General features: G+C 26.5%; 1 protein-coding gene across 5 annotated transcripts; it reads right to left on the reverse strand.

Annotated features, from left to right (window-relative positions):
• Nucleotides 1–18,347: 18,347 nt before the first annotated feature.
• On the reverse strand, nt 18,348–100,496 carry LOC122508764 (brain tumor protein-like). 5 transcript variants are annotated; one of them, XM_043622287.1, is made up of 4 exons: nt 99,465–100,496; nt 72,647–72,685; nt 68,484–68,596; nt 18,348–25,553 (listed from the first exon to the last, which is right to left on the reverse strand). In XM_043622287.1, the coding sequence occupies exon 4, from the start codon at nt 25,532–25,534 to the stop codon at nt 23,186–23,188; it is 2,349 nt and encodes a 782-aa protein (XP_043478222.1). In that variant the 5' UTR covers nt 25,535–25,553; nt 68,484–68,596; nt 72,647–72,685; nt 99,465–100,496; the 3' UTR covers nt 18,348–23,185. The 5 variants fall into 5 exon arrangements, with proteins under 5 accessions (XP_043478222.1, XP_043478223.1, XP_043478220.1 ...); XM_043622288.1 differs by lacking the exon at nt 72,647–72,685 and adding an exon at nt 99,062–99,129; XM_043622285.1 differs by lacking the exon at nt 72,647–72,685.
• Nucleotides 100,497–118,813: the final 18,317 nt, after the last annotated feature.

A 118,813-nucleotide genomic window follows, 5' to 3' on the forward strand; every position in this document is an offset into this window, starting at 1 on the left:
TGCTCGGTTTCGTCAAACTTTTCCTAGGCGCTTTGTTGTTGGGTATATTCGTATTTCGAATACGAATAAAGAAGAAAGAATTACGGTAATGATCGGTTCGAAAAAAGTTTTCTCAGGGCACCGAAAACGGTAATCTTTTATTCAGTATTCTATTTTAATTGTACACTATAATTGTAAATAAAATTAAATATTTTCCCCTGTAGAGACGCTCGTATCACTAAGCGCCCAGGCACGTTTGTTTTTGAAAAAGTGTGACCCTATCAAAAAACAGGCAGATCCGACTCCTTATATACTAGTCCACGATTCCTACAAACGCGCCTATAACTGTTGTTCTATAAGAACTGCCCACGCAGCTCTGAAACTTGCAGCAATATTCACATTTCCTCAACGCTTCCAATTTTGAGGTGATGTTGTCAATATTGCTCCATGTTAAGGTACTGTGTAGGTATTCAACTTCACTTGCGATTTAAAAAATTCCTCTAGAGAAAAAGAAATGTTTGTTAGAGATTTTCAAAATACTTCGGAAATAAGAAGGGAAAAAAGTGCAATATCACTGGCTCTTTTGTGAGAAATTAATTTCTAAAATTTTAAAATGGTTTCATATTTTTTATTTATTTAACCCATTTAGTCCCAAAAATCCGTTTTTTTCTCTTCACATTTGCACTTACCATTTTCAAAGAGGGGTGGGCAAAAAAAATTCGCACATCCTGTTTCTTATGTATGTTTTCGTCCTCTTTCAGAATCTGCAAGAAAATTTAACTTTTGACTTAAGGATTAAAAGTTATGATTGTTTAAACAAAACAAAACAGAAAATTTTTTGGTTTTTGTTTCAATTCAAAATGGCGGCTCAAAAATGTCCGACAAAATATCTAAAATTTTGAATACTCAGAAAAATAAATTCTAGACACATTTTCTCATCACAAATGTCTAAAATTAGTATACAAATAACATGTATGATAAAATTTTATCACTATGACTAATTTAACAATATTTTAAACAATTTTTACAAACAAATTATTTTTTTTAAGTTACAAATATTAAAAAAAAATTGTTTGTTTGCATATTGCTCTTATTTTGATAGTTGCAAAGAATATTGAGGATAAAAATTGTTTAACATTATTATTTAACAATGTTATAAACAAAATAAAGAATTGACAATAATTGAAGCAGAAAAAGTGTCTTCTTCTAGTGTCTTCTTCCACCGACTTTTTTACTGTTCTCTTAATGAATCTTTGAGGTAAAAAATATTGACCACAATTATTTAACAACTTTGTCAACAATTGTTATAAACAAATTTCAAATTAACAACAAGTAAACATTTAAAAATTTTATTGTTTCCTTTACTATTTTTTTCTATAGGATTAATGAATCTTAAAACATTAATTTCCCTACTAAGAAAGCAATTTACTTTCAATAAAGTTATAAACAATTGTTGTAAACAAATTACATTTTAACAACAATTGAATATAAAAAAATAGTTTTTTCTTGTAATATATTTTTTTCTATGTCATTTCTATGTGAGAGTAATGCCAGTACCAGCACTTTAAGCACTTGAAATTTGTTTATACCAATTGTTTATAAAGTTGTTAAATAATTAAGGTAAATTATTTCCATCTCAAAGATTCATTAAGAGAGCAGTAAAAAACTCGGTGGAAGAAGACGCTATTTTTCAGCTTCAATTATTGTCAATTCTTAATTTGTTTATAAAATTGTTTATAACAATGTTAAATAATAATGTTAAACAATTTTTCTACTAAACATTCTTTGCAACTATCAAAATAAAAGCGATATGCAAACAAACAATTTTTTTTAATATTTGTAATTTTTAAAAAAAATAATTTGTTTGTAAAAATTGTTTAAAATATTGTTAAATTAGTCATAGTTGTAAAATTTTATCATAGATGTTATTTGTATACTAATTTTAGTCAATTGTGATGAGAAAATGTGTCTAGAATTAATTTTTCTGACTATTCAAAATTTTAGATATTTTGTCGGACATTTTTGAGCCGCCATTTTGAATTGAAACAAAAACCAAAAAATTTTCTGTTTTTTTTGTGTTTAAACAATCATAACGTTTAATCCTAAAGTCAAAAGTTAAATTTTCTTGCAGATTCTGAAAGAGGACGAAAATTAAACTAAATTATAAATGAAAATTTGTTTAATTATTAGTTTACAATTTAAAACGACTCGTGACAATATGAGTTTAATTTCCATCGTGTTTATGTGCTTGTAATATTGATTTGAAAAGGGAACTAAAGTTTAGCGAGGTAATGATAAACAAAATTTCAATTCATTTGCTATAAAGGATTTTTCACGCGTTGTCACAGAGACAGAGAGAGCCAGTTGATTGCACTTCTATGGAATGCGAAAAATTGATTGCTCCTCTATTTGCTCATATCTGTTCACAATTAAAAATCATAGTAAAACTATTTTGCATGTTAAATTTCCGTTTTTTTTACATCCTTAAAATTAAAAAGTTTCGACCGTTTGTCATTTGGAAATTTGCATCATTTAAAGTAAAATAATTTATATCCTTGAATTTTTTCTCATCAATAATTTCACATAACATTGGCGAACTTATTTTTTTTACTGAATATTTATCACAAGTTTCTTTTATTTTATAATGAACATTTATTCACAAACTAAGGAAATTATTTGTAAATTAAAAAAAATTTCATCTGCAATTTATATTTTCAACATAAAATTATTTTTAAAAGCTAAAATGTCTAGTTTGCATTATAATAACAAATAGAGAAATACTAAAAATACTAAAAATGAAATTTTTATAACAGAAAAAATAAATTCGTTAGATATACAAACATTAAGAGGATATCATGAAAGTAGATTAATGTGTCATTCCATTATATCTCATTATACAGTTTTGGTGTTCAGTTACAGTTCTCTTATTTTTAATCAAGGATTCCTAGCTAATACATTCATATATTATGTGCAGTTATCAAATTTTCTTTATTATATTACCAATAATAGTAATATTATTTTACTTTATTCATTATTATCAATGAATAGCGTACTCCGAAAATCTAAGTGGATTAATTGATATAATTCGAAAGAATTGTAATGAAATTGGTCAGTATTTATTAGATGATACGTTATATGTCTCGCACAATAAAAAAAATTTAACTTAAAGAAAAAAAAAAATTTAATACCATAAAGCAGAGCTATTTTGTATGCGTGAGAGTTTTAATGAAGAAAATCTTAATAATGAATTGTTTTAACTTGTAACATGCTTAAATATTGTTTGGTTTTAGAACAAAAAAGGGCTCTAATTATTATTATTTAATTCTTTGTTAGTTAACGGAAAAAAATTCGTAAAACAGGAAAATGAGTAACATGAAAATATGTCAAGGTAAAAATATTACTAAACTTAACATTTTTTACCCCTATAATGTCCCTTTCCTTTGAAGCTTCGAAAATAACATTTTTATTATAATCGTTTTCTTGTTTCTATTAACTTTTTTGTACTTCTGAGTCGAAATTTAAGCCCTACTCTGAATCTGATTCAGCATTGACTGTCTTAAAAAAAGTTGCATCTTAATTTAAGACTGTTCTACTGCCTATAAATAAGATAACTTTACGACTGCTAAAATCTAAATAAGACCTGCAATTCAAATCTAAAATAGGGTTTAAATTTCAACTCATGTTAAATTTGCGGAAATTAATTTAACTTCTCTAATTATTGACAATAAATAATTTTTAATAATCAATCAAAAAAGCAAAGGTGGTATAACTGTAATAAAATCCGATATTGCTGGCGAAAAGAATTTTCTTCCGTTACTAATGATGTGCACTATTATTAAAATATTAATAATATTATAATATCATTATTAGTATTATGTGTAGATTTAAGCATTGTTTACAGTGTCATTTGATTTCAATTTGTACAATTTTTATTTTTTTTAATAAATTGTCCTTCCCCGTGTAGAAATCGACAAGACATTTCTAGATACAACTTGGTCCTAGCGTGGCTTGGACCTTGTTAAAAAACAGGAATGTGTAATCTCAGCGAAACGTTTTCTACACGCATTTTATAGTTATTTAATTATTATTTTTGTTTAAGTAATAAAATTAACTTTGTTTCATAATTAAATAAGATTCATTAATTAGTTGTTAATATTATATATTTTATAAGATTTACCATTCAGAAATAAAAATAAAACTTTTAAAAAGTTTTGTTAAAACATAATTTACAATAGAAAATTATTTACGATCAATCATAATAAAAATGTCAAAAGACTATTGGAGTTAATATGTTTCTATAAATGATTTAAATATTTCATAATTTCCCTCTTTCTCCATTTTTCTGTATTAAGTTCGTGTTAGTCAAAAATAATGTGTGCATTTTTGGCAATTTGGCGTATCTGGTTTTAAAATTAAAAATTTTTTAAAATCATAATTAAATTAATTCTACATCGATTCGATAAAACTGTAATATTTATCATATAAGGGCAAATCCATAATTATTATTATTAATATTATTATTATTATTATTCTTATTATTATTATTCATATTATTATTATTATTAATATTATTATTAATATTATTATTAATATTATTATTAATATTATTATAATTATTCATATTATTCATATTATTATTATTATTATTATTATTATTATTATTATTATTATTATTATTATTATTATTATTATTATTAATATTATTAATATTATTATCATTATCATTATGTGTCTTGAGAAAAAGAAATTCTCGTAGATTTGCGAAGTAAGAAACAGTCACTTAAAAGATTCATCAAAGTTCTATATTTAAAAATATCCACACTTTCTTTTTTAAAGAGAACAGGTACATTTATTATAATAATTTTACTTTTTCTTTTTTTGGTAGCAGATTTGCCCTGCATTTTTTTTAGAGAATTACATTTTGTACTTTCTGTATCACGCAAACTTCATTATTTTATGTGTCAGTTTGTTATATCTGAGGTCTCAAATCGATGTGGGATTATGTTTTTTTTTTATTTTAAGGAAAACTTCTTTTTTAGAAGAACAAACATTTTTTCTAAGAATAAAAAATTTTTTTCTTGTTTAACCCTCAAAGCACACTTTGTATATTTGACACCCATACAGGTGACATTAGTCACATTTTTTGTTCTAATAAAATGATTTTAAAATGTGAATTGCAATACTATAGTTTCCTAAAAGTTTTATATATCGAGAGTGTAAAGGTTAATATAATAAATTTTAAATTACAGTAGTTTTGATTTTTTAAATTAAAGTACATTTTTTCATGATTTTTCGAATAAGAATTGTTTTAATTTTTAAGATTAAATGAATGACAATTTCCCTACAAAAAGGATGTACTGAGTTACCTAAGAAATTTTTGCTGTAAGAGAATGTCCAAATCTAGCTTTGCGTTCTTTAAAACCCGTGGGTGTCAAACACCAATGTGTGCGGTTTAAGGATTAAAGTAAAATAAGAGAAAAATATGCGGAAATAATATATAATGTAAAAAAAACTTTTTAAGAAATAAAAAAAATTTTATTTTGTAAAATAAAATTTTTACAAAAATATATTTTCCAGCAGAAAACTATTAAGAAAAAGTAAAAGCGCAAGTAAAATTTGCACAAAAATAATTTCAAAGAAAAAGAATTTGTTTAAATTAATTAATTTTGCCAAAATACGCCCTAGTTATGTGCTTACAAGTGTGTGAATTAAATATTTATAACGACATAGTGAATAAAGTTTCAATCTTGGAATATTTCATAAAAAATTTGTTGTCTTCCACTTTCTCAGCCTCTGCACATTAAAAATATTTGTAATTTTTAGTAACAAAATGAAATTGAGAAAAAAAAGTCAAGATCTTTTTTTTTTATTTTCTATTAACTCAATTTTTTACTAAAGGAAATTATGAATGCACTTTTGTCTTGAGAATATTAAAAATGATTGTAATGATCACAGTCCGTTTCATAACATTCTGTTGATATCGATTGTTATGTATGTGTTCACGTGCGTTTCACTTTCAAACAGAATCTTTCTGTAATCAACCATTTTCTTTTTTCATTAAAAACACATTTTTTTAATGAACTAATTTTTATTCAGTCAAGTAATTTCGTCATTTTATATTTAAAAAAATTTGCGTAATCTATAATTTCAACTGTGTCTTATATAAAATCTTTGTGTACAATAAGAAAAGGGTCAAATTGACGGGTAAGATTAACGAATTTTTCGGGGTGGGGGAGGGGAGATTTATAGATTGGGAGAGGTGAATCGGGAGAAAACTTTTTTTTGGACAGACGAATTTCCTCTTTTTTTTGGTTACATTTGGAAAAGAAAAAAGACATGTCCGAGATGGAAAATTGAATAATTCAACGCTTTAACAGTATAAAATTTACATAGACTATTTTCACAGGTGGTGAGAATCTTTCTTGGCAAAAAGTAGCACCACTTACATCAAAGAAAATCACCATATATTTCAGGAAGGGAATTTCTCGTAAATGTTTATCTAATCAAAGTGTACCTCAAACTTTTACGTAGGGATAAAAATCTGATCCATGTTTCTTTTCATTCTTTCTTCTTTTGTTGTAATTTATATATTATTGAGAAATAATTATAACAAAATAATTATTTTTACTTTTTTTGACATTCGTCCGTTATTTGATATTGCTTTCTCAACGATTCACCAAACTTTTAATTCTGAATTTCATTAACACCAACCGCCATCAACCGTTCAACATGAGCAAAACGCAGTGAATTAAAAAATACAGATACTTTACACTACATCAACCGGTAAATTTTAATATGTAATATATATATATATTATGTATTTTCTCAATTTAGTGATATTGAACAATAATGTTACTGTGTCAAAATAATTTATTTTTTATCTTTTTGCTCCACTTTTCAACTCTTTTATACGTTAACAATATAAACTTCTTCCCCCGTTTCCATCTGTTTCATTTCCTTTCTTTTCTGTCATTCCGAGCAATATTTTTCATTCGTCTTTCAGATTTTCTTTTTTTTTTTTGAGCAGCTTCAAAAAAGTTTCAACAAATTTGTAGTTTTATCTATATATTCATAGCGTTATAGGCCTTAACAAAGTTGCTTTCCTGCGATTTGAGAGTATCAGTTATTAAAACAATGAACGCAAAAGAAAATTAGGTTTTTTTGCCAAAAAAGAGTTTAACATAATATCATGATAGAGAAATCTTTCTTCCGTTATCAAATTTCGAAATTTTTTTCTCTTTAGGATGTAAAAAAATGAGAAAGGTTCGTAACGTTAAAAAATTGCCAAAAATTGTTTAAACAATTAAAATTTTAAAAGCAATTTAAAAAAAACGATATAATCCATATATTTTTTGTATTTTTTTTCTGTGAACCCTCAATTTTCTACTGTTTTTAAGAAACAGTTTGGTTATCCTATATAATGATTTTGGATATTTTCAAAAATTCAAAAATTTTATATTATAGATCCAATTACTTTTGACATTTTTATTATTCTCCTTTTTATTTCATTTTATTTAATCAGTTATTGCTTTTTCTTATAAAATTCCCGACATTCTTCTCAACATTTATTGATTACTAATTAATGTTCTTAGTTATTTTAGAAATTTTATGTTGTATCTAGGACAAGGGAAAAAGTTCTCGACTTTTTCCAAATCAAATTTTTTCCGTGTAGTATTGATAATAATAATAATAATAATAATAATAATAATAATAATAATAATAATAATAATAATAATAATAATAATAATAATAATAATAATAATAATATTCAATTTTAAAAATAGACCACTAATCTTTTCCCAAGGGTACAAGCGCGTTTATATATTTTAAATAAATAAATTTATATTGTTTGATTAATTTAAATAATTCTTGCAAAAATTGTTCTTTTTCTTAATAAAATTAATATTTTTTCAATTATGTAAAATTTGAATATAAAAAAGATTCAATGTTTTTAAAAAAAATTTTTTTGTCCTTAAAAAAAGTTTATGACATTTAGATGTAGGGTAAAAGTGCTAGTTACGGCATGACTCTGGTTCAGGAGCCTTTGAAATACACTGAAAAAAATTCGGTCGAAATCTTTAACTACTATTACCTAGTTGAGTTGAAAGTTGTCAAATTAATTACTTTTTTAGTTTTACTAACAATTTTTGTGTAGTTGATTTTACTACTTTGAATATAGTTGAAGAATAATAGTTTATATAACTAAAAAAAGTAGTTAAATTGCAAAAACAACTACAAAATCTAATTACATCAACTAAATTCTTAGTTCTTTTTACTACTTTCGGTAGTAAATATAAATTTTTAAATTCAGTTGAGGACCTATTGAATCACTCAGGGTAGTTAAAAAGTAGTCAAATCTACTAGTTTTTTTTTTGAGTGTAGAAAATTCAACACATTATAATGAAAGAAGTAAATTTATGATGGCTTATTAAACTAAATGCTCGTGTCATTTAAATAACAAAAGATTGATATGAACTTTATAAAAATTGATTATTTAAACAAATTACAGCAATTAAAAATAATATCAACAGCGTCAAGTTCGGGGCGTCAATTACGGTGTCGAAAAAAAAGTAATTTTCAAAAAGTCGCTGTAATTAACGCACTTACCCTACACAAATTTTTCTTGAGTCAGTAAAAATAATAATGGTTTAAAAACTACTGAGCAATATTTGAGAACTATTCTGCGGTGTGCTCTTTTTCAGCTCTTTCTAAAAAAAACATTACGAAACTCCTCATCCGAAAAGCACCAAAGAATGTTTAATTTTAATATAATTTCAAATTGTCAATCCAATTTTTGCAAAAAATCATTTCTTCATATTCTCTTTTTTCGCATATTATCTGGGGAGAGGGGAATGATAATTTCTTAATTACAACCAATTTTTAGATTTTATTTTCAATCTCTAACGCGAAAAATCTCTAACATTTTAATTTATTTTAATTTATTGTTGAAACGAAACACTTGTATTCTAAAGTGTTTTTTTCAACAATCCTATTGTCTCGTGACTATTTTTGGATCTATGTAGAAATTAAGAAAAATTGTGTAGTTTATTGTTATTAACTTTCTCTATTCTTATTTTCTTCTTTTTTTACTTAGAAGGACGCGTTTTAAGGAGAGCAACTAGAAGAATAATAAAATGGGTTTTCCTTTAAAAAACCACGTGCTAATCGATGATGTTCCCTATTTTAATTGACATGAAGATACTTTAAATACCATAGTTAATAAGTCGCAACGCGACGCGCCCTTCGAGCTACTTTCGATTCAAGTATAAAAAAACAGCATAAAAAACAGTTCCAATTTCCGGATGCCTTTCGTCAAAGTCGAAGAATTGTTTTTTTTTCTTAATCGACTTATTTTTTTTTTTTTTGAGAATTTTCACATGTTTGTTTCATTTTTAATTCTCATTACTTGTTTTTAGAATTTTCCTCAGTTTTCAACTTTCTCATTTTTTTTTCTTGTCTTGTTCAATATTCTATTTCTTTCATATAATGTTCGATTTCACATTTTTAATCATATTCACGGCATCATGTAGCGCGTGAAAAAGTGGCATCGGCGTTACACGATATATTCTAAACGTACAGCCTACAAATAGTTGTGTTCCCAGGTTTTTATTTATTTCCATTTTTTCTTATTTGTTGAAAATTTTAAAAAATACATTTATCTCAATCCGACCACGCGAGCTTGAAGCTTTAAGCACTCAAACGTTTTTTTTTCGCGAACCTCAATCTTAATAAATATTAAGTACTAGTGTACATTCACTAAATATATATATATATATATATATATATATTTACATATATATACACATAAATATATATATATATATATATATATATATATATATATATATATATATAATTAGTAGATACATATGCACTGAGACGCAAATCCTATGTTCTTTATTGAATTTTCACACTTCTTTTTTAAATTTCAATAGAGTTTTGTTACAATTTTTTTATCATTGTATCCTATTATTTTATTAAAATTATAAAGAAAAGATTCATTAAAATTTATTGAAAGGTATACTTAAAAGTTTGATAAACGATGAAATGCTTTTAAACCCACATTTTGTTGAATATGAAATTCTACAGATTTATAGGTACATTTGCGAAATTCGAAATTTAGTTTAATATTAATGCATAGATTTATTAGTTAATGAAATTAATAAGAGAATTAATATGCCAATGATAAATATTGTATTCACTTATTTATTAATATTTCACAAGAATCTGCGAGATGAATGAAATTTTGGAAAATTTAAAGAGATATGTATGAAAATGTGAAAATCCTTTTGCTTCTCAGTGTGGAATTTATAAGTACATATATAAAAATGTAGGCATGTATCGATTAGCAAATAGATATGAGTTAGTTCAGTGAATTATGTAATAATTTAATAATAAAAAGGACGAGCAATTAATAGATGCCATAATAATAAATTCTTAATTATCTTACAAATGTCCTCGTTGACAATAATTTTTACAATATTTTGACAAAAATAGCGATTAATCATGGCAATTTTAATCGCGATAGTCGTTTACGCTCATAAAGAGACGCGATAAAGAATAATAATCAATGATTATGGCAAAATTGATTAATAACAAAATCTTTCAATTGGTATATATATATAATATCGCGTCAATATAAATTCATACTTTCGATGAGGAACGCTCTCTAATAATTGTAATAATAATTAATCATTTATATTAGAATTATAATAATAAATAGTATAATAATGATAAAAATGCAAACGACTATACCTGAATAGTATTTTTTTCATTTTTTTTAATCGTAATTACTAGCGATATAATTAGTTTCTTCTTTTTTTATATATATATATAGTTAATTAGTGCGTGTATTTTCCGATATACACAAAAATGTTTATCAAGTAGCAAAGGTTCAAGAGGCCATGACTAGACATTCAATTGTATAGTTAATTTATAATACGCCTTAAAATTTAATAACAAGATGGCGGGGGCGGCACCTCGAAAATTTACCCACGAAAAAACACTCGACTTAAATTTCTACAACCTTATTGATATAATTAACCTCTTAAATATTTACGATAAAGAATGCTTACTTTTTTATTTGTTTTTAAATGCTCTGCTTTTGTATACTTCGAAAAAACGTTCACGATTACGATACAGACACAATGGAATACTGAAGACTTTTTATCGTCTCGGTAGTGTACATATTTCAACGATTTTTTTTTCTTTTCCTTTTCTTTGCGCGCACCCACTTTTAACTCTCACTTGTGCTGCAAGTGCCTATCTACTTTTGCCCTCCTCAAAACCTCATCACGGTTTTTATTTACCCTCGGCAAAATCTTCATCAGCAACCTTTTCAAAAAAGTTATATCTACATCTTAACACGAAAAACATCCTAATCTTAAAAAGAGTATCGTATAAGTTAACACGCACTGATTACGCCATCATTTTTCTTTTTTACCTTTTATTTACACTCCATTTTCTTTTCTTTAGCAAAACATCTTCATCAAGGGGGGGTTAATTCTAAAAAATAGATAGAAAAATCGGACTAAAATAATGTAAAAACTAAGTTTGCTCTGAAATGTCCCATTTCTTAATCTTCTTTTCGTTTTATCAAATTTTTAAGCGACTTTTCAAGAAAGATTTTTGAACTGCTTATTTTCTATCACTTTTAATAAAACATTCACACAAAATTATGTTACTTTTAATCAAAACTAAGTTTCAATTATCAAAGAAAATTTTATTTATGTTTCATTTAGAGTAAGAATTTCTTTAAGTAAAAAGAGTTTTTTATAATTTTATAAAGTTTTCTTTGAATTTAAAAAATATTTTATAATTGAAAAGTAGTAAGTTTTAATATTTTTTTAAAATCATAAAAATGGGTTTTTACAAAATCAGGGCTCGAACCAGTGAAAGTATCTAAAATATATCTTCATGTTTTATAATAATTAAAGATGACCCAGTGATAAAATCATTATTTTATATTATAAAAATATCGTACTCCTTCATAATTATTTTCATCATTTCAATTCAATTATTATTTCCAAGAATTTGTAACTAAAATTCTTCTAAATCAATTATTTTTAATAATTTTCGAAAAAGTTCTTTGACAATTCTGAAATTCATTTGTTTACAATATTCAATTTTATGAAATTTCAATTATTCGTAAATTCTCTAATTATTAAATATATATTAGAAAATAAAAACTTCAAATAATGTAGAAAAAAATTCAATTAAACTTTTTCAAAAAAATTAATTTCAAAATTCAATTATTTCTAAAAATTCACGCTATATTGCTTTTAATATTTAATTATTTTATAAAAACCTTAACTGAAATTCATTTTTAAATCAATTTTTATTAGAAAAGTCTACTAGAATTCAATTATTTTAAATACAAAAATATAATTGAATTTCTGCAATATTGTTTAGTTTTTCTAAAATTAAATTTTTTTTAAAGTGTTTTTAACTAATCATCTTCTATAAATCCATTATTTTTAATAATTTTTGAAAAAGTTTTTTGAGAATTTTCAAATTCATTTATTTACAAATTCAATTTCACTTTCAATTATTCGGAAATTCTTCAATTAAATATATTAGAAAATAAAACTTAAAAAAAAAATAATTTCAAGTAAAATTGAAACAAACTTTTTCAAAAAAAAATTAGTTCTTCCACAGAATTGTTAGTTAAAAGTATGAGAAATTAAATTTTTTACAGATTTTAATATGAAACCTATTAAAAATTCAATTTTTTCTAAAAATTCACACTATAATGCTTTTAATATTTAATTTTTTTTCTGAAATTTGAAGTGAAATTCATTTTTAATTCAATTATTATTTAAATAAAAAAAATTTTATTGAATAATTGAATTCTCATAAAGAATTTTATCAAACAAATTTTTAAATAATTGAATTCTTTCGACGAATTTTAATAAAAGTTTTAAGAATAATTACATTTTTCTAGAAATTCCATTAAAATTTTATTAAAATTCAACAATAAGTTTTATTATTTATAAAAATAATTGGATTCCTAAAAAGAATTTTATTTACGAAAATAATTGAATCCCTGTAAAAGTATTATTATTTATGGAAAAAATTGAATGTTTGCGTTGAATCCAGACTCTCTCTCTCTTTTACAAAACCATTTGATTTTAATTTAAAGAAAACAAATTCATTTTATGATTTCGAAATGATTTTCAAATTTGGTGTTCGAAATTTTTAAACCTCTTGAATTTTTAAGAACATTTTTTTTCAATTTCAATGAGAATCACAGAGCAAAAGTTTTTCATTTTAGTCGATTTTCAATTTAAAATCTCTTATTATTAAAGTGCAATATTGTCGACAACAGTTTCTTTATTTTGATTTTATATTCGTCGGTTTGGCATAAAATTTGTTTTTTCGGTCACTACCGGTGTTTCGTTGTCGATGGCGTGCTTCAATTTTCAAAGCTTTTCCGATATTTTTAATAATTGTATCAGAGATGCTTTTTCTGAGATTTTTATTTTCTAATAAATTGAGAATATTATATTTTAAATTTTTAAATAAAATAAAGAAACATTATCTCGAATTCTCATATTTAAATTAATAAGTATATTTTTTTATTTTAAAAAAGGGAAAAAAGTTTTGTATTTACATTTTACTAATATAATAATAATAGAGACGATAATAATAACAAAATAAATAATAATTTCGTCAGTTTATATAATATATGACGCATTCCGAAGAAAGCTACATAAAAAGCAAAGAAATTTAGATTTTGTTTATAATTTTTTTGAATAAAAATACACAAAGGGGATTAACTCTCAATAAAAACAACTGAATTTAGTTTTCCACAATTAAACAGAAACTTTTAATTAAGGTAAAAATAACAAAAAACGTAACCTTAAAATGATTCGCTTCTTAGGTACCTTTTTTCCGAGCACATCACATTTATTTAAATATATATATAAATTTAAAAAGAAGATCGATACTTCTACTTCTAAACGCGATAATTTAATAAAAATTATTCGAAAAAATATGATTTTTTCGTAGTTTAAAATTTTTAATAAACTTATATATGTAACTCACGGATATTTTTCTCCATATGAAAACACATTAGAAAAAAGAAACAAATTTTTCTAAACACTAATTAAATTTATAATTATTGAAGAATTCACAAGTGCGAGTATATATATATATATATATATGTATGAATTAAAAATAAACATTATGGAATGTTTGAAAAATTTGACGTGAAAAAATACTATCTCAACTTTGCTTATAGAATTAGAAAATAAGTTTATTTATGCTTAAAAATAGAAATGTAACTTTACTGTAAACTCTAAAATGTAACTTTTTTCGTTCATTAAAATCTATAGTAATTGGAATTTCATTTTTAAAATAAAATTTTTCAAAGTTTATCCCTGGGGATAAACTTGTTATGCAAAAATAATTTGTTTTTCTTTATTCATTCCTTAGGCGAAACAATAAAAAATACTTTGAATGATAATAAATTTTCTTTTTCTTAATATTTAAAAACATTCATCAGAAAAAGCATTTGTCATTAAAATTATTTGAATTTTAATGATTTATTTTCTCAAGGAGGGACGATTTTTTAGTTTGAAAATTGAGCCTTCCACGAATAAAGGATCAATTTTTTTTTTGTTACCGGAATAGATTGTCGTCTTAAACAAGAACCTTCGACAGCCAGTCCGAGGGATTTATTCACGTCTTTGTTTGTCCTTTTTTTAAAAGTAAATCATAAAAATGTTTGATAACAGTATCCCTTCGAATGTGCCTTAATCTTTATTAATTATCATATTTATAAAGGACAAATAATCTTTAATCAAAAATCCTATTACATCTCGAGGAATTTAAAAAAAAATTTTTAGGCAAAGAGTTTTTGATTTTTACTATTAATATTGATTTTCTGACAAGAAATGTATTTTAAAGAAAAAATGTTTTTTGAAAATTGAAAAAATTTAAAAATATAAAATTTTTATTTGAAATAAATTCTCTTTTTGAAAATGAATAGAAAAATAAGACAGGGAATATTTCTCATCGACACAAATCGCGTGTTACACGTGTATGCAATTGTAACATTTATGTATACAATATGTATGTATACCGCTTAAATCTACGAAACAATCACTCGCATTACAAGCGAAGAAGTTTGTTATTTTTTTTTGTGTTTTTAATAATAGTACTTAATCGTATTTAACCACCGCGTGGTATCACTAAACGTTAGCTAGGCATGCAACAATACGGAGTGTTATTAATAATTAAAAATAGTAATCAACTATTCAAAGTATCCTCTTTTTTCAAGTAACATTATTTGGGCCCGGGAAGAGTATAGTGTATGCATCATTTCGATCATCAGAGTCGCCGCGCGCCGCGTTCGCTGTTCTCTTCAAAAAATTACGATCTCGACTTTTCAGTTCTTATTTCTTGCATCCGTTACTCAAATTCGGTTTTGTTTTTTTTTTTGCCTCTTGAAGAGTCTTGGCGCTTTGGTTAAATACACATGCGAACGTACAAAAATATATATGTTATCTATCCGAACGCTATAAGTTCTAAAAACTCGATTAACCAGTATAATCAATTATGCCGAGCGCCAAAAGTGTGCAATAGTTTAGAGTTTATTAATTATTAATATGTGCCCGTTTATTCACTTCTTTATTCCCCAAGGATCACGTACTAAAGACGACTAGCACTCATTTATTTCAGGAACAATTTATTATTTAAATCTTTGGAAAGCTCCTATTTTCGAGATAAAGATGAAAAATTCTTTTCTTTTAGTATTTTATTTAAATTCGAAAAAATTTCGTAGAAAAATTTAATTCAGATGTAATTCAAATATTAAAATTGAATATTTTTATGTTTAATATTTTTTTTATTTTATTCAAAAAAAATTGGTATTTAAAAAAATGTTCAATATATTATTAAAAAAATGTGTTTCACTTTCTCATGGAGTGTCATCGTTACGCCGTTTGGATTTTTATTTTTTACCCTCCTCTATCATTATACAAGGGGACAATTATTTCAAACTTTTTAAGAAACTTTTCATTCTATAGTCTACAATCACACACACAAAAGCAAAGCAAAACGTCACACAAATGTAGAAACACGTACCAATAAATAAATAAATTAAATAAATAAAGAGAATATTGAAGATTTTAGTGTATCACCTTTGGTTTAGACAAAATATTGAGATCCAATATCACAGTTATCTTAATTAAAAAAACTCGATTATTATAGATAATATTGAAAGGAAGTTTATATTCAATTAAGAATTCAATAGAATAATTGTTCTAAAATTAATACTTTCTTGTTCACAATTTAAAACTATTTAATTAAGTATAATTACTAAATATATTATAGGTAGGTACTATTGAAATGAAAAATTAAATTACACTATACAGGGCTCGAACCAGTGACAATTTTCAAATTCATTTCTTTACAATATTCAATTGTTCGTAAATTCTTCAAATAAATATATATTAGAAAATAAAAACTTCAAATAATATAAAAAAAATCTGCAATTAAAGTTTCTACAAAAAATTAATTCCACAGAATTGTTAGTTAAAAATATGAAAAATTCAAATTTTCAAAGATTGTAATCTGAAACCTTTTCAAAATTCAATTATTTCTAAAAATTTACGCTCTAATGATTTTAAAATTCAAATATAATCTAAAAATTAAACTGAAATTAATAATAATAATAATATTTTATTGAATAATTGCATGTTTCTTAAAATTGAATTCTCATAAAGAATTTTATCTATAAATTTTTAAATATCTGAATTTTTTTGACGAATTTGAATAAAATTTTTAAGATTTTTTTCGAGGAATTCGATTGAAATTGTATTAAAAATAATTGAAATTCTGCAATGAATTTTATTATTTATAAAAATAAATGAATCCCCGTAAAAATTTTATTATTTCTGAAAATAATTGAATGATTGCGAAGAAATTTATTAAAAAAATTTGTAAATAATGAAAATCCTGTGAAATTTTTATTATTTTTTGAAAATAATTAAATGTTTGTGTAGAATTTTATTAAATTTTGTTTTAAATAATTGAATTCTTTTGGAAAATTTTATGAAAATAGTAGACATATTGAAAATCATTGAATTGAGGAAAATTTTTGAAAATAATTGAATTTAGGTGAAGAATTTAATTATTTCTAAAAATAATTGAAATTTTGATGATAATTTTTAAAAGAATTTTGAACATAAATTATATCTTACACTTTACGGAATTTACGGACCTTTTTTAAAAAAAACGGACTTTTACGGACTTCAAGCAAAGTTACGGACCTAGTTCGAGCCCTGACTATATACAAAAGAAGATGAAATAATTATTAAATTAACAATAAAGTTAGATACTACAGAATGATAAGAAAACATTGACAAATTACGCAATACAAATAAAATATATTCTAGAAAAATTAAGAATAGAAATATGTTTTTTAATATACATTCATGCACAAGAATATCTGAATATTGGCGAATTTATGAGTGTCTGTAAATAAAATGGAAAATTCAACATTTCACAATTTGAATCTCAACTTGAAAATTAAATTAAATTAAGGTGTGTTTCAAGTAATAAATGAATCATTGACTTGTAATAAATTGAGAATTCAGAGTTAAATTGAGATCTTTCTTCAATGGACGTCTTTTGTTGACCGACAACGCTACCATTCTCTATTAAATTCTCTAAGAGACATCAGCGTTAGAGAAGAATAGTGCTGAATTTTAATTTACAATTCAATGAAATTAAATCGGTTAGCAAGACCCTGTGTTCTCATGGTCAATATTCCTTCTCTCCAATTTTGAATCAGCGACTGTTCGCTAATTCAAATTTAGAGTTTCCTTTCAGACATCGATTAATTAAACACGGTCCACAGTTTGGTACTTCTGATTCGTCGCTAATTATTTTACCTTTTACCTGTCCATCTCTCGTTAATTTTTTCTGCAAAAAAAGAGCAAAAAGAAAACATTTCATTGCAATTGTTACCCAAACACTACAGAAAAAAGCAAAAAAATAATAACACAGTTCTATTTTTTCAAATTGATAAATTACAAAATAAAAAATCAAGAAATCGCTAATTGATGAAAATGGAAAATAAAAGAAAACTGGACTTGGACTTAGGCGTTTAATTTTTAACTTTATTTCTTAATAATATATTTTCTCATTTAAATAATGAAAAGTACTACTTTATTAACTCCATTCAATTTAATTCTACGACTGTTAATTATTCAATTACAAAATTTCTGTCAAATTAATAAATAAATTAAAAACTATCGCCAAATATTGTCAACGCCCTTAAAAAAAAGGAGATGAAAAATAAAAATAATATTGGATCAGGATAATAGAGGTTTAACAAATAACAAATAAAAAGACAATCATTCCATGTAATGTAAACTGAAAATATTATTAAAAAGCATTTTACAACAAAAAAATAACTAAAACAAACAAAAATATGATTTACATTTAAACTAAGAACAATTGGGTTTATCATTTTAAATAATAACATAACAAACCGTACAAAAAAGAGAGAATGTCGCATGTTTTTTTCAACGATATCGTGCACAAACCTAACAAAAATAGCGTCGTTCAATTTGATCCCCCCCCCCCTCTAGCAGAGAAGAAAATTGAAATGTCGGCAAGTGTTTGTTGATCGATCGATTTTTCAATTTGTTTTTTTCTTTTATTCATTTATTTTGTTACAGATTTATTCATTTTATTCGCAGGGATCACGTAGACGCGTAAGAAAATAAGGTCAATGCGAATGCTCAATGTTTGCATATCGATTTTTTTAAAAGGACTAATTACGAAAAATGATGGTTTTTTCTCTTAAAAAATATGTGTGAAAACAAGGATATAATAAAACGTACCGAAAGTGAAAAAGTTTTGCCTCGCAACGACCTCATATGACAATCTTACAAACTACGTACAAAAAGAAATTAAACAACTTTAATCTGCGCCCAACGTTATATTTCGTCGCAAAAATGTTTTCCACGAATTATGATTATTTAATCGTTGATGACATCTGAGTTGTTAATTTCAAATTTTGACTTTTCCACAAAAAAACTAAATGACATTCGAAGACGTGAAAGTTTTTGTTCATTTTCAATCCTCTCATTTCGTTTGTTTGACAAAGAATAATCGATCGATCATGGTATCGAGAATCTCCGAAGCAGATCGTCGATTGGAAACAGAAAGGTGCCATTCGAATTAAGAATTGAAAAACTAACATCTCATATAACATTTCTGTCAACGTAAAATGAATAAAAAAGTTGATATTTGAATGGCATCTTTCTGTCCCCCATCGACAAGATGATCATTATAAAATAAGTAAGATGGGAAATTGGGAAAGTCCACATTTAGATCTGGCAAATTTCTTTTCTTTTTTATTAATTTGATTTACACTGAATTTTTCGACCTGGGGCTCAATTATGTAGACGATTATAAAATCATCTTCGTCTTTCACCTTAGATTGTTTTTGCCTAGAAATTTGAAAAATGGCAATTTGACAGTTAATACGTTAGTGCATTAAGAATTTACCAAAAAAATTAAACGTAAAAATATGTGATTAATATTTTTTAATTACACATTTTTACCCTAGTTTAACGTAACAACAGTCAAAATGAAATTTTCAAAATTTCTGAGTGAAAAACGAAGGGGAAAACAATTACGGTTTACATAATTAAGCCATTGATTTCGAAATTTTTATTTTATTAGTCCAAACATTTTTTTAAATATTCAAATTTCAATTTAACAAAACTGCATTTAAAGAAAGTTTTTTAAAATTGTCAAAAATATAATTTGATGAATGTTAAATGTTCTTTTTTTTTACAAAAAGTGAAAAAAACAGTCACATAAACAAACAAAGGCGAAACAATGCTTAATTTCACATTTTTATAATGATCAAATTCTAATAATAATATTTAACAATATTCAATTCAAAACTTAAAAAATTTTTACCTTTATAAGGAATTTTTAAAGTTTTGAATCATCATAATTCTTAAATTTAAAGTCTTTCCAATTTCTAATATCTGTTTGTCAGTTTTCTTAAATAAAAATAAATATTGAAAGTTTCGAAAAACAAAAATTACGATTTCTAAATAAAGAAAATCAAAATTAATGAAAGACTTTCAGCTTTTATTCAAAATCGTCAAAAATTACGTATTCTCTCCGGAGATTCTCTCTTTGGAAACATTTTAAAAATTAAAAAAAAAGACAAATTACATGTTAGACGAATTTTTTTAAACACTATTTGAGTTATAATCAAAAGTCGTTTAATTCAAACGCGACGAATCAGTAGTAACACTTATGTCCTGATAACGCATTCGAGTAAATAAAAAGAAGGACAAGTTAATAATAATAATAATAATAATAATAATAATAATAATAATAATGATAATAATAATAATAATAATAATAATAATAATAATAATAATAATAATAATAATAATAATAATAATGATAATAATAATAATAATAATAATAATAATAATAATAATAATAATAATAATAATAATAGTAAACACGCATAAAGTCGTTAACTCGGTTAATCATAATCCGGTTCGCGACCCATCCAACAAAATATATTACTAATATAGGCTCGATTAAGAAAACAGGAGCACTTTCGTTGATATACCTTAAATTGGTCGTTCTTGAAAAATAATCGAGAGCGATATGTACTTAAAAATATATATATATATATAGGAAGTGAAAAAACAAACCAAGAAAAACAATAACAGACAAAAAAAAGATAGAGACAGAAAAACATTTTTATTTCATACTTAAAAAAAATTCAAAAACTTTCTACTATTCTACTTTACATAAGGAAATGTCGAGGGAGGGCGAAGGAATTGGGAAAATCAAAGAAACACTAATAATTATTAAAAAGAAAACGATTTAAACTAAGTCGTGTTGTCTAAAAAGGATTTGTCTACACTGTACTAATAGGAAAGGAAAAATGCGCATAATACTGTCTTTTTTTTTTAAACGAACCTCGCTCTCAGGGTGCTTCCGGTATTTTCGAGAAAATACCACAATTCTCATTGGTCTCTTTGTTTACTTAATAAAACTACAAGAAAAAAATATGTGTTTTATAGGACTACGAGATTGATTTCTCAGAAATCTCTTATTTATGCTCACGATCATCAGTTTGTGAAAATTAACCCTCTGCTGATGCTAACTTATCGCCCATAGTCCCTACCAAGGCGTTCAAAATGCCGATTTTTGACGATAACGCATCAGCAGAAGGTTAAGATTATTTATGTATTTTCATTTAAGTCTTTTCGAATTAAGTCACCCATGTCATCTTTTCGATTTCGATTGTTAATTTTGAAAATCTTTTATTGTTCTTCTTTGAGATTTTAAAAAATCGTCAAAATTAAAAATCATTTGATCGTCATACACCTAAAATATATGTTTGTTTAGAGATATATCAATCTATAGCTCTAATAATCTTTCGATGTGATCTCTTTTAAATTGAAGATTTTCAGATGAAAAAAACTTAATAGAAGAAAGTTATTCTATTTCCTTCTTTTTTGATATTAACCTCAAATATTCAAAATATTTGAATCTCGATATTTAATAAAAGACTTTCATTTTCATCTCCAATTGTTTAAAATTTTAATTGTTAACATAACAACCTAGTCAATTTTCTGTAAACAAAAACTTTGATTTTTAAAGACTCGTTTACACATCTTGAATATTTAGAAACTTTGATTTATAATCTCTAATTTTTATTCTTCCTTTATATTCAACTTTATTTTTTATTTGAGACTTTAAAAAATATTTTCTTACTTACAGTAAACTACGAAACGTGAAAAAATTATATTTTATAAACTTTTTTTTTCTTAGGTTTCAAACTTGGAAGCACCCTGATGGCTTCGTCGCTTAAAGTACCCTGGGGTACCTTAAGGTGTTGTTGTTGGAAACAACAAAAAACGTGTTGTTCGTGAAAAACGTGACGCGAACTATCTTCGAAAACAACATAATGGATTTTATATGTACATTAAAAAAAGTTATAAAAAAAGGCGGACTATTTTTATTACACGTGACAGGCAAATGACTTGCAATCATACCGATCATGTCACGCTTTTCCTTGTAAATATAATCTTGTCTCCCTGGCGCAATTCAGAGACTTAGTCTCACCTTCGTTAGACGTAAGTTTCTATTTTTTTTTCTCTTCTCCTCACTAAACCTAAACGGCGTAACGTTGTGTCGTCAGTTTATAATTAAATAAAGACAAAAATAATAATTCACAACTCGATAAGCAAAGTCGCTAATTCATGATCTGCTTAATTATATGTAAAAAAAGTCACGTTTAATAAATTGTCAAAGAACAATAGTAAAATAATAATAATAATAATAATAATAATAATAATATTAATAATAATCTTAGTGGAAACCGTGTAAAGTTGCAGGATGACGATAACGATGGTCGATTCGATTCGCCTTGGATAGCGAGCAGATAAGCCGATGACAACGGTGATACAAAAAAAGTGGGGTAAGGTAGATTTCAATTTGAGGACAAGGCTTTATTGAAATAACTTCGGGAACCTAGGGTAAAAACGGGCAAAGGGGATGAATGGGGAAGAGGAGGAAAAGTGACTAGCGGCGGCGAGCTCTACAACTAAACAACAACAACAGTATTTTCAGTTATAACAACATTAACAAGTAAGTTTTTCACGCGTATGTACGTACGTCAGTTTTTTTCTCTTTTCTGTTTTTTTTTTTAAATGGCTTATTTTGAAGTACACACAGTTCAATCCTCGCTTGTGCGTGCCTATGAAACAGTCGCGAGAGGTTAGGTCGATGTCGAAAAGAACGCTCTGGGCACTCTTGTTTGTGTCTTCAAATCGAGAATGACTCTTGAGATTAACGAGTTTCGGTTACGAATTGTCAGTCAGTCTGAGGATCGAAGAGTGTCACTGAAAATGAAGCATGATTTCAAAAATCAAGGCGAATTAAATCGATTTTTGAATCAAGAATTACTCTATACTGAGAGTGACTCAAGAAATCAGGCGTGATGAGGCATGATTTCCAAAAATGCATATCGAGAGTCAGCCTAACAATCAAGTGCGCGACTCGTGGATCATCAAGAGTGACTTGTAGCAAGACAGGCGAAACGATATGGAATTAAGTGAGGGAAGGCTAGATGTTTGAGCTAGGTAGATGGGCAAGTAAAAAAAAGTCCACTAGATGCGAACCGTCCTCACTGTTTGGTCTACATGCCTATTGGAGGGACTTGCACGTAGCGGTAGATGTAGAGCCGGTAGTCCTTGCTGGCGAGGACAACGGAACCGTCGTCCATGAGTGCGACATCGAAGCACTGGGCGTGTTTCACCTTGCTCTCGAGTGCCGAGACGAGGTGGCCGTCCTGCGTGAAGATGGTCAAATTAAAGTTGTTGTGATTGTCCGCAATGAGGATCTCGCCGGCTGCGTTGATGCCAACACCAATTGGGTAATTGGTGATGCCTTCGCCGCCAATTTGTCGGAGGTAAGCTCCCTCGTAGTTGAAGACCTTGACGCAGTGGGCACGATTGTCGCTGATAAAGATCTCCTGCTTGTCATTGACAACGACACCGTTTGGAAATTCCAGATGCTTGGAGCAGCCAAACTTTTGCAGTACATTGCCACCTTGATCGAAGATAATAACCCGCATAACTTTGCACTCGACGACGACGATTCTACCCTTGGAATCGACAGTCACCCCACGTGGGTGTTGGAGAATATTGGCTCCAAACTTCCTGACGAATTGTCCGTACTGATTGTAGATTTGAATTTGATGCGTTGGCGAGCGCTCAGTGACGATAATATCTCCGGACGTACGAACAACAGCGACCCTATTTGGGTAGAGTAATTGCCCATCGCGTTTGCCGCATTCACCAAACTGGAACTTGAATCTTCCTTCCTTGTCAAAGATTTGGATTCGGTGATTGTTGGTGTCCGCCACGATAATGTCATTTTGAGCGTTGACTGCGACTCCTGACGGTTCTGTGAATTGACCTTCCATGACTCCAAATTCACCAAACTTGCAGTGATAGATCATTTTCTGTCGTTTGATTTGTGACTTTGGTGGGAATATGGCAGCGGAGGACATGAGCTTCGATGTGAGATCGAGGACGGAGTCACCAGGAGCCGCTGTAGCGGTTGCTACTGCTGGCAGAGGGAAGTGATCGTTGCTCGTCACGGAGACTGGATATGCGTCATTGCCGCCGTTGCTCCATTTCTCGTAAGGATTCATTCCGAGATCACTGATCGTGGTCGAGAATGGTCCGAGACTGTTTGCGGAGCTGAACCTCTTCGAGATGACGCTGTTATTCTCAAAAGGTGATGGTGACGTGGAAACGCAATTTGTACTTGTGACTAGTCCATTGCTGTAGGGCCGATCGAGTAGTAATCCCCCTAATGATCCAGCACTTCCTGGTCCACTGCTGTTGTTACTGCTTCCATTGGAAAGTGATGTTGGTCTCGCGATTGGTGGCTGTTTACTGGGTCCAGCGTTACTCTCACTGTTGCTGCGTACGTAGCCGAATGTATTCCTGACACCGACCTGAATCGCTTGGAAATTACTGACGAATTCAAGATCAGCGTTTTGATTAGCAATGTCGGGAGAGTAACTCAAAAGAATTTGTAATTTCGAATCTAGGAGTTTCTTCACCATAAGGACTTCGGTGACAGTTGTGTGTTTGGTCAGTCTTTCAACAAATTCGCAAGTCTGATGGATCTTGTCAGCCATTTCGTTTGCTTTTTGCGTGACAACGCCGAGAGATATTTGCTTCGCCGAGAAAACGGACTCGAGCTCCTTGAGCAATTCTTGCTTGCGCTCCTCCAGCATGGATCGGTAAAATTGGAATGTATCGTTGATCTCGTTTTGTGCTTTGTGATACTGAACTTGCAATCTTGCTGCGCCATGATCGGCAGCTTTCACGGCAGCACGAACATCGGCTGCTTTTGCTCGACACTCCTGTACGATTCTCGCAACAGCCTCAAGTTGTTGGGGTCCTACTTCCGAGATGTGGGCGCAATCATGAAGTGGCGCCGGATGATCAGAAATGGTGCACTCTTTACAAACTGGCACTGTACAGTGTCTGCAAAAATATTTCAGGAGCTCGCTTTTGTGTCGTGGACAAAAAAGAATCTTCTCGCCATTGCTGCCCCCGTTCACGACAAGATTGTTCTTGCTCTCGCTATTCGCTGTAGCAGAATCCAATTTCGAGTCACCAAGATTCAATACTCGGTGACCTTCGAAGCAATGCATGAATTGATGAGCCATCACACAATTGGGACAGAGGAAATTGGCGCAATCGAAGCACCTTGCTACTGCGTCTGATTCGGTTGATTTGCAGCCGGTGCAACGAACCCCGTTGCCGCCAGCGCCTCCCAATCGACAACGCGGGCACGGTGCGTCTCCGGGTTTCGCACTATCCAAACAGATATCACAGGTATCGACGTCACAGATCGCTGAGTCGCTTGCTGGTGGAGAACTGCCACTCACCGTCAGCGGAGAGAGCGAAGCCAGGGAGCCAAGGGAATTCGCGCGCGATTCCAATGATGGTGTTGGAGAGGCCATCTTCAGTCAACCGGCATCCCTGCAACAAATAAAGAACAAAGGTCAACTCATGCGTCAAAATAGAAAAATAATATCAATAACAGGAACAGAGAAAAATTAGTCGTCATTAAATGTAGGGAAGTTGAGGAAGGTATTCTGAGACGATTTCTGAGTCGAATTTAATTAGTGCGAAATTATAATGAACGGTGAAAAATTAGAGAAAAAGCTTTTGAGGCGAAACCAACTACGTTTCTCACGCGTATAGGACGACGTAATCTGAACTCACTTTTTAACACCGTTTACCCTTCTTCCCATTTTCTTCTTTCTCTTTTCTTCTTCTTTTAGCATCATATTCGCTCTCCCGCATAAAGACAGACTCTTTAATTTAAATCGCTCATACCCGCCTGAACGACCATGTTTCACCTGGGTGCCCACACTCTGATACTCTAAGAGACCAAGGTCACGAATACGGAGGTCTTCGCACTTGTTTTACATGTGGGTGCTTTTTACTATCTTCATTCTTTATTTTCGATCGGACTGTTAAAATGAAATTACATTTCTCCTGCAAAATTACACTGGTGGCGAATAATGAAACTTACCAACACATAATAAATGAATCCAAAATATCAGGGACCGTCACGAAACAGTTTTGTCGCAACAACGAAACTTTTCGAAAAATTCACAAATATTAATGTATCGTATCGCGCCACGATATATTTAAAGCGTCGTGTTGTGACACGACAAAATCGTCAATTTTCATGGCGGTTTTTCCCATACAAAAAGCTAAACGAAACTTATATCAAAGTGAGAAACAAATGTAAAAATAAAATAAATAAAAACAACATCCAATATATAAAATAAATAAGCTAAAGACAAGACGATAGTAAGAATAATGTGAAAACCTGAAAAAATTAACAAGTTAAAATAAGAAATAAAGAAACAAGAATTACATAAATGATTAAAGAAAATAAAACCAAAACAATTAAAAAAAGAAGATAAATGAAGCCGCCTGTGAGGAAAAAAGAGAAAGTAAAAGAGACAGTAAAAAATAAACTGGAACTGAAAGAATCCAATTTACAATGACTGGTCTTAAATTTTCCCTGTGAAAACGGAAGAGATTCGGAGTTTCGAGGGCAAAGAGCAACAGGGCTTCGAGGATGAGTTGAGAGCTGAAGCGATTCCAAGAAACGCTGTATTCGCTGTTTGCTTGGTATATTGCTTAATGCTCGTTGGTAACCTTCGTGCAGGAATTTCGATCGTGTCTGTGATAACGAGGTGAACGTTCCCCTTAAGAGGAAGTCATCGCGAGCTTAACAGCGAATGAAACATTAAAGGCCGGAGATTCAAACAAAGAAGATTTTTGATGACTTAAGCCACGTGAGAAATAAGCCGTAATGCAAAGAAATTAATTAGCTGCTATTTTCCAAATTACCTATCACTTCTAGTTTCCTGTTTGCATAGAATTCATTCTATGCAGAACAATAAAATGCACATTGTTCCCAATTTAAGAAAAAAGAAATCCCTCTTCCGCCTCTAGGGCTCGAACCAGTGAAAGTATTTAAAAATACGGACTTTACGGACCAAAAATGAAAAATTACGGACCAACTGACAAAAATATAACCAGTCCGAGTCAAATAAAAGAACAATTTACTTAAAACTATAAATTAAAATTTCCATAACTATAAAACATGAAGAAATCGATAACTCCGAGTCTTCGACTCAGAGTGATCGATTTCTTCATGTTTTTTGATAATTAATGATGACCGAGTGATAAAATCATTATCAATTCAATTATTATTTTCAAGAATTTTTAACTAAAATTCTTCTATAAATGGATTATTTTTAATAATTTTCGAAAAAGTTCTTTGACAATTTTCAAATTCATTTCTTTACAATATTCAATTTTACTAAATTTCAATTATTCGTAAATTCTTCAATATTAAATATATATTAGAAAATAAAAACTTCAAATAGTATAAAAAAAATCCGCAATTAAACTATCTCAAAAAAAATTAATTCCACAGAATTGTTAGTTAAAAATATGAAAAATTCAAATTTTCAAAGATTTTAATCTGAAACCTTTTCAAAATTCAATTATTTCCAAAAATTTACGCTCTAATGCTTTTAATATTCAAATTATAATCTAAAATTTTAACTGAAATCCATTTTTAAATCAATTCTTATGAGAAAATTCTCCTAGAATTGAATTATTTAAAGACAAAAAAACAATTAATTTAATAATTGCATGTTTCTCAAAATTAAATTCTCATAAAGAATTTTATGAATTAATTTTTAAATAATTGAATTCTTTTGACGGATTTTAATAAATTTTTTTAAAAGAATTACATTTTTTCGAGGAATTCGATTAAAATTGTATTAAAAATAATTGAAATTCTGCAATGAGTTTTATTACACAGGTTTAGAAATTAATAACTTTTTTTTGTCAATCGAATAAAACATTTTTTTTGCGAATAGTAGGTGTTTTTTGAGAAAGAAAATCATAGTTTTAATTTTTTCCCCTCGTGCAGTTTTTCTGTAGCTTCAAATTTTGCATTTTCGAGGTTAAACGTCACTTAAACTTACCTGTAGAAAAATTAGCTTATCAAAATATAATAAATGAGGTATCATTGGAAAGGTTATTAAATTTCCTTTCGATGCATAGGTCACAGAATAAAATTCAATGAAAATTGAGAAAGTTACAGTCGATTAAAGATCAAATTGCATGCAAATTTTGGTGATTTTTTGACACTTAAGTAACTTCTACTATTTTTTTCTACATTAAACAGAAAAAAATGTTTTGATTTCAATTTTTTTATTGATAGACTACATGATTACAAAAATTTTAAGCCCTTGTGGACCTCGATTGGATTAAAAATGACAATTCTACACTAAAATTAAGTGAACGAAACTACTTTCTTCATTTTTAGAATCCCATAAACATTTGCAGCAAAAATTCAAGTTATAAAATTTATTTAAGCCCTAAAGTGACTAACATCACTAATCAATGGTTTCTGATGTCGTAGATTTTAAATCCAATGTTAGTTTTTCAAATTTCAAAATGGCGGATCTAATATGGCGGACAAGTTTTTAAAAATCGATTAAATTCGTCTTAAATTCGTTACTCAGGGGTTTTCGGGGTCGCTGATTACGAATCGGATGTCAGATTTCAAAAATTCAAAATGGTGGATCCAATAGGTGCGAAGTCGATGGATTTTTAAAAAACTAGTTCACCATTATGAATCTACCATTTTGAATTTTCGAAATCCGACATCGGATTCGTAATCAGCGACTCTGAAAACCCCCGAGTAACGAATTTAAGACAAATTTAATCGATTTTTAAAAACTTGTCCGCCATATTGTATCCGCCATTTTGAAATTTAAAAAACCAATATTCGATTTAAAATCTACGACATCAGAAACCCTTGATTAGTGATGTTAGTCACTTTAGGGCTTAAATAAATTTTATTACTTGAATTTTTGCTGCAAATGTTTATGGGATTCTAAAAATAAAGAAAGTAGTTTCGTTCACTAAATTTAGTGTAGAATTGTCATTTTTAATCCAATCGAGGACCACAAGGGCTTAAAATTTTTGTAATCATATAGTCTATCAATACAAAAATTAAAATCAAAACATTTTTTCCTGTTTAATGTAGAAAAAAATAGTAGAAGTTACTTAAGTGTCAACAAATCATCAAAATTGGCATGCAATTTGATCTTTAATCGACTGTAACTTTCTCAATTTTCATTGTATTTTATTCTGTGACCTATGGATCGAAAGGTAATTTAATAACCTTTCCAATGATACCTCATTTATTATATTTTAATAAGCTAATTTTCCTACTGGTAAGTTTAAGTGACGTTTAACCTCGAAAATCCAAAATTTGAAGCTACAGAAAAACTGCACGAGGGGAAAAAATTAAAACTATGATTTTCTTACTCAAAAAACACCTACTATTCGAAAAAAAAATGTTTTGTTCGATTGACAATTTCACTGTAAACCAGTGTTATTTATCAAAATAATTGAATTCCTAATAAGAATTTTATTATTTACCAAAATAATTGAATCCCTGTAAAAATTTTATTATTTAAGAAAATAATTGAAGGATTGCGAAGAAATTTATAAAAAAATTTGTAAATAATGAAATTCCTGTAAAATTTTTATTATTTTTTGAAAATAATTAAATGTTTGTGTGGAATTTTATTAAATTATTTTTTAAACAATTGAATTCTTTTGGAAAATTTTATTAGAATAGTAGATACCTTTTAAAAATCATTGAATTGAGGAAAATTTTTGAAAATAATTGAAATTTTGTTAAGAATTTTATTAAAAGTTTTGAAAATAATTGAATTTTGGAGAAGAATTTAATTATTTCTAAAGATAATTGAAATTTCTCTAAAATTATCCAAATTATTTTGTACAATTTACGGACCCTTTTTCAAAAAATGGACTCTAACGGACTTCAAGCAAAGTTACGGACTTTTACGGGACTTACGGACCTAGTTCGAGCCCTGCGCCTCTCATCGGGAAATGAATTCATTTAAAATTGTAAAAAATTGTGCAAATCTCAAAATGGTATAATAGAAGTGAAAATTAAGAACGGTAGACTGCAGCTGCGAATTAATGTTACAACAATTGCCAAGATCGTAAACTGGAAAGCAAATGTGTAAGTGAGCATTTCCAAATACTATCGAAATGAGCACTCGTTGGATAGAGTCGAGTGGTTTAACTGGGCTTCTCTATTCACCCGCAATTCTGTTTGTTTGAAAAGGAGATTGACGCACAACCATAAATATGGCACAAACGTTTCATATTTTATTTTTCATTTCGGCGTTTTTTTAAAAGAAAACTCCGAGTGAAGCCGTTGTTATTTAAAATTTATTTTGAAAAGTATGTAATTCTCTGGCCATATGCGTATAGAGGTACAGGGTGCGTGCACCCCTCGATCGATGAACCACGTTCAGGGATCGTGAAGTGCTTTTCTCTCTCTCTTTCTCTGTCGACGTTTCTCTTGTTCACACTCTCACAAACTCTATTTCTGCCCTATCCTTCTCTCTGTCTTTCGTTCTTTTGAACCCTTCATGCAACCCCTCACCCCTGTCCACTCTTTCTCCATGCAACTGGCGGCAGACTGGCGGGGTTGAATGTGTACAGTTCGTTCGCACGAGCGTCGACCTTGGACGAGAAAAGTCTGGAAGGTTCTATAGGGGTACGAAGATAAAAATGGCAACGTTTTCAAAACGAAATATGTTTTATATAACTACAATTCCTTCTAAACAATTTTTCAGTAGTATTCTTAATGCAGACTTCGCACTCGATAATTTCAAAAAAGTAGCAAAAAGTAGCTTTCAAACTAAAAAAATTAGTAAAAAAAAGTAGCTATCGAAAAATTACACTTGACGACCAAAAAAACTCTATTTATACACTTTACAAAACTGACAAAAATTACAATCTACATTTTATTTTCTTGACTTTTTCCTAATTTCCATCAAAAATATTTACTTCTTTCTTATCCTGCTAATAAATTGAATTCTTGCAACGAATTCCATAATTCATGAAAGAATTTAAATATTTATAAAAATAATTTAATTCTTGTGAAGAATTTTATACAAATTTTTAAATTTTCTTTCGACTAACTTTATGAAAATTCTAATTTAAATAATTGAATTCCTAAGAAATTTTTATTATTCATGAAAAGAATTGAATTCTTACGAAGATTTTTACAAAAATTTTTTTAAAATAATTTAATTCTGTTTGGAAATTTTATGAACATAGAAGATATTAAAAATCGTTAAATTGCGAAAAATTTTTAAAAATAATTAAATTTTACAAAGAATTTTATTAAAATCTTTGAGAATAATTAAATGTCTGCAGTATTTTATTAAATTTTTTTGAAAATAATTGAATTCCCAAGAAGAAATTTATTACTTTTAAAACTAATTGAATGCTCGTAATAAATATTGCTATTTATGAAAATAATTGAATTTTGCAAAGAATTTGATTAAAATGCCTCAAACTAATTGAATTTTCGGGAATAATTTGGTTATTTATCAACATAATTGAATTCTTTCGAAGAATTATTTATGCAAATAATTGTATTCTTGGAAAGAATTTTAGTAAAATCTAAAAGAGTAATTAAATTATTTCAAAAAAATTTAATTAAAATTTGCATTTAAAATAATCAATTTCTTTTGAACAAATTTTATTAAATTATTTTAAAATAATTGAATTACTGTAAAAAATTCTAATATTTTTCTAAATAATTAAATTCTTGCAAAGAATTTTATTAGAAGTATTCAAAATAATTGAATTTCCAAGAAGAAATTTATTATTATTTATTAATAATTGAATTCTTGTGACGAATATTGTTTATTTATGAAAATAATTGAATTATTTCAAAAAAAATGTAATTAAAGTTATATTTAAAATAATTCTTTTTTTTTTAAACAAATTTTATTAAATTATTTGAAAATAATTGAACTTTTGTGAAAAATTCTAATATTTTTGGAAATAATTAATTTTTTCGAAAAATTGAAATAAAATTTTTAAGAATAATTACACTTTTTGAGTAATTCCTGTAAAATTGTATTAAAAATAATTGAAATCATGTGATGAATTTTATTATTTTTGCAAAAATAATTTAATAGTTGCTAAGAATTTTATTAAAATTCTCAAAAATAATTGAATTCCTGAGAAGAATTTTATTATTTATGAAAATGATTGAATTATTGCGAAAAATTTTATTAAAATGTTTCAAATGAATTGAATTTCTGTGAAAATATGGGGGAAATTTTATTTGTGAAAATAGTTAAATTTTTCAATTAATTAATTTAAAATAGCATTAAAAATAATTGAAATTCTTCGATGAGTTTTATTATTCATGAGAATAATTGAATTCTTGCTTAGAATTTTGTCTAAAAATTGTTTTTAAAAATTGAATTTTTATGAAAAATGTTTTTATTAGCGAAAGCATTTGAATTATTGTGAAGAATTGTATAGAAATTTTGTTAAGTAATTGATTTTTTCAAAATTTTTTTTGAAAATGTTTTTCTAAAGTAATTGAATTCTTGTTAAAATTTTATAATTTATGAAAATTATTGAATTTTGGATGGATTTAATCAATTTTTTTTCTAAATAATTGAATTGTTTTGTGAAAATTTTATAAAAATACTATATATTGAAAATAATTGAATTTGGCACATTTTTTGGAAAATAATTGAATCATTTTAAAGAATTTGATTATAATTTTAGAGAATAGTTTTTTGATTAATATATTAGTGAATTTAAACTTAAAGTAGTAAAAACTTTCAAAATAACAGAAATAGTAGCTTTTAGTGGCTGAAATTTAAAAAAAGTAACCAAATAGTAGCATAACGTCAAAAAAGTAGTAAATAGTAGGTTTTAGTAGATGAGTGCGAAGTCTGTATAATGGAAAATTACGTAGTTAAGGCAATTTTCTTAATATTGGAAAATGAAGTTTTTTCATTCATTTTTGTCAGCTATTTCTTTAAGGTCAATAGAAAAAATGTCTCTAATGAATGTAACATTTCTTACGAGAGAGGAGAAGGTAAAATTTTCAAAAAAATGTCCTACGATGGAAATGTCAATTAATAATACTATAGCACTTGCTTAAACTTTAAATTACGGTACTTGAACTAACTAGTAATTAGAAATTGTGATTTAGTTACAATGATAATTATATAACTTCTACCTTGAATTAACAACTTCATATTCAAAGACTTTCCTAATACAAGTATCTTTATCAGGAATAGAAAATTTTTACAAAACTCAAACTTATCTAAATAGTAATTCGAACAAATGTTTTGAAAATAAGAATTATTAAACCATTTTGATAAAATTGAAATTAATTGTCCTTTAAAGAATGTAGCATTTTATTAAGAAAAAAAGCGTTAAACGTTGAATTCTCCAGGGACGACTATTCAGGACACAATAAGAAAAGTACTTGTACAATATTCTTTGTTCATGAAATAAAACAGGGAGACGCACTTGTGGGGGAGTATAGTTACAGATGGGAATCTTTTTTATCCGCCGAGTTATACAGAGAGAGAGAGAGAGGGAGTGAAGTTGTGGAAAGTATTGACCTATCCGGTTGCTAAGCACAACCAAGGTCAGGTCAGACTGTCTAGGTGCAACATGCGACTCGAGGACGCCGATGACGCTTGTTTTCCTTCTCTCCTGCTGATATAATAATTTGGTTATTAAACAGGGTAAACTACGTTTTGATATTTGGTGCTGAATTTGCATTTCATATCTGCTTCTCAGTCAAGGGATTTTCTCATATAATAGTTCTTTATAATAAATGTATTTAAAAATTATTATTATCTAAAAGAAATGTTAAAACTATACAAAGAAAACAAAAACAGACATTCGGGCAAGCAAGGATTCTTTAATAGTAGTTATTATTATTTCAATGAGCTTGGTGTAGAAGCTTAGTCGTGGTGGAAAGACATGGAAAACCTAAGTTCGTTCTTGTCTAGAAATATTTTGCCAAAGTTAGCAGACGTATGTTTTTCGATTTTTAGCCAGATTTTATTGGTGGAAGAAGATTGCATCCTAGTTGAATGCACTGTAGCTTCGAGGGGTAGCGGACGACGTGTCTGGTTGCCATGGTGATGCTGCATCGACCGCCCCAACCCCAACGTCTGGGGGTTCCTACTGGGTCTGGGAGGATTTCTGGTGGGGAGAGGCATCCCCAGGAGAATAGCGCCAACGGTGCATCGCCCTTTGATATATAAAAGCAGTTATGTGTATCTAACTATATATTATATAAAAATTGCCAATTAAATATTTTTTTTGTTTTAAGTGATGCAATATTGTTCAATACACGCCCACCCTTCTATAAAATCTTTGTCACATTCTTTTACTCTACATCGATTTTACGAGTGGAAAGCAATTGTTATCTACAGGTTGTGGTGTAAGGTTAATGCTATGTTGAAGGTCATGACGACGGTGTATAGGTTTGACATAATATATCAAAGTCTTTAATAGTTGCGGATGTATTAAACGTTAGGCTAGTCACAAAAAGTGGTTAAAAAACATTTTTACTTTGCCTTTCATTCGTCGCGAAGAACACAATACTCATTTACAAAAAAGAACCGCATTTCACAAACCTTTTTTTGATCGAAGTAAAAAAGATATGCTCTCATTTGAAACAGTATACTTTTTTTCAATGAATCAAGGTTGATTATGAAATGGTATAAACACCCTCTCTACTGCACGGAAAGAAAATTATATTAAATTTTGTAAAAGTGCTTCTCAATTTAGGGAAAAAATGCGACAAAGCGAAATTTTGGTATCAAAAATACTAAACAGTAAAAGGAATAATATGAAATTTAGTATAATAATATCAAATATCAAGAATTTTAATCTAACTTTACTAAATTTCAAATTATTTCTTTCACTGTTTAGTATTTTTTATACCAAAATTTCGGTTTGGTGCACTTTTTCCCTAAACTGTAAAAACTTTTACAAAATATATATGATATGTGTTAATATATGTAATAAATTTTCTCTCCGTGTAACTGTGGCTGTTTGCTTTTTTGATACATTGTATTTATATTATGGCTTTACGAAGTGTTCGATGGTCTCATAAATTTCTAGATTACACTAGTAGACTTCGCACTCAATAATTAATTTTAAAAAAGTAGCAAAAAGTATCTGTCAAACTAAAAGAAGTGCACTTCTTTTTACCATGGTAAAAAAGTAGCTATCGAAAAATTAAACTTGACGACCAAAAAAAAATCGTTTTAGACACTTCACAAAACTGACAATAATTCCATTCTGTATTTTAATTTCCTGACTTTTTCCAAATTACCATAAAAAATATTTACTTCTTTCTTATCCTGCTAATAAATTAAATTCCTGCAACGAATTTTATTATTCATGAAAGAATTTAAATATTTATAATAATATTATAATTCTTGCGAAGAATTTTATAAAATTTTTTAAATAATTCATTTCTTTCGACTAATTTTATGCAAATTCTAATTTAAATAATTGAATTCCTGAGAAATTTTTATTATTCACGAAAAGAATCGAATTCTTACAAAGATTTTTACAAAAATTTTTTTAAATAATTTAATTCTGTTTGGAAATTTTATGAAAAAAGTAGATATTGAAAATCATTGAATTGCGAAAAGTTGTTAAACATAATTAAATTTTGCAAAGAATTCTATTAAAATTTTTGAGAATAATTAAATGTCTGTGTGGCATTTTATTAAATTGTTTTGAAAGTAATTGAATTCCTAAAAAGCATTTTTTCATTTGTGAAAATAATTGAATTCTTATAAACGATTTTATTAGAATTTTATAAAATAATTGAATTTTCAAGAAAAAAATTATTACTTTTAAAAATAATTGAATGTCTGTGCAGTATTTTATTAAATTTTTTTGAAAATAATTGAATTCCCAAGAAAAAGTTTATTACTATTAAAAATAATTGAATTCTAGTGATGAATATTGTTATTTATAATAACAATTTTTTTATAATGCCTGAAAATAATTGAATTTTCGGGAATAATTTTGTTATTTATTGACATAATTAAATTCTTTCGAAGAATTATTTATGTAAATAATTGAATTCTTGGGAAGAATTTTGATAAAATCTAAAAGAATAATTAAATTATTTCAAAAAAAATCTAATTAAAATTGTATATTAAAAATAATTGATTGCTTTCGAACAATTTTATTAAAATATTTGAAAATAATTGAATTGTTGCGAAAAATTTTATTAAAATGGGGTCATTCCAATGAAAACCGTCTAGAGCTGGTTGCTCGAAGATTTTAAAAAATAATGTGATTAATATATAATATTCTTCAATAAAATTGGATTATATTTTAGTGGTTTATAGCCCCAAATATATTTTACATTATTTTAAATATTTTTTTTAAATGTCTAACTGGTTATGCAGTCTAACATAACCCATTTTGCGAAAACTCAGTATAAATCATTAAAAATAGATTAAAAATACTGATTTTTATTTTGAATAAATATATTTTTGCTAAATTCATTTAAATAAACGAAAATTATTTGAAAATAACTCACCAGAACAGATAAATCAGAATTTTTTTGTACTTGCACAGTATAATAAACATGAATTTCTTTTTCTTATATCTTCTGTGGAGAAAAAGGAATTTTCACGAAACATTTTTAAATTGATTTATTTTAAAATTATAAATTTATTTAAATTGGAATTTTTTTGGGACCTGTACTCATTAATTATTTAATAAATATGAAAAATTTTATAAATTTAACCTGATTTTCATTGAATTTTTATTTTCATGACTGGACTGAAGTTCATCACCTTGTCGTTCGTTTAAAGAAAACAAACTTCAGTCTAGTCATGAAAATAAAAATTTCATCAAAATAAGGTTAAATTTATAAAATTTTTCATATTTATTAAATAATTAATGAGTACAGGTCCCAAAAAAATTCCAATTTAAATAAATTTATAATTTTAAAATAAATCAATTTAAAAATGTTTCGTGAAAATTCCTTTTTCTCCACAGAAGATATAAGAAAAAGAAATTCATGTTTATTATACTGTGCAAGTACAAAAAAATTCTGATTTATCTGTTCTGGTGAGTTATTTTCAAATAATTTTCGTTTATTTAAATGAATTTAGCAAAAATATATTTATTCAAAATAAAAATCAGTATTTTTAATCTATTTTTAATGATTTATACTGAGTTTTCGCAAAATGGGTTATGTTAGACTGCATAACCAGTTAGACATTTAAAAAAAATATTTAAAATAATGTAAAATATATTTGGGGCTATAAACCACTAAAATATAATCCAATTTTATTGAAGAATATTATATATTAATCACATCATTTTTTAAAATCTTCGAGCAACCAGCTCTAGACGGTTTTCATTAGAATGACCCAATGTTTAAAAATAATTGAATTTTTGTGAAAAATTTTGTTATTTTTGAAAATAATTGAATTTCTGTGAAAAATTTTGTTATTTTTGAAAATAATTTAATTCTTTATAAGAATTTTATAAAAATTATTTTAAATAATTAATTTTATTCGAAATATAATCAATATTATGAAAATTTTATTTTGAATAATTGAATTTCTTGGGGAAAACTTTATTTGTGGAAATAATTGAATTTTTCGATTAATTAATTCAAAATAGTATTAAAAATACTGGAAATTCTTCTATGAGTTTTATTATATAAAAAGCAATCGAATTCTAGCTTACAATTTTATCAAGAAATTTGTAAAAAATTGAATGTCCATGAAAAGTGTTATTATTAGTCGAAGTATTTGAATTATTGTGGATTTTTTTGAAAATTTTAGATAATAAAAATAATTGAATTTCGAATATTCCTTGAAAATAATTGAATCGTTTTAAAGAATTTGATTATAATTTTAGAGAATAGTTTTTTGATTTCTAGTATTAGGGAATTTAAAATAGTGGAAATTCTAAAAAAACAAATAGTAGCTTTTAGTGGCTGAAGTTTAAAAAAAGTACCCAAATAGTAGCATATCGTCAAAAAAGTAGTAAATAGTAGGTTTTAGTAGATGAGTGCGAAGCTTGCACTAGGTCATGTGCGATCAGTTTAAATGACATGAAGTTGGTGAACAATCATTTTCGAAAAATTTTTTTCTCTGTCGTCTGCTATCTACTTGGGAATTGTTTTACGTTTCTTAAAAATAATATTCCAAATGAATCTGGCGCCTAGTTATTAAAAATCCACTTTATTTTGTAAATTAAATTTTAAAGTTAAATATTTTGTTTGTTAAAATTTGGAAAAATTAATTGGGTTCTGATAAGTTGGTGTAAGTTATAGCTTCCTCAAAAATATTTAACGGTAAAATTTAATTTCCAAAATTAAGTAGGTGCTAATAACTGCAGATGCCAGTGTCAGATTCATATATTGCAATACATTAAATAAATTTTCTTTGTTGAGCGGCGTTGTGGTCATCAACTTTGTAAATTACTCATATACAATTGTGAGTTGAAGAAAGTACACAAGGAAATTAATATTTAAATTGGAAAATATATCAGTATATTTACCTTTTAAAATAGTGTACTTTTAACTAATATTCTTAAATTTTTGAATGTACATTTTCATAAAAAAAAATTTAATTTCTGTCTATAATAGATAGAAGATGTAATAACTATTGTTGACAAAATTGTCGAACTTTCGATACACGGTTATTATATCGTATAGAATTTTCAAGAGGCTTACGAGTGAAACAGAACACCCAGTACACAAACGAGTTTCCGGTGTTCCGGACGAGTAGCAAAATCAATAATGCCAACGATCATTAAAGTCATTTACGTCCCAGTAATGGTAAGCTAACGAATGAACAAATAAACACCGACTCCGTTGCTTTTTCACACTCGATTGGATAAATGCTACAGGTAATCATTGTCATTGGCTTTTTTATTTAAACAATACTCATCGAAGCCGGAATAAAAATCTCTATTAAATCTCACTAAAAGTAAAACAACAAAACATTTATGTACATCCAAGAGATTGTAACGCATTTTTAATTAACACGCTTAAAATACTGAGCAACATTTTTTTCCTATTTTCAAAAATAAAATTTATACCAACAATAAGAAACTTGGTTGATAACTTTCTGCTCTAATTTTTATAAATATTTGTGGATTCTTTGTTATTTTAATCAATATTTTCATTTTTTCAATAATCCTATAAGTAAAAAAGTCTACAGAGTGTATCCAATCTTTCCGCAGACTTCTATCTCTTCAGAAAGTCCGCAGAAAGTTTGGTGGCTTAAAAGATTCAAAAATTATGGAATAACAGTCTTTTATATTTTCTAAGGCTCATAATTTTGTTTGTAGGAAAAAAGCATTTTATGAATAACGTAAAAGTTTTGAGCTATCCTTATAAGACCTTAAAATACATGGTGTAATTTTAATCAGGCAACAAAATCAACAGAATTCCAATTCTATTAATCGATATTAATATTAATTTCTAAAGTGATACATACAGGAACTATATAAAATTTAAAATCATCTAAATTTATTAAAAATAGCTTTTAGTTCAACTATTTCTTTTTCCTCTTAAGATGAAATAACTAAGATTGATAAATCTCAAGATTGATTAAAATTATCATTGAAATTACTAACTAATACAAGGATTAAATAATAAAAAATTAATTTCCTGACAAAGAATTGAATAAAATTTAATTACGATGATGACTATGGTGTGTGAAAGAATAAGGGGCGAAGAAAAGTGAAAGACGATATATGACTCAACGGTATTGTTTCTCATCAAAGCTATAGGCACTCGTGGTGTTTGCTCGTTCAATCGATATACCAAAGAGCGTTCACAAGGTTGACAATGTAAGGGCTATTGACCGCGAACACCCAACTTTGATAGGAATCCAATAAAAAATATAAACGAAAAGTAGAAACTATAAGGATAGACTATATCATATTTTACTGCCTGCTATATAGAATCATAAAAATATGGTTAATCCGTGTGATTTTACTTATACAAATTGAGATATATTACAATTAACAATTTTAGCTATTACACCCCGGTCTCCTCTATATTTAAAAGTCATTTAAATTTTAGTATCGACTTACAGGCATCACAAAACCTTTTTTCTCAAAAAAGGTGAAAAGGGGAATTTTTTTTCTCATAAAGGGGACAAAAATTTATTTGTTTATACAACTTGCAGATATAATTCAAATTTTTTATCATATAGCTTCCATAACATTTTTTGAAAATGATTCGATTTTAATCTGAGTTGCCTTGTTTTTCCCTGATTTCCAGGCAAAATTTTGACTTTTTCCCTAAATAATATTCTGCAATTCACTCTAAAAATAATTAGATACTCAAAAAATGTTCTATTACATTTATTTACGAATTTCTTTAACTATAAAATTATTCGAAAACAGCAATAACTTGTTTTTAAAAAAAATATTTAATCATTATTATTTTTCCATAGGAAATTAAGATTTTCAAAACATTCAAATTTAAATCTTTTTGAAATTCACCAATTTTTGAGAATATTATTATAAAACATGAAGAAAATGACCACTCCGAGACTTCGACTCGGAGTGATCACTTTCTTCATGTTTTATAATAATTAAAGATGACCGAGTGATAAGATAATTATTTTCTACTATAAAAAATATTTGTACTGTAACTTCTTCAAAATTATTTTCATAATTTCAAAATCAATGATTATTTTCTACAATTTTTAATTAAAATTCTTCTTTAAATCAATTATTTACAATAATTTAAAAAAAAATCCTGAGAATTTTCAAATGTATTTGTTTACAATTCAATTTTACGAAATTTCATCGATTATTTGGAAATTCTTCAATAAAATATATATTTGAAAATAAAAACTTCGAATAATTTCAATTAAAAATTTGGAAAAAAATTAATTCTACAGAATTTTTAGTTAAAAATATGAAAAATTCAGATTTTCCAAGATTCCAATTTAAAACTTTTTCAAAATCCAATTATTTCTAAAAATTAATAATAATTAATGCTATAATGCTTTTAATATTTAAATATTATGTGAAATTTTAACTGAAATTCACTTAAATCAATTTCTATTGGAAAATTCAATTATTCGAGAATTCAATTATTTACATACAAAAGTAAATAATTTATACTGAATAATTAAATGTTTCTTAATATTGAATTCTCATAAAGAATTTTATCAACAATATTTTTAAATAATCCAATTCTTTCGACGAATTTTATCAACAAATTTTTTGAATTTAGGAAAAATTTTGCAAATAATTGAAATTTTGTTAAGAATTTTATTAAAATTTTTGAAAATAATTGAATTTCGAAGAAGAATTTTAATATTTATAAAAAGAATTGAAATTTTTACGAGAATTTCTTAAAATTTTTGAAAATAATTGAATTTCCAAGAAGAATTTTATTATTCATAAAACAAATTGAAATTTTTACAAGAATTTCTTAAAATTTTGGAAAATAATTGAATTTCGAAGAAGAATTTTAATATTCATAAAAAGAATTGAAATTTTTAAGAGAATTTCTTAAAATTTTTGCAAATAACTGAAATTTAGCCAAGAATTTTATTAAAATTTTTGATAATAATTGAATTTCGAAGAAGAATATTATTATTTATAAAAAGAATTGAAACTTTTACAAGAATTTTATTAAAATTTTTAAAAATAATTGAATTTCGAAGAAAAATTTTATTATTTATAAAAAGAATTGAAATTTTTACAAGAAGTTTATTAAAATTTTTGAAAATAATTGAATTTTGAAGAAGAATTTTATTATTTATAAAAAGAATTAAAATTTTTACGAGAATTTTTAAAAATTTTTGAATATAATTGAATTTTTACGAAGAATTTATTATTTTTGATAATAATTAAATTTTTGCAATTACTTGAAAATTCTGCAAAATTCAAATTTTTTTTAGTGTTTTTAACTGAAATTCCTCATTAATTTCTTTAATTTCAAAAATTAATTAAATATATATATATATATATACTATATATATATTACAAAATTTAACTAACTTCAGAATAATCAAAATTTTGAAAATTTTTGCAAAAATTTATGTTTTTTAGAGAATTTTTAATGAAATTCATTAAAAATTGAAATTTTATTAAATTTGAAATTAAAATCTTTTGAAGTTCATCTATTAATGAAAATTGTAAACGAAACTATGTTAAAATTCAATTAATTTTGAAATGTATAAATAAAATAATTATTCATTAAATAATTTCTAAGTTATAATTTAATGATAGTTCTTCAAGAATTAAGTTGTTTAAAAAAAAATTATTGTCAGAAATGGAAAAATTTGAAGGTTTTGTAATAGAATTTTTGTTTTTGTAGAAAAAACTATTAATAATAATATTTTAATTATTTGAATGTTAATTAATTATTTTTCTAAAGGTCTGCATTCTGTTGAATGAACCACCTTATAATTTATAAAATTCTTTACGATATCTATATTATTTAAATCATTAATATAAGAAGACATATTTATATTATGTTGTGGTGTTAATAATCTATATCAGAAATAAAACGCACTGAATTCTATAACATTGAGTCTAAATTTTATGATTACACTTTGAAAAAGATTTAAAAAAAAAGAAAAACTTGTTTATTTTTGATTAGAAAAAGGTGAAAAAGAGTGAAAAATCAGCAAAAAGGAGAAAAAGGTGACAAATCATCAAAATAGGTGATAAAGGTGATAAAATTGAAATAAGGGACAAAAAGGGAAAAGGGAACCAACTGTGATGCCTGGACTTATTGTAAAACCTTTCCATCGCATTAATTTTTCTTAAGGCAAAGAAGCAATATTAATCGGATATTCCCTTTTGTTGGGGAAAAAATGTTGAAATTTGAATTTAAAATTGCTCGGTAGTGTTCTCTTGAAATTTTCTAACGATTTCTATTACGATCATGACTGATTTGAATTTAACTGGATGACCTTCTTGCTCCAAGTTCGACGAGTACAGTGACCCCTGGGGATGTCACGATTGTGTTGCTCGTAAAGTTCCTAGCCAGAACGGCCACAGCATCCGGAAATGCTGCAAAACGTTTCGTCACGCTCGCACGAATCGTACTATACTAGTGAAAAATTCAAGGCCTCTATTTCTCTTATTCCGTGTTTTTTAACTGCATCATTTTTATCGCAACTTGCTATCGGTAAAGTAAAATAGTTGCAATGCTTAAAAAAACAAAAATACACAAAGAAAATGAAAAAAATATTCAACGGGCAATAGAAATACTTGGAAAATCTTTTCGACTTTTCATACAAAGTTTTTCTTTTTCTTTCTTTTGCAAAAAAAGAAAAATTTCTTTTTATTACACTTTCTATACTTTCTTGATTCTCGTTCCTGCTATAAACTACTTTTAAGGTACTAAAATCTTGGAAAGAAACATCATTTAACTTCAATTGAACTTATGCTTGACTATATACTCTCACTGAAAAAACTCAATCTCAAATTGAGTAAGAATCTGACTCATTTTGAAGTGCAGCAAAAATGAGTCTAAATTTTTTCAAAACGAGTCCAAGTTTTTTATGCTTGAAAACTTTTTTTTTGAAAAATTTACCCAGTTTTTCGGATTGCAAATGTTATACGAATAGGAAAAGTTGTCAGGAAGAAAAAAATTTCTCCTACTTATTGTTAATGTGGCTAATAAAAATTTAATTGTTTGCAATGATGATGATGCAATGTGAAACGGTGCAGACGAAAACATCACAGTAAAAGCAAGTTCTGAGAAGGTGGTCCGTTGTCATGACATGACTTTTAATGAGAAGTTTAAGCCCCGTTCGACCGTACGCTGAATCATCACTAATATAAGCGGTAATTACGTAGTCAAAGTTATTCAGTAATTTATCTGTCACTTTAACCAAAGATGTAAGACTGTAATTTCGGTGATCAAAAACATACTTAACTCTGTTAGGTCCATTTTAAAACTAAAGGAAGAAAGAAGATCACTTTTGATGATTTATTTTAAGATTATAAAAAAATAGCAATAAGATTTATGGCGTTTAATTTTACCCTAGGGTAAAAATAACAGCTGTTCCCATGCGTTATTTTAGCCCTAGGGTAAAAATGAACATCATTTTCATACGGTCGAACTAATGAATGACTTTTACGCCTTGTCGTCAGCTATCTAAAAACGCCATTTTTGTGACAAATTTTTTTAAAAAACAAACAAATTCGTTACTCGGTGTTTTCGGGGACGAGTTTTTTTTAACTCGTCTTTCAATTAACTGTTCTTCTGGTAGGATTTATCTTCAAGTCTGTATCTACATTTTTAGAAAAAAATCGAAATCTGCAGAAGGTTGTCAATATTTTGTTTACAAAATTTGTGAGTCTATTGATTATATACATTTTTTGAATTACACGGTTTCTAAATAAAAACAATGAGTTAAAATCTGTTTTGCTGCAAACTTCCTGTTTATTGTCATACGTCAAAATGGTGTTCTGCCTCGAAGAATTTTCTTAACCCATTAACGCCCAAAACAAGAAAAATATTGGAGCAAATTCAATCTATGCTTTTATGAATAAAACGGATCATATTTTATATCAAAAGTATGTTTCTTATAGGTTTTGAGTGTGCTATTTTTGATTCCGGTGTGAAAAAGGAATTTCGTTTAACCCAAAATTAAATATGACGATTTTAATTTCAAAAAACACAAAAAAATTTTCATTTTTTCAAGTTTGATAATTTTTTTTACCCATAAAACGTGTGTGAATAAAATTCAATTTTCAACCATAAGTGAATAAAAATTGTATACTTTTTAGAAACATAAAGTGGAATTGAAAATTTCAAGATGTCGCACCAAATATGAAGTAAAATTTGAAAGTTTTGGTCACTATATTTCAAAATACCAATTTTGTTACTCGGGGGCTTTCGAGGTCGCTGATTACGAATTCGATGTTAGGTTTTCAAAAATTATAAAGGGCCGATCTAATATGGCGCAATTTTTTTTAATTTATTCAATTGACTTTAATTTTCTCTCTCTGGGGTTTTCGGGGTCGCTGATTACGAATTCAGGCTTCGCACTCATTTACTAAAATCTACTATTTACTACTTTTTTGATGTTATGCTACTATTTGGGCACTTTTTTTAGATTTCAGCCACTAAAAGCTACTATTTTTGTTTTTTTTTTTTGAGAATTTTCACTACTTTAAGTTTAAATTCGCTAATACTAGAAATCAAAAAACTATTCTCAAACAAGTTGTTCATTTCATGACCATTTAGCTTCCTCAATGTATAAAAATTGCGGTTTTGCAAACTTTTGAAAAACTATGTACAAAAGGGTTCGTCCAGAAGATTTGTTAAAAATAAAATTATATAAATAATTTATAATTTATAATTTATAAGTTGTTATATAAATATTTGGTGAAATTTACACTTTCATTTGCCAATTGCTTCTTTTTTATGATAAAATAATAATTTCAAAATATTAATATTAATATTAAATAAATTATGAAAAAAATACAAAATTTGAATTTTTTTTAAGAAGAAAAATATTTATTAATTTGACAAATTTTGATAAAATATATACTTTGTATACATCAATCGATTCGTTTTCTTGCCAGGAATGTAATTTTGAGAAAAATTAATGAAAATATTAACAAATAAAAAAATTATTTCAAAAAATACAAAAAAAAAATTTTTCTGAATTTTAAAAAAATTGTATAAAAAAAATTTTTGTAGATATTTTCGAAAATCCTTGTGTCAGATTTTAGGTATATGACTGCAATAAACCTGCAAAATTTCAGGACAATCCATCAAAATTTGTCCGAGATAATTTGTACACAATTTTTGTGACATACACACACACACACACATACACACATACATCTGGACATTTGCTCATAATTGAATATACATATGTTTTAGATGAAAATGAGTCCATATAACCTTCTTTTGAAAAATTGAAAATCGTCACCAATGCAAAGCTTTCTCATGAGGAAGCAAAATTATAATCAAATTCTTTAAAATGATTAATTATTTTCAAAAAACATTCGAAATTCAATTATTTTCAATATATAGTATTTTTATAAAATTTCACAAAAAAATTCAATTATTTAGAAAAAAAATTAATAAAATTCATCCAAAATTCAATTATTTTCATAAATTAAAAAATTTTGACAAGAATTTAATTAATTTAGAAAAATCTTTTCAAAAAAAATTTTGAAAAAATCAATTATTTAACAAAATTTCTATACAATTCTTCGCAATAATTCAAATGCTTTCGCTAGTAAAAACATTTTTATAAAAATTCAATTTTTGATAAAATTCTAAGCAAGAATTCAATTATTATTATTAGCTGATCGAAGAATTTCAATTATTTTTAATACTATTTTAATTTAATTAATTGAAAAATTCAAGTATTTTCACAAACAAAATTTTCCACAAGAATTCAATTATTTAAAATAAAATTTTCATAATATTTATTATATTTCGAAAAAATTAATTATTTAAAACAATGTTTAAAAAAACAAGTTGTTCATTTCATGACCATTAAGCTTCCTCAATATATATTATTATATATAATTTTAAAAGTTAAATAATTATAATAGTTTATTAAATATAATTAATAAATCTTCTTTTTAATAAATCAAAAAAAAAAAATTAATGTTATAGAGTTTATCATACATTTTTTGTCCTATAATATATATATATATATATATATTTTTATTTTCTATATGTCTTTTTTACGAAAATCGAACAAAATTAATTTTTAATCGCATTAGCTATATTTCTCGTGTGATCTACGCGTAAAAATGTGTGCCAATTTTTAACTCTCTAGGTAAAAAAATGTGAACGTTATGGTCATTTTCATAATAGTTTTAATAGAAAGTTTCTACCGGGTAAAGTACCCTGAGAAAAAATTAATTATTCAATTTTTTTATTATAGAATAATTATTTGTTCCTCTCGACGAATTATATATACTACACTTGAAAATTTGTAAAAATAATTGATTCTAAAAAATTCGGAAATCGACATCACTATAAATAATATTTATATAAGGCTTTCTTTATGAGGAAGCAAAATAATAAATATTTCCACAGAAATTCAATTCATTTTAAACATTTTAATAAAATTTTTCGCAATAATTCAATTATTTTCATAAATAAAAAAATTCTTCTCAGGAATTCAATTATTTTTGCGAATTTTAATAAAATTCTTAGCAACTATTAAATTATTTTTGCAAAAATATTAAAATTCATCACTTGATTTCAATTATTTTGAATTTATTTTACAGGAATTACTCAAAAAGTGTAATTATTCTTAAAAATTTAATTTCAATCCCTCGAAAAAATCAATTATTTTCAAAAATATTAGAATTTGTCACAGGAGTTCAATTATTTTCAAATAATTTAATAAAATTTGTTTGAAAGAATTGAATTTATTTTAAATACAATTTTAATTAAATTTTTCTGAAGTAATTCAATTATTTTCATAAATAACAATATTCGTCACAAGAATTCAATTATTAATAAATAATAATAAATTTCTTCTTGGAAATTCAATTATTTTGAATAATTCTAATCAAATTCTTTGCAACGATTCAATTATTTATTTACAAAAATATTAGAATTTTTCATAGGAATTCAATTATTTAAAAAAAAAAAAAAGTTAAACATCTTTAAAAATTATTTTAAAATAATTTAATAAAATTTGTTCAAAAGAAATTGATTATTTTAAATGCAAATTTTAATAAAATTTTTTTGAAATAATTCAATTATTCTTTTAGATTTTACTAAAATTCTTCTCAAGATTTCAATTATTTTCATAAATAATTCTTCGAAAGAATTCAATTATGTTGATAAATGACCAAATTATTCCCGAAAATTCAATTATTTTGAGGCATTTTAATCAAATTCTTTACAAAATTCAATTATTTTCATAAATAACAATATTCATCAAGAGCATTCAATTAGTTTTAAAAGTAATAAATTTCTTCTAGGGAATTCAATTATTTTCAAAAAAATTTAATAAAATACTGCAGACATTTAATTATTCTCAAAAATTTTAATAAAATTCTTTGTAAAATTTAATTATTTTTAAAAACTTTTCGCAATTTAAGGATTTTTAATATCTTCTATTTTCATAAAATTTCTAAACAGAATTCAATTAATTAAAAAAAATTTTGTAACAATCTTCGTAAGAAATCAATTATTTTCGTGAATAATAAAAATGTCTCAGGAATTCAATTATTTAAATTATAATTTGCATAAAATTAGTCGAAAGAAATCAATTATTTAAAAAGCTGTATAAAATTCTTCACAAGAATTAAATTATTTTTATAAATATTTAAATTCTTTCATGAATTATAAAATTCGTTGCAAGAATTCATTTTATTAGCAGGATAAGAAAGAAGTAAATATTTATCATGGAAATTAGGAAAAAGTCAAGAAAATAAAATATAGATTGAAATTTTTATCAGTTTTGTAAAGTGTCTAAAACGAGTTTTTTTTGTCGTCAAGTGTAATTTTTTGATAGCTACATTTTTACTTACTTTTTTAGTTTGAAAGCTACTTTTTGATAGTTTTTTAAAATTAATTATAGAGTGCGAAGTCTGCGAATTTGATGTATGTTTTCAAAAATTCAAAATGGCGGATCGAATATGGCGGACAAAAATTTTAAAATTTATTCAATTGACCTTAATTTTCTCACTCGGGGGTTTTCGGGGTCGCTGATTACGACTTCGATGTTAGGTTTCAAAATGGCAGATCCAATATGGCTGCCATTTGTCACATTTGACTTTTTAGATTCCTTTTTATATAATATAATACTATAAATTAACTTAATGTAGTCATATAAAATCATTTAAAGGCAATTTTACATGTTGGTATGTGATTCCCAACCACACACTCATTGTAAGTTTTGCACCACACTCTCGTCGGGTTTAATTTAATTTTATTAAAAGCTATTAACAAAAATATTAGTCAACTATACGCGTCTTTATGCATACGGTAACAGTGTTGTTTTGGATGAGTATACTCGGCTTTATGAGCAGGAAAATTATTGGTTTTGTGTCCCTATTATACGGCAATTTTAGTTTCTGTTTCGAGGGAGTAAAATGTCAAATCAGTTATCTGTATGATAGGATCACTCATTTAAGAAATCGACATTTGATTATTACGGAGGCGGAGGCGATATAATATTGCCGGATGACTGTCATCTAGTAGAAATTTTTTTCATGAAAGGTTGGATCGGAATTATTGATTTGATTGTTAAGAATAGCTGAAGTCGTAACCGTAAATATATATATATACATATATTGTGCACACCTGTGGCTTTTAACCGTAACTGGCTATGTAAAGAGGTTCACGCTTAAAGGATCGTCTCTACATCAGGGGGTCAACTTTAGCCATAAACAAAACATGACAGGCTTTGAGAAAATTTGAAAAGTTCAAATTATGAGAAAGGCAGAAAGCATTTTCCTGTTTCTCATTTAAATTTACGAGAATATTGCAAAAAAAGTAGAACCAAAAAGAAAATATAATTTTTTCCAACGAGTCCAGCTCATTTTTGATAAGGGGAAAAATTTGTATTTAGAGCAAAAAATTTTTTTAAAAATTTGTTTACACCATTAGAAAGTGCTGAAAACAGCAAAAAAAATCCAAAATAGAAAACATCTTTTCGTTTTGTTTTAAAGAAACTACAAATTTTCCAAATATTCCATGTAAGACAAAAAATTTAAACTTTGACCCCTCTAATTTTTACATTTGTTTAAATAAATTAATAATATTTGGTATTTTTAATTGTATCTAGTAGGACTTAGTTATTGTTTGTGCAAACTTTTAACCTGATCCCAAACATTTCAAATTTGGACCCGGATCACTTGATGTGGAATGCCACATATACATTATTTTGTAGATGTAGTTAATCATTATAGAATGAATTTGAATAAGATTTAAATGATTTTTTGTGGTTTTGTTGCAAATGATCAAAAAAGTGTCAGTCAAGGCTTACAGCTCAAACCTTCCTGAGACTTTTTAAGAAAAACTTTAAAATCAGTTAAGATTTGACTTGTTAGCAGAATTTTGTCCAGAAGTGCGCATTTTATCCCACTGTGCGACACTGGCCAGTATTGGCCTGCTACCGCGCTAGTTGTCGATTTCTGATTGGATCTTAATTTAAGTATGAGAGAAGGGAAAGGTGAAAAAATAAAAAAATAAGTTAAAAGAAGATAAAGGGGTTTAAATATACATATAGAGTATAAAAGTAAAGAGCAATTTATAAGGGAAAAGAAAAAGAAAAAATTCTTCTGAATTTGAAAAGATTTACTCAAGTTGTTGAAACTAAAGAAACTCTCATTTTTGTATAATCGTAAAACAAAAGAGTTATAAAGATGAAGGAGCTTTATGAGGCAACATCAGAAAACGTAATACGAAAAGAAGATGAGGGAACATTATAGGGAACATGAAAACACGATATGTCCACAAGGACATGTAATACGAATGTCGTCAATTCACTTTGACAGTGCTAGTGCACGATGTGCCCCTATAATACCCGAGCCAGTGTTCAATTCAATATTGTAGGATTACTGAATTTACTACCAGAGAAAGATTTAAAGGATTTTCAATCTCAACAGTATAAAGTCAAAAACTTCATTTTCTTTAGATTTGATATTTTAACCCTTAAAGCGCACCCTGGGTATGCGACACCCATATTCAAGCTTTTTTACTCTATAATATCTCGTTTAAATTCGTAAAAATTGAACGTGTGTCATGTGTACTTAACTTTATGTTCCGTGAGTGACATTAGTCTCCCAATAGTCTTTGTGTATTTGATACAAGAAAATATTGAATTCGACCAAGAATTTAATTAACTTAACGTGGAAAATGAAATCGCACTTGTTTGATTTTCTTAAATTAATTCATTGAAACTGACACAATTTGCTCAACAACTTAATTATTCTAAAAAGAAGAATAACATGTTCTTACTTACAGAAGCAATAAAACTCTTAATGTAATTTAATCATTAAAATTAACCCACCTGTAACAAAAAAAATAAGGTGATTAATATTAAACTGTGAACGATTCACTCTCTAAATTTGAATCAGCGATAAGTAATACCACTGATTTCAATTAGCGTATATTCGGTGAGAGATTAGTGAAATTTCACTGATTTATCAGCATATATACGCTGATTGAAATCAGTTGTATACTTATAGTTGGAAATCAATGAGATTTCGTTGATTCAGATTTAGAGAGCACTAATTAAAGGTAGTATTTAATTAAAATAAAGCAAATAAGAGTCATACATAGTTTATTATAATATTCTGTACATTCTTGAGCAAATCGTTTTTTATGTATATTAACGAATATATTAACAAACAAAATAAAACATGAAACTGAAGTCGCAACAAAATATTTAAAGAACAATATGTTTAAATTCTTTTTAGTGTAGCATTCAAGAATGTCTCCTTTCAGAAGAAAACGAAAGATCTTAAATATTCATTTGTTTTCCATGAAGTGAAGTTTGATACTTAAATTGCGTCCAATGCACATACTTTCTTGATTCGTATTTTTTTAATATAATAAATATTCTTTAATAGTAATTTTTCTTGTATAATCAAATGGCGATGTTATTTTTTAAGAATACATAGATTTTTTGTATTTGTTTATAACAATTTGTTTAAACGAATTATTTTTTTAACAATTTTTAAAGTCAAAAGTAATTATTTGAACCGCAGTAGGTACTGTTTTCTTGCAGATTTTTCCATTAGTTTCGGCTTGGGCTCAGATAGGTGCATTATTTTATTATAAATTATTTATAATAAATAGAGTGAACATTTATAAAAATTTATACATGACCCTTTAGTATTTTCTCTTGTATAATTAAAAAACAAGGTTAGCCCTCGTTTTTAAGGTAAATTTTGACACTGAATTCGAATCCACGGTCAATTTTATTACTGCACGTATGGTTTTTGAGATAATTGCAGTTTTATTATTTTATTACTGTAAACAATTGTTATTACCTATAAATCAAAATTTATTACTGAGAAAAAAGTCATAATTTACTTTAAATGTTTTCGGTGCTGCCAATTACGAATCCGACGTTTGTTTTAAAAATTCAAAATTAGTGAGATTTACTTGAAATTTGTTACTCGGGGGTTTTTGGGATCGCTGATTATTACGAATGTAAAGCCAGATTTTAAAAATTCAAAATGGCGGATTTAATATGGTTGACGAAAAAGTTAAAAATCAATCGGATTGGATTATATTAATATAAAGTAAAGTTCTAAATTTGGCGTGCTAGTGAAAATGTAGAAAAAGAATTAGAATTGAACCGCCGGCGACCAAAAGGGCTTACGCAAGGTTTTCATTGGCAAACCTGTGTAATTGTCAAAGACAAACTGATCTACTTTCTATAAATTGATATAATTTATTTTAAATGTTAATATGGAGATATCAAATAATAAAGATTTTTATTCATTGTAACATTTCTATGTTAAATTGAAAAAAGGGAGAATGAAGCAAGTGTGGTGGATATAAATTTTGCACCAACATAAATAACAAACGGATGAGTCTGTAAAGCGGAAGTAGAATCAAAGGTCCCTAACGATGTTGCATCTAACTACCATATATTGCAGCAATATAATTGATTCCCAAGCGACAAAGCATCGATTGCTTGTAAATTATTATCGGTCCTATGTTGATAAATGCAAGCGTTCATTACTCAAGAGCTTTGACAGATATGCGGTTTTATTTAACAAATTGAAACCTGCAATAACTTTTTTCAATATTTATGTAGAGGAAAGTACATCAAAAGAGGTGGGTTTATAATTAATGTGTGTATTTTTAATTGCACATTCAATTAGTTCAGTTTGCTTATATCTTTTAAAAAAAAAACACATAAAAGATTTCGAAAGAGTAATAACATATTTATTGTTATTATACTTTAGAAGCAGAGAGAAACTGAGAGTGTGCACGTAAAGCAAATCGCTCTATTCCTTTAAAAGTCTGACCCCGCGGCCAAAAGGCCTATACTTAGGTAATATCTTTAACTGTAAAATCATTTGGAACTTAAATAGATTTTTTGAAATAAATATTTAATTATTATCCATTATTTTTCGACAGGTATTAAGAATGTCATAACTTCTGTTCAAGTTAATAGTTTTTAATCCGATATGCAGGGCTCGAACCAGTGAAAGTATTTAAAAATACGGACTTTACGGACTAAAAAATAAAAACTCTTCATGTTTTATAATAATTAAAGATGAATTTTATTAAATCTGTTTTTTTAAATAATTGAATTTCTACAATCATTTGTAATTTCTCTAAAATTATCCAAATTATATCGTACAATTTACGGACTTTATGGACCTTTTTTTTAAAAAAAACGGACTTTTACGGAATTTACGGACCTAGTTCGAGCCCTGGATATGGCTGTTTTTAAGATACGTTAATACCTAACAGCCAATATTGTCAGACTGCCTTTAATCGGTTGTACCGTTTTTAAGTGATGCGCGAACAAAATTTTGCATACAGACAGAAGTCGTAATATTATTATAAATTACTAATAATATTAAATATTATAAATTAATAAATTATTTCTTAGACAATAATAAAAACAAGTTCATTTATTCTTTCTGAATTAAATTTTTCCGTAAATATGTAAAAAAATAGCAGATAATGATAATAAATTTCCATAATGATTATCCAGGTATGTGTACCTCGACTGTAAACTGTATCCTATCTTCGTTGTCTGTAAAATCTTGACACTTTCTTAAAGGAAGGTATCAATTCCTTTTTGCAAGTTTTAGCGAGTTTCATTACTAATAGTAAACGCCTTCACCAGGAAGATAGCACTTGTTTAAATATCTGGCCGCCTGCTGCAGCGAAAGATTATTTTTACGATACTTCCTTTTATATTATGGAAACAGGAAGTGGGCAACAAAAAATAATTGATAAACTACGCTGTAAACTTTGCAGATTAAACAAATAGAAAAAACTTTTGTCGGAACAAAGTTAAATATATACATAACTTTGTTATTTACACATGTTTTCTTCAAGTATTAATATTGACTTAAACTAACTAATTAATGAATTTACTAATTATTGTTTTTAAGGTAAACTCAACAATTCTATGAATATGTAATATCTATAGACAGTTACTCTACTAACAACTAACAACTGTTGTTACTGTAACAACTCATGAATTTCGCAATTAATTTGATAAGTTTATGTCTATGCCGATAAGAAATTTCTTAGTGACGTTCACAAGTTTATGTGAAAGGAGATGATGAGTCGTTACGTATAACAAATTAATAATATTGCATTTTCGTGTCAGTAGCAAGTGATTTAATCAACAAAGTTTTTTAATAATTCTCACTCACAACATTGAAATAAACTACTTTAGTAGAGCGAGTCTTAAGTTTTAGGCCAATCTCAAGTCTTAGACGAGTTTTTATAGCTTCAAGTATGTCTTGAGCTTTAAGTGAGCCTTGAGGTATCCTTGAGGTAGCAAACATTTTTAAAGGTAGGTATTTATTTTTTCTAAATTGTTACATATTATTTTAAATGTTTATTATGAAATTAATAATGCTTAGAATTTAAAAATTTTCATTTTTATAAGTGAAAATCGACCAGTTTCGTAGATTTTCCCACAAATATTTTAATCAATTACTTAATAATGGGGTATTTCGTCAATCCTGTTTTCTTTTTCTCGTCGACCTTCTCTAAAACATTATTCGCATCACGTGTAGAGAGAAGTATGTATCGAGCATTCTGAACACAGATGTCACGTGTGCGTGTCAAGGAGTCTTCTCAATCACCAAGAAATAATAATAATGTATAAAAAATTCGACACTTCAATATAGAAGAATTTATCTTACGCCAAAAAAAATTGAAATTGCCTAAGATTTTTATATATACACAGATATAAAAATTAAAAACTTTTTTTACAATTTTTATCGAACTGTTCTAAAAGGATTTATTCGTGCACAGAAAAACTTTGTTCAAAAATCATTCCTGAATAAATATTTAAAAATTAAGGATATGGGAAAAAATTCTTGACACCAGTACTCAATATCTTAGTCACTGCGAGCGGAAGAATTACTGAATTATTATTTTAAATATTAAAGGTTCGGTTGAAAATGAACTATCGATGTGGTTTCTTACAAATCTCTAAATAAGTACATGTGATAGATATGTTCATGCTCAAAGCAGATCGCGTGCAATATGTAATACTTTACGCGTTGCAATCGAATCGCAGAAATTAAGGAAAAATCATCCTACGGCTCTCTCGCGTAAGATCTGATCATTGTCAATCCAATAGGTTCGATTAGTTTTCTGGTTCATTTGTTGTTATAGTCTTAATAAATGCATCGCTTATTGAAATCCTGAAGTCTGTGTCAACAAATATCGAACATCACTTCATTTATTCTGCAATATTTTTTTGCAGAATGTTAAAAAGAACTTCACAAATTTCTTAAAATTTTTAATGAAAAAATTTGGATCCATTTTATTAACTTTTAAAATTTAATTATGTTCCTGACCCCCTAATCAATATATTCATTTTTCTTTTCTCTTTTTCCATACTCTCTTAATTTGAATCAGTTAAAAATCGTGGTTTTAACTAACAATCAGTGACTGACTTTTTGCTTCTGAATCAGTTAAAAATAGCTGATTTTCAGTGAAAAAATAACTAATTTTCAGTAAAAAGTAACTGAAAAAATAGTTTAACTTGACTAATTGAATCAGTCAAAAAAAATTTACTGAAACTTCAGTTATTTTTAACTAATTGTCAGTAGATATATTACTATTTGAATTAGTGACTGACTTTTTGCTTCTGAATCAGTTATTTTTAACTGATTCAAATTTAGACAGTACATTCTACTCGTCTTTTTAACTCACCTATTTTCCATTCAAAATACTGATTCACTTTCCTGACTTTTTCCAAATTTTCATCAAAAATATTTACTTCTTTCTTATCCTGCTAATAAATTGAATTCCTGCAACGAATTTTATTATTCATTAAAGAATTTAAATATTTATAATAATAAATAATAAATTGAATTCTTACGAATATTTTTACAAATTTTTTTTTAAATAATTGAATTCTTTTGGAAATTTTATGAAAATAGTAGATATTGAAAATCATTGAATTGCGAAAAGTTGTTAAAATAATTTTACACAGAATTCTATTAAAATTTTTGAGAATAATTAAATGTCTGTGTGGCATTTTATTAAATTTTTTTGAAAATAATTGAATTCCTAAAAAGCATTTTATTATTTGTGAAAATAATTGAATTCTTGTGAAAGATTTTATTAGAATTTTTAAAAATAGTTGAATTTCCAAGAAAAAAATTAATGCTTTCAAAAATAATTGAATTTTTGTGATGAATATTGTTATTTATAAAAACAATTGAGTTTTTACGAAGATTTTTACAAAAATTTTTTTCTTAATTCAATTCTGTTTGGAAATTTTATAAAAATAGTAGATATTGAAAATATCATAGAATTTCGAAAAGTTTTTAAAAAGAATTTAATTTTACAAAGAATTCAATTAACATTTTTGACAATAATTGAATTCTTGCGAACGATTTTATTATAATTTTTTTAAACAATTGAATTTTCAAGAAGAAACTTATTACTTTTTAAAATATTTGAATTCTTGTTATGAATATTGTTATTATATATTGTTATTTGTTATATATTGTTATTTTGAAAATAATATTATTAAAATGCCTCAAAATAATTGAATTTTCGGGAATAATTTTGTTATTTATCGACATAATTAAATTTTTTCAAAGAATTATTTATATGTAAATAATTGAATTCTTGGGAAGAATTTTGATAAAATTTAAAAGAATAATTAAATTATTTAAAAAAAAATTTAAGTAAAATTGTATTAAAAATAATTGATTGCTTTCGAACAATTTTATTAAAGTATTTGAAAATAATTGAATTCCTGAAAAGAATTTTATTATTTATGAAAATAATTGAATTATTGCGAAAAATTTTATTATTTATGAAAATAATTGAATTCCTAAAAAGCATTTTATTATTTTTGAATATAATTAAATTCTTCATAAGAATTTTATAAAAATTATTTTAAATAATTAATTTTGTTCGAAATATAATAAATATTATGAAAATTTTATTTTAAATAATTGAATTTCTTGTGGAAAACTATATTTGTGTAAATAATTGAATTTTTCGATTAATTACTTTAAAATAGTATTAAAAATAATTGAAATTCGAATATTTTTTGAAAATAATTGAATCATTTTAAAGAATTTGATTATAATTTTTGAGAATAGTTTTTTTATTTCTAGTATTAGGGAATTTAAGGTAGTGGAAATTCTAAAAAAAAACAGAAATATAGCTTTTAGTGGCTGAAATCTAAAAAAGTACCCAAATAGTATTGAAAATTTGGGAATAGTTTCAAAAAGTATAAAGAGTAACTGAAAATTACGAAACTGTAACAAAATTTTCAGTTACCACAGCTGAATTAAGATGCGCACAATTACTTTCGCGCCGCTTGGGTCTGTTGCAGGAAATACATAACTGAAAATGCCCTTCGAAAAAGTGGTTGTGCGTAGAAAATGTTTTATTGTATAAAGTTATTTAAATAAGTAAAAAAGTGTTATAAATTATTTTTAAAGTGTCATAAGTGATCATTCTTGGAATTAAAAGGTTGAAGCATATTTCCACAAATAAAAAGTATGTACAAAATCTATTTTTATTCATGCTCCATTACACGTATTAGATATTTTTGAAGAAAAATCGTCCTGCAAAATGGAATGTCCATGCTAGGAACCAGTACCGTAATTATGATGAGCATGATATTCAGAGCAATCAAAGTTATGATACTTTTGATACTTTATTAATAAATGAATGATTAATATTATTTGATTGAAAAAATAGTTTTGTGTATAAAAAGTAAGAAATAAATATTTTTTATATTATTTACCAGTTGTTTTTTGATCAAATTTATTTATAAACCATAAAAAAATAATTTTTAAACAATAACATTATTATTAAATATTTTTAAGTTTAAATAATTTTTTACTGAAAATCTAGTGGAATAGAAAAAATTGTGAGACAAACTTAGAAATAATGAAGTTATACATATTAAATATTGTACTTTGTATTTTAATGTAAATTATGTTCGCTATCACTGATGAGTGTCATTAAAATTTATTGTTTCAGTTTTGTTCAGTTCTGATTATTAAGCAATATGTAACATTTGAGTTACATATTATTGTTTAATAATCAAAACTGGAAAAAGCGGTAGCAAAATTTTTAGGAAAAATAAAAAAATTCAAGCTATGACATGTTATGAAATATTATGAAACTAAAAAAAATATCGGAAAGGAGCAACAGCAAGTTCAAGCTGTAACGTGATACAAAAATTTAATTATTTTTAAAAATTCATGCTGTAATGCTTTTAATATTCAATTATTATCAAAAATTTTAACTTAAATTCATTTTGAAATAAATTTTTATGAAAAAATTCTACGAGAACTCAATTATTTAAATACAAAAATAAATATAATTTATTGAATTTTCATAAAATTTAATTCTTATAAGGAACTTTATCAAAATTTATTCAAATTGAATTCTTTTGAAGAATTTTAATAAAATTTCCAACAAATAATTGCATTTTTCGAATCTGTAACATATTTTTCAATAAGGTATGTAACGGAAGTATTGTTGTATTGCGTGTTCCAGAAATTTACGAAATTGTAACATAATTTCCAAAATAAGCAACTGAAGTTTTCTGCAGTTACGTGTTTCAGAAATTTACGAAACTGTAACAAAATTTCCAAAATAAGCAACTGAAGTTTTATGCAGTTACGTGTTTCGTAAAATTACGAAACTGTAACAAAATTTTCAGTGACTTATGATTAAAGATTTATGCATTCACATGGTTCTGAAAATTATGAAATGTTTCAAAATTTTACGTAAAACGTAACTGCAGAAAACTTCAGTTGCTTTTTTCTGAAAATTCCAACAAAAATTTCTAACAGTGTAGCATAACGTCAAAAAAGTAGTAAATAGTAGGTTTTAGTAGATGAGTGTTGTGCACTGTTAAAAAGTTCTACTGCATATTATTAATATTAATTGGTTAAGATATTATTTTCATAAAGAATACTTTTTTTATAATACTATTACTGTACATTTTTATCATAATTATATTATTACAATAACGAAACCAAATTATAAATATAATCTGAAAAATCCTACTGTCTTTGAGCGAATAGCTTTATATTTTTAAATAAATTAAAAAAACAAAATATGGATCTATCTTATTTTAATCTTCAAACAATTCCAATATTTCACTGCATATAAATGATCCAAACAACGAAACAGGTTTCGCATAAGAAAGCTAGGAGGGTATGGATGCAAAGAAGGCAAAGAATGAGATGGAAGAATTAACTGCGTGTGTGAAACGTCTCAAAAAAGGTTAAGGACTCTGCTGTACGTTAATTCCTTGGCAAGATATCGACAAGATCCCTCAAACAAATGAGAAAAACGTAAAATTAAATTTGAAGTTTTAAAAATGAATATAAACATTTTGATTCTGAAAATTGTGTTTCTTTTTTAAATTTTTTCAAGCAGAATGTTGCCATAGGTTTAAGGAATGAAATACATAGTATATCATTTTGAATTTTCGAGCCCCAGCAGAGTTAGTCTCACATTTTTTCATAGCATTAAATTTAAAATTTATTTTTCAATTGTAGTATATCAGTTAACACCTTGAATACATATACAAGAGAAGGAATTAAAAATCAATTGAAATATTTCTGTCTCATTCAATTGTCTGTTTCATTATTTGGGGTGGCTCGAAAGTTAAATAAACTTGCAGAAGTGACATTGACAAGAGTGATTGTATGACAAGGAAAATCGATCCGGATCCTCAGTACGATACAGACGCGCCTTTACCCAGAAAAGGATCATGTAGGTGCGCGCTGACTTGGCATTCTCATGGGTTTGAGAATGCAAAAGGTTGAAAAAGGAATCTCCATGAGTTCGCAGGGCAACCACTAAGTAGCTATGAAGGAGAGAAGAAAACGGCGATCAAGAGAAGGCGTAGGGTCTACGATTCTCAAGGACAGAAACGTTATCCAAGATTCTTGTTCCCTGATTTTAGCTGTTATTTTACCTTTCTAAATTATTATTACAAACGTTAAATTGTAATACAATTGATTGTGATTGAGGGCTTAGACTTAAATAAATAAATAAATAAATAAATAAATACAAAATTACTAAGAAATAAATTTAAAACATGTTGTTGACTCAATGGCATATTTTCTCAGTTCAATAATATTACATTAGTAGGTATTTGAAAAAGCATCAATAACATATGAATTAGCAGTTTTCTACTACACGAAGCAATCGATATCTTCACGTTTTATAATAATTAAAAATGACCGACTGATAAAATCATTGTTTTATATTATAAGAATAATGTTACTGTAACTTATTCAAAATTACTCTCATCACTTCAATTCAATTTTACGAAATTTCATCGATTATTCGGAAATCCTTCCATCAAATATATATCAGAAAATAAAAACTTGAAATAATTTCAAGAAAGTTTCATTAACCTTTTTAAAAAAATTAAATCTACACAATTTTTAGTTAAAAATATAAAAAATTCATACATTTAAAGATTTTAATTTGAAACCTTTTCAAAATTCAATTATTTCAAAAAATTCACGTTATAATACTTTCTCTCTAAATCTGAATTAGTAAAAATGTTTACTAATTGGAATTAGTGACTGACTTTTTGCATTTGAATTAGTTAATTTTACTATTAAATTAGTAGAAACGACTATTTATTAGTAAAATCTGCTAATTCAAAAGCAAAAAGTCAGTCATTAATTCAAATTAGAAAATATTTTTACTAATTCAGATTTAGAGAGTTTAATTTTCAATTATTATCTAGAATTTTAACTGAAATTCTTATTTAAATCAATTTTTATTAGAAAATTTTACGAGAATTCAATTATTTAAATACAAAAATAAATAATTTATTGAAAAACTGAATGTTTTTTAATATTGAACACTTATTTAAAGAATTTTATCAACAAATTTTTAAACAGGTAATTAAAATAATTTTGACGAATTTTAATAAGATTTTAAAGAATAATTTCATTTTTCGAGAAATAATGAGATTAAAATTGTACTAAAAATAATTGAATCTCTGTAAAAAATTTGATTGAATTGAAAACATTTTTTGAAAATAATTGAAATTTTGTCAAGATTTTTATTAAAATTTTTGAAAATATAATTGAATTTTGGAGAAAATTTTTATTATTTATAAAGATAATTCAAATTTTGACGATAATTTTTTTTGAAACTTTTGACCATAATTAAATTTTTACGAAGAATTTTATTATTTTTGAAAATAATTTAATTCTTGAGACGAATTTTTTAATACCTAATATTTCTTTTAAAATACCTAATTAAATTCTTGTGGAAAATTTTATTGAATTAGTAGATATTGAAAATAATTTAATTGTGATAAATTATTGAAATTAATTAAATTTCTACGTAGAATTTCATGAAAATTATTTTGAAAAAAATTGAATTGTTTAAAAATAATTTCATTAAATTTTTAGAAAATAATTTAATTCTTTTAAGAAATTTAATTAAAAAGTATTGACAATAATACCTAAATTCTAATAAATAAATTATAGAAAGGCTTTTTAAAGTAATTGAATTTCTTTGATGAATTTTAATAAAATTTTTAAGAATAATTTCATTTTTCAAGTAATTCCATTCAAAGTTGTATTAAAAATAATTGAAATTCTGCGATGAGTTTCATTATATATGAAAATATAATTGAAAACCTATAAAGTTTTTTATCATCTATGAAAATAATTGAATTATTGCGAAGATTTTTATAAAAATTTTTTTCTTAATTCAATTTTGTTTGGAAATTTTATGAAAATAGTAGATATTGAAAATATCATATAGAATTGCAAAAAGTTTTTAAAAATAATTCAATTTTACAAAGAATTCAATTAACATTTTTGACAATAATTGAATTCTTGCGACCGATTTTATTGTAATTTTTTTTAAATAATTGAATTTTCAAGAAGAATCTTATTACTTTTTAAAATAATTGAATTCTTGTGATGAATATTGTTATTTATGAAAATAATTTTACTAAAATAGCTAAAAATAATCGAATTCTCGATTATTCGAAAATTTTAATTTTAATTTCGAAAATAATTCGAATAATTTTGTTATTTATCGACATAATTAAATTTTTTCGAAGAATTATTTATGTAAATAATGGAATTCTTGGAAAGAATTTTGATAAAATCTAAAAGAATAATTAAATTATTTAAAAAAAAATCTAATTAAAATTGTATTAAAAATAATTGATTGCTTTCGAACAATTTTATTAAAATATTTTAAAATAATTGTGAATCTGTGAATAATTGTCACAGATATTGACCGTTAATATCTAGATAATAAAGCTTAATATCCATGTTTGTCAGCGTAAATGTAATGTTTCCCACTCAAGATTTCTCATGATGCGAGCTAAAACAATGTTAAAGGTTTGAATTTCTTGAAAAAAGGTCATTGTATTCAAGATTTTAAAACAAAGTTCCCAATTTTTCTCCGAAGAAACTTTTCCTTGGATTTGAATTGGCTATTTCCCCCGGAGTTATCTCATTAAAAGAAAATACATTTCGTTTAAGGAGTGTCGACCGTAAAACTCATGTAAAAAAATATATTATAATTTTGAAACAATATATTTATGACTATCTCATGTCTAAATCTCGTTGGCGAATCTATTCTGTGTTTCCCTTAATTCTCATAAAACAATTCTATGCTCGAGTACCTAATTGAAAATAGATTTCCATTTTTACGAATGTTTTTAAATGAACAAATTGAATGTGGTTGAATATTATGATAGTGACGCATTGACGCACGTGTTCGCCGAAGCGGCTACTAAAGACAGAAGTCGAGATGAATCTGCGTACTTGGAACAATAGTACATCTACAATGGCATTGACAGATCTTTCTGGAACGGTAAGGGTGAGTTAGTCGGTTTTGCCGCTATTTTACAAGTTCATTGCACAGCTCGAGACAATAGTGAGTTAATTAGGCCTCGTTGCTTAACAGCGACAGTGAAACAAGAAATTTCGAGTTGCGGTGTGTATTTCAGAGAAGCCGAGCTGCGCAAGTATGACGCTTGCTTTTGCTTCGAAAATGCCATGTAATAACACTTATAGGACAAAATGGCGGTTTCAGTTGAAATTTATTACGACCCTCCTACATTCAACCTTTTCCGAACTCACAACCTCACCATCACCTTCTCAAGCCTACTAACGCCACGACATTATTCATTCTTTTCTTTTACTCTCGATATTTCGATGTATGTATAGAACGGACGTCAAACAGTTTGATACTGATCTCTGGAAAATTGCAACATCGCTTGCAACATTCTAATACCCGAGAGAGAAAGGTTTTCGGAAGGCGAGGCCTCATTTTCATTTCAATTTTCAACTAATCTAAAATTATAAGATTCAACTGCAGTTTCAGTTTATAAATATATATGAAGCTGAAGTTAGCAACGTTTACGTCAACACAAAAGAAAAAAAAAACATTCTCCAAGACCATGTATATGGTCATGAATTTTTTTAATGATCTAAATAATTTTTTTAATTTGAAAATAAATTAAATTTCTAATCATAAAATTTTTTATCATTTACTACAAAATATTTTGTTTAAAAATATAAAAAAAAATTGAAAACATTGCATGTCCAGTGACACTTGTTTGAAAATTCCCATGAACAGTCCACTTATATAAATCGACAACGTCTAACCATTAATCGAAATTTCATCTTTTTTAATGTAAAACAACATGACTTTATAAATTAAATAACTTTCAAACCATAAATGATAATATTCTGTCCTTTATCACACTTAAATTATTTGTTAAGCTATTTAAAAATTTTTTTAAATGGTTAAAGGTTTTCAAAAATAAACTACAAACTTTTTTTTTTTACTTATTTTAATAAAAATTAATTCAATTTTAAAATTAAAATTCCTTCTATTCAATATAATTAAATTTACTATATCAGGCATCACAGTACCTTTTTCCTCAAAAAAGGTGAAAAGCGGAATTTTTTTTCTCAAAAAGAGGACAAAAACTTATTTGTTTATACAACTTGCAGATATAATTCAAATTTTTTATCATATAGCTTCCATAACATTTTTTAAAAAGAATTCGATTTTAATCAGAGTTGCCTTGTTTTCCCAAACTTTTCCCTGATTTCCAGACAAAATGTTGACTTTTTCCCTAAAGAATATTCTGCGATTCACTCTAAAAATGATTAGATACACAAAAAAACTGCAAATACAGTAGGATCTTTCAATAGTGCAGTTCTGAACAGTGCAGTTATTAGTGAGTTGAGTAGACGAGGGGTTCCGGGAGGCAAAGGGAAAGGGAATCTGTGATGTCAAATGCAGTGCCGTCGGTCATTTAATTGTTTAGTGTCATTTAGTGGTGCCAAGTATTTAGGAGTGGGGGACCCTTTATTTTCTTGACACGGTCCTAAATTATTACGTTTATGCACTCTTCGAATAGTGCACAATATTCCCGACGACTGCACTATTGGAAGATCCCACTGTACTTGTTTTTAAAAAAAATATTTAATCATTATTATTTTTCCATAGGAATTAAGATTTTCAAAACATTCAAATTCAAATCCTTTTGAAATTCAACAATTTTTGAGAATATTATTATAAAACATGAAGAAAATGACCACTTTCTTCATGTTTTATAAAAATTAAAGATGACCGAGTGATAAGATCATTATTTTCTACTATAAAAAATATTTGTACTCTAACTTCTTCACAATTATTTTCATCATTTCAATTCAATGATTAACTGGAATTTTTAATTAAAATTTTTCTTTTAATCAATTATTTACAATAATTTAAAAAAAAAATTCTTCAATAAAATATATATTTGAAAATAAAAACTTCGAATAATTTTAATTAAACTTTTTGAAAAAACTTAATTCTACATAATTTTTAATTAAAAATATGAAAAATTCAGATTTTCAAATATTTCAATTTGAAACTTTTTCAAAATTCAATTATTTCTAAAAATTCACGTTATAATGCTTTTAATATTTAATTATTATGTGAAATTTTAACTGAAATTCACTTAAATCAATTTCTATTAGAAAATTCTACGAGAATTCAATTATTTACATACAAAAATAAATAATTTATATTGAATAATTGAATATTTCTTAATATTGAATTCTCATAAACAATTTTATCAACAAATTTTTAAATAATTAAATTCTTTCGACGAATTTTAATAAAAAATTTTGAAAATAATTACATTTTTCGAGGTATTTGATTAAAATAGTACGAAAAATAATTGAAATTCTGCGATGAGATTGATTATTTATGAAAATAATGGAATTACTGCCAAGAAATTTATAAAAAAATTTGTAAATAATAGAATTCCTGTAAAATTATTTTATTATTTATGAAAATAATTAAATGTTTACGTAGAATTTTGATAAAAAATTTTTTAAATAATTGAATTGCGAAAAAGAATTTCATTATTCAATAAAAAGAATTGAAATTTTTACGAGAATTTCTTAAAATTTTTAAAAATAATTGAATTTTGAAGAAGAATTTTATTATTTATAAAAGAAATTGAAATTTTTACGAGAATTTCTTTAAAATTTTTAATATATTTGAATTTCTGCGAAGAATTTTATTATACTTTTTAAAAATAATTGAATTTCGAAGAAGAATTTTATTATTCATAAAAAGAATTGAAATTTTTACGAGAATTTCTTAAAATTTTTAAAAATAATTGAATTTTGAAGAAGAATTTTATTATTTATAAAAGGAATTGAAATTTTTTCGAGAATTTCTTAAAATTTTTGAATATAATTGAATTTCTGCGAAGAATTTTATTATTTTTGATAATAATTAAATTTTTGCAATTATATGAAACTTTTGCAAAATTCAAATTTTTTTAAGAGTTTTTAACTAAAATTCCTCGTTAATTTCTTTATTTTTAAAAATTAATTAAAGATATATTTTAAAAAATTTAACTAATTTCAGAATAATTTAAATTTTGAAAATTTTTGCAAAAATTTAAGTTCTTTAGAATTTCTAATGAAATTCATTCAAAATTGAAATTTTATTTAATTTGAAATTAAAATCTTTTGAAGTTCATCTTTTTATGAAAAATAAACGAAATTATTTTAAAAGTCAATTAATTTTAAAAAATTTTTAAAAATTAGAATTTTTTTTTTTTTTTAAATATTAATAATAAAATGTTAATTATTTTTCTAGAGGTCTGCAGTCTGTTGAATGAACCACCTTATAATTTAGCATTTTTTAAATGTAAGTGAACATTTTTTGATCGAATATAAGAAGTTTTTAAGGAAACTAAAATTTTTTGAGTGAATGTAAATATTTTTTTTTCTATGTTTGGAAATTTTGTTATTAATTTATATGAAAAATTATTAAAAAACTTTGTTCATTACTTGTATGTTTTTTATTTTGATAGTGTGATCCTCATACTGAAGAAAATAAGTCAAACTTGATTAAAAAATATTAATATTTATAAAAGTTATAAGGATTTTCTAAGTTTAAACTTTAACTGCTGTTTTCTCGAAAACTTGTTTTCGCACGTAAGGTTCCTTTTCATAGACCAGGTCACATATACTAATATATATGTGACTGTCCACGAGAAAACGCGGCTTTTAGCTCCCAAACGTGAATTTCACAGGGCGAACGATTGAAGTAAGTATTACGATTGAAGTTAACTATACGCTTCACATACCCATCTTTAAAACGATATATTGTCGAAAGTAATTGATATTTTAAACTTTTGACTTTTGCATTTGAAAAAGCAACATAAAATCTGTTGATTATCATAAAAAAACTCAAATTGATTTTTTGGACCAAGGCCGTGTTTTGTCGTGGACAGTCACATATAGCTTCAATTGCTTTATAGAAATTGTGAAGTGTGACATAAGTTGTAGTTGTGATTTCCATAAATCTGGTGTTAGTTATCGAAAAGTAAACAGACTAACATTTTTTTTCTTTTTCAACAAATAATTTTCCAATAGTAGTTCAGTAATTTTTTAGATAAGGATTTATGAGAAAGTCAAGCGGTAACTAATCCAATATGTTAGGAAGCATTTTAACAGAATGTGATGAAATATTTTGAATTATTTTCAAAATAGTTTATTATTTATCCAAAAAGATTAGTTTGAATTTCTGCTAAAATCGTCGTGATATCCTGAGTAACTGAATTAAGTTTCGTAATTTTTAGGGAATATAATTTGTTTCTGTGTATGTATATCCAATGCATCAAAAATACGGCAATTGTTTCTGTAAAAAAAGACAATATTTGCACTCACAAAATTAGCGAATAATAAAATTGTAAAGTACAAAAAAATTCCGTTCTGCCTTCGGTTATATAGTATATATTATTACCTAATATGACTGGAAGAGTTACGCTTTCATCATTGCTTCCACAAGTGAAAGTAAACCTAGTAAAAGGAGAAAATGTATGTATGCCGCGTGGTCACGTGTAAAAGACATTACATTATATAGTATGTGGTTTACACGGAAGAAATAAAATGCTGTCAGTTTTTAATTGTATTGGTGTTTGCTGTCAAATCTCTCAAAATTAGCTATACCATAGCTGAGATGTTTGCAAATGCAGCGAGAACCAGTTCACTGTGACAACCGAGATCAGTGAGAATTTAAGTGAATTCACTGTCATAGCAAGTATTTGTGGTTAGAATAACACCAAAAATTACTATGCCAGAAAATGATTAACATGTAAAAAGAATTCAAATTATCTATTTGTCATGTGTCATTTTTTTCATTACAAAACGTGACTAATTAATATAAATTAATTAAAGGAAATGAATTTATCATTCGGCAGTTAAATATTAAAGGTGAAAGAAGTTATCAATCAATTTAAAATTGATTCGGAGAATTGCTAACTTCTTTCACCTTTAATATAAATTAAATTAATTAGTGGATTATATCATTTTTTTGAAATATAAAATTAAATGAAAACAACTTATTAATTTAAAAGTATTTGAAGACTTTGAGGTTAGGCGAAACCAATGGACATTAAATGCCATTTAAATGCACGTTCGTGTTCTTCGGGAGTTATCAAATTCTTCGACTTCATATTGTGAAGGCAGCACAGTAAAAATTCGCAACCAGCATTGTCTATTTTGTTAACCTACACATTACTAACTCGTGGTCTGATAAATATATTTTGCTTAGGACCAAATTAGAAAGTTCTAGCTCAGCAATTTTTAAGATGCTTTCAAAGAAATATTCCTAGGTGAAAAAGACACCGTAAACGACTAATATTTATTCTTTTAATCAAAATCACCAATATATGAATATATAACACAACTGGATTGTTAAGGAAGTTAAATGTACGTGGTTCGAAACTGCAAAATGAAGATTCAACCGCTAGGATAGTTTACCTTAAAATCAGCCCGAAATATCGCGCGCCCTTTGAAAAGAGGCAGGAAACCAAAATCCAAAAGGATTATTCCAAAGATGTATCACTGTATGCTGGCAATTCTTGAAAACTCACCTGCAATCACACAACAATTTCCCATCAAATATAAACCAAGTATTTAATCATTTTGCATTACATCAAAAATAAATTCGTTTCAACAAAAAATTATACGAATAAATAAGTTTAAAAAGTATTCAATTCACTTTATTAGATCTTACGTAATATTTTCAGCCTAGAGCAGTGTACTGTTCAAAATGTACTTATCTCAAAGATTAAAGAATTTTAAAAAATGTAAATAAAAAGTAAACAAATTTAAATTCGTTTTCAAAAACTACCCGCCATATTAAATCCGACATTTTGAATTTTGAAAATCTGCATCATTTCGCGAAAGTGACAATTTACAAAAGTGTTAACTTGCACAAACGATAATTCACAACAATAACAATTCGTAAAAATTTCAATTCGCTAATGTGGCAATTCGTAAAAAAGACATTTCGCAAAAGTGACAATTTGTAATAATGTCGTTTCGGACAAATGATGATTCATAAAATTGACAATTCGCATAAATGACTATTCGGAAATGTCTTATTTCGAAAAAATAGCAATTCGCAAAAGTGCGTTTTCATAAAAATGTGACTTCGATATAGTGCTTATTCGTACAAAAGATACTTCGAAATAATTCCAATTCAGAAAAGTGACATTTCGTAAAAATTACATTTCGCAAAAGTGACGATTCGTAAAAATGTCACTTCGTACAAATGACAATTGCCTGAATTTAAGGGGAAACATCTCGAAAAGTTATCAATAAAAGTTAAGAAAAATCTATTTTGAGGACCCATGCGCATTTAACACCCCCATGGGTTCACAGATGCACTGAGAAAAATGGATATTAAGCTTTATTATTTAGATATTAATGGTTAATATCTGTGACAGTCAAATATGTAAACATCTTAGATGTTCAAATTTAATATCTACAGATATTGGAAAAAGACTTGTTCAAACATAACCTCACATTTAGAGATTATACTTTTTAACAACTGAGATATTAAACCATAACATCTAGATGATATGCATTAGCATCTTTTCTTGATAGCTAGTATATTAAGATTTTAAATATCCAGTTTTCTCAGTGTGTCGGAATGGACAATGTCCCCTAAATTACATAGTTTTTTTTAGAAAATGTAATTCACATCCTTATTTTTTTTCTTAAGACCATGTTCAAGATGTAAAATGTAAGCAAACCAAAACACTTAAATCGCAATTTTTTAGCACATCCCATTTCACTAAAAATATTAAAATAATAAAATAAAATGAGCACTAAAATAGCACTTTTGACGCATCACAAAAATTAAACTCTTTGACGGAACATCATAGTGCCGTACTCTTATAAGCACCTATACTCTCTAAATCTGAATCAGTGAAAATCCACTGAAGATCATTGAAATTTAACTGAGAATCAGTTACTCTATTCTCGCGATTTGAAACGGTGAAATTTCAGTAAAATTCAATTAAAAATTACTGAAATATCAGTCATTTTTCACTGATTGGACAATTAAATATTGATTATTGAAAATTTTAGTTATTTTTTAAGTGGCCAATCAGTGATAAATGACGGATATTTCAATCATTTTTAACTGATCTTCATTGGAATTTCACTGACAATCAGTGGTTTTTACTGATTCTCAGTTAAATTTCACTGATGAATTAAAGAAAGTTCGTCCTCTGAATTGAAATCAGTGAAATTACTATTGGTCAAACTTATTATTCCTTGACAATTAAACTTTTCACTTCCCGATATTTTGTACGAAACTTTCATTAATTTATTGTATTGTGTGTGTGTCGAAATCTTCTAAGACTTTAATATAAAGTACTTCAAGCGACGCGACGTCAACTTATCTCATCGTGCACCTAAAATTATCAAAACTTTCCAGCAAACTTTTGAGTACCATTACGGCTATAATCATTGTTGATTTCAACCTCCACTTTTTCTAATTTATTGACAGTATCAAAAAAGGATCGCAAATAATCAAGCGTATCACTGCCTTCGTCAATTTTCAAAGACATCAGACTATTTAATATATAGAGACGCATTTCAGGCAAGACACTGCAGTTTCCTGATTAACTGGGCCCATAACCTGTTATAATAAGTTCAGGATATGGCACAAAAATACGAAATAAAACGTGTTTATTTATGTGCAGAAGGATAAAATTTGTTATTTGCGCAAGGGCTGAAATATAAAATCCAACCGACTCATGGCCCCACTTTCTTTAGATTTCCCCCACTACTAAGTTAAACCTCCTGTATCTAGTCTTCTTGGTGCAGTAGTTTCAATTTTAATGTCTTTCACGTAAAGTACTTTAAGCTTGTTTTCAGGCCATACCACTATTTCACCACTGTTCACACATCCCCACCACCTCAGTTACACCTCTTGCTTCTAGTCATTTTGATTTTACCATTAGAGGAGACCATGAAATAGTATAAGGAGACAGATATCCAGTATAGTAGGGTATCAAAATGTGAAAAAAATGAGCTACCCAAAATAACAGCCCATTTGATAAATATGAACCCGTTCCGACGAAGGGTTAAAGTTTAAATGGGATTTAACATGGGTTTGGTCCACTTCTGCAAACTTTGTATTATAACTTTCCCATTTCTTAAAAATTTGACTTGCTACTACGTATTCATATAGTTTTTCGTATGCTGATCACGAATATGATGTCAAAAATAACTTTTGACAGCTACTGATGTCAAAAAAACTGTCAAATTTTAAAAACATGAGAATTTTCACAAATTTTACATTAAATCCTACGAATATTAGTTTCTTGTGATACTTTTAGTTTATGTCTATAGCAATAAAATACACTTTGACAGTTATCACAAAAACGGCTCTGTGGGTAAATTTAGTTCATATATATGAAAATGTAATATACGTTGTCAGCTGTCAAATGAGTTTTCAACTTCTATAAAATAGGTTGTTTTAAGAAGTTCCTAATTAATTTTTATAAATCATTTTTTAAGAAAATTTAGTTTATATCTAGAAATTTAATATACTTTTTCAGTTGACAAAACAGTCAAAACAGCTGTCAAATTTAATTCTTGTAACCATTCTTTCGCTTCGTTTCGTGTGAAACACACAATCGTCGAAAAACACCATTGAAATAGCTTCACTACTTAAATAATATAAATGTTATAAATGTCAACTGCTAAACTATATTACATTTCTAGATATAAACTAAATTTTTTTAAAAAATCATTTATAAAAAATAATTAGAAACTTTTAAAAAAATCCTATTTTATAGAAGTTGGCAACTCATTTGACAGCTGTCAACTGACAAAATAATTAACGACAAAAAGTAATAGTAAGTAATTGTGAAAATTATAATGAAATATTATCCTAAGAAACGGATAAGATTTATAGTTTATGTTGAAATTTTTTAGATTTGTGACCAGAAAATATTTCACAAATAGTAAAAATAAAATTATAAAACAGTTGAAGAATAGAAAATTGATGATATTTAAAGAAATATACTTTATACAATGAAATATGTTTCATTGTATAATAGTTTATTAAACAACAAGGGGAGAAAGGCAGCCATTTTTTTACGGTGATTTTTGTGACACGAGAGGAGTCACAAAAATCGAAACGAGTGTCACAAAAATCATAGTTAACAAATTAAGCTGCCTTTGTTCCCGTGTTACTTACGATACTTTTTATTCCTATAATGCAAAAAAGTGTCGATTTCAGATATCAGAAGTCAATCACTTGAATATGGCGTTCATTTTCTCCCATGGGCAAAAATAACGCATGGGACCAGCTGTTTTTTTTTGCACATGTGAGAAAATGAACGCCATTTTCATATACGGCGGTCGAACAAATGAATGACTTTACTCCCTGCCGTCAGCTATCTAAAAGCGCCATTTTTGTGCATGTGGGATAAAAAAGTTGTTAAATATTGTTAATTTTCAAAGATAATGAAAAGCTCTACCCGCTTGTTTTGTTTTGTTAGAAGTTTCAAATAATTTTGATATGCTATGTTGTTAAGGATTAAATGAAGCAAATGTATATGTATTTTGTAAAAGATTTGATCGGTTTCCATGCAGTTATTCAGACTATTTATACTCACGCAAACCACTGATTAAGAAAGTAGCTGAACAAAACTAACCTACAACAAAAAAAAACATTCATTAGTTCAAGGTACAAGCATTAATAATTTACATATTATCATATATTAATTTTCTATCCTCAAATTATCAAAACAGAAAATATTGATATACCCTTTAATATTGCAAACGTGACATTAACATTAACATTACATTAAAAAAACTATTTGACTCAAATACACCAGAGTGACTTGAATAAGTTGCAAAGTGTCAAATAGTTATGTCGCTGATAGTATCTTTGTCCTATGTTTGTATAAATAAAAGTATTCGGATCCCTTCAATATTTCTAAAGATTACAATATTAGTGATGACATGTTTTTTCTCATAGAGTCGCGTGTAATCGTCCTGATACTTTTATCACATAACATTTATTTAAATAATTTACTTATTATTTGAGTCAAATAAATAGTACATTTTTGATATGTTAATATACAAATATTAGTGATAATCTTTTAAAATAACAAAATTATGCAATTATATGTATAATGTTTGTACAAAGTATTTTGTATATTTTTAGAAGGCAGTACACTGTTGGATAAAAAATAACATTGAAGATATTGAGATTTCATTGTCAACAATCTTTGTAAACCGGAAGTACGCCGTGTGAATGGTAAAAGAAGCATCATTGTGATTTTGTTTGGCTTTGTATAAAGTGACACCGCACGTTTAAGAAGCGCAAATTCAACTTTCAGGTAAAAAATTATTATATATAATTAATCATCCTAAATGAGGTTTTTTAGAATGACAGATGATTCAAAATGCAATACAAATAAATAGATTATTGAAATAAAATTGAATACAAACATTAAATGTAATACATATAGTGTTATAATACGATCCTCGGTCCCAAAATTGCCTTGCAAGTCAGGATCTCGAGAAAAGAGGGGGTAAGAAATCAAAAAGTAATTTTCTACTGTAGCCTCTAGTTTCAACATTTCGAGATCCCTTGATATTATAGGCTTTTGCCCCGACATAGGGGTATATTTTTTTCCTTTCCGCACTCGGTGCACAATGTACTATTATTACACACTAAAATTCACTTTATGCGCTGCTAGCGGTATGTAAAGTAATACTTTAGTACTTTACACACAGTTTTCCGTGTCTCGTGTAGAAATCGCCCTACTTTTCGCCATTTGAAATTGGGCTTTGAACTACAGCAAAGAAAATGCTGACTTATATTCGAAATTTGCGGTACACCAAGTATCTTAATTTCAGTAAAGCACGAAATGATTTCAACTTACATGTATAATAGTCTCCCATATCTTAAATAAAAGTATTTATTTGATTCAATGTAATAATAAAATATTAAAATCTATATAAAATACCAATAACAAGCGTGTTGTATATGTATGCACTTGTTTTAAATCTGTGTACTGTTAATGGTAAAGCTCTTGATATGTCCGACGAGATTGTCAATTAGTTCCACAAAGAGAATAATCAGCATATTCGATGAGAGATACCAAAGAGTCTTTGCCGGAAGTTTACTCAACTTTACGGATATAAAGATTTGACATTACATATACACACTCGATATCATCCGTTTTATGAAAAATAAAGAATATAAATATGTTCTAAAATTAAGTTTTCTTTCTTACATAATATGAGAAAAATTATATACAAAAAAGAATTACACTTCCCTCTGCGTTTTATTTGTCTACTAAGACACACAAGTTACAGGCATCACAGTACCTTTTTTCCACAAAAAAGGTAAAAAGGGGACAAAAATTTATTTGTTTATACAACTTGCATAATTCAAATTTTTTATCATATAGCTTCCATAACATTTTTTAAAAATGATTTGATTTTAATCAAAGTTGCTTTGTTTTTCCTTGACTTTTCCCTGATTTCCAGACAAAATTTTAACTTTTTCCCTAAAGAATATTCTGCGATTCACTCTAAAAATGATTAGATATCTACTCTCTAAATTTGAATCAGCGAAAAGTCGCTGATTCACCAGCCCAGAGTATGCAGCTGATGAAATAGCGTATATACACTGATTTTCCAGCGTATATGCACTGATTTTCCAGCGTATATACGCTGTTTCATCAGCTGCATACTCTGGGCTGGTGAATCAGCGACTTTTCGCTGATTCAAATTTAGAGAGTACTCAAAAAAATGTTCTATAACATTTATTTACGAATTTCTTTAACTGTAAAATTATCCGAAAACAGCAATAACTTCGTTTTTAAAAAAATATTTAATAATTATTATTTTTCCATAAGAATTAAGATTTTCAAAACATAAAAATTCAAATCTTTTTGAAATTCAACAATTATTGTAACTTTTTGAAAATTAATTTCATCATTTCAATTCAACTATTATTTTCTAGAATTATTAACTAAAATTCTTCTTTAAATCAATTATTTACAATAATTTAAAAAAAAATTCTGAGAATTTTCAAATCTATTTGTTTACAATTCAATTTTACGAAATTTCATCGATTATTCGGAAATTCTTCAATAAAATATACATTTCAAAATAAAAACTTTGCACAATTTCAATTAAACTTTTTGAAAAAATTAATTCTACAGAATTTTTAGTTAAAAATATGAAAAATTCAGATTATTATGTGAAATTTTAACTGAAATTGGAAAATTCTACTAGAATTCAATTATTTACATACAAAAATAAATAATTTATATTAAATAATTTAATGTTTCTTAATATTGAATTCTCATAAAGAATGTTATCAACAAATTTTTAAATAATAAATTTCTTTCGACGAGTTATAATAAAATTTTTGGAAAATAATTACATTTTTCGAGGTATTTAATTAAAATTGTACGAAAAATAATTGAAATTCTGCGATGAGATTCACTCTAAATCTGAATCAGTGAAAATTTCACTGATTTCAATTCAGTGGCCCAGTTTTCTTTAATTCATCAGTGGGATTTCACTCAGAATCAGTAAAAAACACTGATTGTCAGCAAAATTCCACTGATTCATCAAAGAAAACTGGGTCACTGAATTGAAATCAGTGAAATTTTCACTGATTCAGATTTAGAGTGTTGATTATTTATGAAAATAATGGAATTATTGTGAAGAAATTTATAAAAAAAATTTGTAAATAATCAAATTCCTGTGAAATTTTTATTATTTTTTGAAAATAATTAAATGTTTGTGTAGAATTTTATTAAATTGTTTTTTAAATAATTGAATTTTTTTGGAAATTTTAGATATTGATTATCATTAAATTTAGGAAAATTTTTGCAAATAATTGAAATTTTGCCAAGATATTTATAAATATTTTCAAAAATAATTGAATTTCGAAGAAGAATTTTATTATTTATAAAAAAATTGACATTTTTACGAGAATTTCTTAAAATTTTTGAATATAATTGAATTTCTGCGAAGAATTTTATTATTTTTGAAAATAATGGAATTTTTGCAATTATTTGAAACTTCTTCAAAATTCAAATTTTTTTTAGTGTTTTTAAATAAAATTCCTCGTTAATTTCTATTTTTTAAAATTGATTTGAAATTAAAAGCTTTTGAAGTTCATCTATTTATGAAAATTGTAAACGAAACTATTTTAAAATTTAATTGATTTTGAAATGTATAAATAAAATTATTTATTAAATAATTTCTAAGTTATAATTTTATGATAGTTCTTCAAGAATTAAGTTATTTAAAAAGAAATTATTGTCAGAAATGGAAAAAATTGAAGGTTTTGTATTAGAATTTTTGTTTTTGTAGAAAAAACTATTAATAATAATATTTTAATTATTTGAATGTTAATTAATTATTTTTCTATAGAGGTCTGTATTCTGTTAAATGAACCACCTTATAATTTATCAAATTCTTTACGATATCTATATTATTTAAATCATTAGCATAAAAAAACATATTTATATTATGTTGTGGTGTTAATAATGTATATCAGAAATAAAACCCACTGAATTCTATATCACTGAGTCTAAATTTTATGATTACACTTTGAAAAAGATTTCAAAAAAAGAAAAACTTGTTTATTTTTGATTAGAAAAAGGTGAAAAAGGGGACAAATCAGCAAAAAGGGGAAAAAGGTGACAAATCGTTAAAAAAAGGTGAAAAAAGGTATAAAATTGAAATAAGGGGACAAAAGGAGAAAAGGGGACCAACTGTGATGCCTGAAGTTACCAAAAGTTTCATGTGCACATATAAATAAATTGAAGTTTTCCGTCAATTTTCTTAAGAATAAAGAGTTTGATCAACACAATCCAAGCCAGTAGCAAAAATGAATTCGATAATGCTGTTATACATATGTAGCATTACTGCAGTAAAACTAGTGCAACATCACAGTACTGTTATCATGTAATGTCACTGTAATATTACTTGTAATATGTGTAATAAAGTGACATTACAGTAATGTTACGTGCTACTTAGGTAACTTATTAACTCAATTAATTTTTATGAATTTGGAGATGACGCCACATTGACGAGTGCATTCACTTACTTAATCAAAATTCTTAATAAAAGTGAAAGAGTGATTGATTCATAAATTTCTTGACTTGAAGAATGGGTTTCAAATGGGCTAGAATAGTGGGTGATAAGGTTCTTTAAATGACGCGGAACGAGTTGATCGTGTTTGAAACCGGTCTTTTTTAAATGAAAATGTCCTGGATGGTTATAATGCATTTACGTTAACAGTATGCAAAGCCTCACATTACTCGATATTTCCAGAATTTGTGCGCATGCACATGTTGCGAGGCACATGTGTTTTCAAGCTGATGATCACTTTTATTTCTCTCCTCACTCAAGAACCTCATCAATTCATGCCTAAGGTTTAGAACTTTCGGATGAACATAAGGCTGAAGTCCGCAATGCTTTAAGGGGGCGATAAAGGTTAATTCTGTGAAAAAAATACATATTTTTAAGAATTTTTTTGGCGATGCAGAGAGAGAGAGAGTTAATTTGTTTTATAAATTTTCATGTAATACTGCAACATTTGAAAATATTTTTCCAAATTTTCATGGCAAAATATTGAGAATTGAGCGAATGAATGTGAACCTTCTCAGGTTCCTCCAAAAAAGTTATTTTGTGGTGTAGGTACGCTGTAACTCACAACAGAATCACTTAAAACAAAAAAATCAAAATACATCTGTTAAAGGAGATGTTTCTTGATATAACTCAGAGAGGATTTTTATTTTTTTATATTTATTTATAGAAAAAGTACTCTTACACTAAACACGCACTTGGTATTTTTATTTTTTAGTAGATACTTGATTTTCCAGTCAAAATACAATACTCAATCAGATGATGTTTTAAATAATTAAAGTGCACAATTTTATCTGCTGTCAAAAACTATTAATTTTTTATTATTTGTGCCATTCAAATATGAAAACAAATTTAAATACAAATTATTGCAACGGTAAACATTCTAATACACTGATTAAAATAGTAAAAATGTTGTCACCACGTGCGTAAAAATTTCGAAGGATTATATTAAAACCTAAGCAAAAAAGTCTGAAAGAATTGACTACACTGAGAAAACTGGAGTATTGGACTAAACATCTGGAGGGACAAATCGTTGATATTTGAGAGTTAGCTATTGGATAACAATCTAAATGTTCAAATTCACCATTGACAGATATTCGTGCCATTTCTCTTGGAGGGAAAATGAGTTTATAACAGAGGGACAAATTAACCATCTTGAGAAATTCCTTCCTTATCCGGCGCGAAATGAATAAATATGGCAACCTAACCCCTAAATTAAATACATAAAATGTCAGAAAAATAATTTCGCGCGCATCAGATCGTACACATTTTCTGCGCAACTTTTAACCCTCAGATATAATGGGAGAGAATATACAAGTAGATTTCCATTATCAATTCAAAATTTATTTTAGAAGGACTATTCAACTCTCTTCATAAGCAAAGGAAACATACACTTTTTTTAATATAATTGAATAACTTAATTTTAAATCCTGGAATAATATTTGTTTCGAAAGGTTCGAAGGAAACAGCAAATTTGAAATACACAGAAAACTCACTTTATGTACAAAAAATAGACACGAGTGACGATAAACAATCGATAAACATTGGAAAACATTTTTAGAAATAATTTTTTAAGCAGGAAAATACATTTGTTTTATTTTTGGGTTGGCTTTATAATTTCATGAGAAATACATATTGGTTTTTTGTCATAGGTATAGGTAAGTTGTTATGTAATATGTGAGCAACACGCACAGAAAGACAGATGTTGTCCTTTCACTTTGGCATTTCACTTTCGCAAGATGTATGCCACCAAAGTTGGTAAGTCTTCGCGAATCAGGGTCAAATCGTCCCACCTACTTTCAGTCTATTTTCCTTTTTTCTTTTTGAAACGATATTACCGATGAAGTACAAGTTTTTTAACGAGTAAAGTTATACGATAATTACGACAAGGACGAGTAAATCTTTCCTGGGAAAATAAAATGCTATCAAAGTTATATAATCAGCTTACGAGCAGCATCATCATCATCATCTTGCTATACCTGGCGTTTCTTTTCAAAAGAGAAAGTTCCGATCTATCACATATTTTAGAATATCTTTACACGTATTATCCCCAATTACGAAAACTTAAATATTAGTCACTAAATTCAAAACATCCTTAAAATAAGTTTCATACATTCACCGAAAAAATTCCTATAGGATCCGTATACAATGAATTGACTAGGTTTCCTGCACTATTAAAGAAAAATATGTCAGGTACAGAAATAGTTTCGGTTATATTACCCATATAGAGGCTATTTATACCGTAGAGGGTAAAGTAGGAAAGGGTAAATTTCTCCTTAAGAAACAGAAGAATAATTAAATTTTCACCTGTGCAGCACAGTATTTCACTTGCGGGGTTATATCAAACAGGGCTCGAACTAGTGAAAATATTTAAAAATACGGACTTTACGGACCAAAAATGAAAAATTACGGACCAATTGCTAACAAAAATATAACTAGCCAGATTCAAATAAAAGAACATTTTACTTGAAACTATAAATTAAAATTTCCATAACTATATAAATATATAACTCCCGAGAAGAAGACTCAGAGTGATCGATTTTTTCATGTTTTATAACAATTAAAAATGACCGAATGATAAAATCATTATCAAATCAATTATTATTTTCAAGAATTTTTAACTAAAATTCTTCTTAAAATCGATTATTTTTAATAATTTTCGAAAAAGTTCTTTGACAATTTTCAAATTCATTTGTTTACAATATTCAATTAATCGTAAATTCTTCAATTAAATATATCTTAGAAAATAAAAACTTCAAACAATGTAAAAAAAATCCGCAATTAAAGTTTCTCAAAAAAAAAAAATTAATTCTACAGAATTGTTGGTTGAAAAATATGAAAAATTCAAATTTTCAAAGATTTTAATCTGAAACCTTTTCAAAATTCAATTAAGTATTTCTAAAAATTTACGCTCTAATGCTTTTAATATTCAATTATAATTTAAAATTTTAACTGAAATCCATTTTTGAAACAATTTTTATGAGAAAATTCTACTAGAATTCAATTATTTAGATACAAAAAAAAACAATTTATTGAATAATTGCTTGTTTCTTAAAATTGAATTCTCATAAAAAAATTTATTAATAAATTTTTAAATAATTGAATTCTTTTAACAAATTTTAATAAAATTTTTAAGAATAATTACATTTTTTCGAGGAATTCGATTAAACTTTGTATTAAAAGTAATTAAAATTCTGCAATGAGTTTTATTATTTATAAAAATAATTGAATTCCTAATAAGAATTTTAATAATTACGAAAATAATTCAATCCCTGTAAAAATTTTGTTATTTATGAAAATTATTGAATGATTGTGAAGAAATTTATAAAAAAAAATTGTAAATAATGAAATTCCTGTGAAATTTTTATTATTTTTTGAAAATAATTAAATGTTTGTGTAGAATTTTATTAAATTGTTTTTTAAATAATTGAATTCTTTTGGAAAATTTTATTAGAATAGTAGATACCTATTAAAAATCATTGAATTGAGGAAAATTTTTGAAAATAATTGAAATTTTGGCAAGAATTTTATTAAAATTTTTTAAAATAATTGAATTTTGGAGAAGAATTTAATTATTTATAAAGATAATTGAAATTTTGACAAAAATTTTATTAAAATTTTTAAAAACAATTGAATTTTTGCGAAGAATTTTATTATTTGAAAAGATAATAATTGAAATTTTGACGAGAACTTTTTAAAAAAAATTAATTCTACAGAATTGTTGGTTCAAAAATATGAGAAATTCAGATTTTCCAAGATTTTAATTTAAAACCTTTTCAAAATTCAATTTTTTCTAAAAATTCATGCTCCAATGCTTTTAATATTCAAATATTATCTAAAATTTCAAAAAATAATTAATTTTCAAATCAGTTTTGATTAGAAAATTCTATGAGAATTCTATTATTTAAATACAAAAATAAATAATTTATTGAATAATTGATTACTTCTTAAAAATAAATTCTCATAAAGAATTTTATCAACAAATTTTTAATTAATTGAATTCTTTTGATGAATATTAATAAAATTTTTATGAATAATTACATTTTTCGAAGAATTCGAATAAAATTGTATTAAAAATAATCAAAATTCTGCCATAAATTTTATTATTTATGAAAATAATTGAAGTCCTAAAAAGAATTTTATTATTTATGAAAATAATTGAATTATGGCTAAGAAATTTATATAAAATTTGTAAATAATTGAATTATGGCTAAGAAATTTATATAAAATTTGTAAATAATTGAATTTCTGTGAAATTTTTATTATTTTGTGAAAATAATTAAAGGTTTGTGTAGAATTTTATTAAATTTTTTTTTAAATAATTGAATTCTTTTGGAAAATTTTATTAGAATAGTAGATACCTATTAAAAATCATTGAATTGAGGAAAATTTTTGAAAATAATTGAATTTCGAAGAAGAATTTAATTATTACTAAAGATAATTGAAATTTTAACGAGAATTTAAAAAAATTTTTGATTAACTTCACCGAAAAAAATGCCTAGGACCCGTATACCAGGAATTGACTAGGTTTCCTAGTTACGAGAGGAGCCAACTATAGAATCCTGGTCAAAGTAATAAGATTCAAGCATAGTTAAAGTGACCAAGAAAATTAGTCAATGTAATCAGGAAAAAATAGTCAGATTGACTAAGAGAATAATATTAGATTTACACTGTGTAACATAATTATTTGAAATTGCTAATCAAATTCTTATTATCAAATAAAAGAGAAAAACTAATTAAAAGAAAAAAGCAAAAAATTAATTATTGTATTTGAACATATTTATATTTGACTTTATTTATATACCTCAGAATTAATTTAAACTAATGAAATAAATATTTGACGCAGGGGGGACGCGAACACCTGAACCTAACGAATACGCACTTTGAAACCCGGAACGATAACCACTACACTAAACACGACTTGGTATTTTAATTTTTTAATAGACACTAGATTTTCGAGTCAAAATACAATACTTAATCAGATGATGTTTTATACATTTCGAGTACACAATTTTATACACTTGTCAAAAACTATTTATTTTTAATTATTTATGACATTCAAATGAAAATAAATTTAAATACACAAATTATTGCAAAGGTAAATTTTCAAACACACTGCGCGATTAATAGTAAAACTGTTGTCACCACGTGCGTAAAAATTTCGACGATTTATATTGAAACCGAACCAAAAAAGTCTGAAAGAATTGACTAATAAAATTAAATAGTTTACTTTCTAAAACATGGACTATCTATATTTCCAGAGGTTCCGAGAAACCAGCAATTTTGATGTATGTAAGAACTCCATTTTATGTACAAAAAATAGACGCGAGTAATGATAAAAAATCGTTTTAGGAAATCACGATAAATGACGCGAAAGATATAGAGGTAAACACTGTCAGAACAGAAGCAGACGCGTGTGCATTATGGAAATAGGCAAAATTACTAAAATCCTAGTCAATTTGACTAGGATTTGCAGGGTTGTTTTTGCCAGGCTTGAATTTGTTGAATCAACCTAGCGATCCTAACCATAATGATTAGGAATCCTTATTACTTTTACTAGATTAAGATTAACTATAGAGTCATAGTTAATAATACCATCGAGATTTTTTTCGGTGTTGTTAACTTATGATTAAGGAATATTGTTAATTTCGACTGTACATATCAAAATATTATTGTTTTTGAGGTTATGTGATGTTGCGATGTTGCCACATTTTCATGTGTTTTTGTGTTTGATACTTATACAATTATTACTGTTCTGAAAACTACCCGTGTGGAAATCTGCCCAAGTTAGCCCAGTTAAAAACTGGGAGCCAGCTGGGCCCCACCTGGGCTTCCCATTTTCATAAAAATATTAACATTATAATAGAAAAAGTCTGAAAATTAAATATAACTATTCACAATAAATCATTCTACAATTAATTCATAATAATAATAATCATTATTATTTTAAACAATTTATTATTGTCAATAATTATAAACTTTTATTGTACTACACTAACAGACATTTAGTTTTATTGAAATTTTAAAGTTGTTCCAGCTGAATTTATTTATTTAATAATTAACTCATCAAGGTATAACGGTTTTTAATACATTTTAATAATTGTTTAAACAAATAATTGTTGTTATTTAATAACTTTTGATACACATAACTTAGAAACTTGCAATTTTTTTTCCTAATTTTGCAATTAACTAATAGGAACGACATAAAATAAAGAAAATTTATGGTTTTAACAATTCAGAAATTGTTTAAACAAATGATTGTTGTTATTTATTAACTTTTGATACACATAACTTAGAAACTTGCAATTTTTTTCCTAATTTTGCAATTAAGTAATACGAACAACATAAAATAAAGATAATTTATGGTTTTAACAATTAAGAAATTGTTTAAACAAATTATTGTTGTTATTTATTAACTTTTGATACACATAACTTAGAAACTTGCAGTTTTTTCCTAATTTTGCAATTAACTAATGTAAATAGTAAATCATTCGGATGTTTTATGATTTTAATTTTAACAATTTATCAAATGTTTAAACAAATAATTGTTGTTATTTACTAACTCTTGACACATAGCATCTAGAAGAATGAAGTTTTTTCTTATTTTGCAATTAGTTAATCAGAGTAGTAGTAATTGTAAAATTAGAAAGAAACTGCAAGTTTCTGGATTGTTTGTATTAAAAGTTAATAAACAATAACAATTATTTGTTTAAACAATTTCTGAACTGTTTAAATCATAAAATACTGTTATTTCATACTTTTCAGATTAGTTAAATATAAAATTAAAAAGAAACTGCATTTTTTTAGGTGCTTTGTGTCAAAAATTAGTAAATAACAACAATCATTTGTTTAAACAATTTTTGAATTGTTAAAACCTTAAATTATTTTTATTTCATGTGGTTCGAATTAGTTAATTGCAAAATTAGAAAAAAACTGCATCTTTCTGGAAGCTAGTGTCAGGAGTTACTAATTAACAACAATTATTTATTTAAACAATAACGACTGCAATATAACATTAGTAAAATTTATTATATATAATAACAAAAATCGTTTACAGTGAAAATTATTAAATAGTTTAGTTTTTCTTTAACATTTAATAATAAAACTTTGATGTAATTATGGTCATCTTCGTACATGAATTGACAATTGACAAACATGTTAACATTTTACGGAAGCATTTTAGAGTTTGTCTATTGACCCACTCACGGTGGGTTCCGGTCAGGCGAAATAATATTATAAGTGGGCGTGAGCTGGGCCCTACCTGGGCTTCCCAGTTTTTGAGGACCCACATCAATAATTATATAAGTAAAAATTTCTAAGTCCAAACCTAAAAATTTTTTTTTCAACAAAAAATTAATGTTTATAATGACTTAGATTAAGAAAAAACGTGTTTTTAACAAAAATGTATTCACAATATTTTTTTTATGTAATGTCCACATAATTAATTAGTAAAAATTTCTAAGTCCAAACTAAAAAAAATTTTTTTTTTTAGACCAACAAATTAATGTTTATAATGATTGTAAACAATAAAAAACACATTTTTAATAAAAATGTATTGATATATTTTTTTCATAATAATATAAATATTATTTTAAGAATATTTATCGTTCTTATTACATTAATAATATTGTTATAATTATTATTAAATTATTTATTTGTTACGGTGTATTCGTGTCAGTAAGTGCTTTATTGAATCATTACAGCAGATCAACAAGTCACTGACAATAAAACGTCGGTGTTCAGTAGTTAGTCTCCGTAGTATAGTGGTTAGGGCGTTAGTCTAGTAGTCCGTAGGTCGTAGGTTCAATCCCCGCGTGCGTTAAATTTTATTTGTTTCTTAGGTTTGCGTTTATTCCGATTTTTCTGCATTGTATTCGTATAAGTATGCAATTTAGTGATTATATATACCGTTTAATAATTTAATTAACAAATTTCTAATTTTTTTATAAATTTTTAATTTATGAATGAAAGGATATATATTAATTCCCATATATATGCTAACATTATTTATGAATTTGCTTTTGGTCACAATTTCATTAAAAAAAGTAAAAATCGTTAAATAATAACGTTATTTATTTATAATTCGACTTATTTGTTATTAATAAACAATTTATTCATTAATTTGAATGAAAACTAAATCTATGGGCCCCAGCTGGATTTTTCCTAGGTGGGCTGTGGCTGGATTCACCGTTACAAGCCAAGGAATCGCCCACCTGGGCCATCCCTGCTGGGACCCACCTAGAACCTGGGAAGCCCACCTGGGACCCACCGTGGGCCCACCTCACTTTTCCACACGGGTAAAACTTTAATAATTATTTATTCATTAAATCTGTGGTAAACTTTCTCTAAACTCTTCCATTTTAAACTTTTTGACATTGTCTATATCTATACACAAAGTCACAGATTTTTCTCTCATTTCCTTCACACTTTTTTTCTAAGATTTATCTGAGCTCTCATAAGAGCCTGTGTTAAATTGCAAATTTATTTTATTTTTTTAAGAAAAAACTATGTGGTAAAAAGTTCTGTAAAAATCATATATTTATAAAATAATCTAAAGAACAAACTGTCAAATTTTTATAAGTTTCTCTCATTTCCTTATATTGCCGGTGCACTGAGAGAAAGGATTAGATCAATTAATTTTTTATTAGTAAAAGCGAAATTTATTCTCCCGTCTATTTAGTTAGTAAAATGTAGTAATTTTACCAGTAAATTTTAATATTTTGCATGTCAAACGTAATACTATTTAGAATTAGTAAATGTTTATTAGTAATTAGTTAATACTTTTTTTAAAAAGAGGACGTTTATTTTCCTATTCCATTACTGCACCTGATCTAAATTAATCTAATAAATGTGACCTACAAACAAATAATAAGACATTAAATAACTTACCGTCAACCGGGGCTATTTTCTGCATCGAACTTTGTCTTTCTATAATGTTCCGTAAACATTTTTTTAATCGTTTCTGCTTCATGAAATCTTTTGTGTATATATTTGAGAGTAAATTAAAAAAAGAATGACCTAGTAAAATTTTTTTTTGTAGATATTATACAAAAAAATGTAAAATAAAACACTAAGATTTTGCTAAAATCTGGATTTACTAAAAATTAATAATCTTTCTTTAAATTGTATATTACGCAGATATTAAATAACATTTTTTTCTTTTTTAATATATATATATATATATATATATATATATATATATATTTTATAATAATATATTAATTTAATTATAAATTGATCGTTTAAACACTTATAAATAACTTTAAAACATCATTTCAATAGGAGCTTTTTTAATGGTTTTGAATGATATTTTTAAAAAACTTGAAATAAATATTTTTAAGGTTAAATAGATAACAATTTAATATCTAATATACTTTTCAAGTTATTTTAAGAGAAACGAGAAAATAGTTTTAAAACTAATTTGAAAACCTTATAAATATTAATTAAAGTTCATTTTTTAAGGTTACGTTGCGCACCGGTTGAGGTTTTAATCGTTTTAATGATTTTAATTAACGTACTTACAGTCTTTTGACAGAAAAGTAAGACAAAAATGTATAAAAATGATACACAGAATCTTCTTTACTTACTAAATAAAACATTTATGAAAAATATTTGATTTTTTTAAGTGCACAAAATAGCCCCATGGAATCCTGGTTTTTCAGTTTTTTCCACTTTTCTCTTAAAATAATGAATAAAAAGTTAGCGCATTACATATGTGGCATCACAACACAATTGACAACAAATATCTAACTCAGTTTATGAGATACATTAAAACTCTAGAAAATCTGGTATAATTTTTCCGAACTTTCAAAATTTTTAACACAAATTTTCCGTTTTTAGGAATTTTTTTCTCTTAATTGACAAAGAATTAAATAATAACATTTAGTGCTCTCTATTGTGTCATGTAATTTAACTTTCATTTTACAAAATAGCAGATTAAAATAATTCATTTTAATAATTTTATTCATTAAAAAACTCGCGTGCACAAAATAGCCCCCGGATGCACAAAATAGCCCCAGTTGACGGTATTTAAATTGTTTTAAACTATATTAGTTAACTAATAGTTATAACTTTTGGCTTGTTCATGTGAAAAATTTTTTTTCATGAAGAGGTGCCAAAATTAACTATACGTCCTTTTTATGGAAAAAGTAACTTATTCAAATTGAAGGGCTTCACCAAATAACTCGATCAGCGCTCGGACGCACAGTCTAATACTATAGTTAATACTACTAGTTAACTATTTGTTAACTAATATAGTTTACAACAATTTAAATAAGTTATTTAATGTCTTATTTGTCTGGAGGTCACGTTAAATTAATCTGAACTGTTTTAAATCATGTACAGGAACGGAATAAGAAAATAAACATCCTCTTTAATTTTGTTAACTTTGATTTAAAAAAAAACCTGCAAAATATGTATAAATATAAATCGGCCACGAGAAACGTGTTGAGAATTTATTTCTCTGCAATAAAACGAAGAACACTTAAATCGGTTAAAAACTGTAGGCTGTAGTCATTTTTGAACAGTAAATTGTAAATAAACCTCACTGTGTACCTTGAGAATTAAGTCTCAGGAGCGCGCCTAGCAATAAACAATTACAGTGAAACAATTTTTTTTTGAAAAATTTGATAAAAATGCTACAAAAAACATTGGAATAAATTTTTCATACGATCAATAGTATATTAGATAGAAATTTTGTCATTATTAATAATATTTGGCACATTTCATCTACAACATTACTACAAGGTTTCAATTTTGGTGGAAAAAGGTTCAAAGGGGTGCTCAATTGGCGTGTTTTGGCTTAGCACCTTATTTATTTATAAATAACTAAATAAATAAATACCCTTTAAAAATAAGGTACTACGATTATCATCAACTTTTTCTGTGCCTTACAGCGCTCTTTGAAATTATCGGTGATACCGTAACCAAACATGCATCCAAAAATCCTGTGCCTGCACTGATTTTTACCATGCTTGTCAGTCTTTTTTTAACCTGTTAAATGAAGCTCTGACTTTATTGATGAATCCTTTTTCTGTGTAGGTATACGTGAGTGAACGACACGTACCAGATTACTCATGAATCTAAAGATCCAAGGGCATATGATACATGTTTTATTTTAAACGAAAGAGGTTCTGGAATAGAATTTTCTATCCCGTAAAGTGCTCTCAATAATATATACTTTCAAAACTTTGTTAATATAAAACTATTTTATTTAGTGATAAGAAAGTATCGTTTTTAAAAAATAAAATAAATATCAGCAACAGTATTAACTAACACTAACAACAATAATAAAGAACAGATTAATATTTAAGAAACTTATTAAAAAATACAAGTTGTTCGTGATCAAACAAAAATTAAATAGAGAACCCAAGTGCGAAATGCCAAGACTGCAAAAACGGCCCATCATTGGTGCAGTAATGTCTGCCGAGAATTGGCAGTAGTTACTGGGCCATTATTGGTAACCAAAACGTCCCATTACTGGGCCAATGATGGTGCCGATGGTCAGAATTTCAAATTTTTTAAGACTGGGCCAGCTCTCGGCCCAATAACGGCACATTCATGGCAAAGTTTATCAATGTTTAATGTCAAAAGACAATTGCCAGTGATGTGCCGACCATCGGCCCAGTAATGGCTCATTATTGGCACTTTAATGGCAAAAAATTTGTATCGTTCATGGCAAATTATAATTACCAGTATTGGGGAGTAGCTTGGCTCAGTAACGGCATAATATTGGCAAAGTTGATCAATCTTTAATGGCAAAATTCAATTGCCAGTGATGTCACGAAGATCGGCCCATTAATGGCACATTAGTGGCACTTTAATGGCAAACATTTTGTATCTTTGATGGCAAATTATAATTGCCAGTATTGGGGCGTAGCTTGGCCCAATAACGGCACGTTATTGTCAAAGTTGATCAATCTTTAATAGGAAAATTCAATTGCCAGTGATGTGACGAAGATCGGCCCATTAAAGGCACATTAATGCCATTTTAATTTGGTATAATTTTTTATAAGAATTGAAATTTAAGAAACATTCAGGTATTCAATAAATTATTTATTTTGTATTTAAATAATTGAATAAGCTTGAAAAGGATTCAAATTAAAATATTTGAAACTTTGAATTTTCTATATTTTTAACTGTCAATTTTAAAGAATTAATTTTTTTGAAAAAGTTTAATTAAGTATTAATTTAAAAAAGAAGTTATTAATGTTTTCATATAATTTTACAATTAAAGAAATTCGTAAATAAATGTTACAGAAACCTTTTTTTGAGTAAAATTTTTCCTTTATTATCTAAAAATTAAGAAATTTTCAATTTCACTTTCAATTAATATTTGCAATTGACAAATAGAATTTATAAACATTTTTTTCCTTCATTTTTTAAAAATCTTTGAATTTTTCTTAAAGCAATTGTAATTAAGAAATAGAAATGATGCAAATTATTTCCTTAAGAAAATTTATTGAATAAATGAATGTTTTTTAAAATTTAATTCTCATAATTCAATTTTAAGAAACATTTAGTTATTCAATAAATTATTTATTTTTGCATTTAAATAATTAAATTCTCGTAGAATTTTGTAGTAAAAATTGATTTCAAAATGGATTCTAGTCAAATTTTCAGATAATAATTAAATATTAAAAATATACCATGAATTATGATATTAAAATTTTTTTAAATTCAATCGCCAATGATGTGACAAAGATTGGCCCATTAAAGGCACATTAATGGCACTTTAATGGCAAAAATTTTGTATCTTTAATGGCAAAATATAATTGCCAGAATTGGGGCGTTGCTTGGCCCAATAATGGCACATTCACGACAAAGTTGATCAATCTTTAATGGTAAAAGACAACTGCCAGTGTTGTGACGAAGATCGGCTCATTATTGGCACTTTAATGGCAAAAAATTTGTATCTTTCATGGCAAATTATAATTGCCAGAATTGGGGCGTTGCTTGGCCCAATAATGACACATTCACGACAAAGTTGATCAATCTTTAATGGTAAAAGACAACTGCCAGTGTTGTGACGAAGATCGGCTCATTATTGGCACTTTAATGGCAAAAAATTTGTATCTTTCATGGCAAATTATAATTGACAGTATTGGGGCGTAGCTTGTCCCAATAACGGCACATTCACGGCAAAGTTGATCAATCTTTAATGGCAAAATTCAATTGCCAGTGATGTGACGAAGATCGGTCCATTAATGGCTCATTGTTGGCACTTTAATGGCAAACATTTTGTATCTTTGATGGCAAAATATAATTGCCAGAATTGGGATGTAGCTTGGCCCAAGAATGGCACATTAATGTCTATCATTTTGTATCTATGATGGCAAATTATAATTGCCAATATTGGGACGTAGCTCGGCCGAATAATGGCACAGTATTGGCCAGTGTAGTGTAGCTTATAAGAACCCTTTTGCTTCCTCGACTTCAAGTCAGAGTAGCAGAGTGGTCAGAGTGTTAGGCTGTGGAGCGTCAGGTTCAGGTATCGATCCCCGCGAGAGGTAAGAATTTTTCAAATATTTGTAAGTTTGCGTTTAAATTAGGGAAATAAGCCGTATAAATGTTATAAATTAATTAGTTAATTGAATAAAAAAAAATTATTTTTATTTTTTTCTAATTTTGTCAACACTGGGGGAGTAATGGCAGCCAATATTGGGCCATTAATGTCTGCTGAGATCTGGCTGCCAATAATGGGCCATTAATGTCTGCCGAGATTTGGTGCCAATATTGGGACAGTAATGTCTGCCGAGATCTGGCTGCCGACGTCCAACCGCGGTTAACACCACAAGAGTCGGCGCAAAGTCGGGCCAATATTGTCTGCCAAGTCTCGATGCCAGCTTTGCCAATACTGGGCCAGTGTTGGGCCGCGTTGGTTTTCGCACTTTGGAAGAGTAATTCTAATGCAAAACAAGAAGGAATAAAATTTTTATAATTAAATTATCACCTGAATCTTTTATCCCAAGGATGTTCAGAATTTGTGTAATTTCATTGTTATAAATATTTAAGAACGTGGATAAACAAAATTTTTGCATAACCAATTTCCAACCATCGATAATGAGTTATTTGTTTCTATACGGTTGTCAAGTACCATCAATGAGGTTGACGCACTGGAAGAAACAACAATAGTTAAATGCGCTATTATTGCATAAACCTTTTCTGCTTACATATTTTACAAAATGCGGCAATAATAACGACCCGTTACAATAAATTAGAATTAACGCAAATTCATTTCCATGCACTGAGAAAACTGGAGAGTCAAATTCAGAGGTTCAAAAAGTGTATGTTTCCTTTGCTTATGAAGAGAGTTAAATAGTCCTTCTAAAATAAATTTTGAATTAATAATGGAAATCTACTTGTATATTCTCTCCCATTATGTCTGAGGGTTAAAAGTTGCGCAGAAAATGTGTACGATCTGATGCGCGCGAAATTATTTTTCTGACATTTTATGTATTTAATTTAGGGGTTAGGTTGCCATATTTATTCATTTCGCGCCGGATAAGGAAGGGATTTCTCAAGAAGGTTAATTTGTCCCTCTGTTATAAACTCATTTTCCCTCCAAGAGAAATGGCACGAATATCTGTCAATGGTGTATTTGAACATTTAGATTGTTATCCAATAGCTAACTCTCAAATATCAACGATTTGTCCCTCCAGATGTTTAGTCCAATACTCCAGTTTTCTCAGTGTGAAGTTATCAATGTAGTAATTTGTAATTTATGGCCCTTATAATATAATCGACAAGAACGTCATAAATTCAAAAAATAAGGTAATTAATGTAAACGAAACAATAACAATAACCGAAACCGCTTATTGCACGGAAAAACTTTATTCAAGAATTATTCCTGAATTTATTTAATAATTGAGAATATAGAAAAAAACATTTAATGCTGCAGAACCGTAGGTTGAAATATTATTAAAAGCTTTTGCAGAAGAATTGTATAGTGAATTTCCAGACAACTTAGGTAGGTAGGTAAACTCTACTGAGTGTCACTGTATTTATTAAATATACTCTGAAAAATATATACACTTGAAACGACCAAATTTTTCAGATGAATATTTTAATATTGATGAGATTTCCATCCCAAATTGAACCCCTTGATGCAAGAACCTGACGCTGTTCATTAAAATTCAATGGTCTATATCTAATTCTTGCATTAAGATGTTCAATTAACCACTGCACTAGAAGAAATTTAAGTGAAACGATTGTGATTTCCTTATTAAACTTATCACCGGAAGGAATTAAGCTGACATCGAAAAAAATGCCTAGTACCCATATTACCAGGAATTGATTAAGTTTCCCAGATACGAGAAGAACCCACTTTAGAATCCTAGGCAAAGTAATAAGATTCAAGAAAAGTTAAGGTGACCAGGAAAACTAGTTAATGTAACTAGGAAAAATAGATTGACTAGGTCAATACTAGATTTTCCAGTTAAAATGTAATACTTAATCAGATGATGTTTTATGTAATTTAAAATAAACAATTTTACTTGCTTGTCAAGAATTATTAGTTTTTAATTATTTGTGCAATTTAAATGAAAATAATTTATTATATTGAAATTCACAAATTATTTCAATGGTAAACGTTTATATACTATTAAAATACAGACTTCGCACTTGATAATTAATTATAAAAAAGTAGCAAAAAGTAGCTTTCAAACTAAAAATATTAGTAAAGAAGTAGCTATCGAAAAATTACACTTGACGACTAAAAGAAAATCGTTTTAGACACTTTACAAAACTGACAAAAATTTCAATCTATATTTTATTTTCTTGACTTTTTCCTAATTTCCATCAAAAATATTTACTTCTTTCTTATCCTGCTAATAAATTGAATTCTTGCAACGAATTTTATAATTCATGAAAGAATTTAAATATTTATAAAAATAATTTAATTCTTGTGAAGAATTTTATACAAATTTTTCTTTCGACTAACTTTATGAAAATTCTAATTTAAATAATTGAATTCCTAAGAAATTTTTATTATTCATGAAAAGAATTGAATTCTTACGAAGATTGTTACAAAAATTTCTTTAAATAATTGAATTCTGTTTGGAAATTTTATGAAAATAGAAGATGTTGAAAATCCTCAAAATGGCGAAAAGTTTTTAAAATAATTAAATTTTACAAAGAATTTTATTAAAATTTTTGAGAATAATTGAATGTCTGTGCAGTATTTTATTAAATTTTTTTGAAAATAATTGAATTCCCAAGAAGAAATTTATTACTTTTAAAAATAATTGAATGCTCGTGATGAATATTGTTATATTTATGAAAATAATTAAATTTTGCAAAGAATTTGATTAGAATGTCTCAAAATAATTGAATTTTCGGGAATAATTTGGTTATTTATCAACATAATTGAATTCTTTCGAAGAATTATTTATGTAAATAATTGAATTCTTGGGAAAAATTTTAGTAAAATCTAAAAGAATAATTAAATTATTTAAAAAAAATTTAATTAAATTATTTTTAAAAAAAATAATTGTATTCTTGTGAAAAATTCTAATATTTTTCTAAATAATCGAATTCTTGCAAAGAATTTTATTAGAATTATTCAAAATAATTAAATTTCCAAGAAGAAATTTATTATTATTTATTAATAATTGAATTCTTGTGACGAATATTGTTTATTTATGGAAATAATTGAATTATTTAAAAAAAATTTAATTAAAATTGTATTTAAAATAATTCATTTCTTTCGAACAAATTTTATTAAATTATTTGAAAATAATTTAACTCCTGTGAAAAATAATTCTAATATTTTTGAAAATAATTGATTTTTTCGAGGAATTGAAATTAAATTTTTAAGAATAATTACACTTTTTGAGTAATTCCTGTAAAATTGTATTAAAAATAATTGAAATCCTGTGATGAATTTTATTATTTTTGCAAAAATAATTTAATAGTTGCTAAGAATTTTATTAAAATTCTCAAAAATAATTGAATTCCTGAGAAGAATTTTATTTTTTATGAAAATGATTGAATTATTGCGAAAAATTTTATTAAAATGTTTCAAATGAATTGAATTTCTGTAAAAAATTTTGTTATTTTTGTTAATAATTGAATTCTTCATAAGAATTTTATAAACTTTGTTTTAAATAATTAATTTTTCGAAATATAATAAATATTATAAAAATTTTATTTGTGAAAATAATTGAATTTTTGAATTAATTAATTTAAAATAGCATTAAAAATAATTGAAATTCTTTAATGAGTTTTATTATTCATGAAAATAATTGAATTCTTGCTTAGAATTTTATCAAAAATTGTTTTTAAAAATTGAATTTTTATGAAAAATGTTTTTATTAGCGAAAGCATTTGAATTATTGTCAAGAATTGTATAAAAATTTTGTTAAATAATTGATTTTTTCAAAATTTTTTTGAAAATGTTTTTCTAAATTAATTGAATTCTTGTAACAATTTTATTATTTATGCGAAAATAATTGAATTTGGGATGAATTTTAGCAATTTTTTTTCTAAATAATTAAATTGTTTTGGGAAATTTTAAAAAAATACAAGATATTGAAAATAATTAAATTTCGAATATTTTTTGAAAATAATTGAATCATTTTAAAATTGTTTTCATTGTTTTTTTCGCGAGATTCTCGGTTTTTCGTGTCGAGACTCGCTCGAAGTTCAACACTACTCAATATTTGTTTTTTATCTAAAATTATTTCCACCATCATTTTTTATAATGCTCTTTATAGAACAAGAAAAAATAAATAATTTTTCGACAAAAATTTGAAATATGTGCCAATAATTTTGCGAACAGAAGAATTCTTCTTGGAAAGGCAATTATAAATTGCTTCATAGTTGGGTTCGCCAACGAACAGACGCTTCTTAACTAGCGAAAGTAAAACCAACTGTAGTCATAAGTTACAAATACATAGTGAAGGTAGACGGGAAATTGTACACATGTAATCACTTATACATCCGTTCACTCTTTTATTACACAATCACGTGAATAAAAGAGCATTCACACTGACCACATATCTTAACGCGTTTGATCTTGCAAAAACGCTAAAGGAAATACGTAATCTAATATTATTTCAATTTATACATTTTCTTCCTGTTCAGTTTAATCATCGATGCTTTCAAGTAACACTAATACACAAGTAAATATCCCCTCGATTTTTACTTCTAGGGATAAAAATGTGGTTATCAACATATTTAACAATAATATTATATTTATGAGAGGGGTAGGTATTTAATTTTTTTTGTATTTTCCAAAAAAATTTTTAAGTGAAAGCGTAATCAGGGTGGTCACAAATTTTAGTTTATAAATTTCCTGACATTTCCCTGACAATTTACTGACATTAAAATTATTTTCCCCGACGAAATTCTTTTTACATGATCCACAAGTTTTTAACGTTCAAATGAACGAAACACTTTTTATTAGAAATGTTTTTATAATTTATTGTTTGCAATAAAAATTAAAAACTTAAATTTTACACTTAGAAACTTTATAATTCATTTATTTTATATCGACAAAAATTATAATTTTGAAAATAATTGATTTCCTGAGACGAATTAATAGTTATTTATGAAAATAATTGAATCATTGTAAACCAATTTTATTATTTTATTGAATAATTGAATGTTTCTAACATTTGAATTCTTTCGTTTAGTTTTAATAAAATTTTTAAGAATAACTGCATTTTTCGAAGAATTCATTTAAAATTCTATTAAAAATATTAAAGAATTTATCAAAAATTTTTTTCAATAATTAAATTTTTTGATAAATTTTATGAAAATAGTTAAAATTTTTAAAAATAATTGAATTTCTACGAAGAATTTTATTACTTTTGAAACTAATTCAAAAATTAGTTCGCACTAGTTACGAAATATACTATTGTTTTTGTTTACAATTATTTATTTTTATATATTCTTTATAGGTATTTATTTATTTATTTTTCGCAATATAAAAATCAAAATAAGTTGTTTTGTACTAAAAATGTGGTATTTTGTTGCAATAGTTAGAAAAAAAGTCGAAAAAGTCGCAATTTTTGACAATAAGTCGAGAAAAATGTGAATTTTCTTAATTTTTCTGATAAAAATTTTTTTTCCTGTCATTTCCCTAACTTTACTGATATGTGACCACCCTGTCGATAAATATTCATCTTTTTTTGGTTTAATTTAAAAAAAATTATGTTTGTACCGTTTTCATAATTAACAACATTTTTCCTGAAATATAAATGATATATATCGAGGTTAAGCAAAATATTTTTGTCAGTAGCTAAGGCTGAAAAATGAAAACTACTTGTTTTTAAAGAAACAGAAACAATTACAATTATTGCTTAAAGTTGTCTGAGAGTTTACATGCTGCTTGAGTGTTGTCAACTTCTAAGTCGCTGAAATTTGAAATGGAATTATGGTTTGAGAAAGGAAAATTTCCAAATGAGAAATTAGACTGAAGATTAGCAGAAATGTACATATCATGGTGGCAGAGATGCGCGAAACGAGACAACAGTAAATTCTTTAATATAATTATAAGTCTACAACCCGCGCTCACGTATATAGAGCCTATTCTCGTACATTCGGAGAAATAATGATAGTGTGACTACTTTTAGAAGTTGTATGAATGGTTTGTGACTCCTCTGATATTAGGCAGAGTTCCCACCATTTTATTCCCTCTCTGAAGAAGGCAAAACGTGGCGAAAGGGGAAGGAGGAGGGTAAAACACACTTTTGGAGGGGTCTGTTCAGTCGTTGAACTTGAATTCGTCCTCGCCGAATTTAACGAACTCGCACTAGCACCTGCGCAATATATAGCAACCTATGATCACATATTTCTCTTCAAAGAAACGACCTCGAAATGAAACCTCATATTGAGTCACTCGTCTAAATAATTTAATATTGCTTTCATCTCCACAATTAATTTCACTCAATGCGTTTGTATACTCTTATAAGTAAATCCATCATCTACGTTTTAATTTATATTCTTTAATTCATAGTGAAATAGATTTAATAACAAATTTCAGAAACATGATTAGGTAACATTGTAAATATGTTTAAATTCAATGTTATTTAATAAATCAAATTTGTTGAAAAATAGAGCGAAAATATAAATAATGTAATTAGTAAGATATTTTCTTGATATGTAATTGAATGGAAATCAGATACACACACAACTTTAATCGACCTTTTAAGTGAAATTAGACCTGTAAGCACGAATATCTATTTTGATAATTTTCTACTCAGAGAACTAGAAATAATACCTAAAGATAAGAGGTCAAGCGAAGCAATTCGTTACACTATTCATTATATCATTATACACGAATTTTGTAACAATATAAACACAATACGGAAATATTGATATTTATTAAAAAATTGTTTGTAATATTCAGTCACATAAACAACAAATTTTCGCAAGAATATCGACTAAAAAACTCATTTTATTGCAAAGAAACTTGCATGTGTTTTTATGACACGAAAGTTTAATAAATTAGAATGTCCGTTTTCGAACGTTCAAAAAAAGACGACGCTACACTCAAAAAAATTTCCAGTAATTTGACTATTTTTCAACTACTATACAAATAATTCAATAAGTCCTCAACTTAATTTAAAACGTTGTATTGACTACCAAAAAGTAGTCAAAAGAACTGTTTTTGTAATTTGACTGATTCTTCTGAAAGTGACATTTTTGATGTCTCAATTAATTTTATAAAATCTACTCTCTAATAATATTATTAACCATTTTTATAGTAAAAATTTAGCACTTACTTATCATTAAAAAAAAATTAAACAATTTTATTCAACTGAATTTATGCAATAGCTAAAATAATTTCATCTCCAAAGTCTTTTTAACATTTTTCCAATAGGATTTCTATAAGAAAACTAAATTTTTATAGTTTTTTTCAAAGTCTTAGAAATTTTTTAAAAATAGTGCCATAAAATACAATGTTTTTTCTACCACTATGTGCATTTTAAAAATTTTTGGACTTCTGTTTTTTATGTGATAAAAATGTTTAAATTTTGTATTCCCATTTAAGTTAAAATTACTTCACGATGATTAATGATGTTTTTATACATTAAAAATATTCTAAAAAAAATATTAATGCACATTAAAATAAAGTTAAAGATATGATGTTTAATTTTTCTATATATTATTTATAAAAAGGAGGAATATTATTGCTTTTATAAATATTCAAATTTTACAAATCGGCCTGAGTAAAATTCAAAGAAGAAAGACTTTAATATTTTCAAATTAATTTTGCGCAACTTAAATTCTTACTCTTGAGTATGAAATAAAGTAGTTTCAATAGAAGAAACCATATAATTTAAAAAAAATAAATTGAAAAATCGAATATCAAAAGTAGCAGTTTCAGAAAAATCACCCTTATATAGGTAAGTGTGTATTATTGTCTCACTTTGACATAAAAATGCCTGTGATTTTAACTGTTTAAGGGGACAATTATTTATAACTACATAATAATGAATATTGTTAACACTGTTTTGTAAAATACTTGTTTTTTCATCACAAATAATTCCTAAATTTTAACCTGGAATTAATATTTTTGACCTGGAAAAGCTGGAATTTTGAAATCTAAACTTTGTGGCAACCATGTTCTTGCATTTTTCCTTTAATACATTGCAACTGAAAAATATAAATTCAACTGTTTATCAAATTTATAGTTAGTCTAAGAAATTAAAATAAAGAAAATGTATGAAAAAATAAGTAGAAAAATATGGGTAATTAATAAATATTAATAAAAACAAAATTGAACAGAAAAATTATTTATTCAATTCATTTTTTTTGCATATTCTGCATTTAATGAAGTAAATAAAATAATATAAATTGTAACTCTATTTTCGCTAAATAGTATAATTTATGCAATCAATTAATGAACCCTAAACGAAAAATTTTCAACCGACTTTCTAATAAGGAAACCTCACCTTTACTATAACCAAAATTTAAAACTGATCCTGAAGCCTCGAAATTCTATTTATCCGAATCGGCACAGCTGCAACAAGAACAATTGTTTCTTATGAAGAATAAATAATCCTAACAATTGTTTAAGACAATGAATTATGTTTCGAATCTTCGTACAATTATGAACTGTAGAATAAAGATAATCTTTAAAGAGTAAAACCTTGAAAGATTGAAAAATTTAATTTAAATAAATAAAAGTAATCCCGAAAAAACTGCCTAGAAAGTTCTCTTTCTAAATTAAATGAATGATGTAACTAACAATGACAACTGAAAAATATTGTAATGTTTTATTTATGGCATAAAATGTAACATGTTTGTTGCATTTTTTTTTAATTTTCAGAGAAAAAAAAACTTCAAAACATTTACCGAATAAAAGAGTATAATCCGTGATCCAAGAATAGAGGAGCACTCAATAATGAACAATAATTTTTCCGTGAATTTCCACTCTTCTTACTTCTCGTGGCACATATCAGACCGAAGTTAATTCTCGGTATGAATCTGAAGGAAGCAGCCGAAACACTTGTGTTGAAGTTGAATATAAATTAGAACTTGAAATACTACGCATCCACTGTAAAAGTACACACTTTAAACTTCCTGCTTCATTATCGTCGTTGAACACTATGTCGAGAAGTGTTAAATCCAACCTCAACGCGCGCGTTAAATTAAGGTTATGTCGCCGGCAGCGCCAGTTTAAAGTAGCAAAATTTCCCCAATTTTCATGAAATAACCACTAATAAATGACACACGTACCCTTTATTCGACACCGTTGAAACACATGGGCGTTCTGTATTGAACTCTCCTTCTCTCTCACACACCAAAGAAAATTGACAAATGTCACATTCGAGACGCCAAACACCAGATTAACGCGCGAAACAGTTGGACCTGAACAAAGGAAACCGGCAGAAGCGACGCAACACGTTTATCAAGAATTACAAGTTGATCCCTCTGCCAGGATTTTCTTTACTATTTTCACTTTTTTCAAAATTCCAGTAGCGTCTTGATTGTTAATCGGCTTCGTTTGCAAATAAAATAGATACGTTCACACAAAATGAAATAACTATTGAGACAACGAAGGACGAGGAAAAGACTTGAGGGGTTCGTTGAATGGAAACCACGGCCTTCGCAAAAGAGACTTCCTTTGTTCAGACCAGGCTGCTGTGTAGATCTCTCGACATTGTGTCCGGTTATTATATTTTTTGTTACTTCCGTTATTAGTTAATACTATTCCGGGTCAGTTATCCTTCTTTCTCCTTCTCATACGTCACTTTCTTTCTTGATCTAAAACTTTCTTCCTTTCCACTCCTTCGTGAACACACACACTTACTTTTTCCTCCAAAACACTCGATACAAACAGTTGCTCGGTCTGTTGGTAACTGAAAGAGACTGCAAGTGCGGGTGAAGGCACATTCACACGCATTTGGCGTCCCTTCTCATCGTCGACGCGACATCAGTGGTGGGGGTACCTAACCTATTGCTCCAATGGAACATCCTCTTCCCCACCCAGCCCCTTTTCACAAGCAACCCTGCGGCATAAACTGTCGCGTCGGAAGGTTATTCAGAATATATCCACTGGACCCTCGAAACTTTAATTTTCTTGTTAAACTCTCTATTAACTAGAAATTTCATCAAATTTTTCCATTTCATGTGAAACAAATTTTTCAATATTTTCACCCTCTTTCAAAATTGTAGTTTTGACATTTTTTTAATCGTAACTGCTAATATTAATATTTATATAAAAGAACTACAGTGTTGTCAGGATACTAATTCTGCTTTTTTAAATGGTGCCTCTTTTCCAAACTCTTATACTGTCCCCTTCCTAAAGCATTGCCTCAAAAATAAATATATAATTTATAATAAATATAAAAAAATAAAATCGATCAAGATTTTTTTGATGGAATGGGATTTGGCTATAAATTGGCTGAAATAATACTACTATAGTAACATAAAAAATCCCCAAATATTTTTTCAAAATTTTTAAAAATGGCGGAGATACGGGACTTTTTAGTTTTAAGCAACATTTTTTTTGAAACGCTATAACTTGAGTTCTAATTATTCGATTTTTATTTTCAAAGTCGCTAATGATTTGTTTCTAGATATACTATTAAAAAAAAAATTAAAAAATAAAAAAAAAATTTTTTTGAAAATTTTGGGGGTAAAAATTTTTTTTGATTTTCGTTTTTGAAAATACGTCATTTTTAATTTTCTTAATTTTTTGGTCAAAAGAAGCTATAAGTGTAATTGACAAGTCCTGAAAGTTTCATCGTGGGACCGCCAGTAGTTTCGGAGAAAAAAAATAAAATGTAATTTCGGTTTACATTGACTGTACTTACGCATTGATTGGCTTGTAACGATGGACTTGTCCTTTTTTTCTAGATCATTAAATTTTTTTGTTTTCTTTAATTTTTAAAAGTTTTTTTGTTTTTTTCTTAATTTAAAAAATGTTTTTTTGTTTTTTTTGAATTTAAAAATTTTTTTTTGTTTTTTTTTAATTTTAAAATTTTTTTTTGTTTTTTTTTAATTTTGAAATTTTTTTTTGTTTTTTTTAATTTTATTATACGTATATACAAAAAGTAAATGAATATTGCATCACTGTAAGGGCTTTTATTAAACTTTACGTCGCTTACGTGTCTTATTCTGATTTTTAAAGACAGGAACTACTGTAAACTCATCAGAATTGGAAAAAGGTTTAGTCTTTACTTCCGATAATGAAACAGGAATGACAGCATGTACTTGTTGTGTACCTTCAATTGTCATCGCATTGTTAAACCTCTCTTTCAGAAATATTTCTTCGGATGCATATTCTTCTTTAGAGCAAAATTCAACACAAATATCATTGAAGTGTGTTTTTGCCCAGTCATACATTTCTTTTGCGTTTGTAATTTGGTTATCATATGGTCTTTGAATGTTTGTTCTAGCAGCTGATCTTTTAAGAATACCTCCGATCCCATCGCAAGGTCCTTTGCCATGGGCAGTTGCATGAAAATGCCATTCTGCCTTACAGCCAAAATCTTGCTCGTGCAAAGTTAAATTAGCAAAGTTTTTTCGGTTTTTATACTGAGCAGCACAACCATCTGAAAAGTATAATACTAAATTTATGTTAACCTCTAACTTCGCACGTAGGAAAATCAATAGTTTTTTTTGAAATAGATGTACGGCGATCGTGTTATGCTCTTTTATATCAGATATTATAGCATAACTGATATGTTTTAAATCTCCTTCACTTGTTCGATAATATACCACAAATGGATGAATGGTTACTTGTGTTTTTGACCAATGTTTGCCTTGAGAGGAATCTTGTAAATCAATACTATGATTTTCTGCAAAATCTAGTTGAACAAGGAACTGACCAATTGATAAATTAGATTTTATAGTTTCAATATACATACCTTGTTGTTTCGCTATAAAATCATGACGAAGAAGTCGTCTTGCATGTTCACTTATTTTATTAACAAATTCATCAACAGGTACAATAATTGTTTCGAGGTCTGATCGATCTGTTGTGATCCACTGTTTTATTATGACTTGTGTAATATCTTTTTGTACGTAAGCTTGTTCTAAAAGAATTTTGAGATTCTCGTCACCTGGGCAATTTGGACATTGATTAAAATAGCAATCAATTATGATAAAATGAAATAAGAAATAAGACCGCCGGTATCACAAACATAACATTTTTATCACATTGTTCGTCTGCACAGTTAAGAAAGTTACATTTGTTTTTAATTATGTTAACCTGTACGGAATTTCATCAACAAAGTATCAATAAAATATGATTTAAATTAAATTTCCAATTTCATAAACGATCCTGTACCAACAAACGTTGTACCTGCTAAATGCCGCCTTGCCATCATAGTCGTGGTCTAGGATACTTTCAGTAAATTGCACTTGTAGCTTCTTTTAAAAAAAATATTTTAAAGATTAAAAATAATCTAGTTTCAAATAGAAAAAAAAAATTTCAAAAAAAAATTTCCAAAAAAAAAATTTCAAGAAAATATTAAAAAAATTTTTTTTTAATTATAAATTTTTTTTAAAATTTTTTTTACATCTTATATCTAAAAAAAAATTTTTTGACACTTTATTATTGAAAATTAAATCATCTGAACGAAACTCATAGTGTTACAAACCATTATGTAGGTACAGTCAATGTGAACCGAATTTACATTTTATTTTTTTTCTCCGAAACTACTGGCGGTCCCACGATGAAACTTTCAGGACTTGTCAATTACACTTATAGCTTCTTTTGACCAAAAAATTAAGAAAATTAAAAATGACGTATTTTCAAAAACGAAAATCAAAAAAAATTTTTACCCCCAAAATTTTCAAAAAAATTTTTTTTTTATTTTTTAATTTTTTTTTTAATAGTATATCTAGAAACAAATCATTAGCGACTTTGAAAATAAAAATCGAATAATTAGAACTCAAGTTATAGCGTTTCAAAAAAAATGTTGCTTAAAACTAAAAAGTCCCGTATCTCCGCCATTTTTAAAAATTTTGAAAAAATATTTGGGGATTTTTTATGTTACTATAGTAGTATTATTTCAGCCAATTTATAGCCAAATCCCATTCCATCAAAAAAATCTTGATCGATTTGACGCGGACTTCACCATATAAGAATATAAAATTTATTCTTTCAAATGACAATTCTTTATTAGATTACCACAATCACAGAGCTCGGATTGTGCGACATTTTCGACTTTTTTGTGAAAAATGCGACTAATTGACTTTTTCGAGATTTTTTTAGTAAAATGCGATTTTCGACTTAAATTGTAAATGTCAGAAATCTTTGTTTATAAACAATATTATTCACAAAATCATTCTTCTCTTTGTGGAAAAAAACAACATATTATCCCGTTTCTTAATATTTTTGTAGGAAATTCTCAATTTTCATAAGAAAATAATTTCCATCATTTCTATTTCTTAATTACAATTGCTTTAATAATATTTAAAGTTTTTTAAAAATTAATAAAAAAAAATGTTTATAAATTCTATTTGTCAATTAGAAATTGAAACTTTCAAAATTTTTGGAAAATTTAAGGAAAAAGTTTTAGTCAAAAGAATGTTCTGTTACATTTATTTACAAATTTCTTTCAAATCTTTCGAAAACATCAATAACTTCTTTTTTAAATAAATATTTAATTATTATTTTTCCATAGGAAATAAAATTCTTCAAAAGATTCAAATTCAAACCTTTTTGAAATTAAACAACTTCTAAAAAATTATTATAAAACATGAAGAAATCGATCACTCCGAGTCTTCGACTCGGAGCAATCGATGTCTTCATGTTTTATAATAATTAAAGATGACCGAGTGATAAAATCATTATTTTATATTATAAGATTTTATAAAAAAAAAAAATTTTTAATTATTTTTTATGAAAATAATTGAATTATTGAGAAGAAATTCATAAAACATTAGTAAGTAATGAATTTTGCAGAAGAATTTTGATATTTACAAAAATAATTGAAATTTTGAGGAGAATTTAAAAAAAAATTTTGAAAATAATTGAATTTTCTTACTTTTGAAGATAATTGAATTTTGCAAAGAATTTTATCAGAACTTTTGAAAATAATTAAAATTTCCAGGATGAATTTTATTATTTATGAGGATAAATAAAATTTTGAAGAGAAATTAAAAAAAAATTTTGAAAATAATTGAATTTCTATAGGATGAATTTTTTTATTTATAAAAATAATTGTTTTGACAAGAATTTTATTATTATTTTTAAAAATAATTAAATTTCAGAGAAGAATTTTATTATTCATAAAGATAATGGAAATTTTGAACAGATTTTTTTTATAAATGTTTAAAAGTAATTGAATTTTGCAGAAGAATTTTGATATTTATAAAGATAATTGAAATTTTAAGGAGAATTTTTAAAAAAATTTTTGAAAATAATTGAATTTCTGCCAAGAATTTTCTTACTTTAAAAGATAATTGAATTTTGTAAAGAATTTTATCAGAACTTTTGAAAATAATTAAATTTCCATGATGAATTTTATTATTTATAAAATTTTAACGAGAAATTTAAAAAAAATTTTGAATATAATTGAATTTCTGCGAAGAATTTTATTACTTCTGAAAATAATTGAATTTTAGAGAAGAATTTTATTATTTATAAAGATAATAATTGAAATATTGACAAGATTCTTATTAAAATTTTTTTTAAATAATTGAATTTAGGAGAAGAATTTTATTATTTATAAAAATAATTTACATTTTAAAGAGAATTTTTAAAAGAATGTTCAAAATACCTAATTGAAATTTTATTAAATTTTATTCCGGATTGTTTGATATTAAAGTATGTGTTGTTGAGAAATGTGATTCTTTTTACAATTTTGACAATTTCGTGTTTCCTTGTCGTTTTTTCTATAGAATTTCATGCAACTTTTTTTCGACTTTTTTGGAAATTTTTTGCGACTTTTCGTGACTTTTGTTGTGAATTTATGCGACTAAAGCGACTTTTTTTGAGTCTTAAAGACGATCCGAGCCCTGCAATCACTTAAATTTAAAACAGTTATAATAGTATTAGATACAATTTATGTTCTCATTTATATTTTCATTATTAAATTTTTTTAAATACTTAAAGAAAACATTTGTTAATTAAAGGGACTTTCTGGTCAAGAAAGTTCAAAAAATTCGATTTTTATTTTTTATTTTAAAATGTTCCTTAGTGTCATAAAATTACTGTCCTAAAACATTTTTGAAGAGAAAGAAAAAAGTTATAGCAATGTTTATGATCATGACTTTTAATTCACTGTAATACGTTACGAAAACTAGTTTTCGTTTTTTTCAAAAACACGTTTTTGAAAAAGAAGAGACACTTTTCTCGAAATCTATATACTCTCTAAATTTGAATATTTGAAAATTCACATATATTTATAAGTTATCAACCAGGGTGGCCACATGTCAGTAAAGTCAGGGAAATAGCAGTAAAACAAAATTTTTGTCAGGGAAATTTAGAAAATTGAGATTTTTTTCGCCTTATTTTAAAAAATTGAGACTTTTTCGACATTTTTTCCAAACAAAAAACAAACAATATATCATATTTTTTAGTATTAAATGTACACACAAAAAAAAATATGGTAAATTTGACTACTTTTTTACTATTTCCTGTAGTTCCTATAGGCGCCCGTAACATTATTTAGTAAAATGAACTATGACAGAATAGTTAGTCTAACAGTAAAATGTAGTAATAAATACCATTTTTACAGTAAATTTAACTACTAAAACAGTTATCTTAACTATTTGTTGTTAGTCATACTAACTGCTTCATTTAGTTGCAGTAACTAAATTTTCATAGTTCCTATAGGCGCCCGTAACAAATTGTAGTTGTAACAACTGTAAAAAATAGTTAAATTAACTATTTAAAGTAGTAAAATGAAATTATTTATTTGTTTTTTATTATTATTGAGGTCCATCTTTTTACATTTTCTCTTACCTATTTTTGTTCATATATAATTTATATATTAAATTCTTATACACCTAACAGAGAAAAATCCCCAAACGCCGGGGATTGAACACACGACCCTAACATTCGCAAACCGATAACCTAACCACCTAACCACGCTCGCACGCTACGATGACTGGCATTGTACTTGAGGACATTCTTCTTAGATTCAGTCATAATAACTACTCCGTTTAGTTGCAGTAACTAATTTTTTAAGCTCAAGGACTTAGTTGAAATGTAGCCAGCATATGATTTTAAATGACTCAACGATAGTGCAGTAGTTAAAAGTACTGTTGAAAATAGTTATTTTCAGAATTTCTGTAGTAAAATTATCCACTTTTTACTAGTTATAAAAAAATTAAACTTACTATTTTCATATAGTAAAAATAACATAAAAATTGTTACTTTTATGACTTTTGTAGTTATAAAAATAAATGTTTCTTACCACCATAGAGATAAATTATTAAAAGCTAGTAACAAAAATAACAAATTCCAGCGGTTGTTTTTACTCTTTGGAACAGTAAATTTTAATTTATTTTGCAAATAGCAAGAAATTGATATTTCTACTACAGAAATTCCGAAAATAACTATTTTTAACAGTACTTTTAACTACTGCACTATTGTTGAGTTATTCAAAATCATAATGTGTAGTAGTAATTTTAACTACATAAAACCTACTATTCAATTTTAGTTCCACTAACTATGGAAGTTTAGTTAAAATGCTGCTGAATATGGTAGTTTTAACTATATTTTTTTAACTGCACATATGTGGATGCTTTTACCACTCACGTTTTTTCTCTGTAGAAAAAAATGATCTTTCAACTGCATAAATAGTAAAAATAACTGTTTTCAACAATTGATTTTACTATATGAAAACAGTAAATTTCTTTCTTTCTCTGCAACTAGTAAGAAATAGTTGTTTTAACTACATAAATCATAAAAGTAACAACTTTCAGAGGTTGTATTTACTGTATAAAAACAGTAAGTCTCATTTTGTTTGCAACTAATACAAAATAGTTATTTTTGCTACCACAATAGTAAAATTAACTATTTTTAACAATAGTTTTTACTACTGCAGTATAGTTGAGCCATTTACAAGCATCTGTTAGTTATTTCAACTACGTAAAGTAGTTATTTTAACTACATAAAACCAACTACTTCATTTTGGTTCCACTAACTGAGGAAGTGTAGTTAAAATGCTGCTGAATATGGTAGTTTTAACTACTTTTTTTCTAAGTACACAAATGTGGTTGTTTTCACCATTCGCATTTTTTTCTGTGTAACTCATTTCTATTTTTACAGTGCGAAAACAACTATAAACAAATCTTTAAAAAATTATTTTTGAATCATTTTTCTATTTACATTTTCGAAATATACAATTAAAAAGATTTTGAATTATTTTGAATAATTGAAATTTTGCACTGCAAAAACTAGCGTCTTCGAAACGTCTTATTTTAAGACATTAGACGTTTTGAAAACGTCTAGTCTGGAATAAATGACTAATTCATCTGTCTTTCATGCAAAGTGTCTAAAAATTTGAGACACTTCTTGCGTCTTACAAATGTAAACAAGTTACTTTCAGTGCTTATAATTTAAGACATATAATGTAGACGGTAAAAGTGTCTATATTTAAGTCATTTTTGCTGATTTAAGACGTTTTCGAAGTAAGACACTTTGAATAAAAGACATTTTGTGTATTCGAGTATCTTCGGTAATATTCGTCTTGCCTCGTCTCGATGAAAGTTTCCCGCGCAATATCAATGCATACATGCATTTTTAGGTTATGTATCGATTCAAGCAGAAATTTCATCTGAATGAAGACACTTTAAACGTCTCCAAAATAGTCACTTTTAACGTCTTCCTGAAAGACATCCCGAAACGTCTTACAAATGAGGACAAAAGTGTCTCAAATATAGACACCTGTTTTTGCAGTGTGTAAAATTTAATTGAAAACTAGCAACATATACCTCACTCGCTAACGCTCGTTCGGTTGTATTTAAACTTATTTGTTTTTACTTATTTATTTTTATTTATTTGAACTAAGTAAATATTTACTGGACATAAATATTTTAATTTATGGTATCAAATAAATAGTTATTTGAACCAAATACAAATTACTTAAGTCAATTAAATAGAATAATTTGATCTAATAAATATTGCTTTAAATCAATTATGAAAATTACTTGATTCAATAATGCATAGTTTTTAATTAAAATAAATATTTATTTGCATCAATAAAATAATTTTTTTGAAATAACTAAACTTAGAAGGTTAGATTTTGAATGTTAGCCTGATTCTCTGGATAATTAGTAAGAAAAGGGCGAAGATATGTCCATTCTTTTCTTACTAATAGGATTTTCTGTAGGTAATGATGGGACATCGACATCGGAAACATTAATGTTTACAACCTCGATGTTTTAATTTCGATATTTTCGATGTATCGAGGTTTTTTTTCCGATGTTTGATATTGATGTGAATTATAAGTGCGGGGAAAAAATGATTTTTTTAAATATCTCCTTTTTTGCCTCTAACAGTTTGTGTTTTTTTTTATCTTTTAAACAATTGCTTTAAAAATATTATAATGTTATTTTTCGAAAATAATTGAATTTCTTAAAATAATTCTTATATCCTAATTTATCTTTAAAAATTTTTTTTTTAATTTTTGATAATTCAATTATTTTCAAAATTTGCAATTAAAATTCTTCAAAAAATTGTAACAAAATACTTGAAATAAATTAATTATTTTCAATTAAATTTTGCAAAATTTCAACTATTCAAAACCTTCTATTGTAGACATATTTGAAAAATTTAATTATGTTAAAAAATTATTCAAAGAAATCTAAGTATACTTATTTTTAATTATCTATAACTTAATCTATTGAATTTAGAAAAATTACATCAAGAGGACAAAACTTTGTTCTTTCGTCTACTTTTGAATAATGTTTAGAAAACTAAATTTTTATTAATGTTTATTAAAAAATTATTTTATACCTAAAAATTTTAAATTTTTTTAATTTAGGCATGATTATAATCACAGGCACACAAAAAAAAAGTTGTCTGTTCATTGAACAAGACCTACATGGGCACGACCGACCGACCGACCGACCGACCCTAGTCGTATATATATGTATATCTTTTAAAAATAATATTAACACAAATGTATACATATTCACAAATCACGCATGCGCAGTAGTGTTATATCAATGTCAGGCATGCGCAGTAGTGTTCTATGAATATCAGGCATGCGCAGTAGTGTTCTATCAATGTGAGGAATGCGCAGTAGTGTTCTATGAATATCAGGCATGCGCAGTAGTGTTCTGTGAATATCAAGCATGCGCGCATAACACCCACACATGTATACTCACACATATACACTAATCACATGTACATGTATACTCACACATGTACATAAATTACATACACATGTATACTGCTCATATGCAGATATAAACTCCTACATATACACAAATCACATATATGTATAGATTTAATAAACGATTGATAATATAAATTGTTGAATTTTTTAAGGTTCGTTGATGCACGTAGTGTCTGTTGAAATTTTCTTAAATATACGTAAATACCTCACTCGCTGATGCTGCGCTGTCTGTGTTGTAATGGAACTTATTTATTTACTTGTGTATTTACTTATTTATTTCAGGGTTGCCACAAGACATCGATTTTAAAATTCCATGACTTTTCCAGGTTTTCCAGACCATTTCTTAAAAAATTCCAAACCAGAAATAAAATTGTTTTGGTATGTTTTTAGCTAATTACGACAAAAAGTATAAAATCCTTTAAGTAAATTGTTAACAAAATAAGTTATTAATTTTTAATTTCATTAATAACAAAAATTTAAGTTAAAATTTGTGAGATTATTTGAGATACGCTCCGAAGAAAGATGAGGAGCAAATCTTTTTAAATTTAAAAATTTAGTTTAGTTTAGAATTTTTCACAATTATTAAACAAGTATTTTAAGCATTTTAATAACATTTTATGAAACTGAAGTTACCTACGTTTATTCAATGACAATTTTTCCTTTGCTAATTATTTATTTTAATGTTAGAAGCCTTTTAAAAAATTTCAAAAGATCGAAGTCGGGGAAATTATTAATTTTGATTTTTTACACAGATTTTCGAAAAATCCATATATTATTTAAACAAAATTATTATTTCCTAACCTCATAAGCAATTTTTTCTTTTACAAATTATTTATTTTAATGTGACAAGTCATTTAAAAAAATTGTAAGAGGATCTAAGGAAAGCAAGGAAATCAGTGATTTTTAATTATTTTTTTCGTAGATTTTCCAAATATCCCGAAATGTCAACTAAATTATTATTTCCTCGCTTCAGAAGCAATTGTTTTCGATTGCAATTTTTTAAAGGGCTTCTTACATTAAAAAAACAATTAGCAAAAGAAAAAATTTTCATTGCATAAAAGTTGGTAGCTTCAGTTTCATAACATTTTGGGGTTTCTAAAATGTATTAATTTAAAAATTATTTAAAGGAAGATAGAGACCAAAAGAAACTAAAATTTAGAAATGCCATATTGATTTCAATTGTAAGCACTAAATTTAAAATCAAAAAGTTGTATAATGTCAACTTGAAAACTTAAAATTTTTACGACTCAAATACAAAAAATTGAGCTTTTAGTATCAGGCTTTGTAAAATTCCCTGACAATTCCAGATTTTTCAGGTTTTCCATGACTGAAAAAAAATTCCATGACAATTCCGGGTTTCCCAGGTTTTCCAGGTCCGTGGCAACCCTGTATTTGTTTGACAGACATCAACAATAATTTTTTAAATGGATAATCAGTGAAAATGACTTATATTTCTGTAAGTTAGTGTTTCACTTCGATCCGAGAATTTCATTTTTTCGAGCGATTATTTGGTTATCGTCTTTGGTTTTCAAACGATCATCTCGTTTATTCTTTTGTTAATTGTCAAATCGTATCGTCTAATTTTCTAATTGTCATCGACCGAACTTCTCGACTGCTTCTCGACTTTCCCATAACTGACAACTAAAAATAATACAATAATAACCTATTTTTTGAAAAAAATCGATATCCAAAAACATTTAAATTCTTTTTTATTAATTCTATTAAAAACTAAAATTAAATTCATTTTAGTGAATTAAAATTATTATATCAAGTTAAAAATTAATTCAAGGTGTCTAGTGAATTATTATTTTCAAATTCCCGGACCAAAAATAAATATTCCCGGATTGATTTTTTAAAACAGCAATAACTATAAAATTTAAATATTAATACTTTAATAAAGAAATTTTTAAGAAAATCAATTTTAAAAAGTCAATAGACATCTTTATTTAGAGAAATATATATAATATTACTTGTTATATATTACTTAATAAGTCTAACATTGTAATAGTTAGATCTAAATTTAAAATTAACCTACTTTTTTATTTTTCTATTAGTTGGGCTTTTTTGCGGAGTATTATTATTATTTTTAATTGTGTATTTAAATAATAAAAATTAAAAATAATTATTTTTAATTTTTATTATTAAAAAAAAAAAAGTTGTCTGTTCATTGAACAAGACCTACATGTCTTATAGTATTTTGGCCCCCTGAATACGAATATGAAGTCAGAATTGCTCCATCACCCTCTGTTTTTTTTTAAATCAAAAAAACTACCCTTAAGTCTAAAATTCAAGAATTAAAGTAAAAAAAATAAAAACACTGTTTTCTTCGGAGTAGAAGAATATATTTATGCGTTTTCTTCTTTTAAAAACTCAGAAATAATGTCAAAATTGCTCCACCACCCCTACTTTTTTTAAATCGAAGAAACTACCCTTAAATCTAAAATTCAAAAACTAAAGTAAAAAAAATGAAATAACCGGTTTTCTTCGGAGTAGAAGATATATTTATGCGTTTTCTTCTTTCAACAACTCAGAAATAATGTCAAAATTGCTCCACCACCCCTGCTTTTTCTAAATCGAAGAAACTACCCTTAAATCTAAAATTCAAGAACTAAAGTAAAAAAAAATGAAATAATCGGTTTTCTTCGGAGTAGAAGAATATATTTATGCGTTTTCTTCTTTCAACAACAAATAATGATAAATTAACCCCTTGACTGTGGATGACGTGTATACACTTCATGCAAAAAACTGGCCCAAACAGTGGATGACGTGTATACACGTCATGGCCCGAACAAGAAAACATCTTAACGTATATTCGCAAAAATTTTTACTCGGGGGTTTTTGGGGTCGCTGATCACGATTCTCTAGCCAGATTTTCAAAATAAATCATTTTTCATCCAAAATGGCCGCCAAAAATTTTGAAAAATTTCAAAAGTGGATAAATTCTTTTAAAAATTTTTACTCGGGGGTTTTTGGGGTCGCTGATCACGAATCTGAAGTAAGATTTTAAAAACAAATAATTTTTCATCCAAAATTGTCGCCAAAAATTTTGAAAAATTTTAAAAGTGGATAAATTCTTTTAATAATTCTTACCATTTAAACTTTGAAAAGCTAATAACAGATTCGTAATCAGCGACCCCGAAAACCCCCGAATAACGAATTTTAAGCGTATTCAATGAATTTTTCAAAATCGTGTCCGCCATTTTGGATTTGCCATTTTGAATTTTAAAAAACTAATGTCAGATTCGTAATCAGCGACCACGAAAATCCCCGAGTAACGATTTTTAAGCGAATCCAATGAATTTTTCAAAATCGTGTCCGCCATTTTGGATCCGCCATTTTGAATTTTTGAAAACTAACACCGGAATCGTAATCAGCGACCCCAAAAACCCCTTAGTACCTATTGTCATGAAAATTTATTTACAAGAAGGTCTTACACATTTTGGGACCATTTTGTTATATTTTAGCTACACACTGAAGGGGTTAACTCTGATTCTGCTTTTTAGTTATGAGAACAAAAATAAAGGAACGTATGCTTTTGTCGAAAACTAATTGTTTTTATTGTTGTTAGTATACTCTGGGTTCATACTTAAGGGGACATTCCAGTTCAGAATGTCAAAAAAATAGATTTTTTTTTTTTTATTTTCGGATTTCTTATAGTGTCAAGAATACTCTCCTAAAATATTATTGCAAAATTCGACGTAAAACAAAAGTTATACATCCTTATTCTTCGCCATGTCAAAGATGTTTTTGTATGCGGATAAGCAATCGAATGATTTAAATGTTTTCTCATTTGCATTTTTTAAAAAAGACAAACAAAAATGTATTTGGTGTTGCTGATCACAAATTAGATATCAAATTTTCTAAATTCAAAATGGCGGATCCAATATGGCGGAAAAGAAAATTTTTTTATTTTAATTTTTTTTTCGTCCACCATATTGCATCCGCTATTTTTAATTTTGAAAAAATGATGTCATATTCGTAATCAGCGACCCCAACCCCCCGCCCCCCCCGTAACGATTTTCAAGCAAATCCAATGATTTTGAAAAAAAATGTCCGCCATATTGGATCCGCCATTTTAAATTTTAAAAATCTTATTCCATATTCGTAATTAGCTACCTCAAAAACCCCCGAGTAACGATTTTTAAGCAAATCCGATGATTTTTTTAAAAAAATTTCGAAACTTATGAACAAAAACTTTAAATGCATTTTTCTCAAAATGTCTTTTTTTGATCTGGTAAGAGTGATATCTCGAGTTCTTCTGAAGCGATTTTAAAAAATCAAACGGCTTTTGATTCAGCGTCATCATGCCTATAAGTGGAACCTCAAAAACTGGAAAATTTCCAACTCCCCTTTTTTTATAAGAGAAATTCTGAATAAAAACACTTTTTTTTGCTTATTTTTGGGAAAAAGTACTCTAAAAAAAGGGGGGAAAGAAAATTCCACTTTTTTGAGGTTCCACACCTAAAGAATTATCTAACGAAGAGAATGTTACTTCGTTTTTGGTTTTATCTGTTTTAGAAAGTTTGGAATCGATCTTACCACCTAAAATGGGCATTTTCAAAAATGGCGTATATCGCCGCCATTTTGAAATAAAAATTAAAAAAAAATTTTTTTTAAATTCTTAAATAAATTTCTTATTACATGTAAAAAAAATTTTTTAAATAAATGTCATAGTTATTTTAATAATATATACTAAAAAAGCCTTCTTTTTGCCTGTTTTGAACTGGAATGTCCCCTTAAAGGGGTAGTTTTTTCAATATAAATCAATAAGAGGGTGATGAAGCAATGCTGATGCTTTATTAAAAAGTACATAAATATATTCTTCTACTTTGGAAAAAACCTGTTATATCATTTTTTTACTATAATTCTTGAATTTTAGATTTAAGGGCAGGGGGTGATGGAGCAATTTCGTCATTATTTCTGAGTTGTTGAAAGAAAAAAAAGCATTAATATATTTTTCTACTTCGCAAAAAAACTGGTAATTTCATTCTTTGACTTTAGTTCTTGAATTTTAGATTTAAGGGTAGTTTCTCCCATTTAAAAGAAACAGGGGTGGTGGAGCAATTTTGACATTATTTCTGAGAGGTTAAAGGAAGAAAACGCATAAATATATTCTTCTACTGCTAAGAAAACCGGTTATTTCATATTTTTTTACTTTAGTTCTTGAATTTTAGATTTAAGGGTAGTTTCTTCGATTTAAAAAAAAGTAGGGGTGGTGGAGCAATTTTGACAATATTTCTGAGTGGTTGAAGGAAGAAAACGCATAAATATATTCTTCTACTCCGAAGAAAGCCGTGTTTTTATTTTTTTTTTACTTTAGTTCTTGAATTTTAGACTTAAGGGTAGTTTTTTCGATTTAAAAAAAACAGAGGGTGATGGAGCAATTCTGACTTCATATTCGTATTCAGGGGGCCAAAATACTATAAGACATGTGGGCAGCTCCATACGAAAAGCAAATGGTGGATCACCGATTTTTCTTAAAGTTTGTAATTTTGTAGTACTTGGGGTACTAAATAACTGTGCCAAACAGTTTTGCAAAAAAAAAATTTTTTTGCAAGATATTTAGATTTGAAAAATCGGAAACTGAAAAAAATGACTTTTTTTGAGAATTTTTATTTCGAAAACTATTGATTCTACAAGAAAAAGTCATTTGTTCAAAATTGTAGAGAAAATGTCAATTTTTTATAATATTAAAAAAAAGTTTAAAAAAATTAATTTTTCAATAATTTGTTTAAACAATAATTTTTTATTGTTAAAAAAAAGAGCAAAGGACATCATGGAATTTTCTAGAAAAATTATTTTCTCAAAATTTGAACCTTCCTTAATAAGTGGTTAAATTTTTAAAGAAGTGCTTTTTGATGTTTTTGAGAAAAAAATTTTTGAAGTTTGCGCTACGAGTTTTTGTGCGTTGCGCTAACTAAGCAGCGCCTATATCAGTGTATTTTAAAAGATGATAAGACCTTTACTGCTCGCCCCTAATACATTTATTAATTATATACGTATATATTATTATTATAAACAGTTTAATAATATATTTTTAACTTTTTTATAAACATTATTTTCCTTTTTTAATCCATTAATGCCCATGGGCACAGGAACGCAGATATAAAAAGTAACTATTGAGATCCTGGTATTGGGTCTAATGATAATTTTTGACGTTAAAAATTTAAAAAAAAAAATTTTTTGTAACAATTTGTTATAAACAAATGAAAAAAGATTAATTTTCATAAAAAAAAACTGATAGCGACATTCGATTCGACGCAAAAAATACTACGAGAACGTATATTACATAATTTTTAAAAAAAGACATTATGGTTGTCAAAATTATATAAACAATTAGCCTGCATTTATACTGTATTAGATAGAATGATTGTTTTTTAAGTTAAAAATTTTTTTAAACAAAATTAGTTTAATAAGGAGAGTTTTTGACGTTAAAAATTTTTTAAACAAAATTTTTACCTAAAAAACGATCCTTCTATCTCATACAGTATAAATGCAGGCTAATTGTTTATATAATTTTGACAACCATAATGTCTTTTTTTAAAAATTATGTAATATACGTTCTCGTAGTATTTTTTGCGTCGAATCGAATGTCGCTATCAGTTTTTTTTTATGAAAATTAATCTTTTTTCATTTGTTTATAACAAATTGTTACAAAAAATTTTTTTTTTTAAATTTTTAACGTCAAAAATTATCATTAGACCCAATACCAGGATCTCAATAGTTACTTTTTATATCTGCGTTCCTGTGCCCATGGGCATTAATGGATTAAAAAAGGAAAATAATGTTTATAAAAAAGTTAAAAATATATTATTAAACTGTTTATAATAATAATATATACGTATATAATTAATAAATGTATTAGGGGCGAGCAGTAAAGGTCTTATCATCTTTTAAAATACACTGATATAGGCGCTGCTTAGTTAGCGCAACGCACAAAAACTCGTAGCGCAAACTTCAAAAATTTTTTTCTCAAAAACATCAAAAAGCACTTCTTTAAAAATTTAACCACTTATTAAGGAAGGTTCAAATTTTGAGAAAATAATTTTTCTAGAAAATTCCATGATGTCCTTTGCTCTTTTTTTTAACAATAAAAAATTATTGTTTAAACAAATTATTGAAAAATTAATTTTTTTAAACTTTTTTTTAATATTATAAAAAATTGACATTTTCTCTACAATTTTGAACAAATGACTTTTTCTTGTAGAATCAATAGTTTTCGAAATAAAAATTCTCAAAAAAAGTCATTTTTTTCAGTTTCCGATTTTTCAAATCTAAATATCTTGCAAAAAAATTTTTTTTTTGCAAAACTGTTTGGCACAGTTATTTAGTACCCCAAGTACTACAAAATTACAAACTTTAAGAAAAATCGGTGATCCACCATTTGCTTTTCGTATGGAGCTGCCCACATGTCTTATAGTATTTTGGCCCCCTGAATACGAATATGAAGTCAGAATTGCTCCATCACCCTCTGTTTTTTTTAAATCGAAAAAACTACCCTTAAGTCTAAAATTCAAGAACTAAAGTAAAAAAAAAATAAAAACACGGCTTTCTTCGGAGTAGAAGAATATATTTATGCGTTTTCTTCCTTCAACCACTCAGAAATATTGTCAAAATTGCTCCACCACCCCTACTTTTTTTTAAATCGAAGAAACTACCCTTAAATCTAAAATTCAAGAACTAAAGTAAAAAAATATGAAATAACCGGTTTTCTTAGCAGTAGAAGAATATATTTATGCGTTTTCTTCCTTTAACCTCTCAGAAATAATGTCAAAATTGCTCCACCACCCCTGTTTCTTTTAAATGGGAGAAACTACCCTTAAATCTAAAATTCAAGAACTAAAGTCAAAGAATGAAATTACCAGTTTTTTTGCGAAGTAGAAAAATATATTAATGCTTTTTTTTCTTTCAACAACTCAGAAATAATGACGAAATTGCTCCATCACCCCCTGCCCTTAAATCTAAAATTCAAGAATTATAGTAAAAAAATGATATAACAGGTTTTTTCCAAAGTAGAAGAATATATTTATGTACTTTTTAATAAAGCATCAGCATTGCTTCATCACCCTCTTATTGATTTATATTGAAAAAACTACCCCTTTAAGGGGACATTCCAGTTCAAAACAGGCAAAAAGAAGGCTTTTTTAGTATATATTATTAAAATAACTATGACATTTATTTAAAAAATTTTTTTTACATGTAATAAGAAATTTATTTAAGAATTTAAAAAAAATTTTTTTTTAATTTTTATTTCAAAATGGCGGCGATATACGCCATTTTTGAAAATGCCCATTTTAGGTGGTAAGATCGATTCCAAACTTTCTAAAACAGATAAAACCAAAAACGAAGTAACATTCTCTTCGTTAGATAATTCTTTAGGTGTGGAACCTCAAAAAAGTGGAATTTTCTTTCCCCCCTTTTTTTAGAGTACTTTTTCCCAAAAATAAGCAAAAAAAAGTGTTTTTATTCAGAATTTCTCTTATAAAAAAAGGGGAGTTGGAAATTTTCCAGTTTTTGAGGTTCCACTTATAGGCATGATGACGCTGAATCAAAAGCCGTTTGATTTTTTAAAATCGCTTCAGAAGAACTCGAGATATCACTCTTACCAGATCAAAAAAAGACATTTTGAGAAAAATGCATTTAAAGTTTTTGTTCATAAGTTTCGAAATTTTTTTAAAAAAATCATCGGATTTGCTTAAAAATCGTTACTCGGGGGTTTTTGAGGTAGCTAATTACGAATATGGAATAAGATTTTTAAAATTTAAAATGGCGGATCCAATATGGCGGACATTTTTTTTCAAAATCATTGGATTTGCTTGAAAATCGTTACGGGGGGGGCGGGGGGTTGGGGTCGCTGATTACGAATATGACATCATTTTTTCAAAATTAAAAATA

The sequence above is a fragment of the Leptopilina heterotoma genome, unplaced genomic scaffold (assembly GCF_015476425.1).
Source record: "Leptopilina heterotoma isolate Lh14 unplaced genomic scaffold, ASM1547642v1 Lhet_57, whole genome shotgun sequence".
In the NCBI taxonomy this organism is placed as follows: Eukaryota; Metazoa; Arthropoda; class Insecta; order Hymenoptera; family Figitidae; genus Leptopilina; species Leptopilina heterotoma.

What these genes read in the sequence shown, in the direction of transcription:
- LOC122508764 (XM_043622289.1), bottom strand. Translation starts at nt 25,534, where the DNA reads ATGGCCTCTCCAACACCATCATTGGAATCGCGCGCGAATTCCCTTGGC.